Raw genomic sequence first — 134,325 nt, 5'->3', positions numbered from 1 at the left:
TTATTGAACATTTACTTCTAAAACGTAATCCTAAACTTCTAACCAGTGGCTGTAGAAGGCGAGAAAAGCCTCACAGCAACTACTCACAATTAATTTCAGTCTTGCAGGGAGGCTCATGACAAAGATACTGACTACAGTTACTGATGTTCAGTTAAGACATGGCTCAAGTATCGACCGACTCTGACAAAATATTTCTGAATCAAAAATCACATACAGTAAACCGAACAGCATCTTAGAAAAGTGTTGTTGAAACAAAAGGACATAGTACTTGACTAAAGAAATGTCTAAAGTTTCCACACTTTGCTCCAGGTCCTGCATTTCTTATATCCATTACTCTTCTTTTATAAGAGTAATGGATATATAATACCCCACTGTAATTACAGTGGGGTATTATATATATATATTGATGTATTGATCTGACAACATGTAAGCAATAACATAAAAAGTGTGTCAAACATTAAAATATAGCATTAAATATAGCTTTTGAAATTGTTAATATGATCTTCCTTCTCCTGCTATTTTTGTTTAGTTTAGTTTAGTTTTTTTTCCCCCCAAGATGCTATTTGCTCATTGTTACACTAGAGGCCACCATGTGCATGTGTTTTGATAACACAGGAGAGAGGACACACAAATATCCCTCTACTGAGCCTGCCTTCCTGTCATTTACCGTACACAGTCACTGTCTTGGTGTGCATTTTGACACAGCTACCTCGGGAGCTTATTTAAAACAGAAAAGGAACACATTGCAAGTCGACCATCAATAAGACCATGCTTCAGTCGAAAACACACACCAAAACCCATAGTAATGTTCTCCTTTGTCCAGTTTCCTTGAGGTGAGAAGAAAAACCCCAATACAGCAACCTCAAACACAAATGAGTTGAAGTAGTAGTCGTCTGTGTGTGTGTGTGTGTGTGTGTTTAGTACACAAACCACACCTGAGTAAAGCACATGGTCCAATGACATGGTCAGAACTGATTATCACCTGAATGTGGCCTGTTTGTAACAAGCAATCACGACGGAAGAATAGCTGCGCCCCTAAGCCTCAGTGTGCAAATTTTAGTGAAACATACAGGCTGAATGTTGTGTTGTTTAGCCCAGGAGGCAAAGTCTGCACGTGGCCAATACTACTGCTGACTGACCTTTCGTCCACCTAAGTCAGGCACTGATTAAAAAAAAAAAAAAAAAAGCCAACGTTGCAAATTTAGTTTTCATCTTGAAGACATAGTTAACATCTGATATATTAATTACTTATCAGTTGCAGGTTATTGTAATTACAGTAATTACAAAAACATTTTATAAGAGTGAGAAAAAGAATGATGATCTGTGTGTGTGTGTGTGTGTGTGTGTGTGTGTGTGTGTGTGTGTGTGTGTGTGTGTGTGTGTGTGTGTGTGTGTGTGGGTTCTGTGTGATATGTGTGATGGTGTGCATTTTCTGTTTTTGATGTTTAAAAATGTTTTAATTTTACAATCTGCCTTGGGTCTGAAATAAATAATAACAATAAGAAGAAGAAACTTGGTAAAAAGAGGTCAATGTCAGTTATGTGGAGCAGAGTGACATTACCTTAAGTACATTATATTACCGACACCTGCCAAAGAAATAAAGGTCGGCCGTGGCCAAATCATGATCCCGTGTTAATGTTTGTTTCTTGTCAGTTGAAACTATGGTTAGATCATAGATCTTTTGCACATCAGACATTTTGACTTGACTTGAAAAGCACGGTTGTTACTAATGACATCGGTAATCACATCATTCCATTTAGGTGAGCAGAGTCCTGGTGTTGTGTAACTTCGCTCACTAACAAGTCTCACTGAGACTCCTAAAAGGGATGGAGCCATGGCTGCTGTCATTGCTAACGCCTGCGTGTCTCCTGCTGAAGTCCAAATGTTGCTATTGTTGCTCCAGGTGCCTGTAGTTAGCACCTTGCACAGGGATTTAAAACTGTGTTTCAGCAGCCGACCGGCCTGTTTTCCCCTTGGAAACGACTTCCCGTCGCTTTTGTCTTCTTTAGTTGGGGCTTAGGGCCAATCAGAACGTAAATTCTGTATTTAGGGTATAAAACGTAATACCTCCATAATATAAGGTAACAGAGTGGTGTTTAGTGGTCATGGATTAAAAAAAAAAATCAAAAGTAAAATAATTGTAAATTACTGTTTCTAATCCGTTGTCTGTTCAAAATTAGAGAAACATACTTCCTTCCAATCAGTATTTTTTTTTTAAAATGGAGGAGTCGCACAGGAAGTGTCCACCACTTCAGATATTTTCTGCTGGCCACACAAACATTTGGCCACATGGAGTGATTTATGGTTGGCCTTAGGTCACAGTTGGCTGGGCCACACAGCTTGGCTTGTAGTACACCTAAAATGGCTGCTACCATACTTTCAACATAAATCTAAAAGGGGTTGATTTGAAATATGGCCCCACAGTATATAGAGCATGTGTCACCAGTGTAAACAAGATCATTCTAATTTAAGACTGATTTAAAGTGACACTCACTGAGTTTCGCTTTGCAAGGTTATATCAAAGTCAATTTAAAAAAAGTTTCTGCGGTATGTGTAATATAATTCAATAGCTAAAACAAGTCTCAATATCAATTCAGTCAAGGTGCAGATCAACAGTTAACAGCATCAACAGTCTGACAGAAGATAATCGACCAGTGACCACACTGTAGTTGAAAGCAGAGGTCACAATAGTTGCTAATCTGCCTTCGTCTCAGCAGCAGGGGGCACTGCAGCTGAAGACACCAGTCTGGTCGCTTCATCCTGGGGCTCCACCGGTCCTTCCCCACTTCCTTCCTCCTCATCCTCCTTCTCCAGGCCTACTGGAGGCTGTCTTTGTGCCACAGTGTGCCTGAAGCGAGCTCTGTGCCGTCTAGGGTGGAGGAAGAGTGCAGGGTCCGGCATGGCTGTGGGCTCTGCAGGGCCCATCACTCTCTCAATGGGCACACACTCCCGAGCTCTCTCCACTCTCAAAGATGCCCTAGCGCTCTTACGCTTGGGTTTGACCACAGGAGAGGAAGGGGAGGCTCCTGATGGCATCTGCGGAGAAACTGAGTTCTGCTCGGCACTGTACTGGGTCCCCTGACTGTTGGCCCTGGCGAGGAGTCCCTGCCTCTGCTGCAGCCGCTGGTGGTGCACTTTCTGCCTGGCCGCGTGCAGCTGGAAGGAAAGGTATGCTGCTGCCTCTGTTTGTTTCTGCAGCTCCGTGTTGAGGATGGTTGAACAGTGGCTGCGGCGTTTGAGCTCCTCCAGGAAATGCCGCTCCTTTTCTTTGAGATTGGCTCTGAGGGCTCCCACCAAAGCCCCTTTGTGACTCAGCTCCTTACGAAGCTCTCCTAAGGTACACTCTTGCTCTGCCAGGCGGTTCTCCACCTCCTGACAGTGGCCCTCCAGGAGCTCCTCTTCCTCCTGTAACTCTGACAGAGAAGAAATGCAAATGTTGAAACATAAGAGTGCACAAGAGTTTCATTAAATGTATTTTTCTGTAAAAGTTCAACCCAACAATTCACAAAATAAGTAAAATTATCTGAATGCTCTTTCCACAGTGCGCACAAAAAGAAAATCAGGACACACGTGTACGAACCATTCACAACATATACACACAGTTTAATAACTATGTTCATTACCATAGACCCAGAGCACTTATCTTCTCTCTATATGCAAAGCTGACTCTTTGTTGGGTCACAACAGCTCTAATCCTCAGCACATATGAACCATGGAGTCACAACTCCAAGATTATTCAGATCATATTTTGGCTTGGATCTGTTCATTTAAATAGATTTGAAAGTAATTAACGGGACTAAACCTTGATTATTTTTGGAAATCATTCGTTTCCTCTCAGAGTCTGATGAGAATAATCTGTGAGCTAGAAAAAATGGCATGGGGGCTTTAGAGTGGGTCCAAGTGGTATACATATACAAAGAGTAACGTTTATACCACGCCAAAACTGACTGGCTATGCTAGAGCTGGACAATATATCAATATGTAATCTTTATCATCTAGCATAATCATGTTCTGGGATGTGTTTATAAGATAACCTCATCTATGTCCCATGTAATTTTCCATTCCTCTACAAATATCACAATATGCAAGAGGTGTAGATAAAAACATGAACCCCCTTAAAGGAGGTATATGTAAGTTTTTATTATCACTACATAGCCAATGTATATACATATAGCACCTTTAAAGCTGAATGTATTCCAATACAGCAGTGCCGCAACACTACTTTTTTGGAGCTTATGATATTGACTTTCTGTTTGCAATGTGTCAGAGATTGATTCAACCATATGTTAATTTTTGAAGCTTCCACCTAAAGAACTGCAACTAACCATTATGTTTCACTGCCCAGAAGTAGCGAAAAATGATGTTATAATTTCCCAGAGCCAAATGTGATGTCTCGAAACAACTTGTCAAAATTAGAGACAGTCTTTTTATAAAGATATAAAACAGAGAAAAGAAACAAATCCTCACATTAGAGAAACCAGACCAAGAAATGTTTGCCATTTTTGCCAACTAAATAAATAATCAATGATCAAAATTGCTGTTGATTGTGTTTAAAAAACAAAAACCCTCATTTTTGCCCTACTGCAGTCTGCGGTACTAAGATGTACTGTAAGATTTCTGATGTTTAATCAGACCAATGTTCTGTCCACCTCCTGGATGTTCATATCACGGGAAAGTAATCTAGTCATCAGGATATCTATCAGGATACCATGATATCATCTGCAGTCAACTGTGCCAGTCATCCACTACGTACACTTTACTGATGATGGAGTGGAGTGAGAGAGAGGAAAGTAGACAGTAAAGATAACCTAAAAATGTTGTTTTGTATTAAACAATCCTTTACTTCTTAAAGGTAAGGCACAGTTAATGTTTGTATAGTGCACAGTACACACGGGCTAGTCCTTGCAATTCAGTTCTTTCACATCATTAACCTGTACTGATAATGCATCATTCTCAAGACAGCTACAAAGACAGGCTACTTCTTGAGGTCTGCTCACCACATGAACTTCAACCCCTGTGCCAAGGTCAGGTTTAACACAGTATGCTGCTTATTATTGTTTTTTGGGGTTTTTGTTGTTTTTTGTTTTTTTCGCTACTGCAGGCCTCCTTTGTGCTCTTTCATTTCCCAGAGTACAGGGAGGTATGGACGAAAAGCCCTGAGTCAGTACAGCAGCCTCCAGGCTGACTGAGCTGGAGCTCACCAGAGGAGAAGGTCATTATATCCAGAGGCCAGCACTGATGCCTCTGACCACGGAAATAAGCCAGGTTCATTGGGTAGGAGAATCCCAAAGGGCGGCGGGAGGTTTAACTTTTTTAAAGCCTGGATCCATATTCGGTCTAAATGTAATAGGGTCTTTTCATTTTTTTCGCATCATTTTTCTGTCTCTATGAGTTCCCTGTCATCCTTTTCAATCTGTGACTTTCCCTTTCTATTATGCCTTTCCTTCCATATTTTCCCAGTCCTCTCTATTTCTCCCTCTCTCTCAGGATGGATCTACTGAGAACCAATCAGTCTCAGATTTTCCGTAGCCCAACACCACACCCAGGTTGAGCTCATATGCTAACTATAGATTACCTAATGTGATCTTAATTTCCTTTTATACCCCTCCTCCTACTCCTCCTCCTCTGTGTCTGTAGCTGACCGCATCTTGCCGCCTTGTCTTTTCCCTTAATCGCTCTCCTCTCCACCTCTCATTACCTCTCTCCTTCCACCTCCTCTGCTCTCTCTCTCTTTTCCTGACTCTACGTCTCTCTCCTTTTGAGCAAAGTCTGTAAGTGGACACCCCCAGCGGGACCTCGAGGAAAAACTAGAGCAGGAAAAGAAAAAGAGGATGGATCAATTTGTCGGGGTGGGGGAAGAACAGAGGGCCATGCTGTATTGATGGATCGGGGGATAGCTGTCCTGGAAAAAGGAGATAGGGTCTAATGACTGAGTTGTGCAGCCAAGCACAACTCAGCCCCCCTTTACTCTCTATAAGCACACACACCCACACACACACACACACACACACACACACACACACACACACACACACACACATTCATACAGCTTTATGACTCCTCTTTCTCTGGTCTGCCTCTAATTCGCTTTGACAAAATGGTGCCTATCCCTGCATCCAGACACCACCAATGGTCCTGCAAACGTCAGCTACGAGCCAAATATGTCGAGGCATGCTGTCTTTGCAACTTATTTTATATCTTCACAGCGGACATGTTGCCCTCATCCAGCCGTGACCAATTCTTTCAAAATTGGGAAAATTTGTTTTGTGAAAACAGCTAATAAACACACACAGGGAAACGCAGATGCACTTTGCACCCATGATTTTGACTGCGTATGGTTTGTCAGAGTTTTCCTCTGGCTTGCAGGTGAAGTCAAGAGGAGTGAGAGATAGGGAGGCATGGGTGAGGAGAGGGAGGAGGGTGGCTGACAGGGATCTGTCCCCTGGGGGATGGGAGGGTGGGAAGGACAGAGGGAGGCAGAGATGGATGCAGGCGTAGAGAGACGGTCGATTGGGGGTGGAGGCTGAGTGCGGCCAAGTGCAACCTAGCCAAGAGAGATATAAACATGAGTCTGTCTTTATGTCTCCAAACGAGAGGAAGACAACAAAAATAGTAGAAATGTAGACAGAGAGAACACAGGCAGAGAATTAATTCATTATAACTATGAGTATTTAACGGACTTTTTAAAACATACCTATTTGGCTTCTGCCTGCAGGGTTTACCTTCAGCTCACTTGTCAACTCTGAAAAACACAAGAGAAAGACAAAAACACAGGAAAGAGTCAAGTCACGTCAATTTTACTTGTATAGCGCCAAATCATAACAGAAGTTATCTCAGGGCTCTTTTCATGTAGAGCAGGTCTAGACTGTACTCTACTCATAATATTATTCACAGAGACCCAACATTCCCGCATGAGCAAGGACATGGCAACAGCGGCAAGGAAAAACTCCCTTTTAACAGGTAGGAACTTTGAACAGAGCCCAGCTCATGGTGGGCGTCCGTTTGCCGACACCTACTGGGTTGAGAGAGAAAGAGATAATAATAATAATATTGATAATAATATTGATGATAATAATAATAAGGAAATAATAGGACTAATAGTAGGACTAATAATAAGACTAACAATAACAATAATAAAACCAATTATAAGACAAATAATCCTAATTAATGAGACAGGGGCAGTAGGTGGTTTTCAGTCACAGATCCAGACTCTACAGCTCTGGAAGCGGAAATACCTACAGAAAGCGACAGGAGGAGAGGAGAGAGCCCAGAAAGCACAAAAGTACGGGAGAGTACTTTAGTTACTTTAGTCAAGTTAGTTACATGCATTAATGGGATATGAAGGCATACAGTTGAAGAGGGAGAGAAGGAGGGAGGAGCTCATTGCATCATGGGAAGTCCCCCGGCAGTCTAGTAGAAGGACATATCCTTTCAAGTTTTCGCGTTGTTTGCGTCAATATGCAGGTTTGGGAGTTAAATCATGGAGCTAACCTCTTTTGTTTAATTATGAGCTAGTAAAGAGACAGAAATATAAAAACCACATGAAAACATATTGTTAGTGCATAAATACAGATGCTCAGTGGTTTTAAAATGTCTTATCTAAGCTGTATGCTGACATTTTATGTCTGCTGTTGCTGGTTAACACAACAGATGCTTGATGCAGATTGCAGCACATTTTCAGTGAGCTCATACATAATTTATGAAGCTAAATCTGAAACTTTACATCTAAGAATGTGTGCCAGAGACTTGGCCAATGACATCCTGTTACAGTACTTGTCACAGTCTGGAGACAAACTTTCTTTACCGTAACTTCAATAAGACATGTTAGCATGATTAGCGTTCTTCACTGAAATCATTATTCGCTATATTCACTACATTAAAAAAAAAACACTACTGGCTGCATGTATCACAACAACTGATGTAACTTTCAACCCAAAGCTACAGTTTCACACCGAAACATTCTGCACACTGACGAATTATAAAGGTGATATGTGATTATTTATTTATTTTTTTTCTGGAAAGAAGTTTACTTTCCTTCTGAATACTGGTATACTCTGTGTTACGTTGCAGATGGCTTTTATGTCTTGCATTAGAGGATGGCTTTTGCAACCATATGTCTTATGCCATAAAAAAAAAAAAAACAGACAGGGAGCAGGCAATGGAGTCTCAGCAGCTTCCCTGTCTGAATGTTGGTTTGGACAATAAACTCTTTTGATGAATGACATGATTGTACATTTGTTTAGCTGCGTAGGAAGTAGTAATTGAGTTGAATCATGTTACTGTGAGACGCCCCACCAACATGATTAGGATTATCCAAAATTTACGTGATATGATATCTGGCGCTCTGGCATTTTTAGATGCTGGATGGATTATATCTCATGTTCTGGCAATACAGCAACTAATGGTTTATGTTTTTGAGAAGATAACGTATCAGACTGGTATATGGTAGTCAGTTATTAGTGGTGCTGGATTGTCCCGGATAAAAAATTTTTCAGTTTAGTGTCTCTGAAGTGGTGGTGGGAATCAGACCGCTAGTCGTGTCTGTCCTGTCACTCATCTCAATGGTAATTCAGGGAGGCTCGACTGCAGCGAAATCTTGACATTAAGCTTCAGCACACACTCATGCACGCAAACGTATGTGTGTGTGTGTGTGTGTGTATGTAGCGCCAGTCATTTTTAAATTCATCTGGCATAGATTTGCCTTATTTCATTTTCCCAGGGCCAGAAATGTTCAAACAGCAGCCCTGACATGAGGGGTTCGACTGATGTTTACTTAAACTCTTTCTCTTAAATAATTAGTGTTCATTTAAGTTTATAAGCAAAGTGGCTAAAATCTTTGGTTACAAAACTGTGAATATTTTACATAGCATTGGATTTGTCTAATTTTATTAAGAAAGTATTTGCATTTTGCCATGAAACCCTTCAGTGAAAAAAAGATAATCTAGATCAATCTAGAACAGCACGTGTTAGTTATTTCTAGCCTTTCTTTTCTCCTCGTGCTCTCTCTGTCACACCCTTTCTCCTTCCCTCTGCAGTCAGCATAACACGCCCACCCATGCAGCTGGCATGAAGAGAGAAAGACAGAGGGGGTGAAGAGGGGAGGAAGAAAGATAATAGAGACGAGAGGAAGTAAGGAGGGAAGGGGGGATAGAGGAAACCCAGAGAGGCAGCTACAGAAAGACGGACTCGCTGATTGCTGCTTAAGTATTGAACTGTAACTGCCAAATGTTCGAGACTTTTATTTTCTAGTTATTATTCTCATTCACAACTGCAAGAAGGATTTATGGAGTTCATCTAACAGCAGGAAGCCGACTGTAAGAAATAACAGCCAAGCAATGAGAACGGGGCGCTCAGCACATCTCAGCCCCCAGTGTATGATCTGCTTTGTTGATCAGGCTTATCTCCTACAGCCTCACTGAGCATTCAGGGTTTATGTTTCATGGCTCAACCTTGAATGTTACTGATATCTTGAAGGGCAAACACACATACACACACACACACACAGACACACACACACACACACACACACACACACACACACACACACAGAGACACACCTAATTGATTTCTATGACACACAGTAAACTAATTTATATCAGAAAAAAAGACCCCATTTCGAAAACAGAAGACAAAAATTGATTTAGCTTGCTGTTCAAGGAGACAGAAGGATAAGCACCTTTATGCTGATGAGGAGCTCAGAACGACAGCAAACAAAAACAGAGATCAACAATACAAAGGCAGAGTTAATATGCACGGCACCACTGTCAGCTCAACCTTGCAGTACCCTTCCACACTACCCCTTAGCGAGCTGGCAGCAAACACCTATCACACCTGCACACTGCATTGGCCTATCAGCGTCGCGCCTCACACTCGTCCCCCACACTTTTCATCACTTCCTTCATATTTCTCCGCCAACATCAATCCAAATTGTTATGCGTGTTATAACTACTTTCAAAATATCACCTGCCAGACCCTAACTACAGGATTTCAAGAAGTGTTTTGTGGATATGCACCGGAGGGGATACGATCAACTTTGAATCTATTAATAAATGTATTTTTGTTGTGGCTGTTCCAGTTAGTTAGCTCCCAAAGATTTAACATCAACAAAAAACAACAACAAAAAGCAGGTTGTTTATACAGACAAAAAAAAAAAAAAGACAGTTCTACCCACAGTTAGGCTCAGATTTCATTTTTGAGAGCTTGCAATTTTCAGTTTCCCTTTTCCTTGTGTAGTGGAAATCTATGAGCTTGCATAGTCGAGATTTGACTTATTTTGCCTTAAAAAAAAACAGATTTTCAACTCTGGCATGAAAGAAGCTTTAAATATGCTCAGCAAAGAGAGAAGATGAGTGTTTTAGTGAATGATGCATTATAATATCCCTGCTTATGCAATCCCACAGAAACCTCTGAGGCATGTGGAAATGAAAGGCTGTGTTACAGGCAGATACAAACTTCTGAGCAGATTCATGTCTCCGGCTGCTGCGGGAAGATGATTTATTTGTGTTTATGAGAATATGTTTGTTGCCACCTAGAACGTGCAGTGAATCTCTCTGGAGGCCTAGTCATTGTTGAGAACATTTTAATGACGCAAACTATTGTGTTTCGGAAGGTTTAGCCACACAGACAGAGGTAGAGAAGCACAAGAGGAGTAAACAGTTAGAAATACACGCTCTCTCTTTACGGGTGTAAGGCTCTTTCTTACAGTTTGTCTCTCAACATTACACACACGTACACACACACACACACACACACACACACACACACACACACACACGCACACACACACGCACGCACACAACCCTCCCCCTCTCCTTTTCTGTATTTTGTTTAACCACAATCCCCTTCATATGGATTACTAAAGCTACGGATCTATGGATTAACCAAACCATGATGGATATGTTTGCATGCATCTTTTCTGAGATTGTATCGTGTGTGTGACAATAAATAAATGTGTGTGTGCATGCGTATTTTTTTGTGTTAGTCTGCTCCATGTGTATGTTTATATGTATATACTTGTATTCACTCTGTGAAGATCTGTTTATAATGGCGCATAAGGGGATTCTCTCCCCCTCAAAGACTATTTATTTCAGGACTTGGTTTCAGGGTTTTAGGTTACAATTATGACCAGGTTAATGCCACGTTCATGTCACATCATTTAAACCGTAATTAAGAACAGACGAGTAGGAAAAACTGTTCGTGTCAGCCTCTGACTCAAGGCCGTCGGGATTTTCTGACACAGACGACACAGATATCTCCCACTTCATAAGAAGAACTACAGACATGTCAACAAACTGAATGGCTGAAAATGCACCACCGCTGGCAGTTACATCCAGATAAAATTCAACACTAACACTAATGCAATCCATTCAGCTCATTTTATTTAAGCTACGCACTGTTTGTATCTGGATTCACTTGGTAACAAACTGCTACACATACTTGAGACAACTAAAGTTGCTGATCAAGGCTGTGTTTCTGGTGTGGCTACAAGGTTAGCGCTAGGGCTAATCACCTTGGAGCAATGTGTGAACACTCCCAAGTTGGAGTAATGGGTGGTTTTCCTGTTCTTCCTATCCTTCCTGTATTGCGTGCTTGCAGCGAAAGGTTAGGGTGTTGGCTTCAGGCGTGTGGCTGCAATAGTAAAGGATAAGGAAAGCCTCCGGGGAATTAATTACATCAAACAGTGGGGACTCACGACTATAGTAGTAGTCGTGTTTGTATGTGTGTGTTCACATAGACTTGATCGCTTGATTATTTTGGACAACATATCCATTAGGCCCCAAACGGCAAATGATGTAATCTACAGGAATTGTAGCATGACATCACCATGTAGTCATTGTCTGGCATTGACTGATGGAGCAGACGCGCATTAGATGAACAATGTTCCGTCTGGAAAAAAAAATCATGAGAATATCTGGGCGCAGGCTTGACGGATTATTATAAAGTGAAAAAACCCTCATTAAAAAAAGGTCATGGAGCTAATCCATCAAGCCCGTGATTAAAAATATTAACAAATCTTCCCTCTGAGGGGGTAGGGGGGGTCAATGAGGAGGGTCTCTCTGATAAATAGAGAACTAAAGCAGCTTAAAAGAACAGTAGAAGAGGATGGGCCAAAGGCATCACTCAAACGGGAACTCATTATAGCTGAAATGATTGGTCATTTTATCGCCAGAGAATTTATCGCCAAGTTCTCTGATACCTGATAAATCCTTTCAGTAATTTTTAAAGCAAAAATGCCACACGTATTTTAGTTCTGCCTTGTCAAATGTGAGGATTTGCTGTTTTTTGTTTTCATATATGATAGTAAATTGAATGTATTTGGGTTCTGGAGTCTTTCTTGGACAAAACAAGCAGTTTGGAGACGTTCCTTTGCACTCGGATAACGTGCGATGGCCAGTGTATACTTACCGCTTATCTACATTTCTATAAAGCATTAGTAGACGACATAACCACAAATCACGTCTTTGGCGTGAGTGACATCATGGTCACCTAAAAGTTTGTGGTCTCTCACTCTCACACACACACACACACACACACACACACAAACACACACACACACACACACACACACACACGCAGACGCACAGTAACAACAGCCGCAGTGTGTCCTTCACCTGAGCATCGTTTCTGCAGGGAGAGGATCTCCAGGTGGAGACCATGGAGCAAGGTGAGGTGCTCCTGCCTGAGGAACACCACGCTCCTCTCCACACTCTCGATCTGCCGCGACAGGCTGCTCTCATCACCCATGGCCGAGTCTGGAGAGACAGAGGGAGGGAATCGCAGGAATGGCGGTGACTGACTGTTTGGCTTACTCCACCAGCATTCATTCCAAGAGACCACCTTGTTTAACTTCGTAGGACGCCGTAAAGCTTGAACTCCAGCTAGGAAGTGTCACTTCCTCATGCTGCCAACACTGCTTATGTCAGCTACAGTGCAAGTTAGGTATTGAGGTCATGCGGGAGCTATAAATAAGGTACTGATGACCAGAGACATCAACAGAAACGGGAGAAACCATGCAGCTCCTACCAGGGTGCAGCCGGGATCGACAACTGAGCCTTTGCATTAGATAATAAGTTGACAAAAGTGTCTCTGCTTACCTTTAAGTTGACGTGAAGTGCCAAAATTTAAGAAATGTGATTTGCACGCGTTATAAAAGCGTCCCCTGATCCGGGCATGCTGGCCTCCGGTGCTGGTCCCAATCCCGTAGGCTGCGGCATTCACCCAAAGACACTGTATCTGGAGCGCTGAAGCGCTTCTCGGCTGTATGTGACGCCGTTGGATTACAGGAGGAAGAGGCTGGACATCTGCGTGAAAAGGCGAAACCACCGCGATGCGTGGCACCCGCTCTCCTCTGGCAAAAGAGCCGCTACCGCGCGGCTGAAACACCTGCGTCGGGCATCACTCGGACGAGGAGGATTTCAAATCGGTCGATACGAAAAGCCCGTGGCGGAAGTGCGCAGTCCATTTTGTCAGCGTGCACACCTTCTCCTCCTCCCTCGCCCGTCGACCGAGACACCGAGCCGCCGCGGACGGCTGCGCTGGGAAATGATGAAAACAAGCCATCGTGCCCAGAACACGCGAGAACATCGCACGACGGGAGCCGGCGTGACAGCTGATTGGAGGGACCGGCCCCTCATCCGGCTGTCGCGCAGACTCTGAGGAGGATCGATACGGGACTCGTGGGAGCACAAAGGGAAACACAACACTTTCATGGCCCACTGGAAAAATGAATAAAATAGATGAATACATTTAAAAACAACAACAACAACAAAAGAACAAAAACCAAACTAGGAAGCGAACATTTTAAAAATTCTGCTTGCTGCAAACCAATCGAGTTGTTTACATCGGGACCCCGCACGCCGTGATTGGACGGGTGTGAATTCAGCACCACGGACAGAGACAGGCCGAGGCTGCTGCAGGGGTTCTCGACCTGCGGGCCGCGGGCCTCATGGGGGCTTCTCGGTTTGATCTCGGGCTCTCCAGAAAAGAGGGTCGCCTCTTTGCTGAAAATAGGAAACACGTTTAAATATGTAGCAGTGGCTCAAGTGTTGTACTAAGGTGCAGTTTCGATTCACTTGTGCTTTACTTGGGTGCTTCACTTTTATGCCACTTTATTCTTCTAACTCACATTTCAGAGACACATATTGTACTTGTTTTTTTTTTTAACTTTAATATACAAAATCTACGATGAGCCTCTAAAATACAAGGCCATTTTGCACACTGAACTAGCCAACGGCATGTAAAATAGTTACATCTGAACCAGCCACAACATACAAATACTGTCATTTTTTTAACGCATCAGTAATATTAATGCAATATTGTGATACATAATACAATTTCGACGGGGGCCACTCAACCTTTATAGTGAATTATTTTACATTTCATTCTCGAAGTACATTTTTCTTCTATCACTGCTGTGTAGTATTCGTAAGTGTTATTGTAGACCTTGACCGAAAGGCACTACATATTCTACACTGCCTATATTAGCACCGCTCTACTCATCCCAAAAACCTCTAGTTACAACCACTGTCAGACACAGGTAACGGCGTAAAACTCGGTGTCAGTGAAAGAAAAACACATCAATTTCATTGATCTTTATTTTCACGTTAAACAAATATTGTTATTATATAAACATATAAATTGGAGTTTTAATTACAAAACAACATCTGCCAAAACATAAAAAATAAAACTGTTATATTTACACTTAAAGACAAAATTCTGTGAAACATGACAGCTTGATGCTCCAAGAGAGCAGAAGATTTCGCTTTCAGAACCTCAGCTGGTCTCGGTTGCTTCAGTATTCCAGGGTTTTCCCCTTAATGAAGAGTTTAACAGTCCTTGGCAAGCTGCACGGTGTCAACAGTCTTCACTGTTGTTATGGATTTCATTTTTTCAACTGTCAACAATGTTCAATACACCTGGGGGGGGGGGCCCTATAGATGAACAAACAAGGAAATAAGACTTGTCTTACTTCTTGGTTGTGATAAGGAAATGGTGCTCTTCTCATTCCTTAGTAACGGAGCTATTTAAAAAAAAAAAAAAAAATTAAGACCAATGCATTAAACCACCACCACATTTATCACCTATGATGAGGAATATGAGGCTGTGTGGCAACACAAATTCGTAACTGCTGCCATTTTCTCAGCAATTACATCCTGACACAATTTACCTTGTGTCCACTACCCACAAACATACGAAACGATAGCATCTTCCTGTGGCTTTGGGAGAATCCTGTTTTGAAATTTTAGCCATATTAGTAGCAACAAAGAGCAGGAATTGGAGTGAAGAGAGCAGAACAGTAGCTTGTTTTTGGCCAAAGGTCCTTCTGTGTCATTTCGACATTTATATGAGGAAGGATCTTGACTCGGCTGCTATGTTTTCTCACAATTCCTAAAAGCGCACAGCAACGTAATGAACAAATCTGGTAACATACATGTGTAATTCCAATAACATTACAGCCTTACACAACAAATTCACAAATATAAGCTTGTTTGTTAGAAAGAACTTCAATTTTCACCAGTTGTCTTCACTATAACCACAAAGCTGCCTTAAAATTTGACGAATCGAAGAAAAAAAAAAAAAAAAAAGGGGGAAATCTACATCAACAATAAAAATGAAGAAAGGGAGATACTCTTGACAACAATAATTCCTCTCAAATGATGCCGTTTGTTTAGTGCAGTGATGGCTTGATTTTGACGTGGACAAAGAGTTACATTTGTGGACTTTCACTTTATCAGCCTCGGTGCACGCAGGTATAACTCATGCCGTTACACACAGTAGTTCAGCAATAAATCCTCCTTCATGAAGGATATAATGTTCAGTTGTTATTGAAATAGTTTTAGAGAGGTGTTGATTCAAACTGTCCGTACGATGCAGTACAAACTACAGACTCCAAAATGATTATGAAGTTGAATTGGCACCTCTCTAGAACAATTACAATAATAAGTGAACATTATACCTGTTGAGAAGGTAGGATTTATCACAGGACTGCTTTATTAGACTGCATTAGTTTGAGCTAGGTGTACCTAATAAACTGCAAACTGCGTGTATCTGCAGATGATAAAGTGACAAATACAGAGTCCACAAATTTAACTCCCCATCCACGGTAAAAATCAAGACGTCACTAAACAAACGGCACATTTTGAGAGGAAGGCAGTAGAGTTTGAATTATTGCTGTTCTGGCTGATGCCAAGCTGATTCTACATTTACAATTTTGGTCCGATGTTTCCTTTGAACTGCAACCAAGTATCTGAGTGTGAGCGAGCATGCTGCTGCGTTTTGTAATACGGTTGGTTTAAGGGCTTCAACATCAATGGTTTCAAGCTCATAGACACTGGGTCAAAGAGACTATTGCTGGAGAAACAAAAAAAAAAAGAAAATCGTGCCCTGCAACAACATTACTCACACAATAGACTTCACTATAATCGACTGTATTTCACAACAGGGAATTTCACCGAACATTGTGTTAATTCCATCTTTAATCCACAACTTATTTTAAGTACATATAAATTACAAATATACACAATTTAACCCCTCAGACAATGAATGTGTACAAAAAAAAGCTATAACACAAAACATGAATGGCATCAAATATTTCCATGCTATGTACGGAAAGTGATGTTATGATGCGAGTTGGAAGAGGAGGCAGCTGTGTAGCAGCCGTGTGTATGACAGTTTGCTGTAATCACAGCTCTCTGACCTGATTGTTTCAACACTGACCTCAGGAATTTCTCTGCATCTATCCTTGCTAATTGACAACTTCAAATTAAAGGCAGAATGGCAAAGATCTAAAAAGGCATTACAAAATAAAGACATCTCAGGTGGTCTTGGCTGTGTTGAGGTCACTGAGGTGATGCGGAGGAGTTTGCTGTCCTCCATAGGCCAAATGAAGAATAGCTATTCCTGCCTGTCTGAAAGCTCCTACTGCAGACTGTACACCATCACAGGGCACTATAAAAATACATACAAATCATGAAAATATTCATGTTAGTTGGTAATACAGCACTATCAAGCGTACTCGCAAACGCAGCGGCCAGTGTGAGCGGTCAGACCACCTCTGACCCTGACCGCTGATGGACATGCTGGGAGGTCAGGTGGCACCTTTTTTTCCTCCCTTTTGCCATTGTGATCGATCCATGAGCCAATCAAAGTCAGAATCTACTAAGTATTGTGTTGTTCCTGCAAGATCTACTGACAAAACGGCCTGGTTGGTGGACAGCACAGTTCGGCAATCGGATCGGAGGGGCACAAGCTATTTTAAGGTTCAGGGTTATATCGTATGATTTATCGCTGATTTGTTCATGATTTGTGAATTCTTTTTCCTAAATGTTTTAATACAATTTGATAAAGCGAAAAAGGGCTGTGATTGTTTAGCTACTATATATCACGAAGATTTGAATCAGTTTAGTTTTATTTGAATGCCACTTCAAAGTATTTAGTATTTATTCATCCTCCAATACCCTCCTCTCTCCTTAAGTGAGGATTGGTATTAGGTGGATTTCCATATTTTATAGACAAAAATGTCTTTTTTCTCTACTAACAAACAACCTGCCAAACAGTGACAGTAAAGCTTGTTTTAGAAAGAGGCAAAGAACTGTTACAAGCTTTCTGAGGTAGCAGGCGGTTTTTAGTGTAGGACATTAGGTGAAAAAACAAACAAAAATTTTTTTTTACCTCTGCAGTGTTATTGATACACATCAAGAGGGTCTGGATTCCACTAATTCTTTGCTCAGTGGTAAATAAACTTTATGTGAGATTTTTAAATAACCCACAATAGCATATGTATGTATATTATATACAGTAGGCATATAATATAGACGAATACATGGGTATCGGAGGGTTGGTTTTACAAACAGTGCTTACCATGAGCTACATTTTATAACAGATTTAGCCGAAACACCCTGTGGGACAATAAGGCATTTGGTGTCGTTTTACAAGGCCTTGCATTGTTTGTGTGAAGAATCCTCCATCTACCATTAGTGAGCCACTAACGGCACTTAGGCAATGATTGGACTACACAACCACAGAAGCCAAAACTGTCAAAGCTATAACTGATGGGCAAATGTAGCTTTCAGCATAATGGCTGTGTGTGATCTGTGTTTGGAATGAGGCCCACTGATTACACCTTGTGTGGACGTACATGTACAGTGTGAGAGATAGAGGGATCCCTCCGTCTCCCAGCTATGAGTATACTACACACGGGCAAAACGGTACCAAATCTCAGCCACAGGGTGTTAATGTACAGCAATGAGTGTTTTTTATCAATCTAATCCTTCCTGTGTCTCTTCCTCGACGTCTCTCTACATCTCCTTCTCTTTCTCTTTCTTGGTGTCCCGGGTGCTGCTCTTCAAAAAGTCGCTCCTTAGCAGCCGATAAAAGAGGACAATATTCATGGCTGTCATGATGGCCATACCCACGCTGCCCAGCGTGTAGGCTAGGAGGGGCACCTTGTCCCTGTTGAGCACCAGCCAGCGGGTCATCCAGGCCAGCGTGTTGATGCGGAACACCACGTATGTGCCCAGGTTGATCATGCTGTTGACCCGATACAGCGTACCTGTGGCAATGTTGGCCATACGCAGGATCTGCCTGAGGTGGAGGAACACAGAGTTGATCTCCACCAACAGGGCCACCACAGAAAAGCCCACGTAGCGGCACGACAGCACAGAGAGGCCAAAACAGGTGATCACCTACGGGAAAAGACAATGAGAAAAGAAGACGGGGAGGAGGAACGTTACAATGGAAGCGGCAGAGTTTTTTCAATAGATAATGTGTTGAATAGTGGATTTATTATGATTAACAAAAAAACAGAGTGGCTAAAATAATTTAAATAATAAATTCATAACTAATGAGATATTTTTGATGACAAAAGATACCTAACTGGTTAAGACATTATCTATTTCTCTTTAAAAAAAAAAAAAAAAAGAAGAAAAAAAGAGCAGATTCACTAATCTAATGATTTGAAGGAGACAGTCTCTGATATCTTTTCACATCTTTATTCAGGAAAAACCAAAAAAAAAACAACAACAAATTTAAATTTAAGCAGGAAACTAAAGATTTTTGTTTTTGATGTTCATATTGCCCAACACAACAGTATGATAGCATATCAGTGTATCTCTCATAACTTCATGGCGGTGACTGAAGGCTATCTTAGGAGGAGGTGACTTCCATGTCTGAATGCATTCTTCCCCTTCCGACAGTTACTCAATGACCATGTGGAGGGACACCACCCCCACCACTCATTTCTGCTGAGCCAAGTCTGTGATGTAATGAACAAACTCCACAAGATGGCAGCAACATCACTCAAAACCTGTCTGAGAACAACAGACAGACAACTCACCAAATCCTGTCTGGTGACATTGCACTCAAGAGTCAGGGGAAAGGATTACGTACAGTATCCACTATGTTGCAACAGAAGTATAAGCTGCTGTCTAACACACCTATAGCAGCTGTGTTGCAGATTTACAATCTGTAAGACAGAAATGTTTTTATGCTGCAACAGGCTGTTCAGCCAACTCTCCACTGGAGCCAGCACCCCCCCCCCCAACACCACATTTCAACGGCTTCATTCAAACTCAGAGCACACTCGCAGTGTAGATGGAGGCCAACCTGTGTTCACACAGACTGTTCTTTAGTTTCAGACATGTTACCACCTAAACCGCCATGTTTATTAATTGAGAGTGGATGGTGGCAGTGAAGGGAAGATAGTGAAAGAAGAGCACTAAAAAGTAAGTCAAGTCTTTGGTTAGTTAGTACAGGTCATGGGATAGATTGTGGTGTGAGATAATGACCTTTACCATCAGTCATGGCTTAGTTGGAGAGGCGTCTTTTGTTTGTGCATGTGTGTTTTGTGTGAGGACACATGATGTCCTCTCTAAGGCAGCAAACAGTCATGTGATGCGTTCTACTAGGTGAGGTAACGGGGCATGTGAGGAAAGTCAGCAGTATCCCTTACTGGCATTTTAACTATGGATCCACTGTAATATATGTATCTTTGGCTTAAAAAGATTCAAAAGGTTTCTTCGTTAGACATGTTTCACTTGCAAAAACTTCAAACATCTAGTTGTAACCGGTTGTTAGTCTGGGCAACATTTCTTATTAAGTAGACTGTGAGGGCACTGATCGCGCCCTCCGAACACTATTTATGATTCAAAATGTCATCAGAATGGTGTATGGTGGCTTCAAGCCAAACACAAGTTCCTGTCTCAAAGCAAATTACATGAAAGTCTGGCCATTCATTTTCAACATGTCCTGTCATGGACTTAAGTTTTAGTCAAGGGAAAACGTTGACCTGTAAGTGGCGCTAAGGGTTACTAAAATCTCCACAAATAAATCCTCTTGGTCCGTTAATCGCCGTACTAAATTTAATGGCAATGTGGCCAGTATTTATTGAAATATCTTAATCTTATATATATATCTTATATATATATATATCTTAATAAATAAGTTGTTGATCAGACAGACGTAATGATCCTGACGCCCCACTGCTAACCATCACAGAAAAAAAATTGTAGAGGAACAATAAACAACAGTGATTTTAGGATTTACTCTCTCTCTCTCTCTCTCACACACACACACACACACACACACACACACACACGAGTAATACAAATACAAATCAAACTCTTCCCCTGTTGTGAGGTTAAAAAGACAGTGATGACGAACAATGTTGGTGAACAATTATAATGACGACAGTGAAAGTACTGTATTTAGCAGTACAAACAGCCCGCCTCATCAAAGTCCGTGTTGGGAGGGAAAACAGTTACGTCAACAGGACACAGGGCTTTTCAGCACAAAACAAAGCCACAGACACACAGGCACAAATATGTGAGATCCCACTGCAGTGTTGGTCAGTCACTCTCCTGTGAAATTTTTTTCTATGGTAGGACAGGTGCCAGGTGAGTCTGGAAACTCCTGGATAAACAAGGTGTGTAATAACACCCTGTTGTCAAAGTCACGGAGGCAGGCAACAACAAACAAATAACCCCACTGGTAATCAAAGTTTTAGTGATCGTTGCAATAAATATAATTCTAATGGACTGATAAGTAATTACCATTCAGATGTCTTCGTCTGACCTCCAATGGCTTTGGTCTCAGAAAATAGGAATTAATAATACATGTCAATTAATGTTTATTTTGCTAAAAACCAAAGTACAGATGTTGCATTATCACCAAATGCTTAACTTGATTATGAGTATGACTAGGAAAAATACATTTCTTTTTGTAGTGGCCTAAAAATTCCACCTTAAAATCCCCCGTGCAAATTTATAAAAGTATAAATATGGAGCATTTAAAAGCATAAATAATCTGCATCAGTACTGGACATATTTAAAGGCAATCATTCAACACCTGTCTTTCTTTTTGGGTTACAATCCTTGATTTGGGACGAAAACAAAACACTTTCATGCTGAAGAACAATATGCTCTGTTATGAGTTCCTAAAATCTCCACATCCTGACAGTTGTGATATGACACAGCCAAGACAACTCCAAATCAACAGTAGACAAGGATGGAGGGTATAGACTCTTGTCACTTGTCTATAAAAGATGCATTGTACACCAGGCAACATTTACTAGCTAACTGGTAAAAGTAAGTACCCACGAATGTAACATACACAGCGTCAACTAGACGCATGCAATTCCTAAAAAACACACACCATCTCACATTGAACATGAATCCAACATTCCTCCACCTTTACAAACAAACATGTGAATCATGTAATTTTTAAAGTAGGTTTCAACGGATATGAGAGCAGACAGATGATGACACAAGATATACTGTATATAGTGGTAAAAACTCACTGCTTTCAATTCACAACCACAATACCTACAGTAAGATAAAACATGTGAAGGGGTTGTGTGTGTGTATGTGTGTGTTATAAATACCAGTGTGTTATAAATACCGCACGCACACACCAGACTAAATACCACTTGTTGAGTTGTTCTTAAGCCTGGCTCATCTTAAAGTCTAATCTGATCTGGGAAGATAAAACACAATAGAACATTGGATTGGGAAGGTCAAAACAAACCATTGTACAACCCTAAGATAAAATGAGGAAGTCAAATTCAATAACAAAGTCTATGCAGTGAGAAAAGAATGTTGAAAACACACCCACTAAAGAGTGGATCAATCACATAGAAAAAAAACTGGGGAGGAAAAAACACAAAAAAAAAAAAAAAATTTTATTTTTTTTTTTTAAAAAAAAAAAAAAAAAAAATGTGTCAAAAATTATACAAAATTTGAATAAGACAAGATACATTTAACAGAGCCGGATGGGTCAATGAGGACTATAGCTGATTTGACTTATTTAAATTGTAAAGGACATGAAATCATATTAAACATACATACATTTTGGAACTTGCTTCTTGATTCCTGAGGTTAACTGGCTCATCTTAAAGTCTAATCTGATCTGGGAAGATAAAACACAATAGAACATTGGATTGGGAAGGTCAAAACAAACCATTGTACAACCCTAAGATAAAATGAGGAAGTCAAATTCAATAACAAAGTCTATGCAGTGAGAAAAAAAAAAAAAAAAAACACACCAGGACTAAGAAGAGATCACAATTATAAAAAAAAAACTGAATGAGAATGACAAATAAAAAAAAAAAAATTATTTAAATTTTTTCAATTTAAAAAAAAAAAAAAAAAAAATCAAAAAAAAGTATAATAAATTTACATAATAAGACAAGATACATTTAACAGAGCCGGAGGTGGATGGAGGATGATATTGATTTTGACTTATTTAAATTGTAAAGGACATGAAATCATATTAAACCTTATTACATTTGGACACTAAACGAGATGCTTCCTGAGGTTTCTTAATGTGAAAACATGATATTGTTATGTTCCTCCTGCGCGTGTATCTAGTTTTATGGTGGGGATCTCCCTTTTATTGGTGTCTTTCCATGTTCTATTAGCCAGTGACAGTCATCCATTGCCTAATCTTGGTACAAACATTGATAGCAGAGCAGCTCAGAGGGCCATAATGACACTACATACAAAACACAATAATGTTGGAGCCATATGTCACGAACAGCTACACCTCAGTAATACTTTACAAGTCTAGCAGCAGCAAATGTAAACTTAATGAAGCATAAAAAGTTAGGTTCACAAAATGGACAAAAGAGCCACAAAGTGTTCATCCTCCCAGTCTAGATACTGCGACCACTGATCTGACCATACCAGGTCATCATCTGGTGACATGAACCCATATGGCTCAGCAGCCAACCAGATACTAGCAGCTAGCAAAACCTCATCCTGGTTGCTCCCTCTGTGAGCATGGATGGGGCCTCTGCTAGTCATCAATAAAGGACAGGGGTCAGCTCCCTCACCCTGTACTGTTGTCAGCGTCCTGAGCTGAGGGGGAAATCACAGTAATCCCCCCTCAAGCCCCTGGATCTATCAAATGATTAGAATGATTCAGCATTAGCTGGATTTTTGCCCCGCTAGGCTCTGCTGGAGCTTGACTTTCACATGGAGCAGCCCAGCCAATGCTGCCCAACTAGAAACTCAAGTGGACAGACAGACAAACAACGTGTCACATCATTGACAACTTTATTTTTCCAAGAATGAACTTTAAGTGTCAATACTAACAATCATAGACAAGTAGTTCTTTAAATGCTCAGAAAGTAGACATTTAAACATCCTGATATCTGAACCTTTATCTGCGGAGGAAGATTATTTGATACAATCAAAAGCTCCAGAAGACCTAATAATGGACCTTGTGGTGCAATTGTTTTGCCTATTGCTGTTTCCATGTTTAAAAATTAACTTTCAATCCCAACTCCTTAATCATAATATAAAAACTGCATCATATAGCCTGGTATCAATAAGTTCAACAACCTACATTATTACAGATGGTGGGCATTTATGGTATGGGGATTGAGTTGGGTCCTTATTTTCAAATGGAACAGCAGAAGACAGAGCGAGTGTTATTTAACCTTTGGACCGCACTTATATACATTAACCTACTGTTATGGCCAATTGTATAAAATCCAAGTAAAGAGCTGAAAAACAAGGTGAAGTGGGTGTTTGTTTCCTGCATTTACTCCCAGTGGGCTCAATTAAACCTTCTCTACACCCTGATGAGGGACCTTGTTGTCCCACTTGGGGGGGGGGGGCACTGGGTGCAAACATGATAGGCAAGTACAGCAAACTGTGGTATTGACAAAGTGGAACCTGATTTTTTTTTTAAAAGTTCAACAAAAAAATGGGGTAAAGTTTACATGATAACAAAGTTTGTGTCAAGATGGCAGGTATTGATAAATATTTGTGCTTTTAAATTGAGCCACTATGGCAATCAGTATTCAGAGGATAACCTCACAGGAAACACAGGGAAAGACAAAGCTAATAAAAAAAAAGATCAAATTCACACCCAGAGAAAGATAACACCCGAGAGGCAAAATGACTGAATACTAAGTTAAAGTCAAAAACTGCAACTTTTTCATCTTTTTCAATTAGTTGAAAAAAATACTTGCTCTATGTGGCACTGCTTTCTTGTCTTTACTGTTTTACTTTTCAAGTAGGGTGTTTGCTGTATTTTTCGGTGTAAGTATTCTGTAAACGTAGTCTGCACTTAAAGCTAAAGGTCACTAGCCAGATGTTGTAGCGCCTGTTAAGCCTCTACCAGGCCACCCTGATCTCTGTCTCTCTCTCTCTGCCCTAGGCTCAACATCACCAGGTTTCAGTTTGTTTGACATTTTTACTGCCTCCAACACTCTTACACATCCATACATTTCTTACACTACTGATGCAGCATGTATTCACATCCCATGCTTATCCTTTTTTAAACAACCTTCCTTATTTAAAATAAAACTTGGCTCATCTTCCCTCTTTGTCAAACAGTTTGTGTTACAATAGTCGAAGCAGACACAAAGGTTATTAAGGATTTCCATGTCAAACCAGTTTCCCTGCCTCCGGCTGATAACTCGCTAGCTGGCTAAACCATAGGAGAAGCTCTAGTTCAGTACCAACGCAGAGCGTTTTTTACAATGGATAAAGTGAGTGTTGAATTATAATGAAACAAAGTGTAAAAAACAAAAACAAGAAAGACTGTGGTGCAGTTAAGATGAAGGAGATCATTAACCCAAGAGGCTCAGATGAGCGTGACATAGTCAAGCTGTTGCAGTGTTGGCAGACATGCTCTAAACAAATGGGTGGTGTGTTTAGTATCAACAGGCCTGGTTACTACAGTCCAGGTCAGCCCCAAAACAGGAGGGCTTCAACAGCTAGCAACCACTCTCGCCACAAACACACAGACATACGCACACCTGTTTAAGAAGACACTACTTTTAGTGACTCACACCAACAAGACGTAGATGCTTATGACAGCATATTCACACCCTTATCTGTCAAATGATGCTTAAATGTATTCCGAATATATTACTTACTTTACCTTGTGACTATGTTTCCGTATGTGCATGTGTGTATGTGTCTGTATTCTATTGTCTGTTGGACACTGAACCAATATAATTTTTTCATTTTGTTATAATGTTATTATGCCCCATAGTTTGTTTAGCTGTCTAAATACTACTTCAGAACTCTCGCCATCTAACAGCAATAAAGTTTTGTTGGGGAAATAATTAATCCTTGCATCTTGCCCTAAAATATGGCCTTCAAAGTTCACTGAGTCACAAAACGCTACAAATTTATGTCATAAAGATTACTGGGAATAGCTCAGCTTCAAATTCATCCATAAATGAGGGGACTTTTGCCTGGTCTATGCCCCCTCTGCCTGGCCTGTCTGCACATCAGTACTGTAGTGGGTTAGTAGACCATTCACCAACAGAAGATGCTGTAGGTGAAACCAAAACTCAAGTATTATCAAGCAGCTTTCTGGTTGATGTCAGTCACACGGCACATGGGCTTGTTTGGTCAGGAAAAGAGGCAATCTAGCCTAACTACAGCAACGGTACCTACTGGATTAATAATTAGAGAAGTGGCACTACACCTTGATATTTAATCTTTTTCTTTATCTGTGAGTACTGGTGAGCCTGCTTCAAGCACTGATATCACGAATTTTACCTGATGTATTTGGAGCTATGTTGATGAGTGTTTAAATCATCTCCTCCATATGCAGAAACTGCAAGTTAAACTAAAACTTTGCTTCACAGATGGATCTATGACCCAGACAAACTGTGGCTGAATCTTTACAGTTGCGTTTTCATGTAATTATCATAGTGTGTGTGAATTTATTTATCATATATGCGACAAAATTTCCACAGAGATACATATTCCCCTTCCTCCTGTGATCTAAGCAAATCCTAACACAGCAGCATTCCCTAAAAATACATTTTCTGGACGGGCAGTGCTTCCCTAACACAGGTCATAAAGGGATAGGAAGTTGCCTAGTGAAGCTGATAAGGAGGAAACTAATAGGAAGCTCAACAGAGAGATGTTAGCTATCTGGTCATAGGCAGACCAGCAGTGGATCAATGAGAAGGTGGGGAGGGCCTTACAATGGCTTAACGTCTATGAGAGAAAGTGGGGGCGAAGGATGTTCAGCTTGGAAACACGAGACAGTAATGATCTCTCACACACACACACACACACACACACACACACACACACACACACACACACACACACACACACACACACACACACACACACACACACACACACACACACACACACACACACACACACACAAGGATGGTGGTCATAACTATCATCATGCGACCTGCGTTAACTCCCGTCAGCTGACAGCAGCACAGCAGGTCATTTCAACATCTCCTCGTCACAGACGTCTGGTCAGAAATTCAACGGATATGCCCAAACACAATTATTCAGGGCAAATATGATCAATTAGTGTTGTGTGGGTATTTATTTGTAAGTGTGTGTGTGTGTGTGTGTTATTTCTAGTACAGGCTGAGAGAAAGAGTCTTCTTTCTCATCAGGGTGAGGCTCAGTTACTGTTAATAATCACCAAAACACTGGTGAATCATAGTCACCTAATGTAGTCAGGCACTGGGTGTGAAAGGAGGAGTGGTGGTTTGCATTGCCTTGAGTGTACTCTATGTCTCACCCATTACTTCATCACTAAGTGTGGCCAAGGGAGGATAAAAGCCAATGATGGCTTTTCCCATGCATCTTAACGCCCATTAGGACCAGGAAGCGGCAGAAAGCTCTTGAGATCTCATGATATTCCCGATTGTTTATGGGCTGCAGCATTTTAGCATTGTGATCAGATACTGATATGTTTTACTTGTTTATCTTTTACTGCAAAATGAAAAAAAAACACATTTCTTTTGGAATGGAACAATTGTACCAATCGTATTCCATCGACCCACCATCATTATGCTTCCAAAATGTAGAGTTAAATGCATTTTCTTAAAAAAAAAACAAAACAAAAAAAACAGGATTACATTTGGAGGAATACGCTTATCGGTGTATCAGGAAAACAGCTAGCCTGGCTCTGGAAGTGACTGCGCTCAGCCAAGAAGTAATTCTGTATAATAACACCACTGTAAAACCACAACATGTCATTTTAACATTTCAGTTTTGTGAAAATTAAACAAATGAGATACAACATGTTCTTTGTTAAACTTTAGAGGTGCTAGAGCGCAAATGTTGCCACCTTTGGGCTGGTCAATGCTAGCTGTTTACCTGTTTCCCGTTTTTGTGCTGAGCTAAGCCAACCAGCTGCAGGATGTAGCTACATACTGTATTAACCATATAGATATGAGAGTGGTACAAAACGTCTTAGTGATTATAGCATACCATAAATAAAATATTGGTAAAATACTTTTTTGCTAATTCATAGAACTGTCGTAGCACTTTTTATGAGAAAAACCCCAACAATTACTGTAGATATCACAGGTTTGCCGTGAAGCATAATAACAAAAAAAACAATACTGAAACAGTTAACTCCACTTACTACAAATGTTCAATGTGAGGCTGTCCCGACGCTGTACTCTCACATGCTTGCATACCCGCCCCACGCTGGTTTTGGAATCATACGCAAGTACTCTGGTATTCCAACGGCAGCTGGATCTCAGCCAAGTTTGTTCTCTATCTTTTTTATGTGTTGGTTCTAGGCCATTAGGTGCGGCAACCAGAGAGAACAAATGCACAGTCCCTACTTTGCCCTACCTTGCCTTTACGCAATGACAGGTAGCTTACTGAGTGTCAACTCCCTCTGTTTTCTAAAACCGCTGATGCCTCTACAAACAGCATGTCTAGTTGTTATACCAACTTTGAACAAATACCACCACCTCCTTCTTTTTTTTTTTTTTTTTTTTTTTTTTTTAAGAGCACTCCGTCTTTCCAGCCTACAGCCTCTTTGGAGAGCATGGCATTTTTCCTTAAATTATTTACTGTTCACAAGATGTGCCTCCTATTTCTTAACTTAGAATTTTCAAGCAATTCTAACAGCTTTCTTTTTCTGTCTTTACAGTCACACCAGGTGTTGATTATTCTAAAGAGATATTTCTCAGTAGGGTGCAGTCTTAAATCGACATGCATTATGCAAGCTTTCTCACCCTTAAATGCACATTGCAGTGGGCAAAGTCAAACATGTTACGCACGTTTAATGAGTCTTGATCTCCATTTATACTTTGCTGCTGTGTAATTACATTATGTCAACAAATATATACCTGACTTATGAAGACAGATCCTGCACACAAATCCTGAAAATTCACATCAATTTTCAGGCTTGTAATAGTCCACAGTGACTGCTTTGTGCCTCATAGCTGCACCTCTATGGTTGATAAAGAGACAACAAAATTCACACATTTATGGATGCAACTTCTTGTTTGTTGCCTTTGCATTATATGAGTTTGAACTGTTTGATACAAAAAAAACAATGGACAAGGAAATTCCTTAATATAAGACAATTATACGACAAGGGAAAAACCCCATACAAAAACAATATATAATATTACCAGAGTGCAGAGGCTCTCATTGGTTTGTATCCATGTGTGGGGGTGGTACAAGCTGCAGAGAGTAGGTGGATGAGGGGGGATGGGGGAGATATTTGGAGGTTATTCAAGGATGGGGGGGTTGATAACAAGGCAGCTTGTGTGATATATGGAGTTTAGCTACAACACAGAAATGTTTTGGGGGAGAGCACATTTGCAAAAGCCCTCTCAGGAAGCGAGAGGTTTGCTGTGTGCGTGTCTCTCTCTTGGGAGCCTGAGGTTCATGTGGAAACCAGATGTCTGTCCTCCTGTCTGGATATACACAGAATGGGGGGGACCTCCTTGGGGTTCCCCACCAAGAAGATGAGACTGTTGAGAAATACACACACATAAATCACGATCTTGGCCCGCCAAAAAACTCATGCACATTCCATTTTCTTTTTTGCAGTATGTGTCTGTCTCAATCCCATTGACCGTTATTATTCTCAGTATGTGGCGTGATTATGTTGAATTTGTATCGTTTCAGGGCTTCTCACTCAGCTAACTGTGTGCTCTACTAAAATTTCGGCAAAAAAAGAGGTTCCAGCAGCTCATGGTTTGCAAACATGATGTTGACACTGTAGATTATTAAACACTAACACTCGCTCCATGTGGTTTGTCACACCAAAGTATTGGTCAAAAAGGAGGAGTGGAAGAGCCCACAGATATTGGATGGCTGGAAATATATGTGGGCTGGTTAGCAAAAACGAACACATACCATACATACTTAATCAGCTGCTGTTATGAAAAATTAAGAGGACCTATGTGGCCTTGCAACATGCTTGTTAATGTTGTTGTCACTGCAAGATTGGTTACTAGAGGAATTACATCCATCAGGAAACAAACCAGTTGGGCTTCAGATTTGTTTGTATAAACAGGGCTGCCTCAGCAACAATATAAACTTCAATCCAAACGCACACTGTAAGGATTACCGGTCTTGCCCGTCTTTGTATTTGCGTGTACTGCTGTCACATTAGGCTGCCTGTGGTTCCTTAGACATTCAGCAGCAAGTGGAAGGAGCAGCTGAATCAAAGAAAAGGAAACTGATGGACAGAAAGACCGATACAGACATACAAAATAATCAGGTTCTAACAAGCTGAAGATGTAGATATCCATGGCAGACATGGCATTCCAGTGACATGTGGTGTCACACCAGTGACAATATGGCCAACAACCAAATACAGTATGTTCCTGCTTCCAAAAGTGACATTCTCTGTTGGCTATGTGATACAGCTTCACACTTTTTCCACAGCTATCTATTTTCATGCCTGGCAAACTTAGACAAGTTCCATACATATCTGAGGTTGTTGCAAGATGAACCTTGAAGAGGAAAATGTGACTGAGGCTGAATTTGACAACATGGCAAATATGAGCGTGCAATCACATAAGATGATTTCCAGGTTATAAGGACATCATCACACAAACATGTACTGTTGTTTCAGTGATAAACTGAAATCTGTCAATCAACTCGACTCCTTATATTAGTTCGTTGACAAAATCCTGTGTATATATACCAGAAGGAAGTGGGTGAAGATGAAAACCAACGAGTGTTTAACAGTGTTAATGGTGTCAGCTCTGTGCTGTGGCTAAGCTTTTTAAAAGCTGAGCAAGTAAACTTGTACAGATAGAAGGAACAATTATATGAACCACATATAGAGATGACCTTGCTGAGAATCTGTTTACAAAAGCTCCTTATACAGGTGGAGAAAGCCTGAGCAAATCTGTGAGAAAGATAAAGTGAAAATTCCCATATTCAAAATCCAGGTACCTAAATCTGATACAGACGAATCCAAGCAGGCTCAAGGTAATCACTGCTATGCTGGCTTCTATTGAGCTTTAATGCTTAAAACCTGGGTGCTCTGTAACCTAACGTAAGCTGCTGTTTAGGGCTATCTACCTTTTTTGTATTTGAGCACTTGTGATGGCCCAACGTTAAGTTCATTGAAACTGTTTTTCATGAAATATAGAAGAAAATGTAACTGATGATAAACTGTTCTCTATTTAACTGAATTTGTGACAGGCCACTTGGGCTGACTATTACAATTTTGTAAATAGAACAAGTCAACTGAGAAATTAATTACTTCCCCAGGGTGTTACAAAATCCTATCATTTATCATTCCTGTGTGTGTGAAAGAACAACTTTTGCATTTGGGTATAAGTATTCACACACGTTAAGTGTAGCATAAATGATGGTTAAACGTTAAACAATTAAGATCCATATAAGTAGCACAATGGGGAGAATATTTAAGAGACTACGTGTATAATGCCTTAAATTTGAAGAGGACAAACTAGACAGAGCAGAGCAGATGTGATCCTCACACAGGCGCTTAATCTGTGACGTCCTGATCTGCTTCAGAGGAGTGTTGGCCTTGGCCCCTACTCTGCTAGATAATTTAATTCTGTCTAATGAGAGAGGGGTGAAAGGCATTTATGGAAAGTAGTCGAAAACATGTTGCAGAACGTCAAACCCCTGTAAGAGGGCACAGAGAGAGCAGAAGGGCAAAACTGACCCACTTGGTGTTTCCACTATTTATTATCAATGGAAATCTCATAAAAGAAGATTGGACATACTGTTATTCAAATGCTTTCGTTCTTCATGGAATAAAATAATCTGTCTTTCTACCTCTGCTTGGCATCCTTCTCTTCTGGCTCATATTTAAAATTAAGAGCTCACTATTTCCAAGAGTCATGGGCAAACGAGCGTGAAAACAGACTCAACATGGGGATACGTTTTTTTTCCTCTCTTTTTTTTTTTTTTTTTTTTTAAATACAAGAATGGCAGACAAACCTTGGTTTTTAAGTTAACCATATGTACATCAGTTAGCCTAGATCAAACAATGGCCTAAAGAACAAATGTAATTTTCACTGTACTCATGTACATACATATTTAAACTCCTCAGAAGAAGACACCCTATTTCTGGCAGAAATATCAGGACTTCCTGTTTTCCAAAGGAAGCACAAGGTTATAGCTGACAGGATCTGATCAGGCATGTGTGACTGTGACAGGGCCCACATGCTTCCCAGACAGAAGTAAGAAGCTGTAATCTCCAGTCAATAAGAAGGGGGGAGAAAGAAAAAAAAAAAAAAAGAAAAAAAAAAAAAAAAAAAACTTTCCATGGAATGTTTGACACTATTATTTCTTCTGGACTGCGACAAGAGGGATCAACAAAACTCGTGTTACACCGCATGCTGTTTCTCTATATACTTTCACGGCAGATCACAGAAATGAAGACTCAAGAAAATATAAAGATGTGAGCATTTGAGCAGACCAGCAACAAGGAGGCGGTAGAGGTCAAAACAGAGCATAACAGCAGAGGAGAAAAATAAGATGTGACAAAAAACACATAGGTTTTACAGTACAAACAGGGCTGGGAAAGTTACATATAAAATAGATACAAACTTTTCGGACATTTCAGAAAATTTTGATTACAACTTCTTGATTACAACCTCTTCCCTCAGAGCCAATCCCATAGCTTGCAACTTGACATGCTGATGTCACATTAAGGTTGAACTATCTCAATTATAACCGTAGATACTAAAATGTTACTAACATTAAATTGCACAAATATTACTATGTACATTACACTACACTAGTACATTATTTTCAAACACTTACAAAAGTGTGTGACAGGTCTGACAACAACTTGTTTTCAGAGACAAACCACCTTCCGCTCTTGTAGTGAAAGTGACAGTAACAGCATTATGTCTAATGGTCCACAAAGTCATGATTTACCCGTGTTGCTTTATGGCTAACGTCTGTAGGCATATGTGAGTCATCATATAATCATAAAACACATAATTTGTATAATCAATTGTTGACACAGCTTTCAAAATTTTCCACTCAATACACACCCACTATGCGTTTTATCCAGATTTTATACTCGTATGAAGCCCCTTGTTTGTTAGTCAGACTTAAATGCTTTTCATGCAGCAAGGTATATGCAGTGCATTTAGAAAATATTCCGACCCCTTCACTTTTGGCTCTTGATGCTTGTCGCGTCATACCCAGGATGATTCAAGGCTCTATTTGCTGCCAAAGGTGCTTCAAATAAGTAGTGAGTAAAGGGTCCGAATACTTATGTCAATGTGATATTTCAGTTTTTCCTTTTTAATAAATTTGCAAAAATTTCTAAGATTTAGTTTTCCCTTTGTCATTATCGGGCATTTATTGAAATGAATTTAAATGATTTTAGCATAAGGCCTCAACATAACAAAATGTGAAAAAGGTGAAGGGGTCTGAATACCTTCTCCACCCCCCCCACCCCCCCAGCGGTATAGCTAATGGACGGATTGATGTACTGTACTTAGAGCTGTATGACCAGCTGGTCCTGCTTGGTTCAGTGCTCGCACACTAGGAAAACTCCTGAGCCGTCAGATGACCAGTGTGCTTATATTAGCAAATCAAGCCCTGACATGGTTGTCTTGCTTTACAACCCTTCACGTACAACACAATAACTTAATTTATTAATAATAGTTGCATGAAAAGATAAAGAAAAAAGATGAGGACCAAATGACGACAACATAGCAAAGGAGTTGGAGGATGGCCTTTCAGAAAGGTACACGGAAATCAAGGAGTGAACGTCATTGAAAAGAAAGAATGAAAGTCTTGATGATGGTACAATGGGCAAACGAAGGGAGTAAAGAGAAAGAGAGTTGGCTAGCAGAGACGCACAAAGAGCCATGTGAATGAGAAAGAAATCTCCGTCCCTCCCACACTCTAGTGACAATCTGAAGCCAGCTGGCCTGGCCAAAGCGCCCATTCACTAGGCTTCCAGGAAGTGAAGGAGAAAAAAAAACAAGACTTTCTGAAAGAAAGGGATACGTTTATCTTCTCTCAAACACTGTTAGGCCTTTGCCACCAACCAATGGGTGGCACTGAAGCTGATTCCCACAACTAACCCGGACTGAGCATTTCCACTACTAAAACACTGGGTCTCACCTGGGAAAAATGATTTAGATGTGCCTTTAAATTTGTTTAGAAACGAAAGACCCTTGATGTCACAGGGTGGTACTATCATCACCACACAAACCTATCTTAACTCCCAGACAACCAAAAGCATCAAGAGTAGTGAGGGCACTACAATTTGACACTGTACCAAAACCATAATTTGGCCAATGTTTTATTGGCAAAATGGCACTCAAAGTTGACAAACGGTACATCAGGTTTGCCAAATGCTGAGCTAAAACATATTCAACAATATAAGACATGAGGGAAAGCCAGGTGCCCCAGGACAATGGAGCACAATGGAGGAGATAACTTGTTGAAAAACCATCATAAAAAAAAAACTACGAATTACAAAACACAATAAGGTATACTTAAATGATTCAATACAAAGATGTACTAAATTTTACTTGCTACATTTAGTGAAATGATTCAGTTGGTGGAATGTACTGACTCTAGTGTAGCACTCAGCAACCCCTGACCTTGATGGAAATTGTGAATCTCCAACAACCGACAAATGATCACAATTCCCTAACTTTGTATTATTTGTGTACACGCAAATATTGTATGTGATCTGTCATGCTGGTTGTTATGTTGTGTGTTTGATGGAAATTCTGCAAAAAAATATTTGTATATAATTAAGAAAGAAAACGTTCCTGCATTAACACCCAAACACACACATAAACCATGGCTGTTGTAGAGTACAAATCCACTCCAATGTCAGTGACAATTCCAATAAAAAAATTTAACCAAACAGCCCTTGTGAGATGAGTAATACACTACAATAACAAGAACAGGAGCTTGGCAACAGAAAGCAATACACAACATCAGCACAGTCTTGGATGTAGGTCACGCAGCCTGAAGCAGAGGGAGAAAATATTCATCCGGGATGTAGTTTTATATTGCCACTTCAGGTCAATTCCCTATTTATTTTCCATGGTGTTTAAAAGTGGGAATGGGGGGAGGGTTAACTGATCTGACCTGTTCTTACCTCAGGGGAAAATATCTCCAATCAGGCCAGCCTGCTGAGGGTCACCATATCATGAAGATGAATGGCTCTGATTGGAAACTGCTAGAAACTGTTGTGTGGTTAAGTGAATAGCAAAAGACTGAGGGAGTCGGGTGGAGTTCATCGTTCTTAAGGCATGAAAGGAGGTTGAATACTTGGCAGGGGGGGCGCTGTCACACTGGAATGATTGTGTCTTTGCTCCTCCCTCACTTGTTCTTAGTTCTAGACAAGACAGACAGGTATTTTTTCTTTCCTACGTCTGTGATTCCGACAGGTGTGTTGGGCTATTTGTGCCTGATTTGTCTAAGCAGTAAATACTGTGTCACACAGATGTAAAGATTAGATAATCTCCTGTCAGTAACGATCAAGGCAAAACATCTTTGGCCAAAATACAAAATCTTGGACGATTTGCCTTTTTTTAACTGTGAAATTAATGCTTGACAGACCTACCACAATGTGATGAAAGAGAAGCTCCCAGGACTGACTTAGCTTCTGGTTCAGCACCATGTCAAAGAAATCATAGATGAAGTAACCTGTGGAGATAGGCAGCATTTGGCCAGGGTTATTATCATTTTTTAAAAGTTCAGCAATTCCTAATCAATAAAAACACAACAGATTCTTTTGACAAGCGCAGCCTAGAATTTATCAAGTGTGTCAGGGGGGACCCTGCTTCCATGACGACAGCGATGGCAACCAATATGTGTCTTGGAGAGGGGCTATTCATATCCACCACCCCCAACCCTTCCCTGCCACCAGCCGTGTCCATGGTAACAGCTTTTCAGAATGCTGGAAAAATAATGAAGTGTTGAGGATGGAGGGTAGAGGGGTGCACAGGAGCTCAGGGCTTTGGTGAGGCTGAAATTAACCCTATTATGTTTGAAATTTGACACCAGGACCCTACTGTCGATGCGATGACATGTTTGGGTTCGTCTCACCATAAACAAATGTGCCTACTACAAGTCAGAGACCAAATAATTATTATAAGATCGCTATTAAGCATTTGATGGTTTATTCGCATAATCTTGTCTCCATAATAGTCCCTATTGTTTCATAAGAGCATTGACAATGGACAAGGGAAACCCCTACCCAATGCAGTCTTTTCAACAATAGCTTTTTTCCACAAGAGGTTGAGCTTGGGCCAGGTTTTGCCATGAACAGCTAAACTGGAGCAAGTGACTTGTAAAATAACAGTGCAAATTCACTGACATCTCTTATCTTGTCCTTTTGTTTTTAATCAATTAATTATCATCATTCAATACTGACTGACACACCTGTATTCAAAACACATAGGGAGGAAAATGAAGAATGACTGAGTGACAAAGAGGAAAGAAAAAACTGATCTTGCTTTTTTAGCAGATTATTTTATCTTGTATTCTGCAACATGGGCATGATGCCACTGTGAAGCTCAGTCTCCTTATAGCTAATGCCAACACTGAGAACAAGTGAATCAAACACTGCTTGACTTTTCATTTGCTATCACCAAAAGCCTGAATAAGACAGTCAATGGAAGAAAAAATAGGTCTCTAGTGAAGTAAGTGATACATTTACTTTTGTCCACTCAAGATCCTCTGAAGTGAACGGGGAATTCCTTTCTTAAACCAGTTAGTCAAACAACCGGGTTTCAGGCAGATACATGCTAACATCATGACTCTGTTGCAATAACCCAGTTAAGCATGAGAAACTTGATTAAGACACCTGGCTTAGTCTGATACGGCCCAAGTTACTGCGCCATGTAAACATCTCACAACTGTGGCTTTTTGTTTTTGCGGTCTTTGTAAACTTGAATTGCATAGCATTATGGATTCTTCTTTATGCTGTATCAACAAACGTGCCCATGGAGCAATACTTACTATCACTATCAGTATTCCTTTTTTCTGTATAATAGGTAACTTACAATTCCATTTTATGGGTAAAACACCACAGGTAGAGCAAATTATGCTTTAACCTGGTTATTTAACATGGTATTTTAGCAACATGGGGAATGGCACATGAAAACAGCTCAAGACACATAAAACATTAACCCTGATAGGGTTCCTCTGCAAGATATTGTTCTAGGCACTGGACAAGGTTTTTATTCAACAAGTGGACGACCATTTATGGCATGTCACCGCGCCGTTTGCAGCATGGTATCCCAGCAAGCTGGGCTGAATGCACAAATCTGGTGTACAAAATTCTTTTCAAAACTTGCTGAGGCCTCAGAAGAATCACACCACATTTCTGGTGGGAGGGTTTGGGAGAAGCATTCCATTGGTTTTTTGCATACATAACTCCCCTTTCTGTTCTTTCTGCCATCTTATGTGGATGGCTTGCATAAATCAACTAGCTTTTCACGCAGTTGCTGTCTTCGTGATGTCACGTGACTCTACAGGGTTACGGCTGGTGCCTGGGACCTATCATAATGCCCTCCATTGATCTACACATACCGACACTGCTCCTCGCTTTGCCAGCTTCCAGGGCTGGGCTTCCTGAAAGAATGTCAAACATCCCGGGAATCCTTGGGGAGCCCTTCTTGCCCGGCACAGATTCACAAAAATCAGAAGCAAAAAAAAAGAAAAAAAGAAAAAGAAAATCTATAGGCGAAGTGAACTTAAGCCAAATTGAATAGAGTCAAATTAGAGGGAGAGTACAACAGTACTATAGCTAGTACTACTAGCTATAAACGTCCATCTCCAATTAATTCACACTGATACGACGGCAGTGAGAATGTTTAAATTGGTGACAGCTTGACTTATATTAACCATTATAGATACACTATGTTAAATTTTAATAATGTCAGTGAATTACATAAACAATGAACAATGAACAGCCATGGGACTTAAGATGATGGAGAACCTCAACATGTCAGCAGCTAATTCATTGAGCCTGTGCCACTCATTCATTGAGTGGCATTGATGTGTAAAAAGGTTGTTTGCCAAGTTCTTACGGACAATATGCTTTACACATTGGCTTCAGGTAAAGCAAACACTTTTAAGGCTCATTGTGCAATTCACTGACATTCAATTAATCAAAATGGTCTCTTATCCAACCGATTAAACTAATAAATTAGTTTATAATAAGTTAATACTCATATGGCTAAAATGAATGCTTACATGGACTCCATAAACCCTGTGACCTAAAACTGTCCTGACACCGTGTAGGAAAATGAGAGTAGCTGGGATGGATAATGTTACTTCCTCACTTTCCCTTAAGATGGCAGCACCCCTGGGTGAACCTCCACTCACCCAGCCCATTCAGATAAGTACACAATTTGTAATTCGGCAGTGAACACTGTAAAAGTGCTACTCACCGATTGAAAATGACACCAAAGCATGGGAAAACACAGAGTGAGTCTCTATCAAATCTTCGGCCATCTGTGGGTGTAGGAAAAAGCTGAAAAGATACACACAAGTTCAGACAACGCATTTCAAAGTAAAAAAAAGTTTGTGGAAGTTTATTTGAGACTGATATCTTTATAATTGATCTGGCCAATTTTATCTACATTAAAATTAATCAGGTCGCCAGTGCCAGTCACACAGTATGTTTCCCACTGCTTCACATCTTTATTTCCCTACGAGATTGTGCATCATTGTAGAGGACCGAATGGCAAAAGTCAGAGTCTGGTCAGCGACTATTAAAATAAAGTCAAACTGCCGTCAGACAAAAATGAGCTCAACATATATTTAAATCAAAAATTTGAATTCAACCAAGAGAAAATGCCAACATCTATTAATGAAAACACGCTCGGAAGCTAAACATATCTGAACCAGTTATATCCGATCAGATCCTGATTTTTTTTGTGATTTTTTTAAACGAGATAAAACAATTTACTTCGTTTCAACTTACCACAGCACGGCCCATATCGCGGTGATAAGACTGTGCACGAAGGATGTAGAGATATTTCTCCATTTCCACGCATTCCTGCAGGCAGATTCGGGCATGGGGAGTTCACTGACCCCTGCGTTGACAAGCCTGAAAAACCCGACTGAGCTCCCAGTTGTTAAAATCACTGAACTCAACTCCATGGCTGAAATGTTTGCCGAGTAGGTTGAGACTTCACAGGCGACACTCGTGCTGAATGCGAGCGGTGGCTAAACGCGGCGGAGCCGACGACTGTGGCCCGGACAGAGAGACGACTGTGGGCTACTTGTTTACGACGACCGAGACAATCACATTAACGTAGCGGTGTAGTCCCAATCACGAAGGGTCTCTCGGCACTCAGAGAGGCTCGTGAAACGCAGATTAAAAAAAACAAAAAAAAAAACGTGTTTCTTCCACGGTTCTTGCCCAGAGAGAGGAGGCGTGTGCGAGACTGTCAAATGATTTCCCACTGGCTCGAATTCAATGTTTATGATGTCCTTCTGTGGTAATCCCCCCCTAAAAAACAAAAAAACAAAAAAACAAAAAACAAAAAAAAGCTCTTTGGTCAGAATTGTAACCGGGAGAGGTGAAGCTCTATTTACAGTTGTGAAACCGTCCTGTTGTAAAACCTCATCCCTCGCTTGTGTAACTTTTTGAAATCAACATAAACCAAACAACGGCTTCTCCCCGCCCTACTATAAAGGGGCGCGGCCAAGAGCACGTTTCATCTGTTGTGTGACGTTCAAGTGCTGTCGCAAATGTCTAATTCAAACATCGAAGACACATAATCTAACGTACCAATGCCACACAGTACACTGTTAAATATACAGATATGTCCAGTATATAAATAATTTACGTACTTTACTAATACAGTTTTGTAATAGTAACGAATTTTACAAGACGTTTGCCGGAGACGTCTGCTAATCCCAAATTAAAATCTGACTTTGAAATGTTACTGTCAAATTTGGAAAATGTTTTTCAAATGCTCTTAGGGCTGCAACTAATGATCATTTTCATTATTAATTAATCTGTCAATTACTTTTTCAATTACTCAATCAATGTGTTGTCGATAAAGACTGGAAAATGTCCATCACCGTCTCCTAGAGTCCAAGGTGACATCTTCAAATGTTGTGTATTGTCTGGCTAACAGCTGCAAACCCAAAAACATTCAGTTTACAATACAGCTCTAAATCATTTAATACTTATTTTCTTAGATCTTCTCAGTGCTATTTCACCACTGTCCACAATTAATTTTTCTAAATTACATTGTGGGACAACAATATCCATCAATAGCAAACTGAAATCAGGCAAACTGGTGGTATGTACACAATGACATCTTTAAAGAATATATAATAAAGTGACCTTTCACTTCCACAGATGAAGAGAAGAATTATGATGAATTCTTGTTTTATTTTAGGTGCTCGTTAGTGTTGTGCTTTTCGATTTCTCAAATAAAACAAGTCTCCAACGTAGGTTTTGTTACAGTGTATTAGGTCTAGCAGAAGCACCAGAATGCACTGGAAAGTACTGTCTGATTAAGGAACTGACAATTTACGAGCAGCACTTGAAGACAACATTGCTTCTAACGCGCCTCCTTCGTTAAAAAAACAAAAACCAAAAAAAACCCACCTTGGATTTATGGGAATAGTAGTTTATTTCACATGTAAATTGATAATACGTAAGGGACTGAGCATGGTACGTTTGTTTGAAACAACATTTATTTTACACTAGTATTGATTTAAATTCTACCCGGAGATCAAAACTTGATGGATATTTTACTTTTCCCTGTGTTTTCATTCAGTGGAAGCAGCGATGTCCTCATTCAAGCCAGAGTCCGGCCATGGACATGAAAGACACAGCGCCACCATCCGACTAAGGGCCATGTGGCATTGTAAAATAAAAATGGTAATTTAAATAGCACCATGCTTCTCAGTTCACAGTGACATTGTCAGCAGGTAAAAGTGAAAGGGTGTTTTGACCTCCGAAATACCCAGCCAGACTGCGATATATACATGTAGGCGAATATACAAATAGAATCTTTTTAGGGCCATTATTATTGGGTGGGTGTGACTGGATGAGCAAATAAAGAAATGGACAACCACAGTCTAGACTAAAATGGTAAGTGGTGGAAAGTAACTATGTACATTTACCCAAGTATTGTAATTCAGAACAATTTTGGGGACTTTACTTGAGTATTTTAATTTTCCGCTACTTTATACTTCAACTTCACTACATTCAAAGGGGAAATATTGTATTTTTACTTCACTAAATTTATTTTATGACCTTCGTTATTTTGTAGATTCATATCAATGATGAAAATTTAATCAACAAATAAATTGTGATATATTATTTTTGGTTAAGATAAAGACTTTATTGATCCCGGGTGGAAATGGATAAGACACTCATGCAGTATATAAAGTAATTAAAATTAGCCTCATCTTTACCAGCTGCAACCTTAAAGTGATGTACACATGAATGTATCAGCTATCATCATCCGTTAATATAATATAATAAGCAGAAGGGCCCATATTCTGAAATGAGACATTCTGTGTAATATGTGTTGGTACTTAAATTTTGATACTAATACTACTGTACTTTTATTTAAGTACATTTTTGAATGCATGATCAGTACTTAACGTAACAGAATATTTTCATAGTGTGGTATTTTTCCATAGTAAAACATCTGAGTACTTCTTCCACCACTGCTTGTAACATGGCTTTCCTGTTAACGCTTTGAGTTTTCTCATTACGATGAAAAATGCAGTTTTCTAAGGCAGTTCTAAGCTGACATACGGCTATGAACATAAAGTAAAAGTGCCAGTTCACCATGGTAAAAATACTCTATTACAAGTAAAAGTCCTGCTTTCAAAATCCCACTTAAGTAAATTATAGAAGTATTCTCAGCAAAATGCAATTAATGTATAAGAAAAAGTACTAATTCTGCAAAAAAGTGTCCCTGTCAGGGATATATTATTTTATATGACATATTAGATTGTTAATACTTCTGCATCTAAATGTGAGTGGCACTTTACTGTTGTAGCTGTTCAAGGTGGAGCTAGTTTTTTTTAAAGTTTTTTATTTACAGTTAGTGGTTCCAAATCAAGGGGTCAGGCCCCTCTGAAGGGTCACAGGATAAATCTGAGGGGTTTTGAAATGATTAATGGGGTGTAAGGAGCCAAAATGGCTGGGAACGTCTGGTTTAATCAAGAATGTACTGTATTTTATAAGATTTATGTTAAGTCCTAACATGGAAAGCAACTAGTGACTCTATCTACCATATACAATAAATGTAGAGTAAGTAAAAAGTTCAATATTTCCCTCTGAAATGTAGTCTAGTGGAGTAGAAGAATAAAGTAGCATGTCTTGCGTTTTCACAAATAGAATAAAGGTTTTACAAATCCGGAGAAGCGTACGTCGTACAGTGATGTTAAGTAAAATTTCCTTTAACTTCCTCCTTAACTGCTGAATCGGAAGCGAATTTCAGCGTGGTGATAGAACAATGACACTCAAGTAAAGTAAAAGTACCTCAAAATTGTACTTAAGTACAGTAACTGAGTAGTTACTTTCCACCATGAAGCTAAACTCGGTCTGTATTTTTATTTTTTTTTTTAAATTGTTTTTGACACTGGCTTCAACAACATTCACTAAAGCGCTCAACCTACATGTAACAGACAGATTAAACAAAGGTCATCCGTTAGCGGTTAGCTGAACGCCACTGAAGACACGGCTGTCTGTTACCTAGCTACAGCCGTTACACGCCCAGCTACCGGACGCCGACATTTTACGTTTTCAATAATTTACGTTGGGTCCCGCTTCGAACTGGACTGTTACTCAACCTGGGAGAGTCCGTGGCTAATCTCCATCCGCCCGACCGGACGGTGTGTATCTAATCGCTCCCATCCCTCCAGGGAGACGGTTGGCGGTGGGAGGAGCTCGCGGAGGAGCACGAGACTCCGACCGGCTGTCACGCGGGCGGTTCTCGTCCAGCGCTCGTGCTCGAGTGGCCAGCGGTTGTGGTCCGTGTGCTGAAAAAAAAAAAAAAAAACCCCCACAGAGCATCACTTTACAGCGACGGATGCATCGACTCTCCTGACCGCCGATAGGTTGAAGAAAACAGGTTGGCACAGCGTTACCGAACTTTCGTATTTCGCTAAACGTATGACATTTACAGAGGTCATATGTAACATACGTAACATATGATAACGTAACGTGCTTTTCACATCTACTTGATAGCCTGTGTTCTCTCATCTCCACTGCAACGCTGTGGCTTCTGTTCTCTGAAAGACAATACCTGCTGCGGGGCTTGGGTTTCTGTTCTGTCAACTAAAACCAAAACCTGCATTTACAATTATACGAATATGCAGCACTGTGCAAAAGCTTTAGGCACTAAAAGTAAAGTGGGGATGCTTTAATAATGCCATAATTAGTTTTGATATATTAATTTGACTTCATACAAAGTTCAGTAAACCGACAGAATCTAAATCAAATCAGTATTTGGTGTAGAGATGCAACGATTAATTAGTCGATTAATTGATTGACAGAAAAACAATCGGCAGCCATCTTGATAATTGGTTAATCATTTAAGTCATTGAGCAAAAATGCCAACTGTGTGATAGTTTCAGGCTCTCAAATGTAACAATTTGCTGCTTTTCCTTGTTTTACCTTAAATATTTATGGGTTTATGGGTTTTTCAAGGTACTCTTCAGGTAGGTTGTTCCAAGTGTCTTGGAGAACTTGTAACACTTCTGTGGATTCAAGTTGTCTCAGTGTCTTCTGTCTCCTCATGTAATATCAGACTGACTCCATGAGGTCGAGATCAGGGCTCTGTTGGGGCCAGACCGTCTGCTGCAGGACTCCTTGTTCTTCTTATCGCTGAAGATAGTTCTTCATCAATCTGGCTGTGTGTTTCGGGTCGTTGTCCTGCTGCAGAGTGATTTTGGGACCGATCAGATGCTTGCCTGAATTTTACTCTGTGATGGATAGGCCTAAAACTTTTGCATAGTACTGTATACTTTATACGAGAGTGGACAGAGAACAGATTGTGAAATGTACATGCTCGTGTTTTTTATTTTGCATTTGAGGCGCATGTTTTACATTATATTTGTCCGTATTGTTAGTTTTGTCTTTTATCTTTAAAGGCTTTGTGAGAGGTAGCCGAGAGTTGCAAAACTGGTTTTGAATTAACAATGCCATTGTCTGCAAAGGGGCCATAGCATATGGCATTCAACAATTTAAATGCATTTATTTGCACAAAGAAAATTAACAGGAAACAGTCTCAACAACAGTCATTTCTGGCCCTATGGTTAATACAAAGAAAAAAAAAAACAAGGTCAATAACATGAAACATAATAGTTTCAATAAACTAAATGAACTAAATAATGCCTTTGTCCAATGTGTCCTTTGCTGAGTCTGATTTTGGTCCACCCAAAGCCAGTTGTAATTCAAGCCAGTTAGCCTAACAATAGACAGGTTTTCCCAACATATCCATCTCTTGCAGTTATAGTATGAATCAGAGCCAAAAACCAGACCAAAGTGAGGAGCAGGAGGAGGTGACTGGACTGGTATGTCAGGAGGATGACCTGAAAGATGGACAGTAAGTCACAACGCTTCTTCTCACCGGTAAAACAAGATGATCAATACTTTTATGATCTCTTTAGTTTGACTAATTTTTCTTTGGAAACTATATTTTCCTCACTGTTTTTTTTTTCTGCTTGTCTGTTTTGTGCTTATTTAGGATGAAGGAAGTAACTATAGGGGAGCAGAAGGTGTTGCTAGTCCGTACCCACGGTCAGTACAGTGCTGTTGGAAGCCAGTGCTCTCATTACAATGCTCCTCTCGTCAAAGGTAAACAGTCATCTCTAGAGATCAATATCTGAGTGAATAACTTGATTAAATCTTTTTGCATTGGATTTGAGTTATGTTAACTGCATGTTCTCTGATAATCCAGGAGTACTGGTGGGTGACAGAGTCCGATGTCCCTTCCACGGTGCTTGCTTTAATGTCAGAACTGGAGATCTTGAAGAGTATCCGGGTCTAGACTGTTTGCCCAGCTATAAGGTGAAACGTGAATGTAGTGATCAACATTTAAAAACATTTAACGCTCTTTTAACAGGAAAGAATCCCAGAGGAGAGATTCTCTCCTTCTTCTCAATTTAAAATCTAGTCAATTTGTGGGGGTTTCTTCTGAATATGAACTGGTAAAAAAAAAAAACAACACTAAAATTAGGTTTAAATTTGTAAAATAGATTAAGCTTGCAGGCCTTTGATTTATATATATATATATATATATATATATATAATACTTTTATATCTAGAAGTTAGATTAGACGTCTTAACGGAATACTTTATGTTTTGGCGAGGAAGGTCATCAAACAGGAATATTTTGTCAGCTGTTACATTCTATCATTATGTATAAAAATTCAGATTAAATGCCACATTGAATACAGGGTGTTCAATTTTGATTTTTTTTTTTTTTCAAGAAAGAGGCAGTAAAACTGCAGATTCAGAGATATCCGTAGTTCACTGCATTGGTCTTTCCGTACCAGTTGTTACTATTGTACAGGGTGCTTCCTCAGTCTTTCAAAATTTTCCCCTTTTCATTTTTTCTTTACTTAAGTTTTTCACAGTGGATTCATTTTACCTCTGGAAAATATGATTCTGAACTTACAGATGAGTGATCCTTAATTTTTTTTTTTAACTTTTGTTTTTGTTTTCATTTAACAGGTCAAGGTTGAGGATGGCAACGTGTACATTTCCATCAACAAAAAAGTAAGAGACGGCAAGTCAAGCACGCCTAAATGGACCACAGCGTTTCCCTCCGTTTTGTGTTATAATGCACTATTTTAAACAGTCCCTTGTTTGTGTGTTTCCCTCAGTCTCTTAAGCTGACCAAGCGAGTGAAGGAGATGTGCAGCTTGGTACCAGACATCAAACATACTATTCTGCTCATAGGAGGGGGTAAGGACTAGATGTAACAAATGCAGGAACCTTTACTTGAGAGTTTCAGGCCCCAATATATCAGGTCATTTTATCTGAAGTGTCTGGCAGGTTGGAGGCTCTACACTTTTTTGATACAGAGTTTGGGTTGCTGCCCAGGTATTCAGCCTGTGTGTTTTAAAAGGTTTATATCAGTAAATAGGAATTTTGCAACTTGAAGAAAGAGACTAAGGTGTAGAGATGATGTCCAAGTAAATTTGGTAGTCTAGTGCTGCTATGTTTCCTTGTGATCCCTATCTGAATGTACCCTCTAAAAAAAACAAAACAACACACCGAATTTGAATTTTGTGATTGCAGGCCCTGCCTCCCTGGTTTGTGCTGAGACGCTGAGACAGAACTGCTACCAAGGTCGAATCATCATGTTCACCAAAGACACCCTCCCTCCGTTCGACAAACCCAAACTGAGTAAGGTAAGAAACTTGGCCATAATGGAGAGGTAAGCTGTATTCCCATGTACTTGTATCCAAGTGTTGATCACCCTGTATTTAGATGTAAGTTGTTAGTAAATGGCATTGCCTCCTTTCAGGCTATGAATGTGGAAAGCAGCAGCATCCTCCTCCGGCCAAGTGACTTTTATCAACAATATGGAATAGAGGTGTGGACACAGAAGGAGGTGAGAAGCAAAGCGGACAATCTATTTGTGAAGAATTCACACTATCTTTTGGGGGGGAAAAAAAACAAACTCATTCTCACTTTGGTATTTGTTAAGAAAGGTGGTTTGTGTTGCAGGTGGTGTCGGTAAACCCAGCTGATAAGACGGTGAAGTTGAGTGACGGCATTTTGCAGCACTACGACCAGCTCCTGATCTCAACTGGCTGTAGGTGCGAGTCCTCATCCTGTCCCTCAAGTCTTTCAGAAATAAAAGCAACGGAAAACATCTATAATTGCTGAGTTGTAAGATTTTAATGTAACACCAGCAGTGTAACAGTGCTTATTTTGTTCACAGAGCGCAGCCGCTCAGGTGTCCTGGTTGTGACCTGCAGGGAGTAAAGTTACTCCAGAATTATGAAGATGCCAAAGATATTTACAACTCCTGTCTTGGCCAGAAAACTGTCGTCATCGGAGCTTCCTTCATAGGTTCTAAAATTTGATTTCTTTACATTGTAGAATGAAATTGGCAGATTTTCACCTTTTAAAAAAAAAAAAAAAAAGAAAACGAGCTCGTAGGTGTTTTCTTATGGTGTTGATTACCAGGTTGACATGATGCTCCGTTTGGAGGAGGTCATTACCTCATTCATAGCCTTCTCTCTTAATATTAAAAATGCAGTACAAATATTTGACAGTGCAAGATAAAGCTACTTTATGACACATGTAATCACCCCTTTCTCATAACAAAATTGCAGGCTAATTAAGTGTTTTTATGACTATTAAACACAATAGGCATGGAGGTGGCGTCCTTCTTATCAGACAAAGCTGCCAGTGTGGCCGTGGTTAGCACGACCCGATACCCGTATGAGCGGTCTCTGGGCCCGGAGATTGGCAAAATGACGATGCAAGTGAGTACTTGAGAGGCGACCAATCTGTCACTGTAAAGACACAATTTCATTTTTAGCTTTTATTAAATGCAATCAATTTTGAAACGCATTTTTCTCCCTGAAGATGCTGGAGGAACAAAATGTGAAGTTTTACATGAATGACAAAGTCCGTGAGATCAAAGGGGAGAACGGCAAGGTAACTCTATTCTATTAGCACAGTCCTTGTCATAGTAGGGTTTAACAATAACATTAATGATGACGCCATTCTAGAAAGTGTCCATGTAAACCATGACAGTGTGACAGTGAGCATTACCAGGACCCTGAAACCGCAGCAGCTAAATGGAATTCAGCCTTCTTTCATTCTCTTATTTCCACTGTGCTTTTTTTTTACTGTGGCATTTTGAAATGTGTTCAATGAGGGGAAAAAAAAAAAAAGCCTGCTGTGAACCGGAAACTGCAATTGTGCTGCTTCAGACCAGGTGTATAGTCTATCGTAGATCCCTATAATATTTCCTCTTTCAGGTGAAGGAGGTAGTGCTAAACAGTGGCACAGTCCTGGAGGCTGATGTGGTGATCGCTGGCATTGGTAATTTTATTCTTCTAATTCAACGTATTGCGATAAAGTGTTGTACGATTTTAACATGCCAACATTTTAATATTTGGACTGCTGCTGCTCCGTTAACGCTCCAAACATCTCATCAGTAATGGTTGCTAAAACGGAGTCCTTCACATTCAGACCTTTCCGGTGCAGCTCTGCCAAAACAAACAAACAAAGATCTGTTTTTCAGGTGTAATCCCCAATTCAGACTTCTTGGCAGGAAGCGAGGTGGAGGTGGATTCAAGGAAAGCTGTGATTGTTGACAAGGTAACAGATAGTCAATAGAGGACATAGCCTACAGCCAAAATGTGATCACTGTGATAGTGACATAGCTAATGAAGCATGAACGTTGCTTTACAGCCTTATATTTACAACTTATCCGATGGACGCAGTTGATTCGAATAGCTTAATTTTGAATATCTGTAGCCAAACACAAATATGGTATATTATCTGAATCCCTCAGCTAATTGTGTCCAAGTGACTGTAATGAATAACAGTGTATTTGCTGTGAGTATATGTCTTTGTAATGCTGAGGCTTTTGCTGTAAACTCTGTTATCTTTTCTAACAGTTCATGCGGACCAATATAACAGATATTTTTAGCGCTGGAGACGTTACCTCCTTCCCTCTGGCCATCCGTGGAGACCAAAGGGTCAGCATTGGTCACTGGCAAATGTCACAAGCTCATGGTAAGAGACTGAACTCAAAGAAAGGCTGACATTATGTGCCTTGGTTTGGGGTTGCTGATGCAGCTGAGCTCTGTTTAGGTATTTCCACATTTGACTTTTTTTTTTTTCTCCAGCCAAGACAAAAGGTCAAGATCAACATGTTATGGGTGAACATTATTTTCTGATGTTTGCGTATAACCTTATCTCGCTTGTCTCTTTTTTCCTTTATCTCAGGAAGAGTAGCTGCCCTGAACATGCTGAAGAAACCGACCCAAATTGAGTCTGTTCCTTTCTTCTGGACAGTGTTGCTTGGGAAGAGTATCAGATACACAGGTAGCGTATTTATTTCCTTTATTTGCAGAGTCACCCTTACATTAGAATATTAGGCTCTGGCTGTGTTGATTCTCATTTTCCCTTTTCATTTCCTCATTTCAGGCTATGGCGAAGGATACACAGAAATTATATTCAAAGGCAAAGTGGAAGAGAGGAAATTCCTGGCATTTTACATAAAGTGAGCGCCTGTTGAATAACTGCTGACACAGGTGAATGTGTATTCATACCATTTGTGTTAAATCTCTTTCATTTCTCCTTTCTCAACAGGGATGAGGTGGTGGTAGCTGCGGCGAGCCTGATGTTCGATCCTGCTGTGTCACGTCTCGCAGAGCTGATGGCCACTGGCCAGATTTTAAAAAAGGCCCAGGCTCAGTGAGTGTCATCCTGCATCCACACAAATGGGACTGTATTTATACAGTGTGTGCGTATTAAATAACCGAAATACTGATGAAGTCCTCCGTTGTGATATTGGCTGTGTTTTGTCATTAGGGAGTCAGTGTCATTTTTACAGTTTATTACTGGCACTGAGATAAATAAGCCAAATCCATAAGACTGGGTTATATTGTACCACTTAACTACACCAGGTTCAACTTTAACTATTGCACATGCATTAACTGATTTTTTTTTTTTTTTTTTTGGCCACTGAGGGGCAGCAGAAACAAGTTGTGAACACAACATTGATATGTCATTGATATGGTGTGTTTGCGTCCACCTGCTGAGTTCTGTTTTGGCATGCACCGACGCCAACCGAGAGGCAACAGAAATACCTGACTCTTCAGCCTCTAAATGCTCCACTGTGTTCATCAGCTAGCCGCTAGCTTTATCTGCGTGCCGTTTGTTGCTGCCGGGCAGGTGGCAGCTGTAAAACCGAAACGGTCACCTGCAAGACTCTGAAAAAGCGGTGGAGAACTGATGATGGCGGCAGAATTGGGTGATAATTCTCTGTGGGCAACCCTGTTAACTTTACACAGTCATTTGATCCACTGTTAACATCAAAAATATTATTTATATAAGCTGTAACTTTTAACTATTAGACTGTGATACAGTCGGTATTATCATGTAAGTGACTTGGGGGATGTACCCAATGCACCAAAAACAGACAGTAATTGGAAACCTGGACAACATTAAAGTCATGTAAACACTATACAGGGATATGAATTATTGGGTTACTTTATTTACTATGTAAACGTCATATCCCAAATCACATTGTATGACTCATAACCTGGACACTGCCCGTTATTAAATACTTTATCACTTCCTGATCTTTTCAGAGATGATGACTTGAGCTGGATGCAGATGTGACCAGAGGCCTGCTGTATCCAGGACTAACACCGCTCATTGACGACGGATGTCGCCTCTCTCGTCCGTGTTCCTCTCAATCAAATAGTGCCAAACTTGATTGCTCCATTTACTGCCTCAGGCCTGCTGGCCGCCAATCGGATCACCGCTCTTACACGGAGCACTGTTACCATAGCAGCAAGCACAGCTTTATTGAATTTGCACTTTGTGCACCCAGTGAAAAATCAGTTTAAGCGTAATGAGCATAGCCTGGACAAGACCAAACTGACTCGCAGCAGTTTCGCCTGCATTTATTCCAAGTTTTGACGACAGCTACAGTAAAAGTGTGATGTGTAAACCAACAAATTTTTTGATTGCTATTAGCTATACAACATAATATTCAAATGTTTTGGTGAACTTCAAATTTTACGATCCCAGCTATAATAGTACTTTGTTACTTTATTATTACTATCCTACAGTAGTTTTATCCACTTAAAATACACACTCCACTCGACCTGTCTGAAGAGTTAATATATTTAGGACTAACTTTTTGAAAATTGACGATTAACAGTTCATTCACTTTTTTACTTCTATGTTTCATGTGTACTGTAATGACTTAATCCATTATACTGCAAGTGCTTACAGCAGAGATGTAGTTTATTGTTCAGAACATAGAATCTGGATGCTTTGTGATACATTATTAAGGCTCAGGTATTAAATTATTTGTTGAGTTAGGAGCTTTAACAGCGCTGATTATTCATATCTCATTATATTTACTGTTGTCAGCCTGTGGGTGCAATATGAGGATGTGTTCTCTGGATTTTTTTTTTCCTGTAGTTGTTTGTGTTACACTCACTACAGTAAATCATTGATCATGTGTACATAACCTTTTCTGCTTTATTTGTTTTAGGTTTTGACAGTCAGACAGTTGCTTTTGCATCTCGAATGGTTATTGAAAAACACAATGTAATCGTCATCATGTGTGGTCAAACCCTTTTTATCAAACACACTAGGGAGGGATTATGTGTTACGATTTTTAATTCCACTTCTGTTATTATTTGCAGCTCTGAATCTGTTCAACTTGTCCCCTTTTCTGTCATACTGTGCTTTTTGTGCGCTTGTGAGAGTTTAACATCTCATAAACCATCCGCTGCCTGTGTGTGTCCTCGGTCTTCAGAACAATTTCTTCTGTATTCAGCGACCTCCTTTATTTGCTTGTTTTGGAGCATTTTTTGACAGAGGATCCCAGTTTGTCAGCCAGCAGGAATGGGTTGAGGCTGCAGTACTGAGGAAAAAAATAAAGAATATCAATGGTCACTTTGTTACCTGTTAATGTAGAACCTTACACAAGTCAAGCAAATCGTCTGTTACTATCAAAGCTCAAGCTGTCCAATTGCTATAAAAGCTTATTTTTAAATATTTGAAGCAGCACATTTCAAATTAAATAATTTCAAATGATTGAATGACCATTTAATTTGATTTGCTGCATGCAAAAAGCGGGTCAACAATACAATCCTTGTGGGATGCGGCCAGTAGTCAGTCATTCAGAATATCAGCTACCTGTGGTGTTGACTCTGAGCTGGAATCTGGTTTATTCGACGTCTGAATTTCGAAGTCAGGGAAGAAACGGGAACTCTGGAGGACAGCTGCCATCTCTCCATTTACCTCCTCGGCAACATCTTTCTGCATGGCACAAAAGTACACATTAACCTCGTCTATCCAATGACATAAAAGATGATTTTGGATCTTAAAATATACAGTACATGTTTTTTTTTTCTTGTTGGAACAATTTGCCTCAGGTTAGTAAATGCTCTTATGTAAACATTGATCAGTATTTCAGCACCTGCCTGATAGATCACTTTTATTGTACCTTGAAACAGTGTGATGAATCAAAGTCCAGCTTATCCGGGAAATCTGCCAAAGTTCCTTTATAGGTCACGGTTGCCTTGGACATGACTGGACTTTTGGGCAGCTTAAAGAGCCGGTAGGTGCCTGAGGCATAGCTGATGTCACCTGCGAAAACAAAGAGCTGGCTCGGTTGTAGAATTAACCTTGTTTACATGTTATTAAAAGTCAAAATTTTACCTGCTTTTGCTTTGAGTTCACTGTTGTGGACCACAATGTGGCTTGCTGAAACAAGATGCGGAGTGCTGAACCCTACGCTGTGGGCCAATGAAATGAGGTCTTGCCAAAACATAGAACCACCCATTCCTTCACCTAACACCGAAAAGAAAGAGACCACAGCCAATACATGCTGAATGTCAGTGATGCAGAGATTTTACGGTGTATTCTTGCCTTTTATTTTTAACTTTAAAATGATAAAGCAATGTTATTATACCCCAGAGGACTGTATCTTGCTTCATGTGGTCAGGAACAACTTTGCTGGCATACATGTCACTGAAGTACAGTTCACCTCCCTCCTGTATAACGGGAGGCAGTGATGAAAATCATAAACAGCATATTCTAGTATGTCCTTCGTGAATATTTTTCATATTGATGTAGTCAGCAGAAATTCTTCAGACTAACCTTAATGATGTTGTAGGCTTGCTGTAGCACTGCTCTTTTATCAGGACACAAACAGATTACACAGTTGGATCTGGATAGATTAGACGGGAAAAAATGTCTGGTTTATCAACCTAACAAAGCTCTTGTATAGTAGCAGACCATAAAGTACGCTGGCAGATTTTGTAAAGTCATAACAATACTTTAAACCTACAGCACAACATCCATTGAGTCACTCTGTATGCCAGCTTCACCGAGCTTCTCCATGTACCCCTGGACAAAGGTGACGTTGGGGTCCTTATAGCCAAACTTCTTTTGATGATACTCAACGTACTGACGAGAGGCTGTGATCTAAACAGAGACAGGTTAAATCAGCAGAGCGCACGGGAATCAAGTGTCAAAAGCGCGCGTACATGCATGGGTAATTACCAGCTCCTCTGTCATATCAATCCCTGTCACGTGTCCGCTAGGTCCAACAAGTTTACTGAAGGCATAGCAGTCTCGGCCAGAGCCGCTGCCGAGGTCCAGCACTCTGCAGCCCTCGAGCTTTGCTGGGAACGGAAGACCACAACCGAAGAATCTGGAGAAACATTACAGGGATAGTTCTGTGCTGTCAAGGATGACAACAAACTAAGAAAGACCAGAAATAAAGCTGTTTTATCTGCTTGATGGAATTGTTAATCATCAGATATAGATCACACTTGGCTCATAGGAGAGCCATGTCTGACTTTCCGTGTACTGTACAACACCTAATAATATTCACAGAGGATTTTTCAGCAATATGTTCATGCTTTCCCGTGCGCTTACACAGATGTTCAATAACTCATTTTGTCACTGAAACTGTTGACTGACCTGCCTCCTTCATGCAGGCAACAATGGCTGCAGTGTATCTGACTGATTGGTATGTGCCCTGTCTATGTTTCATGCTTCTGTTGTCCTACCACCCACTGGCACCTTCCAGCTATTGCTGAAGATGTACACGTATGATGCAGAGGTAATGTAGAGGTGGAACAAGACTGAAGGCTGTACCTTTTGGTTACATCCGGGTGAACCAGGCTCAGTGCCTCTGTGACACTTCTTGGCACTGGGCAGCAGGACAAACTGCAGGAGGCAGCACTGGTTTGCAAATCACCAGAGGACTCCAGTCGACTGCCATAGTACTTCTGCACACAGGGCATTTTTCGTCAGCCTATAAAGTGTACGCTCAAGAACTGTCTTTATACACGCTTTAACGTTTAACTACATTATTTTACAGGCTATCGCAAGTCTCCTTGAAACTTAGCATTACTAAAATCACATCTTCATTACTATTACTTACTTTTCACATTAAAATAACCAGATTTTTTCTGTTGTTAAAATTAATCAAAATTTATACATTCTTCCTATTGTGTATTTAAAATCATAGGTACAGAGATAACATAAGGACCATGAATCGTGAACAAATGAAAAGTGATTCTCTCTTCATTTAGTCTGAAACTTGTTTGCACTCGTTCCACAGGTTTAACTGTATATTGCTTTAACTTGCTTACCTCACTATTTACAAAGAACTAACACGGTAGGCTATGTATCTGCTACTGAAATTTGCTGCACTTTCCCCACTGAATAAGGATATGGTGGTCCCTGCTCCCACATTGCCACTGATGTGCACACATCATACGATTTCATAAAACTGGAAAACGTGTGAAGTTAGTTGAAAGACTTGTCCCATACTAATTCGGTTTGATTGGAGAAGTTTCAGTATTTTCGACATCAAGAAAAACTTCAGCGGGTTACAGATCAGACTTGACTGAGCAGCTGTTGCAATGTCAGAGCTGCTTTGGAGGAAATAACAGTTAACAATGTCTGATTCAAACTCGGTGATGAAATACCTTCACATTTTCCCGCACGTCATCACCAGTTGCCATTACGTCCGAAAGAATTACAAAAACATTAAGAAAAGTGGGTCGAATCTGTAAAATAAAAAACCCCAAACAAACACTATAGGGTATTGATTGGAAGCTGTATTCGGGTCAGATCAGAGTCGTTTTAAGGGACTTTCGTCAGTCCTGCCCACTTCTGTCACGACCGGCGGACTCTACTCTTCCGGTCCATTTCTTTCAGAATAAAGGCGTCATTACTCACAAATGTGCTGCAGAGACATTTGTACAATAAACAAACAAACAACAAACCCAGATATGTACAATAAAAGTCATTTTGAAAAAAACAACAACAAATACTTAAAATGGAATCCTTTGTTTGTCCGTGATATTTGTTACAGGCTCAAACAAAAAGAAACAAAAAAATCACCTTCATCTGAACAATTCTGTAGACCTGTACTAAAATAGCATATATATATATATATATATATATATATATATATATATATATATATATATATATATATATATATATGTGCATACAAGGAATTTGACTCAGATTTCTAGTGGCTCTCAACGTACTTACACACAGTACACAAAACCAAAAACAATGTCCAGGGAGATACACATGGAAATACAGCAAAAAATAAGGAAAAAGTTGAGTAAAGATAAATAAACATAAACATATGACTATTACAAGGAAGTAGGTGAACAATAAAATAAAATAAGATTAAAAAAATAGACACACACACACACACACATATATATATAGTTAGCCAAAAAAAATAAAAAATATAAACATATGACTGTTATGTGCATGTACGTTGTAAAAAAACGTGTATACAAGTCTATGTACAATATGTACAGCCTGCCAGTATTTATATTTGACAAGTGATGGATGATCTATACATGTTAATTCAAAACGCGAGTTTTTAAACAAATATAAATGCGATTTGTAGGTGCAGTGGGTGTTTAAGTATCACAGGGTTATTGCACAGGGATTACTCCTGATGTTATGACTTATTAAGAGATCATCAGATTGCTGGGATGTGGGAGGAAACTGTTGCTGTATCTGGCTGTTTTGGTGCACAGTGTTCTGTAGCGCCAATCGGAGGGTAGGAGGTGGAACAGGCTGCGTCCAGGGTGCAATGGGTCTGCATATTCACTACATGTCTGAAAAAAAACCCCAAAGTAATCAGACCTTTGTAACGCAATTGATTTATGATTGACTTGTGTAAAGGACGGGGCTGAGAAGTAGCTGCACTCCAAGACTGCAGGGGGCAGTAGTGCAACGGAAACATGATCATACGGGCATTTGCAAAATTGCGCTTATCCAACGTTTGCGTATCTTTTTGACGTAGTGCCCCGAGTGTTTAGTGGTGATAAATACTTACATCCGGCGTAACTGTCGTTTTGTGATTTCCAGTGAAGTGCGTTCATCGTGTGGCCGCCGTTGTTCGTCGTGCAGCTTCACGAAGCCACACCAACACAACGGGGAATCAGAAAAAAACCCATAAAACCTCGAAAGAGAAATGTTGTGGTAGCCGGCTGTGTGCGGAATAAGGTTGTCTTCAGCGTTAGGAAATTACTCTGGGAGCGGAGGTAGCAAGGTATGTTGTGTTTTCTGTCCTCTGTTCTTGTTACTTAACATTCAGATGTTAGCCGCCGTGCTAATTTTAGCAGTCGGCTAGCTTACCGCTTCCTCCACGCTTGGCCTAATCAACAACTAGACTGAAAACGTTTACTAATGTTTCGCGAACTCGGTGCATAACTTATTGTAAAGCAAACATTAGTTGTAGTTTGCACTGAAAACATTTATCGAATGGGTAATGAGATAATTCTAATGGTGTTAAAGTTTTGTTTAATGGTGCAGTATGCCCCATTCAGGAAGCCATGTTGCTAAGTTAGTTAACTATGTAACGAGTAATAATGTTAATATTACATATGTCAGTTCGTAATGTTTTCTACAGTGTCAACACACGAGTAAAAATTTGTGTCGAATCAACAAAATATTTTTTTTAAGTCAATTTTTTAGAGTTGTTTCTCAAATTTTGCTTAGTCTGTATAGTACTGTATGCGTGTATCAGGTAATAACGAGTACGACGCGTTAGAACCAGCCAGAGGTGTCATTCTGTTTAATGTTATGAAGAGTTTGACTTATATGTGTAATAATGCGAATGTAATTTTTTATTTTTTGACTTAACACATGTAGGGTCAGTGTTTATTGTAATTCCCTGTGTGGTGTTTGTTTTCAGTAGTGAGGCATCATGGCGGCTACCTTCCCCTATAGAGGGGTTCCTGCAGGGATGCCACCAGGTGTACCCCCTCCCGTGCCGGTACCAGACTACATGTCTGAGGAAAAGCTGCAAGAGAAAGGTATGTTGGCTTTCACTAAATTCCACACATTCATGGTGTAAAGCTCAATTATTGTATCATAAATGGATGTGTTTAATTTTGTCATTATGTGTTAAATGTCCTCCAACTCTACAGCAAGAAAATGGCAGCAGTTGCAGGCAAAGCGCTACTCAGAAAAGAGAAAGTTCGGCTTTGTGGATGCTCAGAAGGAAGACATGCCACCTGAGCATGTCCGCAAGATCATCAGGGACCATGGAGACATGACGAATAGGAAGTTTCGTCATGACAAGAGGGTCTACCTTGGGTAAAGATGAATCATACAGTAGTAAATGGGTTGATTTAAAAGTGGAAATAGAAGTCACTGAATGTTTTCTTAGCTGAGTAACATCTTCAGATGTACTCTAGGTAGAATATACTGCATATCTAAGCTTAAAACAGATTGCTTTCATCCACAGCTTTTGAGTTTTTATAAAACCATATTTACTTGTTTGCTCATTGGTTGATAGCATCTCTCACTACTTCCATAGCTTATCCCATATCTTTCTTTTCGTTGAACAGTGCCCTCAAATACATGCCCCATGCAGTGCTGAAGCTGCTGGAGAACATGCCTATGCCTTGGGAACAGATCCGAGACGTCCCTGTCCTCTATCACATCACTGGAGCTATTTCATTTGTGAATGAAATCCCCTGGGTCATAGAACCAGTCTACATCGCCCAATGGGGGTAAGAGATAGTGTCGTATTGAGTGATACTAGGCACTCCATGCTGTAATTTGTAATACATTTCCTTTACTCATCAGACAAAATGCACATCAAGTGCATTGGGCTCATCTGTATTTCTACAGTATTTATAATCCGTGATATCCCTTATCCTCCTCTCAGCACCATGTGGATCATGATGCGTCGTGAGAAGCGTGATCGTCGGCACTTCAAGCGGATGCGCTTTCCACCATTTGATGATGAGGAGCCGCCACTGGACTATGCTGACAACATCCTTGATGTAGAACCACTGGAGGCCATCCAGATGGAGCTGGACCCGGAGGAGGACGGTTCGGTTGTGGAGTGGTTCTATGAGCACCAGCCCCTCAAAGACACTTCAAAGTAAGTCATCACGTCACTCTTTAAGGACAAATGTGTTAATTTTTACACATTAATGTAATGATGTGTTGCTGGCAGAATCAAACAATAATTCAATTGTGCCCACCTCAGGTTTGTGAATGGCACCACCTACCGTCGCTGGCAGTTCACACTGCCTATGATGTCCACGTTGTACCGTCTGGCCAATCAGCTGCTGACAGACCTGGTGGATTTCAATTACTTTTATCTGTTCGACCTCAAGGCCTTTTTCACTTCCAAGGCCTTAAATATGGCCATCCCTGGTGGACCAAAGTTTGAGCCACTGGTCCGGGACATCAACCTCCAGTAAGGACCTCCTGCCTTTAATAAATTATAGATCTACAGTTTAAATATTAATCATGTTTTATCCCAAACAAAACAGAACGTAAGAATAGATCCTAGATGATTTGTGCCGTAGCTGATCCTTCTCTGTTTCTCCACAGGGACGAAGACTGGAATGAGTTCAACGACATCAACAAAATCATCATCCGACAGCCCATCAGGACAGAGTACAAAATCGCTTTCCCCTACCTGTACAACAACTTGCCACACCACGTCCACCTCACCTGGTAAGAAGCGAATTAACAAGTTATTCCTTAAAGTGGTAGGTCACTGAAAAGTAATTCAAATAATTAAAGAGAAAATTAGATGTAACTTATGTGGAATTCCCCTGAACTTGCTCGACAAATTACTAAATCTGCTGTAACATATATTTATTATTGGCTGTAAGAAATTAGTCATTACTCATGACTTTACCTCTGCAGGTACCACACACCAAATGTGGTGTTTATCAAGACAGAGGATCCAGATCTTCCAGCATTCTACTTTGACCCGCTGATCAACCCCATTTCACACAGGCATTCTGTCAAGGTAAGTGTGTCTGATTATCCACCTTCCAACTTTGGCAGCCGAGAAAAGATGAATATAATACAAAACCCAAGCAGAGTTTTTGAAAGACACCCTCTTACAAAGGCGCACTTGCATTGGTCTGCTTGCCTGTGCGTAAGAACTGGAGGAATATTAAAATGAATGGTGGCTCTTTTATCACTGGCTGCAGATGCAGTTGGTCCCTCACTACTCAGATATTGCTTTTACTAATTTATAATATTTGGGTTAATTTGAGTAAAAATCTCCAGCCAAAAAAAAAAAGCCATAGCTGTTGTTGTTTACAAGTCAATACTCATAAATGTCTTTGTGTTCTTCTTGCTACCTGCTCAGAGTCAGGAGCCTCTGCCTGATGACGATGAGGAGTTTGAGCTTCCTGAGTATGTGGAGCCCTTCCTCAAAGAGACCCCACTCTACACAGACAACACAGCCAATGGCATTGCTCTGCTGTGGGCGCCAAGACCCTTCAACCTACGATCTGGCCGCACACGGCGTGCCATTGATATCCCCCTGATCAAGAACTGGTGAGCCAACTAATAGCATCTTGGAACAAGACTAAATGTGTCGTAACTTACTGATTGGAAGCAGATGGGTTGGCTTTTTGGAAAATTTAATTGAATCTCATTCTGACGTAAAATGATGATTTTTAAGAGATACTTGATGGTAGGTGTTCAATTATTTCACAGGTACCGTGAGCACTGCCCTGCAGGACAGCCGGTGAAAGTGCGTGTCTCATACCAGAAACTGCTCAAGTACTATGTACTCAATGCTCTGAAACACAGACCCCCAAAGGCTCAGAAGAAGAGGTTAGCATCATTAGACACTTAATTTTGATTTTCTGTTAACCCGTGTTTCGATTTAAAGCTATTTTTTTGCTCATCATTTAGTAGCTTCCAGTAAAGATATTTCCTCTGTTGTCTTTCAGGTATCTGTTCCGCTCCTTCAAGGCCACCAAGTTCTTTCAGTCCACCAAGTTGGACTGGGTGGAGGTGGGCCTGCAGGTGTGCAGACAGGGCTACAACATGCTCAATCTGCTTATCCACCGTAAGAACCTCAACTACCTGCATCTCGACTACAACTTCAACCTGAAGCCTGTCAAGACACTGACCACAAAGGTACAAGCTCCATAGCAGATCCATCTTTTGGTTAACTTGTTTGACGTAGTATGAAGTGACGTGAATATTAAGCTTTAAGAGTTTGTCTTTCTCAGAATCTGTGATTACTCCCATTGTTCAAGGTATTATGCTTAAAAAGACTTGATGAGATGTTTCTGTTTTAGTTATGCCATCATTTCTGTAGAGCTAAAATGCAGTTTATACTCACTCTTTGTTGTTTAACAATGTTGCACTGTTTTCTCTGATGATGTAACCAGTGTTAACTGACCAATTTGTTCTCGTTTGTGTTCCACAGGAGCGAAAGAAGTCCCGATTCGGCAATGCCTTCCATCTGTGCAGAGAGGTGCTGCGTCTCAGCAAGCTGGTGGTGGACAGTCACGTACAGTACAGACTGGGAAACGTTGACGCTTTCCAGGTTAGTTCAGCTGCATACTTTGCACAGTGCATCCCATCTCATTTGAAGCCTAGCTAAACTTGCCTCCTTCTGGAATTGCAATTTCAGCAACTGGACAAATAGAGCCACAGAGAACATTGTTTAGAGCATGGTTTTACTTTCACAAGACAAGGGTACTAACAGTTTAATTACTTGCAATGTAAAATACAAGGATGTACTTTTTATGACATTAAATGGTTTTGAGAAGTGTTTTATTTTGTAAAGTTTGTCCTTTCTTGTTCTTGAGAAAGTGTTATCACTTTTTTGTATTGGTTTCAGTGGTGGTGTTGTTTTTAACATTAGTTGGACATAGTCATTTCACACGTGGCTAATCTCTGAACGGTATCTCTGTATTATAGCTGGCTGATGGACTGCAGTACATCTTCGCTCATGTGGGTCAACTGACAGGCATGTACCGCTACAAGTACAAGCTGATGAGGCAAATCAGGATGTGCAAAGACCTGAAGCATCTCATCTACTACCGGTTCAACACTGTAAGTACATACACTGTGTGGTTGATCTGCCAAGTGTTTGAGGATTAAAATTCAGCATCCATATCAAAGATTGAGAATCATACACACTCTGTACCTAAAGTTGACTTCATGTTTGGGCATGTCTGTGTGTGCTTGTTTGATCAGGGTCCTGTGGGCAAGGGTCCAGGTTGTGGCTTTTGGGCTCCCGGTTGGAGAGTGTGGCTGTTCTTCATGAGGGGCATCACTCCACTGTTGGAGAGATGGCTGGGGAATCTGCTGGCCAGGCAGTTTGAAGGTATGCATATGCACGAGTGGTATGATGCACACACTCAGAGGTATTTGTTTGCGTAAAACTATGCCAGTTTAAGCATCAGCGTTTAATTTTTTTTTTTATTACCTCCACAGGACGTCACTCCAAGGGCGTAGCCAAGACAGTGACCAAACAGCGTGTGGAGTCTCACTTTGACCTTGAGCTGCGTGCTGCAGTGATGCATGACATCTTGGACATGATGCCTGAGGGTATCAAACAGAACAAGGCCAGGACCATCCTGCAGCACCTTAGTGAGTCCTGGAGGTGCTGGAAGGCCAACATCCCTTGGAAGGTCAGTGCATCAAAGAGATAATTTAGTTGATAAAGACAACTTACCCTGAAGTTCTGGCATATGAACTAGTTGTGGTTAGAAATAATAATGTACAATATTTTCCTGAACAATAGTGGTTGAAACAGTGATGCGTAAGAATGAATAAAATACTAAATCTTAATTTTTTTTTTCCCCCCCCATCGTTTCAGGTGCCAGGCCTGCCGACTCCCATTGAGAACATGATCCTGCGCTACGTGAAGGCCAAAGCTGACTGGTGGACCAACACGGCCCACTACAACCGTGAGCGAATCCGTCGTGGAGCCACTGTAGACAAGACAGTGTGCAAGAAGAACCTGGGCAGACTGACCCGTCTGTACCTGAAAGCTGAGCAGGAGAGACAGCACAACTACCTTAAGGTAACACACACAGTCTCTCCTTTCCACTAAATGAAAAGCAGAATCTGGTGTGTGTGTGTGTGTGTGTGTGTGTGTGTGTGTGTGTGTGTGTGTGTGTGTGTGTGTGTGTGTGTGTGTGTGTCTTTCTCTTTCTATCTCTCTATCTCTCTATCTCTCTACCTACCTACCTACCTACCTACGCTTTTTGGGAACTTTAAAGAAATTGGCCAACTCTGCATTTACTAGTAATAACCTAGTAGGTGCAGCTAATTGACAAGCTCCTTCCTTTGACAGCTGGAGAAAAATAAATATAATTCCTTCACAACAAATTCCCAGTGACGTTTTGAATGAGCTCCTCTTACAAAGGCGCACTTGCATTGGTCTGCTTGCCTGTGCGTAAGAACTGGAGGAATATTAAAATGAATGGTGGCACTTTTATTTATCACTGGCTGCAGCTGCAGTTTTCCCTTCACCATTCAGATATTGGTTCTTTTCATTATTGACACTGTTATAACATTAACATTTTCCTTATCATTAACCTGTCGTAATTTCCCACTATATTTGCTAATAACAACTTAATACACAATATACTAAATTATATAAATTAGTGCCATTGCAGTTTTGTATCCAAGTTACTTAAGTCCTAGTTTTTATTGAAGTGTATATGCTCTGCATACAGGATGGCCCCTACATCACCGCTGAAGAGGCAGTAGCCATTTACACCACCACCGTTCACTGGCTGGAGAGTCGTCGGTTCTCGCCCATCCCCTTCCCTCCTCTGTCCTACAAACATGACACCAAGCTGCTCATCCTGGCCTTGGAGAGGCTCAAGGAAGCATACAGGTAAACATGCTTAGAACATTGCTAACTTTATCAGCAAAAATGTAATCATACCAGGCAACGCAGCTGCCAAAATGTGTATTTCCACATTATTCAGTTTGTTTTTGTGTCTCCTAGTGTGAAGTCTCGTCTGAACCAGAGTCAGAGGGAGGAGCTGGGGCTTATTGAGCAGGCTTACGACAATCCTCACGAGGCCTTGTCCAGGATCAAACGTCACCTGCTCACACAGAGAGCCTTCAAAGAGGTCAGGACCAAGATATGCAGATACTTCTTTGAAATTGACCTTCACAGAATGAAAAACAGTGAAGTTTGTCCTTTTAAACATGATATGGAATTGGAAGGACAGAGCACTGATTGAAAACTCATTTCTCTTTGTATTACAAAGGTCAGTTTTCAAACAATACAGAGGTAAAAACAAGTTTTAGAGGAAAAAAATTACAGTATTTATCGTTTATGGATTACTCCTGCTTACCTAACTTGTCATTGAATTGTTGGCAGGAGAAAAAAGTGACCTGAGACCTCAAAATAATGTGAGGCCTTATAGACAAATTGACTGAGTAGTAATGTCAACAGCATAATTTTTTGTACACCAATGCAGGCAAGAAATGTTTGCTATAAGTTGACTGTTGTAGCATAGAATTTCCTTGATTTTACTGTCGTAAACATGTCTCTTACCCATCATATTCGATTGCTCTGTCCGTCTCAGAATGTTTTCTTTTTTTGCAGGTGGGTATCGAGTTCATGGACTTGTACAGCCACCTGGTGCCTGTGTATGATGTGGAGCCCCTGGAAAAGATCACTGATGCCTACCTGGACCAGTACCTGTGGTATGAGGCAGACAAGCGACGCCTGTTCCCACCCTGGATCAAACCTGCTGACACCGAACCACCACCACTGCTGGTCTACAAGTGGTGCCAAGGTCAGGCTTGTTATATTGGAAAGAACCAATAATAGAGTTATTATTGTATGACTCCACATCTTATTGTCTAATACCTAATTTAGTTGGCATCAAACAGTCACTTCTGTTAATAACATGGTCTCCAAATCTGATGATCGCACTATGTTAGCATGAACAACTTTCAAGCTTTATCTAAGGGCTTTTTATTTATTCCCCTCAGGCATCAACAACTTGCAGGACGTTTGGGAGACGGCGGAGGGAGAGTGCAACGTGATGCTGGAGTCCCGCTATGAGAAGATGTATGAAAAGATTGATCTGACATTGCTCAACAGGCTGCTGCGTCTTATTGTCGACCACAACATCGCTGATTACATGACAGCCAAGAACAACGTGGTCATCAACTACAAGGTAAACGCGCTCATTCATTTTAGATCTGATTTTTTTTTTTTTTTCTTGTTTAATCTTTATACATGAATCCTTACAACTCTCAAAAAAGTCATATCTATGTCGGTGTCTAGACATACTTGATTTTATACATAATTGAATTACTGTTTAAGAACATATTTCCCATTTTGATGTATTTATGGTGTTTTTTTTTTTTTGTTTTTTTTGTTTTTTTTACAGCTATTTGATCTAATATGTTTTCCACTCTGTCTCCTGTCTTTTTGTCTGAATAGGACATGAACCACACCAACTCCTATGGCATCATCAGGGGGCTCCAGTTTGCCTCGTTCATTGTACAGTACTACGGCCTGGTGATGGACCTGCTGGTGCTGGGCTTGCACCGTGCCAGTGAGATGGCCGGTCCACCTCAGATGCCAAATGACTTCCTCAGTTTCCAAGACACGGCCACAGAAAGCGCCCACCCAATCCGGCTGTACTGCCGCTACATCGACCGCATCCACATCTTCTTCAGGTAGGATTGAATCACTAAAATTATAAGAAAACCCTTTATAATGGTGTGAAAGAGTGAGAATAAGTAAAAATAAAAAAAGGAATTTTTCTCCTCCAGGTTCTCTGCTGATGAGGCCAGGGATCTGATTCAGAGGTATCTGACGGAGCACCCAGACCCCAACAATGAGAACATCGTGGGTTACAACAACAAGAAGTGCTGGCCCCGTGATGCCCGCATGAGACTGATGAAGCACGATGTCAATCTGTGAGTTCCACCTCAAGACTGTGACTCGTAAACTAGTACTTTATTGGGCTATTAAATCTTATTCTGTGTTGAACATTATACTTATTCAACCAAACTGCCTTAGAGTTTGAGACAAATAGCCCCTAACTTTTCTAATCTCTTTTCCCCAGTGGACGTGCAGTGTTCTGGGACATCAAAAATCGTCTGCCCAGGTCTGTGACCACTGTCCAATGGGAGAACAGCTTTGTTTCGGTCTACAGCAAAGACAACCCCAACCTGCTCTTCAACATGTGTGGTTTTGAGTGCCGCATCCTCCCCAAGTGCCGCACCAGCTATGAGGAGTTTACTCACAAGGATGGTGTCTGGAACCTGCAGAATGAGGTGAGGAACTAAAGCCCAAAATTAGATCAATATTCCAGCACAGGACAGATACTTGCATCTTTTAAAAGAATTATTAATGCTTTATTTTTTCAAATGGTCATGATCACATTCCTGATACCAAGTTCTCACACTGTAATTGCATGTGTAGGTAACCAAAGAGAGGACAGCACAATGTTTCCTGCGCGTGGATGATGAATCAATGCAGCGCTTCCACAACAGAGTGCGTCAGATCCTGATGGCCTCTGGATCCACCACATTCACAAAGGTCAGCAGACAACTTTATCCCGAAAACACTAGATGGATAAATCAAATGAGTAATTACCTTGTCAGAATATTTCAGCATGTCCATTCTTTACCTCCAGATCGTGAACAAATGGAACACGGCTCTGATCGGCTTGATGACGTACTTCCGTGAAGCTGTGGTCAACACCCAGGAGCTCCTGGACCTGCTGGTGAAGTGTGAGAACAAGATCCAGACGCGTATCAAGATCGGCCTCAACTCCAAAATGCCTAGCCGCTTCCCTCCTGTAGTGTTCTACACTCCGAAAGAGCTGGGCGGCCTTGGCATGCTGTCCATGGGCCACGTGCTCATCCCACAGTCAGACCTGCGGTAAGTCAGCATGCCGATCTGTCTTCATTTTACCTCTTGTCAGTAGATTTCTCGTAAATTCATTTAGCCGTGGTGCCACATCAAATTGGTCATTTCTTCTCTCTTTACCAGGTGGTCCAAGCAGACAGATGTGGGCATCACCCACTTTAGGTCTGGAATGAGTCACGAAGAGGACCAGTTGATTCCTAACTTGTATCGTTACATTCAGCCATGGGAGAGTGAGTTCATCGACTCTCAGAGGGTCTGGGCCGAGTACGCACTCAAGAGACAGGAGGCCATCGCCCAGAACAGGCAAGGCTAAATGGATCCACTTGGCAGTGCTGACATATGTTAGAGACACACACAAAGCTATGCTGCTCTACACTGATCTAATATGCATTTATTTTTAACAAATGAGAGCTGAAACTAGACGAGGCAAATAGCAGTGTGTTTTCTGTGTTTTAGGCGCCTCACCCTGGAAGATTTGGAAGACTCATGGGACAGAGGAATCCCCCGTATCAACACACTTTTCCAGAAGGACAGACACACACTGGCTTATGACAAAGGCTGGAGAGTCAGGACAGATTTCAAACAGTACCAGGTAATATGGAGACCCTGATGTGTTGATGGGCAGTAATAATAATCATAATGATGATGATGATAATGATGATAATAATAATAGGATGTCTTTTAATAATTCGGATATGCTATATGCTTAACCCATGAAGATTAAAAGTCTAAAGCCTTCCTTGTGGCACTTTTGAGGATTTTCCCAAGGAAAACAATGTAAAGTTTGTCCTGAATTTTGAGCCAAAGGAAAGGCTAGCTATACTCTGTCAGCCCCAGATGTAGTAGGCATCAGTTGTTATAACTTTAATACTTACATTACCATACCAAAAAGATTACAGTTGGTAATGTTAACATATTGAAATGTAGTATGTTAATATTCTAATATGTAATATGTATTTAACATTTAGCTATAAAAACACACATGTATTGATGTCCCTCCCTGTCTTGATTGATTGCAGGTGCTGAAGCAGAATCCCTTCTGGTGGACCCACCAGAGGCACGATGGCAAACTGTGGAACCTGAACAACTATCGCACAGACATGATCCAGGCTCTGGGTGGTGTGGAGGGCATCCTGGAACACACACTCTTCAAAGGCACTTATTTTCCTACCTGGGAGGGTCTCTTCTGGTGAGAGCATTATGACATTAAGAATGCTTTTTGGGAAATAGGGGTTGCTTTTGATCAACAAAAAAAAATCTAAATAATCACCAAAACAATTTTTTATACTTGCATTACTTTGTTTCTATTTCCCTCTGAGTGTAAACTTGCCAAGGTTTCATTTTACATGTAATCCAGTTCATTAAAACAGAATCAACTGTGTTTCTGGGCTTTAGGGAGAAGGCCAGTGGCTTTGAGGAGTCCATGAAATGGAAGAAGCTGACCAATGCCCAGAGGTCTGGTCTCAACCAAATCCCCAACCGTCGCTTCACACTTTGGTGGTCACCCACCATCAACAGAGCCAATGTTAGTACGACCATCAGTTGAAAACTCTGACCAGATCATTTAATTTTGCTGTTGTGGTAGAAAAGGTAAAGAGTGCCTCAAGAGTTTAGCACTTCTGCACTGGCTTAACGTTTATATCCTGTTTTTGTTTTTAGGTGTACGTGGGTTTCCAGGTGCAACTTGACCTGACAGGAATCTTCATGCATGGAAAGATCCCTACACTGAAGATCTCCCTCATCCAGATCTTCAGGGCTCACTTGTGGCAGAAGATTCATGAGAGCATTGTCATGGATCTCTGTCAGGTAAGTTCTGTCCTTTAACCCTGTTATGGACCTGGTTTTCAATCTGCAGTACAAGGGGGTTATAACATCTTTAAAAACTCTATTTATATGTTAAAATAATACAGTAAATCAAAGTTAACCATTCCTATAGGCTTGTTCTTCCCACAATGTGAATAACTTTTATTTATTTTTGTTTGTTTTCAGGTGTTTGACCAGGAGCTGGATGCTCTGGAGATCGAGACGGTGCAGAAGGAGACTATCCACCCTAGGAAGTCGTACAAGATGAACTCATCCTGTGCGGACATCCTCCTCTTTGCATCATACAAGTGGAATGTCTCTCGACCGTCTCTGCTTGCTGACTCAAAGTATGACTTTTGGACCAATATGTGCATGACTCAGTATATGATTACCTGCAGGGGAAAAGTGTTTATATGTGCTATGTGACCTTTCATAATGAAAGTGTTCTAAAGGCAGTATGTTTAGCCTCCATATGAATAAAAATGTTCAACTCCTCTTACAGGGACGTGATGGACAGCACCACCACACAAAAGTACTGGATTGACATCCAGCTCCGCTGGGGTGACTACGACTCACATGACATCGAGCGCTACGCCAGGGCCAAGTTCCTGGACTACACCACCGACAACATGAGTATCTACCCCTCCCCCACCGGGGTGCTCATTGCTATCGACCTAGCTTACAACCTCCACAGGTTAGGATCCTTTCAAGCATGGATGTGTGACCAGTTATGATGGCCAATATTAAATGCTTCGTGATCGTCTTAGATTAGCATTTGCTTGATTGTTCATTCTTTGTTGTAGCAGATATATAAATAATATGATGTCACAATAAGTATAATGTGAATCATCAGATTTCATCTTTTTCATCAGTTTACTCTGATGATTAAAGTGAGCCCTAGTGCATTACCGGTGTCTAAAAATAAACTAGAAAATTGTCATGCAAAGGCTTGACAGCTGGAATTTTGGCATCCACTTGTTCATGTCCACAAATATGTTCTGGGGCAGACTATCAAGTTTTCACACTTGCTTCCTAAGCTGTTGTACATGAACACAACTGTCGACAAAACTTACATCAGCTCAGACAGTGTTGTTGGGTGGATGTGCACTGACTTTCCCAAGGAGCGTTTTCCTTTGGAAGTCATCAGAGACAAAACCAAAGAACAGTATCAATTTAGCTCTGAACCCTGTATTTTAATTGTTCTCTTTCTGTAGTGCTTATGGTAACTGGTTCCCTGGAAGCAAGCCTCTGATCCAGCAGGCCATGGCTAAGATCATGAAGGCCAACCCTGCCCTGTACGTGCTCAGGGAGCGCATCCGCAAAGGTCTGCAGCTGTACTCTTCAGAGCCCACTGAGCCCTACCTGTCCTCACAGAACTATGGTGAACTCTTCTCCAACCAGATCATTTGGTTTGTGGATGACACCAATGTCTACCGTGTCACCATCCACAAGGTGAGGGGTGAACGTTTTTGTTTTTTGGTTGTTTTTGTTTTGTTTTTTTTCCCCCCTCAATATAATTCAACGAAGATTTGTTGTGTCCAAACAATGCACCATTTGTTTTAGAATGTCTGTACCTTAATGTGGAAATAGTATCTGAATATGTTGCTTTCCCATAGTAATATAAAAAAATTGAAACTGAATTTAGTCACACGTTTTCCTCGTCTATCTCAACAGACCTTTGAGGGTAACTTGACCACAAAGCCCATCAATGGCGCTATTTTCATCTTCAACCCCAGGACTGGTCAGCTCTTCCTCAAGATCATTCACACATCTGTGTGGGCTGGACAGAAACGTCTGGGACAGGTACAGCAGTGCTCTACCGCTACTTACTTTCATAATCACCAGTTCTGATTTTTGAGGTGTTTATTCTGATTCGTATTGTGTTTTAGTGATTTTGAGTCCTCATTTTTTCTTAGTACAAACTCTTACTATGGTTAGTTTTGAATCATGTGTTGAGGGAAAAGGCCTCTTACTGTCATTGTTTTTTTTATATTTTGTCTGTGTTTTGTTCCACGTTTGTTTTGCTCCTTTTTGCATTACAGAAAAATTGCAGCTAAATCAGAAATTTCATAGCCAGAATGAATGATTTGTTGTCTTGTCATTGCTAGTTGACTATAACACACTGTTAGTTTTACTAAAGTTGTTAATTCCTGCTTCATTCTTGTTTTATCTCTGTAGCTGGCCAAATGGAAGACAGCTGAAGAAGTGGCTGCCCTGATTCGCTCCCTGCCCGTGGAAGAGCAGCCGAAACAGATCATTGTAACCAGGAAGGGCATGTTGGACCCTCTGGAGGTGAGACTCTGTCATGCTAAGAACTGCTGTCATAATGACAAGCCTTGATGTATCATCTCAGTGTCATTTCTGAAAGTTTGATACACACTCCAGTGCTTTCCTGTTCTAATACCATTGTTTTCTTCATGCAGGTCCACTTGCTTGACTTCCCCAACATTGTGATCAAGGGCTCTGAGTTGCAGCTGCCCTTCCAGGCCTGTCTGAAGGTGGAGAAGTTTGGAGACCTGATCCTAAAGGCTACAGAGCCTCAGATGGTGCTGTTCAACCTCTATGACGACTGGCTCAAGACCATCTCGTCTTACACAGTGAGTTTCACTCCCTCCCACAAGAGATTCACACCAGGATTAAATGGATCGTATTAAATTTGCATCACCGTATGCATCTCTATGGAAGTTCTTCTGTTTTTATGTTTGATTCCACAGGGAAACTGTAACACTATATCAAGCTGTTAGAAAGCATCTGTGCTTATTTACCAACATAAATAATGATTACAAGACGAACATGTCCATGTGGTTGTCATGGATACCTGAGCTGATCCAAGCGGATTTCCCAACAAAACTGATTAGAGGACATTTATCGTTGGTGACATGAACTTACTCCCCAGTGTAAACAGTTTGTGTGGTCTGCTCCATCTCTAGGCCTTCTCCCGACTCATCCTGATCCTCAGAGCGCTCCATGTCAACAACGACCGTGCCAAGGTGATCCTGAAGCCTGACAAGACAACTATCACTGAGCCCCATCACATTTGGCCTACGCTCACTGACGAGGAGTGGATCAAGGTGGAAGTGCAACTCAAGGATCTCATTCTGGCCGATTATGGCAAAAAGAACAAGTAAGTATTGTTTGGTATTCATTTTCTTGCATTTGAAAAAGGCCGTATGTAGCCATGATAATTATCGTCAGTATGTTGGGACTGCAGTTTTTTAGGATACAAATTTTTTTTTTTTGTATGGTTATTTAATTAAACAGAATAAAATCAGACTTGCATTTAGTAGTGCTTCTCCTCTCTCCCTCCAGTGTGAATGTGGCCTCACTGACCCAGTCTGAGATCCGTGACATCATCCTGGGTATGGAGATCTCCGCTCCGTCACAGCAGCGCCAGCAAATTGCAGAGATTGAGAAACAGACCAAAGAGCAGTCGCAGCTCACGGCCACACAGACCCGCACTGTCAACAAGCATGGCGACGAGATCATCACCTCTACCACCTCCAACTACGAGACCCAGACCTTCTCATCCAAGACTGAGTGGAGAGTGAGGTATGCAGGCAGAGTTTAGCTTCAGAATTTGTTTTTTGTTTTTTTATTGTGAATTGTAGTAAACAGTTTCCTAGACAGTCATAATTTTAGCTATTATGGTTTCGATCTCAGTTGGCTTTAATGAGCCTTGTTCGTCACCTGTCAGGGCCATTTCTGCTGCCAACCTCCATCTCCGAACCAACCACATCTACGTGTCATCTGATGACATCAAGGAAACGGGTTACACCTACATCCTGCCCAAGAACGTCCTCAAGAAGTTCATCTGCATCTCAGATCTACGAGCACAGGTACATGTATCCATATCACTGCACTTAATGTCTGTCAACTGTCTCTGAATGTATGTGTTAGTCAAAATTACTGCTGCTGCATAGTACTACATCCCTCCTCCATCACGTGTGCAAAGTAAAGAAACAAACTGGTTCTGTCGTTATTGAGCGTGTTATGACCGTGCACCGCGTTGTTCCAGATTGCAGGCTACCTGTATGGCACCAGCCCACCGGACAACCCCCAGGTGAAGGAGATCCGTTGTATCGTTATGGTGCCACAATGGGGGACGCATCAAACTGTCCACCTGCCCAACCAGCTGCCTGGTCATGAATACCTTAAAGTAAGATGCATGCAGTGTGAGAAAATGTTCCACCTCATCGTTTTACTATGGATGCTCATTAGTTGTACCAGCTCCTGTTGTAACTTAAAAACTGTTACAAGAGAGTTTCTTTGGTTCCAGCAATTTTTAACTTCTTTACTTAAATAGGAAATGGAGCCCCTCGGCTGGATCCACACCCAGCCTAATGAGTCGCCCCAGCTGTCCCCGCAGGACGTCACTACCCATGCCAAGATCATGGCTGACAACCCCTCCTGGGATGGAGAAAAGACCATCATCATCACTTGCAGGTAGGTTTCAGTAGAAGACACCTGCTGTCTGTCTATCGAAGCAGGATTTGTGTGACTCTAGTAAGTAAAATCTGGAACAACTTTCTGCATCCTAGCAGTTAATGTACAGTATGCTTTTAAATGTCAGGCTTTAAATGAAAGTAGAGCTTATGCAAGGATTTTTTTTTTTTTTTTTTTTTTGCATGTTAACTCTAGGCAGCTTGATATTCACTATAATTACAAACAAAAGCATAGCATAAAAAATGGCTCACACTGAAAAAGTCTATTACAATGTCACAAATACGTCATTGTCTTACTTTTCAGTGCTGTAATAGGAAATTGACTGGTATTTAAATACATTTTACCTCTGGTTTTCAGCTTCACTCCAGGCTCGTGCACGCTCACAGCCTACAAGCTGACGCCCAGTGGCTACGAGTGGGGTCGTCAGAACACAGACAAGGGCAACAACCCTAAAGGTTACCTGCCTTCCCACTATGAAAGAGTGCAGATGCTGCTCTCTGATCGCTTCCTGGGGTTCTTCATGGTGCCTGGCCAAGTCTCCTGGAACTACAACTTCATGGGTCAGTACCTAATAGTTTTTATTTTCATTAGATGAACTTTTCTTTATACTCTTTATTAGATGACCCTTAGTAATTCTGCTTTAAAGCAGAGTTTGAAGCTGTCGGGTCACATATGTAATATCCCTAATACTGCCATTTGTTTTCATTTGTGTCAGAAATCGGTAGCATGCATCTGTCCCCCTGTGTGTTTGATTGATTTTTTACTGTGCAGCTCTGCTTCACAGCTGAAAATCTATCACTGTCGTGTGGAAGTGCAAATAGCCTTTTCATTCCTCTGACTAATGCTCAGTATCTTGTTGTTTAAATGTTATAAACAGTGACTTAAGGCAAGACTGTCATACTTGAGTCGCGCATGTCAGAGTGTTCAAACCACTGGCACCAGGCTGTAGAATACGTACAGCATTGGTAGAATTAGGTGACTCTATATAACCATTTTAACTTGCCTTGCAACAGGGGTGCGGCATGATCCCAACATGAAGTACGACCTGCAGCTGGCCAACCCCAAAGAGTTCTACCATGAAGTCCATCGGCCCTCGCACTTCCTAAACTTTGCCTCACTGCAGGAGGGTGAGATCTACAACGCCGACCGTGAGGACATGTTTGGTTGAGCGTCGATGCCCTGCTCTTGATTTACATTTTGTAGATAGCTCTAACAGAATCATGCGGAGCCAGTCCAGAACAGTCCTTGTAATATTTTTCTTTTGAACACATTTAACTGTGATGTTTGGAAATTTCTATGTAAAGGCTTTAGGATGTTTTAGGAAGCTGTTAATTTTTTTGATATTTTCTACAAAAGTTTTTTTTTTTTTTTTTTGGTTCCCCACTCTGTCTCCCCCCATGTTTCAGTAAAGCGCCGTTAAGTATGTCTTTGATTTTGTGGCTTCTGGTACATTTAAGCATGTGTGCATTGCGTGTAGTTTTCAGTATGCAATACTTCACTGTAATATTTGAAAATTGACCTTGTTTCAAAAGGGTAGACTTACTTCCCCTTAGCTCTTTGAAAAATGAAAGTTGTATTTTCATGCCAGTGATTCCTCGTTACTATGTTGTACCATACACCCTGTGACATTGTAGCTTGGGTTTAAATAAAGTTCACCATTTTTATGAACATGTGCCATGTGATATTGTAATCTGCTCCTATTGTAATGTTTTTTGTTTTGTTTGTTTTTTCCTAAAAATGTACATGTGAGGCACTGGAGGACTTTTTCGGCTTGCTTCCCTCCTCAGAGAGGCCGGAGGTCCGTATGGCCTCCAGTAATGGACTCAGATTGGTTTGATTTCTGTGACTCGCTCAAGCACACTTCTTTTTAGATGCTACGGTCTTGAAAATGGGGCCCGCTATTAAATCACTGTCTCATTACTGCCTTTAATTCTGGCATAATGAAGTCACACTGTAGTTTGTCCTGTGCAGGTGTAGTTCTTCTGCCTCACATAGCTGATTTGAGTTTCGTATTTTGACACTTGTTGGGACAGCTACAGCTCAGCATTTCTGACTGCAGATCTAGAGAGGGAATTCAATGTTCACGCTCCGGTGAATGCATCAACATGCTCGACCTGGCAGGCGAGTTTTTGCATGTAGCTGTGTGCGGGTTCACATTGCACGGGTCAGAACAGTAGGAGGATCCTGCAGACTGCAGGAGTACTGCCCTGGACTGCCCAGCCTTGTAATACAGTGCACTGCAGAGTACTCGATGTCCTTGTATTTTATTTTATTTTTAGTCTGTTTTATTGTGACCACACCGGTTAAATAAATACATGACGTGTTGTTGACGGAAACGGAGCAGGTCGAGTTCAGACTCGTCCGGGGCTCGGCGACGTTCGCGTTTCGCACTTTACACCAGCGCTAGTTCGTCAGTGTTTTCACTTTCGCGATCGTCTCGTTTCAAGGCTGACTGACATGTCGCGCTGACGAGCCAGCGTCGCTTTCAGTAGCAGGGGAAGAGGCCCAGACATGGAGGGACCCGAGGAACACCCAGACGCCAAGAAAACGCCGAGCTGCTTTGACAGGACGTGCTCGGCTCTGACCGTGGACGACGTGTACGAAATAGCCAAACTGATCGGCGCCGAGGTGGAGAAACTCATCGACGGCCATGGCAGAGAGAGCGTCGCGGGGCTGGTGCCGAGAGTAGTGAAAGTGCTGGAGCTGCTGGAGAGCTTCGCCTCCAGGAACCATGCCCACAAACTGAGGGAAGAGGAGCTGCTGAGGACCTTCGAGACGATACAGCTGCAGCAGCAGAAGAAACGTGGTGGGAAAGAGAGCGCGGAGGGCGGCGATAAAGCTGCGGCACGGGTGAGCGACCCGCGAGCTCTAAGTGCGAACGGTGTCCCGGCGGCGTCCCAGGGTGTGCGTTATACCGCCGTCACGACGGCGCAACAGGGCAGTGCTTCGACCCGCGAGTGGTGACTAAACACGACAGGCGGGCCAGGGGGGAGAGCAGCTACAGGGCAAGGCCGACGCCATTCAAACGCAGCAAAAAGCATAAACAATGAAGATAGCGAAGGCTCCTGCCTTGAGACGAGTTCAAACGGACATTCTGGTTTTGTGCTTCGTATTTAAAACCGTTTGTTCTGAACCCTGACGTGATCTGTCAACTGTATGATGCGTCTGGCTGACATTTACCCAGCTACTTAATACCAACCCGCTAACCGGAAATACCCCACGTGTCGTCAAGGGAACAGCGGCTGGATGGAGCTAACGATTTTTTAAAATCGATTAGTCCGTCGATAATTTATCGGTTAGTCGTTCGGTCGGTAAACCGTCGGAGAATTGTGAAAAATGTCCATCCCAATGTCCCAAATCCCAAGGTGAAGTCTTCAAGTGTCTTGTTTTGTGCAATAAACCGTCCAAAACCCAAAGATACTGCTATTATAGAAGACTAAAGCGGAAAATATAATCACTTCTAAGAAGCTGAAACCTGATAATTGTGATTCACAAAATTAATCAAACTGATTGGTCAGCTCATCGATTAATCGACGTTAATTAACGCTGCGCCTCTATGTGACGTTATCATTGTTTGGCTAAGTCGGGATTGGAATTGAATGGTCAACAGCGGGGACATTTAACGGTGTATAGCATAGGTTACCAATGGTGTGTAAAAGGTGTATGCGGCACAGTGATTTTAGCTAGCTTTGATAGGATGAGGCACAGCACTTAACTAATAGTAGCTACCTTTGTGGAGGAAAGGGCTACCTAGCCAGTTAATTAGCAGCGCTGCCTAGGATTAGTTATACATGTTATATTACTAATGTTGTTATGTTGTGAGACAACCAATTATTCAAATGGTTTTGTGAAGGCAAATCAGTTATTTGTTTTCAATTATTCTGGTCATACTATTAAAGGCTTAAGTAATAATTCAGATGATACGAATTCTCAATTATATAAAATCTCTTTTGGTACTGCTTATCCAACTGCATGTCTAGCCCTTTATACTTTAATCCATAGCAGCAGTGCATTGTAGACAAGACAGTAATCATGTTAATCATGGCTGAGAAAGTAAATGAAGAGGTGTGGTTCGAAGAAGTCAGAATTTGCTGTTGAGATGTCTTGGAAGCATTTCAACAGAGCATGTGTAATGACCAAACAACAAAATGACGCACCCACTTGGACACAGCCTCTTTTGATGAAGCCAAAATCCTAGATACTCAAGAGATTTTTACAGCTCACATAAAATTCAGATCTTGTTTTTGTCTGAAAGTTTAGTATCCTGTCTCTGCAGGAGCTGCAGCAGAAGGAGCAGCAGTGGAGGAGGAGGTGTGAGGAGCTGCAGGTCCAGGCAGAGCAGCTCCAGGAGGACAAGGAGGAGCTGCAGAGCAGGCTAAAGGGCAGTCATGCACAGGGAGGTATGTCATATAGTAAAGTGAAATGTCAAGTACGGTACTGGCTTTTAAAATCTGGATTGTGTCTTCTAAGTAACTTCCCAAATCAGTTCAAAAAGACCTTTTTTCATGCAAAAAGCAGCCTGTTATTCATTCTACGGCCTATTGTTTATAGCACTCACATGACTTTGTAAATCCCACCCCAAAAGTGCAGATGTTAAGGCATGAACTTTTCTCAAAGGCTGAGGGAATCATGAGGATTTTTTTTTTTTTTCCCATCTGTGAGAGCTTACTGTTTTGGCTCTTTGTTTTCAATTATAGTAAGTTTAAAATAACGTAAAATTAAAAAATGTGGACATCACAAAAGCAATCTAACATGCTTTATACACCATTGCTTCCCGAAATGCTGTAAACAGCAGGGAATCACCCAGTAACTTTTCCAAACTGAATTGGATATTATTTTGGTGTTAGTGCCCCGGTGATCCCTAGACGGCCCGTAAAGCGTATCCAGAGGCCGTCATTAGGTGTACTCTAAATAAGCAAATCACCCACAAGGCCATTTGGTTGAGTAGTTTTCCTGCTCCAGTCCAGGAATGCAAATATATGTTAAAGTATCTACCGTGAAACATCTTCTCAACCAGTTACCGTACAGATTCAAAGCAGTGGGTTAACGGTCATATGCACTGCCACTGAAAGGAGTCAAACTGGTCATTGCAGTGTTTACAGAGCAGTTGGTTTGCGGAGTGAAGCAGCAGACATTCTCACAGGTGTGAGAGGACTCAGAGGAGGGCTGAGCTTACCCTGCAAACACAGAACATTGACATTTGTCAGCATGTAGAAAACTTATCACAGTAATGTGAGCCAGAGGGTGGAGTCACTTTGCTGACTCTTGTTTTCTTGTACGGACAGGAAAAACATGCCGTCTTAATACTTATGTGATTTATTTGACAAGAGGCCATGTGGCAGGGGAACGTGATCGTTAATTTTATGTGATGAATGGGACTACAATCAAGCTCCCGAGCTTCGTTCAGCTGAGTTGATATTTAGATGTGCTGTTGATTATTTCAATTTAAGTAGAAGAATTTAGTTATAAGGGACTACAGAATATGGTTTAAGAGACACGCCTTGTTTTTTGCTGCTGCGCCAGTGGTCCAAAGGGTCAGTTTATTCAGATCATAAAAACAAAAAACATTGTGCCATGAATGATATCTAGCAGCGCGATAGCTTTAGTTTTATTTGCCCAGGTTTGAGATATCCCCCTCAGAGATTTCTGCCTCCACTCCAATACAGTAGAGGTGAATGGAAGGTCATCTGTGGTATGTTTGCATGAAAAAAAAATACATCTGAAAAACACAACCGAAAAATTCCTTTCTGTCTCCTTTACTCTAGATAATCCAAAGTTGTGAAAAGCAAACAATGTAACAATACCTATTCAATACCTTAATTTTGTCATCAATTGATAATCCTTACTCTACATTTATCAGCGTCAGAAGCGTAATAAACATTGCAAAGAGTGACAGACAGTCACAGACAGTGTGTGTGCGTGTGCGTGTGTGTGTTAGACCGTGTCATGCGGCAGGAGCGAGAGGTGATGCTGAAGCTGAAGCAGGTGGTCGACAAGCAGAGGGATGAGCTGAGGGCCAAAGTTCAGGAGATAACCACCATCTCCAAAGAGGTGGAGGCGGTAAGGAGCCACAGACACACACATACGATGATTCTTCTGCCTATGCACGCATTCTCATTGGAAGGCAAATATTCATGCACAGCACCCCTCAACCCAAGAAATATTTGTGATTTGATTGATTTAAACACTTGGCAGCTGGTGGGCACTGGGGTTCTGGACTGCAGAGAGAGAAGTTGAGAGAGAGCTGCCGTCTTTGCTGGTGTGCATGACACCCGTAACACGTGGACACAGAAATAATATGATGTTTATGGCTGTGGCTACAAAGGTCTCTTTCCTTAAGGCACATTGGCTTTCCTCACAGAAACAATAGTGTGTTTTATATTCTATCAGTAAAATGATACGTTTTGTACAGCCTCCTAACGTACACACATAATTACACAGTCATGCATCACATGCAGCATCAAAGGAGAAATAACATCATGTAAACCACACCAGTAAACACACTGGATGACAGGAAGTCTATTAATTGTCAGGGAAAGAGTACAGAGATTATCCACATAGTTACTAGTTGAGGATTAAGCTGCACTTTAGACAAGTCTGGGCAGAGCCCCCCCCCCCGCAAAGTGTTTGCACGTGTCTTTATGTGTGTCAAGTCACGTTTACAACATGATTTAAATAGCAGCCGTAACCCAGTGTGTTTTAGTTAATGCTTAGCTCTGAGAGAGACAGAAAAAACCACTCATGGTCCACTAAACTAGTTTCCCTGTGTGCTCTAATGGATGCCTAGAATTTTTTCATCCTTAAAATGAATGCTGCGCTTGTCTTGACATTGTGTGGCTTCATTCCTATTCCTCTTCTTCCCCCAGACTTTTGGTCCAAATCTCAGGAATGGAGACATTTTTACCCCACTCTGCTGCGACTGTTATCATTGGCCAGGAAACTGTCTGTTTGACTTTAAACCTGTTTAATAGGTCTACTTGTTGATCGTGATTTTAATGTGGACCTCATAAAAATCTGTGTGTGTGTGCGCGTGTGTGTGTGTGTGCGCGTGTGTGCAGCTCCAGGAGCAGCTGGACCGCTTCATGAAGATGAATGCAGAGCTGCGACACAGGCAGAATGTGCTGCAGGCTCAGCTGAAGAGCACAGTGGAGAGGAAGGCCGACATGGAGGCTGATCTGAAGGAGAAAAACAAAGAGATAGAAAACCTCCTAGCACAGCTGGACAGACCCAACAGCAGCACCCCTGTACGCATGTTATGTTTTAGGTTTCCTTCTTTCATTTCATGTCCAGTGAAGTACGTAATACTGTAATCTAATTATCACATGTATATCAGTGTGCTTGTGTGGTTTACATCTCAAATTCAGAGATAAAGATATTTTTACAATATTTACAGTATTCAAAAACAGTGTTGGTTTAGCTGCATGTAAAAAATTGAGCACTTTGGATTCATTTTCCGTCTTTACAGAATGTGGTCACTTAAAAAGATGACCATCATATATGATAGTTGCTCAAGATTCATTATAAGACGCTATTGACGTCAGCTACATTTGTAAAACTTTGAAGCCTGTTAATCTGATCAAGTTACTCTGCTTTCAAACAAACAGAACACAGCATATTATATCTGCCTGTTTCTCTTCAATCAAAGTTCCTCCTCTAACGAGCTCAAGATAGGACATGTTTTCCTTAGTTTAAGGTAGTTTGGACGAAACCTGGTGACTCTGTTGTTCTCCCATCAGTCCAGTCCAAGTCAAACAGCTCGTGAGTCAACAAAAAGGTCGACGGCTGACCAGCGGGATCCTGATCAGCCGTGCTTCACCAAGAAGGAGGTGCGTGACATCCTGTTCGAGAGGAACGAGCTCAAAACCAACCTGTTCCTGGTGCAGGAGGAGCTCAGCTACTATCAGAGGTGGGTCCTCTCAGTGTTGTGTGTGTGTGTGTGTCTATGGACCTTTCTTGTTTTGCTATCCTTCAGAGAAAAAGTTTAGCTGAACATGTTCTGTAGTTGCACATTTTAGTGACTTGAGGCCAGTTGAAATGCAGACGCGTCGACTGCTGTATTAGTGGGTACTTTCTTGCCATTGATACGTGGAGTTTTCACTGTTCTATTAAACGGCCTCTTATGGTTTTACATGTAATGTCTGTTTCTGCAGAGAGATCCTGAACGAGGAACGGTGTCCAGGTTTCCTCTTAGAAGCTGTCCGCTCAGCCATCAGAAAAAGGAGAAAGCTCATTAAAGCCAAGATGCTTGGAATTTCTGTGAACGACTGCAGCAGCAGGTCTCTCTCTCACACACGCACAACACACATTCACTTATCCAGAAATAATGAGGTTGTGTAGGAGTGTGTGAATTATTCACGGTTTTTGGTTGTTGTGTTTTTTTTCTCCTCCAGTGACGAGGAGGAGAGGAGTTCTCTGATTGAGGAGACAGAAGTAGACGGCACACAAGTAAACGGCACTGACAAACCCGCTGAGTCACGCATTCGTAACCTGTGAGTACAACCTCTAGCTACGCTGCTACACTGCAGTGCTCAGACTTGCAACCATAATGCTAGTCGGCAAACAGGCCACTGATGACGTCCTCGTCTGTAAGCTGAGGGTTTTGCTAGTAGCAGTTTGGTAGTTGTGTTTCGGCATCTTGTGTTTCAACATAATCTTCTTATGTTTTTGCTTTGAGAAATAGAAGTGAATTTCCTTGCTTTCATGGCTTTACAGTGTTTATTAAACAAAGGGAAAATGACTTAAGTGACCTGAGGGTCTGCATAAGCTCATCATCTGTTCTTGCATTTATCTTGACTTTGATAGATTTTTCAAATTGTTCACCATCTGGCCAAAATATAATCCAATTTGCAAAATGACTGATGGTGCCAATGAAGGGGTACTTGAGCTCATCTGATAGAGCTGTGGGGGTACGTCAGACAACAGAGGTTGGGAACCATTGGTTTAGAGGATGAGTAAGAAGATCTGCAGCAGGACAGTCAGCTCTGTGTTTTTCTCATGGCTTCAGACGTTTCTGAGGTTATATTAAATGTATGTGTGAGCGACCAGGCAAAAACACACAAACACATGTTGTGCACACAGTGTGCTTCTCATCTGTGATTTGTCCAAAGAGGAGCTCGCCATTAAACGGTCCAGTAGATATGTTTTACTTTTTCTAGCTATTACGTGCTTGTGGAGCAGAGATTAGACTGATAGTACAGATGATTTTGTTTATACAGCCAATCTCAGGATCTTCTCAACGCCATTTGCTTGAAGCGCAGGGCGGAGATAGAGGTGAACCCCGATGTCATACAATTTTTGCTATTTACCAACTGAAACATAGTGCCTTCGAGTTCTTAAGGTGTTTTAGCAATATGTTTACAATAGAACACAATTTAGAATTCATTTTCCAGCTCGTATTTCAGCAAATTTAACTTACTAAACTAACTTACCCAGTATCTTTGGGAAAGTACTTTTGAGTCTGGCTGCCTGAAAGCCTCTCGACTGAGTATTTGATTAAGTGAAAATGAAAGACTCTTGCATGGTCAGGACTGAAAATGCAGCTGGGTTAAGATGTGTTATGGGTCTTCTCGGCTTAATTAGCAGGTCTAATATACTGTAACTGTCAAACAGGTAGAGAAATTGATAATAGCATTGTCATTTCTGCGACAGATTATCTGAAATATATACTTTTTTTTTTAGCCCATAATCTCAGAGACAAGAATAGAGAGCAGATATAATAAGAGAATGATCAATTAAACTCTAACAACTGTTACACTTTGCACTATAACTATCGTTAAAGGCAAAGCAAGAGCAATAAAAGCCCAAATGGCCCAAAACCACCACTGCTATAAAAACGAAATCAGAAAAACTGCGGACACCATCTGTAAATCAAAGCACTGGTTTCATCTCTGTCTGCTGACGCTGTCACCGTCCTGGGATCTTCGTCAGTCCTGGTCTATATTTAGCTGTAATCCGTGACTACCGATCTGACCACAGGTCTGCCTTTTCTACTCTGCAGCTTTGGCTTCCTGACATGGACGGCCAGCAGCCGGAGCCCGACCCACGTGAGCAACTCCGCCTCCAGCTGGGAGATCATCGGAGACTCAGAGGCCCCCGATGAGACGGAGCAGCGGCCGTCTTCCTGAGCCTGGTAGTGGACCCGAGATTGTCTTCATTCGACCTGAAACACACACCCTTCTCCCCTCGGTCACAGCATCCTCCTCAGCTTGTGGCAGAAAATCTGGTCGTAGCTCAGTAAAAAGGTGAGGAGGTCATTTGAATGCAGCCCCAGTGTGCATAACACATAAGCACTATGTGAGTGTGAGAAAAGAGAATGTGTGAATTATTTTTAGACAAACCCTTCTGCTTTAGTTTGATCATGATTACTTTCATTTCCCGCTTTGTTACTTCACCTTTGTCCCCTTATTTTCCATAGAAGTGATAAATAAGAAGAACACTGTTTAACTACAGTATAGGAAGCACAGTTTTCCACGGTATCTAGAGGGAAACCTTTTTTACTCACCACAACAGAGATTCTTCTTTTTGTGTAAATATAAATACAAAAAATATTTTTTTTCTTCATTTTAGCGAAAGTTTTATTGTTGGTAATTTTCCAAAAATTAAGTTACTATGCATAGATATTTATATAGATCCTTAACCATTTTTAACAAAAACCAAAGACATTACAAAGATATATATTCTGAAAGAACCCATTCACCCCAGTAATATGGAAAACAGTATATGAAGTTAATCTCTGTTTCACAAGAGGGCATTGGTTCATTTTATAACAAATAAAAACTATTTTACCACAAAAGATTATCATGTAACTTTTATCTTATTTTTAATCCATGTGTTTACTCATACATTTTTCATGATTTTAAGCATTTTTAAGCTCAAGGAAAAAGAAAAGTTGTAGTCATGGTACAAGACTCTTCCGGCAGGGAGTGCGTGTAAATAAGCCTTAACTTGCTAAAAGTATATTTTCTTAATTTTCAGTGAGTTGTTGCGTGGCACCAAAGCATTTGGCTGGAGTGTATTTGATATTGGTGCCATAAGTGGTGTGTACACAGACACGTGCTTTAGCTGGTGTACCAGCCTCTGACCAGTGGTTACTTTACTTTTAAAGGAAGTTTCGCGCTTCCCCGTGGAAATGAGAAGTGGTGTGGGAAATTTTTTTTTTTTCTTGAAAATTAGCTGGCCGTTGTTATGTGACGCCTGTGTTCCCTCTATAAGTCTGACGATAACACTACTCAGACAGACCAGGTGGTGTTGTATTTATTGAGAGACAATGTATGACCTTCAGATCAGACCATGTTTTCCCGAATTGCTATGTTTTGCAATCTATTTTTGTAAGCATGTTTTTACTGGAAGTTAATGCTGACAAAAATGCATTTAAGATGTCTTTTGCCATGCGAGTGAACTTTATTGAAAATGTGATAAAAACAATACATAATGTGGTTTTTCTGTGATATTGAAATTTAAAAATTCATGCAATAAAATCCACTCAACAGAGACTTATTGAAAAGAAAAAAGAGTTTTGATGCTTTTTTTCCCCCATGATTCAAGAAAAATAAAACAATACTAGATTCGGAAATGGTCTTTTGCAGCACATGCTGCTGCAGTTGAATGGCATTTTTTTCTACAGGAGCTCAAAGTGATCACGTGATCATCTTGTGTCTTTTCACGACTTATAAGGAGGATGAAGGCCTTCTCCATCATCTCCACGAAGATTTTCAACAATAGATTCTGGGTAAGAGGTGAACGTCGGGTGTGTGTTTGTGTGCCTTGTCAGTGTTTGCGGCGAGTTTTGTGTGTTAGTGTTCGACCATCTTTAAAAAGCTCTGTGTCTGGCTGAATAGAAGGAAGTGGCTCTGACTTCCCCAGGAAATGGGAAGAGGAAACCCGGGGGTTTCGACCTCTCTGGCTGCACCAGAGCCACAAGACGACTCACAGGAGAGAAAGAGAGGGAGAAAGGGGAAGGAGGGAAGGGCGGAGGGTGGACAGAGAGATACTGCCTCTCATTGTGCTCCCCTCTGACTGTAAGGAAAACAATTTGAGAGGAGAGAAAGAAGCCAGGGTTAGCCGGGGCATAAAGACGCGAGACAAAGATTTGGGCCCAGGTTTTGGTTTTGGACTTGTGTCGAGATGAAGTTTCTCCTCAGAGCTCTGAGCGCTCTGCTCTGCTGCTCTTTGTGCTCCTCACACACACTGGATCCTGCTGGGAAGAACGTCTGCCACAACACCAGGTACACTTAAACTTCACCTTCACTCACACCTGTCGGCTTTTTGCTTTTTGGTTGAGCGATGACAGCAGGAACCAGTCAGTCACAGAAGCTTGAGTCCAAAAGGATTGATATCCCTGGGCCAGTTGAAATCAGGATATTAATACTGTTCCTGTGACAAATTTTAGTGCCATATTTCTCAAGGAGGTCTACCTTCTTGAGGAGTATAGGACTGTGCTGGACAGCTCTTTTGTCTGATTACAAGCTGAATTTTTAAATCTTCTTTTCCTTTTAATTATTTTTCTCTGGCTTTTGCATACCACTTGTCTTGGTTAGACACCACACAGTGTATTATTTGCTAAGTTTCCGATTTGTCCGGTTGATTGGATTATTTTCTGTATATTCAGAGACCCCTCCACCCTCGTCTGTTGCACTGGATGGCGTCAAGAGGGAAAAGAGTGCACTATACGTGAGTTGAACTATTCTAATGGACAGCAGTCTGTAGAAGTTAAGCCTTTACTGCCTCCATATTGGCTTGGTTTTCCTTTAATGCTGTATGTATGTATGTATGGTGTGTGTGTGTGTGTGTGTGTGTGTGTGCGTGTAGCTGTGTGTGAGGGTGAGCAGGCCTGCCTAAAGGAGGAGATCTGTGTGTTTCCTGGAGTGTGTCGCTGCCCACCTGGCTACTACGGAGCTCACTGCAAAACACGTGAGTTACAATACAGAAGCTGTTCAGCATCTATTGATTGATGCATCTTAAGGCATTTTAACAGTTTGATTTACAAGGTGCAAATTGCGCTAAAAATTCAAACTTTATTACGTAAAAGGGACCGTGAAGGATCTAGTGAGATGAAAATAACATTGCATTTTTGCTCTGCTCCTGTCTAACACATACTTTGCTGTGTGGCTCACTCATCACTTTTTCTAAATGTGTAGAAATTTCATTTTAAACCACAATAACATGAATCACTGTTGCCAAATAGCTATACAGGTAATTTCCTTCATGAAACCAGTGGACAAAGCATTCAGGTCTTTGACTTAAGTAAAATGACCAAAAGAACATAACATAAAAACACTAATTTTACTCAGTTACAAGTAGAAGTGAATTCAAAATTCTACTTAATTAAAACTACAGCAGTATTATCAGCTGAATGTACTCAAAGTTTTGTCACGAAAAAGGGCCTTTTTTTTTATTATTGATATATTACTTTAATATTTTTGTTATTAATACAGCAATGAATGAGTACAATTTTAATTTTGTAGCAGGTCCAAGTGGAGCTGGTTTTAAATATTGTGTGTGCAGTCAGGAATTGTAGTCCAGTGGTTCCCAGCCTGGCGGTCGGCTCCTCCAAAGCGTCACAAGATGATAAATCTGAGAGTCTGTGACATGTGAGTAATGGGAGAGGAAAGAAGAAAAACAAAGTTCTGCCACACCAGTTTGTTTTTCAGTTTTTGGACTGAATCTTTGCTTCTTTTCTAAAAAATAAATAAATAAATAAAAGTAGGATAATTACACATCTTTTGGCATACATCTTTAAAACAGAAACTAATTGCTGAGGTTTAGAGGGGATGTGTATTTTTAACGATTCAGAAGACATCTGAATTACAATATGGGACCCCAATGAGACATTGCTTTTTTTGTGAGGGAGCATAAGCCAACAAGTCTGGGAGCCACTGCCGTAATCTTCAACAATACATTGTATTTGATGAACTAACCATATGTTGTTGTTGTTGTTGTTGTTGTTGTTTTTTTAATGAAAAATCTTCATCTCAATAGTAACCAGTAACCATGGCTGTCAAAGAAAGTGGAGTAAAAAGCTCACTATTTCCCTCTGAAATATAGTGAAGTAAAAAGTAGCAGAAAATGGAAATAACCAAGTAAAGTGCAAGTAACTCAAAATTGTACTGAAATACAGTGCTTGAGTAAATGTATTTATTTAACACTTAACACAGTGTTTACGCAGCGTTTTGTACAGTCTTGGTGTTACATGTATGCTCTGTTGTCAGGCTGTCCTCCCGAGTTCTGGGCTTCAGACTGCCGCCAGGTGTGTCGGTGCCACCCCCACGGCCAGTGTCACCCTGTCACCGGGGAATGCACCTGCAACCCCAACCGCTGGGGTCCGCAGTGCCAGCACACCTGCAAGTGCGCCCGCCACGGCCACTGCCACCGGGTCCACGGGAACTGCACCTGCGACGAGGGCTGGTGGACGCCAACCTGCTCCAAGCCGTGCCAGTGTATCAGGGGAGGCTCCGCGGGGCTAGGCTGCGACCAGCTGACAGGCCGGTGTCAGTGCAAAAGACGGCACTGGGGGCTGAAATGTCTCGTCACCTGCAACTGCTACCTGTCGCCGTGCAACGAGCGGACGGGCGTGTGTGAGTGCGAGGCGGGCTGGTGGGGACCCAGCTGCGACCGGGTGTGTGGCTGCGACCCCGCGCACAGCAGCTGCGACCCGGCGGACGGCCGGTGCCTGTGCCACCCGGGGTACCAGGGTGTCGTCTGCAACCATACCTGCGAGTCTGGGAAGTACGGCAGTAGGTGCAACACGAGGTGGGTGTGCGTGGAGGCAAGAGGCTGTGTGTTCCCGTGCTGAGCTCGCCGGGGGCATGTTACTAACTCCGTCTTTGTCTCCTGTCCTTAGCTGTGGTCAATGTAAAGACAAGCAGCCCTGCTCCGCCACCGACGGCGCCTGCGCCGCCTGTGAACCCGGCTGGAACGGCACGCTGTGCAAAAGCAAGTGCCCGTCCGGCTATTACGGCGACGGCTGCCGGGAGGAGTGTCCGCGTTGCAGGAACCACGAACCCTGTGACCGCGAAACTGGGGGGTGTGCGAGGTGTGACCCTGGATGGACCGGACCCAGGTGCGCATACGTGTTCGATCGCGGTTTTCACAGTTTTCTTGCACTGAAAAGTTTCCTAAAAAGTAAAAATGATCCCAAGCAACTTTCAATTCTGCATGATGATTTTTTTTTTTAAATACTGTATGAATAGAAAATGAGGAATGAAATGAAAGGCTTGAAGCTTACAGCTGGCTGTATTGTGAAGTGTATGAGCTTTATAGTTAATGCGCTTATGTACGTGGCAAAACCAGTGGCGTGATCGCTGTAGTCGTTGTTAACGGTTCAAAGTTAAGTCTGTGCGAAAATGCTCCTTGCGCGCGTCTCCAAAATCCCAAATGCAGCCCCAGCGTTATGGAGTGTGTTTACTTTGTAACGGACCGCGAAAATGACGGCGAGTGTGTGAGGCAAAAGGGTGCACGCCAAGGGTGTGTCCAAAATCCGCAGCAGATTCGGGATTAGAAACCGATGTTTCAACCGATTACTCGTGTCCTTGGCTTGTTGCGCCCTGTCGTCCAGGTGTGAGGAGGCCTGCTCTGACAGGACGTTCGGAGACGCCTGCAGCTTCCTGTGTGGCCCCTGTTTCCATGGTCACTGCCACCACGTGACAGGAAGATGCGTCTGCCAGCCAGGCTTTCAGGGAGAGAGGTGAGCCGGCTGGTCGAGTCACAAGTCAAAGCAACGTCTTCATCACTGTACTGTCCTGTTGAGCTAACACATGGAACACGCATTATCTGGTCGGAGCAGACAGTCTGTTTTACCGCATAGAAATGATTGTCCCACAGAAATAAAGGTAAAATGTAAATCAAAACAGCACGTAAAAACTTTAACTGCAAAACAGAGATAAAAACACCAAACCAGCTAAACTCAGCTAAAGCTAACTTACAAACTTTTTTGACCTGTGTCTTGTAGTTGAAAAAATCTGTTGCTTTGCTCCAGCAGCTTGGTAATTGAGTTTGCTATAACACATAAATAAGGTGGTAGCGAAATGGAACCATAAACTAGTCCTGCCAGAAGCGAAAAGCTAAAGCTAACTAGCCGAGCTTAGATGCCCCTTACATTTTCCAAACATAGATTGTCCATCAATCATCCTAAAAGACATAGTTAAGGTTTTTCCAACTTATATAGCTGTAACGCACAAGAAGCCCTCAAACTTTGACCTATTTATTTCTCACCTCCACTGTTTCTGTAGTTGCCTGCCTTTGTAAGGTAGTCTAGCTGAGGCTGTTTGGCCCTCCTTGATGCATACAGTAACCCCTTAGTCACTATAATTCAGTTCACACGACTGCTTTATTTTAGGTTACGTTGCTGTCTTGTAGTGATGCAGTTGCAAGCACGGACTGGTTCATAAAATGAAACCCAGAGGACTTGGGTCATTGCATCGTTATTGTTAAGTATATGAAATTAGAAGTTAGCAGGTTAAAAAATTTAGAGCCTCCGTTACGGTCCCTTTAATTTTCTTATCTTCGAGGCCGCAATGTTTTAGTCATTACACTGAATTTTCACTCAATTCTAAAATAGATCATGATTCAGTGTTCATACAAAAGGGTTTCTTTTTGTTTTTTTTGCAGTGATGGTGTAATTACATGATTCTCTATTTTTTCCAGCTGTAACAGCAGCTGCCCCACCCTGCAGTTTGGCCTCAACTGCTCCTCTGTCTGTGACTGTGGTGAGGGGGTCGGCTGCCACTCAGTCACTGGAGTCTGCCCCAACAGTACGTCCACCCACCCATCCATCCATCGGGCATGGATTACTGCATGAGCCTAGAGGGCATCACATGTTTTTTGATGTGTTTGTGTTTGTGTTTGTGTTTGTGTGTGTGTGTGTGTGTGTGTGTGTGTGTGTGTGTGTGTGTGTGTGTGTGTGTGTGTGTGTGTGTGTGTGTGTGTGTGTGTGTGCGCGTGCGTGCATTAGGTGGCAGAGGTGCTGTACTAGCAGGCGTGCTGGTCCCTTTGCTCCTGTTGCTGCTAGCTGTGCTCTGCTGCTGTTTGTGTTGTGGAGGAGGCCCTGCTGGTGGCAAAGACAGGTCTGTACCTCACTGACCTTTGGGTCCGTCCCAATACCCACACTTGTGGTACTGTGCGCGTAGCCAAGTGCCTACTTGTCTGACGTATTTCCTGTTAATTCCCACAATGATCAAGCACGCCCGGTTAGAGTGTGGAAATTTATCAGAGGTCACTGGGACACGCTTTGCTAACATGTACAAGTACATGGCACAATAGAGCTCTGATCAGCCATGCAGTATTACAGTTACAATCAGATGACAGTAAAAAAATCCACATTCAGGAGCTGAGAGGAGTAATGTAATTAATAAAGCAATTAAATCAAGTTACCTAGAAGCAGGTACTGTACATAACATAGCATTATGTTATTTTGAATGTTTCTGTCTGATATTTTTTTTAAGGCTAGATCATGTTTCTCAATCTTTGATATAAGGATATGATATTTAATATTTATCTTGACATTGTCAGATATGTGATATTATTCTTCTTAGTCCCATCAAGAAGAACAGATTGTTAATATTATGGGAAAACTATTTCTGAGGTTCTGCCATGACTTTGCAGTGTTTGTACATGAATAATAATATTCATGCTGAATGTCATAAACTTCGACTTCAGTGGACCATGGTGAATTGTGGGATACACTTAGGTCTGAATACCACTTTGAATCAGTATTTGGAGATGTGCTCATCAAGTGTGGGTATGGGGCAGACGCTACATCAATAGTATGTCCACTTAGCACAAACCAGGATCAAACCAGAACACTACAGAATACTACACTGAACTACTCTGAACTGGACCAGACTGAAAACAGTTGCTTGGCTTCATTTTGTCCCTGGCTGCATTGTTCTTCTTTATAGCTTAATGTGCCAAATGCATGTGAAAAAATTGCATTTTTATGTACTTTTAAAACAAATTCATTCCGTCATCTCTTCCTACTAAGTGTCAAATATTTGTACTTGATGTGTCATGCACTTGGCCATGTATAAAAATTCAATTATCAAGACATTTCAGGTGGTGGAAAGACCTTCAATCCAATCTCTATGGAATTTAATTATTGTGGTTCAAGTGCACAATCAACACAAATTAAACTATGGCACTGTGCTATAGTGGGAAACTCTTACTATATAAACCTTCTTTCTCCTAGTGAAACTGTGGCTGAGGGAGGCTTGTCCGTTCGGATGAAATATCACGTCTACAGCGTCCTGGCAAACATCGGTGCTGCCCTCCCCTGTATCTCTAATTGGTCCTCTGGTCTGCCTCGTGTCACTGGTCAGTCTGGCAGCACTGTCATTACAGTGTAATACAGTAATACACCGTAATTCAAGAATTGTACATATGCATAAGGCAGAGCACAGCACAGGATAGGCCGTGTTGTAAATCACCGTGACCTGCCGATTCTCATGAAGAGTGTCTTCATGCAGGGTAGGTGAACACAGGTTTCAGTGATGCTGTGCTTCATGTTGACTTGACGCCGTGAGACACATTTAAGTACTTAGAGTAGATTGATGCGAAATGTCAGTCACTTCGCTCCACCAGGCACTCAACTGTTTATCACTAACTAACCTCTTTTTAACCGGTTTTTAAGGGTTGCAGCCCTTAGTTGTTGGAAAAAAGTGTCTGACCTCCACAGTCTGCCCAATATTTTTTTATTATGAAATGTCCTTTCTTAAATCAAAAAGCCCTCACCTCTTTGTTTTTGATTGGTGAAATATTTGAAGGACAAATTGCTTCTGTTAATAATGCAAGACATTGGAGGTAAAAACCCAAGCGTCTTTTATCTCCCTACATGGACAGGCTTTTCAGCGTGGGACGTACTTTACCTGAAACCTAATATATAACAACTTCCTTATTGCAAAACAATAAAGTTAAATGAAAAGAATGAAATGTCAGAGGTAAAGCCCCTCTTAGACAAGCTTTGTATGGGCGTGATTAACGTCGTCTTTTAAAGTATTTATTTTTTATGCCACACACACAGTATCTCACCATGACCCAGAGCTGACCTTCAACCACAGCTTCATTGAGCCTCCGTCCTCTGGCTGGGTGACTGAGGGGTCTTCCTTCGACAGTGATGAGGAGGAGGGAGAAGCTCTCTACTGTGTGCCTCCAAGAGAAGGTAGGAGCAGCCAAACTTTACACTGCCCTCTTTTGGTGGTGAGCAGAACTGCCACTGCAAACTGGCCTTTTGATTCTTTCTTCAAACGTCCCATTTATGTCCTTCGCCCTCTAAGTCTATCTCTGTCTGTCTCTTTGACAGACATCCCAGCGGTGGCAGGCGGTGAGTTCCAGGAGATGAGCTCAAAGTGTAACATGTTCTTAGACCCATCAGGCTTCAGCAGCGAGGACATCACCTCACCCTTCAGCATACCTCGCACCTCCAGCATTGCCAAGTCCAAGCGGCCGTCTGTCTCTTTTGCAGAGGGCACGCGCTTCAGCCCCAAGGAGAGGCGTGGCTCTGCTCAGGACCCTGGCGCTCTCCCTCGCAACAAACCCAAATCCAGCTGGGGGGTTTTGATGCTCTCCGCGCTCCAAAGTCAGGGAAGTGCAGCTAGACCTGGGGAGGAAGATGCAGCTGAGGGTGAGGAGAGGGAAGATGAAGAGGATGTGCAGGCGACAGACAACCAGGAGTCAAGGTGTGAGGCAGGAGACCAGGAAGTAGACAGAACCCCATCCCGAGCCACCTTGCAGGTCCCTGGGGCATCAGGAAGAAGACGGACTTTGTCCAACACAGCTGTTCATAAAGGGACCCAGTTGCCAACATCTAGCTCTGATGCTCAGGTGGGGGTCTCAAATAAGGTCACTACAGTGTACGTGACAGTGGGTAAGGCAGGTCGGCCTGTACTGGAGACAAACTCTGAAGGCCCTGTTCAGGCCATGCTGCGAAGACTCGGCAGCATCCAGAGACAAAGGGAGCAGGACTCTGGAAAGTCAAAATCCAAGGGAGGCGAAGGGATTACCAAACCACCCAGGAGGAAGCTTGGAGCTCGTGCGAGTGTCTGGGAGCAGGGAGGGCCGTCTGGAGGGGAGGTTGGCGTATGTAAGCCCATGAGGAGGAAGCATGCTTCCCACAACTCCTCTGAGACAGCGGGCGCTAATGACACCCCACCATCAGACAGCGGCACTCCAAAACGGCCACTGTCATCCATTTTGAAGAGCGTGCCAGAGGTGGCTTCAGCTGACTCAGGGTCAGATCTGAGGGCTGAAGGAGACACAAGGCAGGACTGCAGCACAGGACAAACTGAGAGCGGCTACCTGACTGTGGGACCAGCCGGAGACGCTGCAAGTCTCACAGAGGTCATAGCCAACGAAGGAGCAGTGGTCAGCGCGAACGATGAACCCTGCTATGAAAATGTCATGATAAACCACTCGTGACCTCTGACTAACCACGTCATCAGCAGGTCTGATCTTATTACAGATGCATATTTATTTTTCTGAGGTTATCATTGTTACAGAAACAAACTTAGTGACTACTGTAAATTTTAGTTAACAGATCACAAATTCGTCAATTATGGTGTTATTTTTAACAGTTGTGTAAAAGTGCAGCTTATATATTGATATTTATGCAGCGTGATATCACAAAATGACATGATCCTTTAGCCTCATCTCTAAGGAATATAGATGAAACACCAGGTGTTGCATTCATTCATCTCCAGTTTCACATGAACATGAGTATTTGGCCAATTGAGTGGTAATTGTTTTTATTTGCTCCAGTGATGCACGTTGTGTTAGGTTTGTACATACAAGTACTGTAATACCTGGGCCTTTGTCTGCTTCTTGAGTCAGAAGGTATAAACAGGCATAAGGTTTGTTGTACAACGACAAGGACAGATGACACAAATATCATTACAGCTGTGAAGAATGTATCTCATCACAGTACGATGACCTGCGTTGTTAATTTTGATGAACACGGACATGTTTTAAGCATGAGAATAAGATTTGCTGCTGTACATCCTGTAGACATCTGTCAAATGCCACAAAAATTGAACTGGGTTGTTCTCTCTGTGCATTATGTTACATTTTGCCCTGTTCTACCGATCAGTACATGTCAGAAAACTGGAAATGTAAAAATGTTTTCACATCTACAACCTACGGTCAAAGTGTCCTCAAGCATGAACCCACCTGTCACTGCACTCTGACTTCTGATGTGACAGTTACATAATGCTGCTTTTGGGTAAAACACATTATTGCAATTTAGGAATTTTTCTTTTTCTTACTCAAAGAAAAATCTGTATGACCAAGGTTTTACGACTCCTATCATGTCATGAGTGTTTTATATTTCCAAATCACTGTATATATATGTGCACAATTAATAATGAGGAAATAAACGTGTTGAATTCTGTAGATACATGACTTAGAAAACATCAGTGATTTCCTGTCTGTGTGTCTCTTTGAATGGGGGCAATGTAACAAAATCCTCAATTATTATGACCTGGAATTTGTAATTGTTGTAAACTGTTGCAGATTATTTAAAAAAACAAACAAAAAAAAACAAACAAAAAAAACAAAACATAGCCTACAGTTGTGTTTAATGAAGTAGGTCAACGATGTTAAGGACAGATAACATATCTCCACAGAGTTAAGAAAACGAACCACCTGAACTTTGGCCATGGCGAGCAGTGCGTGGACTTTCACTGATCTCCAATATTTGCTAAAGCCGACGAGCAGCTAGTTATGTTACACCAAACATTTTTAAGACACTTTTCCAGGCCAACACTGCCTGTTCGAGTGAAAATGAATCATGTTATATGCAAGTTTAGTCCAAATGATTTATTAAAACACCTAAATTAAAACTACTACTTCTCTGCCCCAGTGGTGTCTGAGCAGCCGAGCCAGTATTTGGCGATGGATCTGGGATATGGAGGCGTGGCAGGGTCGACTCTCTTGGTACTCAGGTCCACTCTGTAGTATTTATCTAGAAAACACATAAAACAAGATAGTCATTCATTTAGTCTTTCGTCATAGCTGGTGTTCTAAGGTTAAAGTATTCATTTTGTTGTTTTTGTTGTGGAGCAGCTCATGGTTGTGCTGGGCATGTCCTCATTGTGAAAATCAAAAGTTAGTCTCAGCTCCTGAACAGAACAGACAGCAGTCTGGAACCGTCATTACCGTCAGCATCCATCAAAACGCCCATTTATTAATCAGTTTTGTGCTTGGGGAATCATAAACCAGACAACAGTACCGCATGTCAGATAAAGGTGATGCGCCTAAATACACAAAAAACTGAGTGTAAGAGCATCTGTTTCTTTGTCGTGTGGTGCGAGACATAATGTAGCACGTGAAACAAGTTATGAAAAGCCTTGTGTGGTGTGACAGCTGGGGAAAGGTTGAAAAATGACTGAGCTCCCGCCTCCTCTGCCAGCTGCCGTTTGCATCTGTGACTAAACTCAGAGATTTTCTTTCATCAGTCTGTCTGAAAAAGCTGAAACATACTCTTTGGATGAAATGGGTACCTTCTGCTGTTGTGACCACCTCGCCCTTTGAACATACACGTACATACCACTGTGATCATTTCGTGGGCATTCAACCGCTACGGTATGAACATTTATTTACTTTTTATCAATTAAAAAAAACATTTTTTTTTTTGGTAATATCTGCAGGTACTTTGCTTTGTGAGGTTTGTGTGTGTGTGTTGTGCTCTCTCTCGGGAGGGGGTTTTTTTTTTTTTAGGAGAGAGGAGAGAGCAAAGTATGAGAGGAGGGATGGCACTGGCAGCAGCACCACCACACTGAGAAGACGGTGGTGTTTTCTTTGCTATCGCTCCTTTCATGGATTGTTTCTGTTGTTTTATAAGATGTATTTTTGTACTGCTTCTCTGTATTCTCTGCACCCCAGACCAAATGAGTATCCTCTTCTGGCTAATAAAGTTAAATTGGATTTGATTTGTTTTCAGGTCTCACGAGGCTTTGATAGCGAGCCAATAGCAAATACCCATGGGCTATATTGTTGCCAGCTTATGATATCCTGCTTGTATAAAGTAAGGTGATTTACCAATCAAAAATACCAAAGGCTCAGAGGTTATGGGTTCTGAACTGTGAGGTTTGGCTGCTTCTCTCAGTTTTAATTCACTGTAAATTAAACATTTTCAGGTTTTATTTGTTATCTCATGCAAGGCCGTGGTGGTGACTCCAGTTGGACCATCCAGTGGTCTAAACGTTGAGTGAATAAATATTTTGTTAATTTGCTAATGAATCTGTTTCTGCTGTGTTACCTCCTTTAAAGAAGTAGACGCTCTGAACGGGCAGACTCCTCTGTGTCTCCCAGTACGACCTGTCATCTCTCGAGTCATAGTTGCCTCGGTTGTTCTGGCCATATCGATCTCTCCTTCTGTCCTGGTCCCAGTCTTGATCCCACCGTCTGTCCCAGTCTCGCCCAAGCCTTTCCTCCATTTCCATCCTCCTCTCTGCCAACCTCAGACCCATTTCCATCCCCCTTTGAGCAAATTCCTGACCCATGTTCATCCCCTGCTCAGCCATAGAGCCCCAGAAGGGTGAACGGCTTTGCCTCCTCCGACCCCACTGTTGTCCATACTGCTGGCTCCACTGTTGGCCTTGCTGTTGACCCCACTGCTGGTCACGATCGTAGTCGTTGCGGCGTGATGGCCACCTCCTCCAGGGGTTGACGTAGATTCTGCCCGACATGGCAGCATCCACCGGAGACTTGAGGCCTTTCCAGTCTTTGTCAATGAAGTGGTGTTTGCTATGATGCTCAGGCACTAAAGACGGTTAGAGAAACATTAAGATGTACAAGCGACAACACCCGCCTCCACTCCAAACAAACACAAGTGACTGATAACGGCACAACTCACAGTCAGAGAACAGCTCGCCGAAAAAACGTTCGTAGTTGTTGTAGTATACGTTAGTATAGCGCCTGAATAGCATGGACGGAAACCTCTCAGACATGGTGACACACTCCTCATGAGACGGCTGGTGCAAGAACTCATACATGTAATACTGATCCCCTGGAGAAACCAACGAGATGCCAAATCAAAATCCTTGAAGACTTTTGACATTTAAGTAACTTGATGTTAGGTATATGATGAGTATTTTCCATAGTGTCACATGATCAATGCACCAAATATTTGACAGAAATACATTGTGTAATATCTGGCCACACCTTTGAAAAAATAGACTCTCTCCCTTCCATGGTGACCTGGGGCAGGGAGGGCAAATGCTGCATCCACATTATCAGGGATTTTGTCAAAGCCCACGCTGATATCTCGAGGATAGTCTTCCTCCAGTACGCCGTTATCAAACCTCCAGTACTTGTTTCCCTGTTGAAAGTTTGACTTATTAAAACATTTTTGTTTTATTTATCACAGCAGTGGCCTGACATGCTATTAACTGCTGAAATTCATACGAGCTCATTTTCTGTGTCCCCACCTTGAAGATGTAGGTCTTTCCTTGACAGTTGACACGGGTGAAGGCAGCATCAATTGGCCCGTTGATGCCCCACACGTCCTTAATGAGCTTTGGATAACCGGGAAGGACCGACTTCTGTGCCAATTCAAAGAAGTACTCCCCTAGAAAAAAAACACACATGCGTTCGTTACCACATTCTCCTAAACAGAAAGGTCATATATTCCATTATAATTCCTCTACAGCAAAAGGCAGACTTTGCGTAGCCACATCCCGGAGAAACCCAAAGTTTCGCACAGATCACTAGATTTGAATATTATGGGGTTAGCTTGCCAGTCACTCACCTCTGAAGGCATATATAGAGCCATTTTTTAGCTGCATAAAAGAGTCAAAAGGCCTCCCACTGCAGACCTCGGCGTCTGGGTCGGGCGCTTCAGTGGTGGCTGTTGTGACGGGAACGGTGGTCGTCTCAGCTGGGGTGAAACTCTGAGGGGATTCAGGTGTGAAGGGGACCCTCTGTTCAGGGGAGTCTGAGTGTGAGATGTGTGTAATCTCTCCAACAGGGACTCTCTTAGATATGGTGTCCGACAGCTGCGGTGGTTTGGTCATTTCTAGTGTGGTTTCTAGACGTTGCTGCAGCCTGCGACTGAAGTCCGAGACGGGCTGCTGCATGGCCCTCAGCTGATGACCGACAGTGGTAGAAGACTGCGCTGAACGTCGAGGGGGCGGAGTGGTACCTTCGAACGGCTCTTCATCATCCTCCGCAAACACAAAAGTGTCTCCACGAGCTGGAGGGGGATAAAAGGGATATCGGTGACCATCCTTCGCTGCACCATTTTGACCGATGACTGCGTTTTAAGCAAGTGAGCGGAGAGGTTTCTTACTCATCATGCCACAGGTGGCCTCGAAGTCAGAACAGCAGCTCTTGTAGTACTTGCACATCGAATCGCACTGGCAGCTCCTCTGAGAGTCAAAGCCATTCTCACAGCGATCCATACAGGACTCTTAAGATATGACAACAGAGTTAAAGAAAATGGATTGTTTGTATTGTTTTATTTTCTGTGTTTTTATACTTATTCTGTGTATTTTTTTTTCTGACCTAATCAACTTCGTCCTTTGGAAAATAATTTGAATATTTTAATAACGGCTTGGCTGACAGCTGGACAGACAAAACAAGAATTTTGAGGACGTTACTTTGTGTTCTGGCCTTTTGTGATGGGTGTTTTTCACTAATCTCCGGCATATGCTAAAGAACTAATTGATTAAATGCAAAAAATAGTCATCAGTTTAACTCATTATGAATGTAATTACAGTTAGCAGTTCTAACTGTAATAAATGTGTCTATTTGTGTAGACAGGGCACCCAAAGTTGATACCTCTGATTGGATCACACTGTGGTCTAAAGGTTGAACAAATGAAGAATTGAATCATGTTAAATAAAAACATTTGTTGTCAAATGTTAATTATTTCATCTGACCAACATGTAATTGTGGTTGATGAGTGAAATATACATATTAATATAAGGCCAAAACTGGCAAATTTCCGGCCATGTATTATTATGTACACTTAAATCAGGACACAGTACATCTGAGACACATTACGATCAAGTCTGACTGCAACATTATAATGCTACACTGAAGGGTGAACAATCAAGAACCAGCAACACTCCTTCACTTTCTGACTACAACTACCTTTTGTGAACATTGAAACAGATTCTTAATGCTGGACTCACCATCTGCAGCAAAGGTCACGGCGAGCAGAGCGAGCAGCAGCACGGCCTGCAGCCTCATGTTGCCTCTACTGCGTTAGAGGACAGAATGAGAAAGCAACGATGGACCGCGTGCTCACAATCATTGGAAACATGTGTCAGTCACCCCACTCCCTTGTTTACTTTAACCTTATTTGCAAACTTCTTTCTGCTCGAGCAAATAAACAGAGACGCACAGAAAGAGCGAGATCGATGGGAAACAGAAGTTTAAGCCATGTGACCATCTGTTGCACTTTTACTGCAAAATGTCTTATTCCTTTTTTTGACTGTAGAATTCCCCCGAGGTTTCAAGGTTGTTCTTTCCATTTGTCTACACTTGGGCTTCTCATTTGCCTCAGATCTCTTGTAATCACTTTATTCTCATTATTCTACATGACTATTTCTCCTTTTTAGCCATTCTTCCTGTTGGCGTTACACCTAATCAGATGAATCAAATAAAATCTGGATCCTTTTCCCCATTTAACACTAATCCAATAGGATTTTTAACGTTTCACATGACCAACACATGACAGATTTTGGTCATGCGAAATGCTGTCATATCATCATATTATAAATCATAAATCATAAATCCTATTATAAATCATATAAAATCATATTCTGCATACTGAAATAATGCATCTTAATCTTAAAATCAAATTCCCTCCAAAAGAGTGAAGCAGTAATTCTATCACAAATAATCTTCCTTTTATTTATTTATTTTTTTTAATTTTTATTTTTTTTACTTGAACATGACTTTGTAGTAATGCTTCGCCAACCGCTTAATATTGAGCAGAATTCATCAAATTGTCTCTGTGGTATCAAACTCATGAGTCAGTTGCTAGTAACCATATAATTCCTCACATCGTTTATTTTATCTCCTCCGATACATCAATAATATGGGCTCACTATCTCCACTCATACGCACACGTTTTAAGAAACAAAGAAGGTGCGACCCGCAGGGTTTTTTTTCTCCAGTTCCTCCAGCAGGGGGCAGTAGTCATGAGGGGATGAGAGGGGAGGAGAGGGTGCTTCTTTTCTAGTACACCCCCTCCCCCTCCCCCGGAAGATCCTGAAAACCTGCAGATGCTGACCTAAAGATGCGATAGGCCAGGTACCGCTGCTGCTGGTGGAGCGGGGTCACACATTTTATTGATTTTTTTTTTTTAATTTTTGCCGCAAACAAGCCGCTACAGTGCGTCGGATGCGGTGGAAGCGGGGAAAAAAAGAGAAAGAAACCGTAGCAGATATGAACCGGCTTCCTTTGTCTGCAAAAGCTCTATGAATGCAAACGAAGATTCTTATTTCTCCTCAACAAAAAAAAAGCCGGATTTGCTTCCTCGCCGTTCAGTTTGAGAAGCTGTGCGCGGAGACTCTGCCTCCCTCCTCGAGGACCCCTCTCCAAACTGGTTACTGAGTCGGCTCTCGCGCGTCGGGAGGACCGAAACCGGCCGGCAGCTCTGACCTGCCCGGGACCCGCTCATGAGCCTTTATGGGCTTACGGCCAGGGATGACATGCAGGGAGGAGGTGATGCAATTCGGCGAAACCCGTCACTGTTGATCTACATCTGAGGCCCTGCTCGACGCCTCGGAAGGAGTGGGCCGTGCTCGCAGGTCGCGCGACACACTGAGCGGACTGCAGGCCTTTGTAAACAAACACATTGCCGCACTCGAGGGCCAGCACGCGTCCACAGGCACGGATCACGCCAGTTTCTGTCGGTAGATGCTCTTTTCTCTGACGCTCTTCCTGTGGAGGCTCTATCGACATTTCTCCATCATGTTCAGCTCCGACAGACTCACAGTCCCGGACTATGTCAGCCGGCTGCAGAGAGGGCGGGGCGGATCCGGCCCCGACCCCAGAGCAGTCTCCCCGGGCATCAGTGCCGAAGTCCAGTTGGTTTTGGACAACTCTCTCCCCGCCCTGCGCTGCGCCATCAGGAGGCTGAAGTCAGCCAAGGACACCTCTGATTCAGATGAGACCCGCGGGGCCATCGCGGAGATCTTTCAGCTGGTGGAGGAGGCCTGGGTTTTGCCCACCGTAGGCCGTCGGGTGGCCGAGGAGATCTGCAACAGGATCCGGCTGGATGGAGGCCTGGAGCTGCTGCTCCAGCTCCAGCAGACAGCGGCTGTGGAGATCACGTATGAGTCTGCAAAACTGCTGGAGCAGATTCTGATCTCAGAGAACAGGTACAGTGGGAACAAGGGTTGGACGGAATAGCCCCGAACACCACAGCGGCCCTGAAACCGTTTCGAATATTTTAATTGTTCAGTTTCTGCTGAGATGGAGTCAGACAGGTGTTTCGCTTGCACAGGAACACGCAAAACAACACAAACGCTTTATAATACAATGCAGGGCAATAAAACAGCCGGTGCTACTCTCTACCGAGAACAAGAATAACAGAAACAGCTTATAGTGCAATGCAGCCCAAAATAATAACCTCAAACTACAGCCACAAAACTGATCAAGTTATCTAGTTCAAGTGTCAATGAAAAGTTTAACTTTGCAAGCTTTACCAAGGTCACTGCCAGGCTGTTTTATTGAATTATAGATGTTAAAGGGAGTATTTATATATTTTATATTTCTGTTCACCCCCTATACATCTATGTTGATTTTAGAGCTTATCTTAATTAGCAGTCTGTTGATCTTTTTAAATGTTTAGTCTTTAAAATGTCAGAAAGAAAATCAAAAACTGATGTCTGGAAATTGCTTGTTTTGTCCGAGCAACAGCACAAAACTAAAATGTATTCACTAAGCAGTAACATTAAACAGAGGAAAGCGGCAAATCCTCACATTTGAGAAGCTTGTACCTATGAGTGTTTGGCATTTTTGTTTGATAAATTACTTAAATGACTGCCGATACGAACAAAATCTGTTAATTGACTAATTTTTTCTGCAGTAGCTGATTTAGAACTATGCATACCTGATTTTCACTGATTTCTTGTGTTTAATAGTCTGTATCTGCAATAATTGCTGTCACTCTACCCACATGGTTGTCTGAGTCCAGTTTTGTCATTGTCTTTACATTTCCACTGACAGAGATTATGTAGCACGTATGGGTCTGGGGGTCATCCTCAACCTGACTCGGCAGCAGGAGGACGCCCAGCTGGCTCGCAGTGTCTCAGGGATCCTGGAGCACATGTTCAAACACACCGAGGAGACGTCGGTCCACCTCATCTCGAACGGTGCCCTGGACGCCCTCCTCTTCTGGTGCCGGGGCACAGATCCCACTGTGCTGCGACACTGTGCCGTGGCCCTAGCTAACTGCGCCATGTATGGAGGCCACCGCTGCCAGCGATGGATGATCGAGAAGCAGGCAGCTGAGTGGCTTTTCCCATTGGCCTTTTCCAAAGAGGATGAACTTATTCGCTTCCATGCGTGCCTGGCTGTGACTGTGCTAGCTGCAAACAGAGAAATTGAGGAGGAGGTGGTGAAATCTGGGACCTTGGAGCTGGTGGAGCCCTTCATTGCATCTTTGGATCCGGACGACTTCGCTCGCAGTTTATTGGACAGTGCAGACTGCATGCAGGGGAAGACAGCATCTGATCTCCAACACCTCTTGCCATTACTGGACGGCACAAGACTGGAGGGAAAGTGCATTGCCGCCTTTTACCTTTGCGTTGAGACCAGCATCAAGTCTCGTCAGCGCAACACAAAGGTACAATTACTGTCCACTTTCCACAGAGCTCAGAATTTTAGGTAGCACTGTCCGGTAGCTTTGTTGTGACTGAGTTTGAATTTGTCCTGTGTTTCAAGATATTTCAAGAGATCGGAGCGGTGCAGAGCCTAAAAAGAATCGTCATGTACTCCAGTAATGGTACGGCCTGTTCCCTCGCCAAGCGGGCGCTGAGCATGATGGGAGAGGAAGTGCCAAAACGTATCCTGTCATGTGTTCCCAACTGGAAAACCTGTGAGGTGCAGACGTGGCTGCAGCAGGTTGGCTTCAGTACCTATTGTGACCGTTTCCAGGTGGGTAAAATATCAAAGAGAGTCATTACTACATACAGAAAGAGATCTACCCATCCCTTCCTCCAACAGCTCGGGGAAATGGTCGGTTTGTCAGCGCTGCGTCTGACATTTTTCTTACTATCTTCTTATAAAGGAGCTGCAGGTGGACGGAGACCTCCTGCTAAATATCACAGACCAGGATCTGAGCAGTGATCTGGGCATGACTGCCGGGCTTACCCGAAAAAGGCAAGTGGTAAAAAACCCTTTAAGACAAGGATCTGGGCAAAGGCTGAACTCATCACTCATTCAACATTTCGATTTTCCTGTCCAGGTTTCTGAGAGATCTGCGTGTGTTGAAAACATATGCCAACTATTCCACGTGTGACCCAAACAACATGGCTGACTGGTTAGTTGAGGTGGACCCTCGTTTCCGTCAGTACACCTACGGCCTGGTCCAGTCAGGGGTGGATAGCAACAACGTCCAGAACCTGACCGATCAGCAGCTCCAGCTGGACTGCCACATAGACAACGGCGTCCACAGAGCCAAGATACTGTCGGCTAGCCGCAGGCCTCTAAAACCCTGCCACATAGATGCCCAGCCTGCAGGGCCCGACGTGTTCATAAGCTACCGCCGGACCACTGGCTCCCAGCTGGCCAGGTAAGGACTCGGACAGAATGGGTGGAGGAGCGGGGGACTCAGGAAGATGAAATGGGTTAAGTTGAAGCCAGGAAAGAAACAGAAGCCATAAGTATAAGGTAAAAGTTTCTGTCTTTATTCCTCCTTCCCTCAAAGTTTTTCACTTTTCCTTCTCTTTCTGCCCTGGCCTAAGCCTTCTGAAGGTGCACCTGCAGGTTCGAGGATACAGCGTCTTCATAGATGTGGAGAAGCTGGAGGCCGGTAAATTTGAGGACAAACTGATTCAGAGCGTACAGCGAGCGCGTAACTTCATCCTGGTCCTGTCCGCCAACGCGCTCGACAAGTGCATGGGTGACACTGCCATGAAGGATTGGGTGCATAAGGTCAGACGTTTTCCATTCTCTAAATGTGAGGGGCTCCCGTCTCTCGTTTGATCTCATTTTTACTTAAAAGCCATTTTCAAGATATTACACATTTATATTGATACAATAGCTGCACAGTATGAGCTGGAATAAATCACATCAGGTTTGTGGAGGGTGTCTGTAACATTCACACTTTATGGATTGTTAAACTGATTTGTCTTTGGGTAGTATTTTGGGATTAAAAAATTCCAATGCCCTGATTCGGGGACTAGGGCTAATCACATGAATGCCCCTTAAATATCACTTTATGACAACGGAATTTAAGAAACTATGTGTCTTGACAGTTAATTAAAATCAAATTTGAATGTGCCAGGTGAGAAAATGGAAAGTCAAGTAGCATGATGAGCAATGCGGTAACATTTTTGATTATGGCAAATGACGTAGCCATATATTTGTGCATTACACTGCATGTCCTTAGTGGATCTCTGGTCTTTCTCTCTAGATTACATGCTCTGTTATGTGCTACTAGCTGCTTTTAGCCACGAAATCCGCGTTATCGTCCCTTGCAACGAGGTCTGAAAAATTTCACGAGCCTTTGTCTTCTGCAGAATGCCTGAGAATTAAAAGTGCTTGTAGAAATTGTATCGATTAGTTCGCATTCATATTCCCCCGATGAGCTTAGTTGAATTTACAGTAAAGCAGCAAAGCAAAAACAATGGATCAGATGATTTTTTTTTTTAACTTTACAAATGTTTCTAGTCTTTTGTGCTTTTACGTGTCATCACGTTTTAGTACCTCACAGACTCAAAGAAATGATCGTTCATCTTGCAGGAGATAGTCACAGCCCTGGCTGGTAAGAAGAACATAGTTCCTGTCACGGAGAATTTTATGTGGCCGGACCCCATGTCTCTGCCAGACGACATGAGAGCAATTCTCAACTTCAATGGCATCAAGTGAGTCACTGCTATACTCTGATAACTCAGTACATCTGTGTGTAACTGGGACAGTACATTTTATTGTTCACCAGACGCCCATGTGGGGGAAATCCCTTTCTCAGCAGGTTTAACGCAGCTGATTTAACAGTTTCATACAGTCCCTCTTCATGCAAACATTATTAATCTTTCAGAGCCTCGTATTTTTTCATGAATATTTTATCAATACCAGGGTTAATGTTTTGTACGGTTTGTGATGGGTGTTTAGCAGATTTGTAAAATATCCATTAGAGACGACCAATTTGCTTGTAATGCATATGCCTTTCGCCTTCTTTTGACCCAGATGGTCCCATGAATATCAGGAGGCCACCATCGAGAAGATCCTTCGCTTTCTCAAAGGACACCAAGACCTAACCGACGGCCCAGACGCCTCCAAAGGCCAGAAAAAGAAATAAACTGACATAAACACAGTTTGCTATAATAACTTTCAATGATGCCAAATTCCACATGGTCTATGGTAAACTGGCCGGCAGCTTCCCCTGCTCTGCCCAAATGCATGTGAGGTGAATTTGATTATGGATTAGATTATTAAATTACACATTCACATGAAGACCTAACATAAATAGACGTAATATACCGCAAACAATAACTGGAATTAAAAAAAAAAAAGGGAGTGAAGACTGTATATGGTAAACTCCAAGCCTTTGATGTTAGTATCCTCATACTGCTGTATATGTGTAATCAGGTACAGTATATGCCTTCCGTCTCTCAGGAAATAAACTGATAGCTCAGCCGTCATTGGCACCCAGCAAAATCATCAATAGCAAATTTCTGAGGCATCCACTAACTGTAATGTCTTCATCATAGTTAGAGGCAGTCATCTTTTGTTTAAACTCGTATATTAAACATTCATAGGACCAAAACAGGTCTCTGATTTTACTGACATTTGTGTTTTGTTTTTATGTTTGGGCTGTGGTAGCAAAGAACCCTTTCCTAGCATTGAACTGATTACATGCTGAGAGTATCCATGGTAGGCATAATCTAAGCTGGAGGCATTTTGTACAGAAATAAATGAGCTACAAATTGTATAACTGCAAGCCCTAATTTAACCAAATGCGGATTTAAGGAGCGTACAGGCAACGGAAAACATGCATATAGTATTAAAAGTTTTCTTCCTTCTGAAATGTGGGTAAAAATCTTCTTTAAATTGACATACATAGACTTACAGTACTCAAAAATGCATTGGTAACTCCTGGGAAATGATAATAACTGCATTTGTTTTACAGAGTGTCTTGTTGATTGCTGTTGTAACATAGTGCAATACGTTAAACTATAATTTAATACAGCTGACTTGCAGTTTTATTCACCGGTGTTAGTTCTGTCAAACAATTTGTCCACTCTGCCACTGAAATTTCATCCCTGTTACCTCAGTGTATTTAATAGAAGCTGTTTAATAAAAACAAAAAGAAATCCAGCAATATGATAGACTGAGGCTTGTGAAAATATAAAAGACCAGCAGCAAATAACTTCTATACCTGTACACAAGTGTACATCAAACAGCAAGAAGAAAAAAAAACAAAACAAAAAGAAAAAAACATCCTGATTTGATAATGCTGGAATTAATATACTATTGAAACATTTGTTAAATCTTGCAAATTAACCAAAGCAGTCATCAAGATGTGCTGGTCACATATTGTTCTAAAAAGTTACATTACTGTAGCCCTGAATTCAACTGCTGTTCTACAGGGATTTGATCTCATCTTGCCTTAATATGGTTTGCCTCCAATGTCCGCCTCAAAGCATTCATTAAAAATGATGTGTAATTGACTTTTTTTTTTTTCTCAACTTGTTAAGACAGGATATCCTTTTTTTTAAAAAATCATGTTTTTTAATGTTCTCAGTGTTACACAAACATAATTTTGTCCCTTTATTTGAAACATGATGTAAAAAAATGAACAGTGAAATCTTTTATTTGAGGTTATCCATGATCATTATCACAAACTATCCAAAATAATCCAGCTCAAGTCCAATAAAATAACTGCAACTTATTAATATTGCACAAGTGATTATGGCGAAGAATAGATGGTTTTACTGGTCAGTTTAGTCACACGGTACGTCTGAAGAATGGCTTTGACCACATGATCTAACCCAATTGCTGCCCAGTGTCAAAAATAATCTTCATGCAGATCAATTCACAGTAGCTCAGTTAATACTCCACTTAACCTCCTAACTTCCCTTTGTGCATTTTAAAGCTGATTTGGCAGCTCTTGTTTCCTCAATGTTCAACTAGGACGTGACGCATGTGTGCATGTTGGCTGTGGGCCTTGTGCTCTGGGACTATCCAGTGTTGTTTCTGGTGGTAGTGGTGGTGGGGACGGTAGGGGGACTCCGCAGGGAATTGGGACTTTGCTATCTGTTTTATGGGAAACGGAGGGAGGGAGGGGGTCGAGGTGTAACTCAGTAATCTTTGGTTGGTGCTGCAGTTTAGCTCTCTCTGCTGTGGATTACTCATAGTTGATACCATGAATCTTTGGTACTGACTGTTTGAGGGTTTTATGGACCACTTCTACCACTTCAGGTTTGGCTTTACCATGAACGTGGCTGAATCTCCAGTCTCCATTGTGCAGACAGACAGTGTACAAGTACTCAAATCTTTTACTTTCAAGTAAAAGTCCTGCAATCAAAATTTGATTTTTGTTCTTTTACTAAAGTGTTAGAACCAATACTTCAAAGTACCAAACGTAAAAGTAGTGCAATTCAGAATAATGGATGTTATATTATTGGAATATAATAATTCACGCATTAACACGCAAGTAGCCCCTGGGGCTAAAGTAAAGTCTTATCTTAATGATAATACATCATAATATATTTTTTTTGATTATATTTTGTATTACTACTAGTAAACCAAATTATCAAATAAACGCAATGGAGCAAAAAAGTACAATAGTTGTCTCTGAACTGTAGTGGAGTAGAAGTATAAAGTAGCAGAAAATGAAAATACTCAAGTAAAGTATGAGTCCTCAGAATCGTACTTATGTGCAGTTCTTGAGTTAATGTACTTAGTTACTTTCCACCAGCTGCGACCAGAGGTGAACAAATAGGACAACGGTGGGGTGACTGAAATGATGCTGAGCTCCTGTATCGTATTCTGGATTATCTGACACAGGTAAATTTCCCAATTTGCATTTGCAGCAGCATTGACTAAATAAATTACATGGTCAGAGTTACCTAAAACAAAACCTTTGAGCTTAAAAGGAAAAGTTTGATATTTTGGAAAATCTGCTTTTTAAAAAAAAAAAAAAAAAAAAAAAGGTGGGATTTAGAGAGTTATATGTACACTATGACAACTAACAAACACTTGCTACTTAGTTATCATTAACTAAGTAGCTAGTGTCAGCAGGCTAGCAGAACAGGTTCCACAGACTACTGAGCTGTGTATAAAGCCACTGTTGTAATAATGAAGCTCTTCAGGTATCCCTTTCCACAATATTTCCTCATACTTGTTGTCTTTGTAGTTTTTGCTCCTTTGAAACACACACCATGTCTCATAGCCACACTGTGTACTGATTTTAAGCAGGTTCTGAGTATGTAGTGTGTTCACACTGGAAAAGTGACAAAGTGTGCTCAAAGCAGATGGTATGCATACTAAATAGAGTCGATTTCTGAATTACAATAAATAATGCATGGTGCTGAAACTGCTACTTTAACAGTAGCTTTCCAAAGTTGCAGTTTGATCAACGTTTGATGTCACATGTATCCGCATGTGCATCATTTCCTGTTAGTACAAAGCGGTTAAGAATGTTGATATTTTCGTATACTTACAGCTTAAACAGTATACCATGAGGATTAATACGTGGTGCATACTGTATAGAATTAGTATGTAGTATCATTTTGGAAAAACAGCAGAAACAATTTGACCATCCGCAATTTTTGTGACGTTCCAGCATGATCGATCACGATTGGTAAGAGTGTGTTTCCCCACTCTTTCAGTAAGACGACCGCTGTGGTGAACGTCTCAGGAAAGAGCAGGAGAGTGTGTCAAGGATGACTCACTCACTGATTACTACTGTAATTTGGAGTCACACCTGCGTCAGGTGATTCAAAATCACACCTGCGTCAGGTGATTTGAAATCTTGCTATGAATAAATGAACCTCTGAAGACAAATTACGTTGCACTCGTGCTTTATATGTTCTGGAACAACTGAGGGCTTTGGGATTTTCCTCTGACGGTTACCACTTCACAATGTAGTGTGCCATCAGAGCGATTGAGCGGAATAAATTAAAAATAGAAATGTACGGCACATTCTTTGGCACTCATTACGCTGTACTGAAAATGTATCAAATCACAAAATGAAAGCATTTAGAATATATTTTCTATCGTATTGAATCTTGTTCATTAAACCATTGGTATGAACGCAATGGTGAAATAAGTGAACACTACAGTGATTTTTTAGGGCCAGTAGCGTTATGACAAAACCCCAGTGTCCAGTATCTATTTATGAAGACGAATGAGGTTTTTCTGTAATGTCAGCCAGGAGGTTGATTCTTCATCCTTTGGTATCGATCACTTCGAAGAATCCCATCGCTTAGCCCGCCAACAAAAGTCTCTCCCAGCGTCACAGATGGACACAACGGATGTCTCTGTGTCAGAGCTGCTCACCTCACACACTGACACCAAGATGAACTTAATCTCTGTGACTGGTTTCTGGCCCTTTGCATTGCTTCAGGTCAGGACGCTGTGGAGTCTCTGTGGTCTCTCCTCTGGTCTAAACATTGCAGGATCCTAGAAAGACAAACATGAAAAATTGTGAATATTTTATTATGCTCATTTTAAAAAGGACTGGATATAGATTTTCTGGTTTTCCACAGGCATTTGTTGAGAATTTCTTGCTTTTATATATAGAAATCATAATTAAAAAAAAGGGAAGGACAGTCAATTAAACAAAAGCAGTCTCACCCAATTATTCCAGCTGGGATGAGGAGGATGATGGCAGCAAAGAGGAAGGGAAAGCCCTTCATGAAGTGCAGGGTGGCTGGGTAGAGCGAGTTGAAGACACCACTTCCCACCAGAAAACATAGGCTCTCCACACAGGCAACAGAGGCAAACAGGGCACCTGGAAGAAACCACAAACACGCAATTATGTATACAATGTGCGGGGACACAAGCTGTCCCTCCTAACAAAAGGGGACATATGCTTCAAATTAAACTGCACTGTTGCTTTTCGGATTTAAATACAGTTCACTGACTTTTCAATTCAAACAAGACACAGCTGACACATCGAGGTAGCTCGTTGTATAACAACACTTTTAAAAACAATCGTTGCACAGTTTGCTGTGTTAAAAACTATCTGTTTTAAGACATGTGGAATATCTGTATGTGATCAGCGACTGACCTTGCTCTGATGGGTCCACCAACTTTGACAGCTTCGACCTGAGCACAGGCGTCGCAGCCATGAAGAGGAAACACAGACCATAACCTGGTGACAGACAAATGAACAGATTTTCACTTTGGCGCACAGATATATTGTTCATTATCACTTAAATAAACAGGAGTCAGTTGATAAAACGAATACCATCCCATTTTGTCATAGTTAATGTCACATAATCAAGTGTAAAACTTTTGGATATCATTTTCTCTGTTGCTTTGTATTAACTAACATTCCCTAAAGAAATTGTATTTACCAACAGTGAAACAATATTAACAGATAGTCAAATGAACAATTCTGTTGTGTCGGATTTGGATGATGTTAATTATTCCCTTGGGCTACGAGCAGATAATTTTCTTCACAAAGCCCAGCAGGGAGGGGAGGGGAAGGTACTTGGGATTTTTTTTTTATAGCCTGCTATTCAAGGTTGCCAACATACTCAGCTCGACAGCCCGTTCAGTCTGTCACATGCTGAGCTGCACTCTTGACAGCACGTGGCTGATGTCTCATCATTTTCACCTGTGGCCAAAAAGGGCGTGCATGTTTTCAAAATCTGCTTGCGGAGCCGGGAAAGCACCGCTAACAGAGGATAATAAAAGTAAAAAGGGCATAATAACTTTCAGTGCTATGGATATTTTTTGTAAACCGCAAATAGATAATCACAGGAAAGGATTTTACTTTGTCAAATATGTCATCTTGCCTTACTAAGGCCACATATGCTTAATAATGCTTATATAAATACCGATTTCTGTGCTTAATAGTGGGGTAATTAGACTCTGAAGTCATCTCACTTGTATTGTTCCTGACTTCCTTTTTTTTTTTTTATGAATACAAAGCCTTTTAGACAGAAAACCATATTTTCAACCACCCAAATACTGTTACGAAGAAAGCTTTGTTTACAAAACAACTGGAAGTCATTAACTCACTCCAGAGCCTCTCACCTGTGAACATGAGCTGGGTGGTGTCAGCCACAGAGAAGACCACCAGCCCGCTAATATTAGAGGCCAGACCCACAAGAGCCACCCAGGACTCCTCCAGGCAGCGCTGCATGATCTTCAGCCCCAGAAGACTACTCAGGTAGGCCAGGTGCTGAGCTGCTGATCCATAGCCAATGAGGACCGGCCCCCAGCACAGCGGCGAGCTTAGCTCATACAACACATACAGCTCCCTGCTGCCGGAGTGTACAGTCACCACCAGAAAGAAGCAAAGTGTGTAAAGCCACAGCTTGCATCGGTGAAATCTTCCACCGCCCTCACTGATGCTGCCTCCTGTTGAGTAGAGGCGCCAGACAGCCTTGTGGTTGCGAGTGCTGAAGAGCTTCGCACTTGGGTCTGGCTGGACAGACTCGCGGACAAACAGGTAAGCGTACAGGGCTGAAACCAGGCTGGTGGCCAGGACCAGCCAGAACGGGTTGATGTACCTAAACAAGGGCATAAACATATAATGGTAACGATCTCCACTTCGAGTAGGAAGGATTCTGAGTCTAAGCAAAGTGCACTGGTGTGAATGATACTGCGATTGTGCAACAATACACATTCCTTACCCTTGTGCTCGCCGCCACTGCCCTCCGATAATGCTGGCCAGCATCCCCGACAGACCCAGACAGGCCTCCAGCACTGCCACCCTGAAGGTGCGGGACCTTCTGTCACTGGTATCCGCCACGTATGCAAAGCAGCCTGCCAGGATGGCATTGAAATCACCCGAAAGGCCACTAAGCAGTCTGCCCACTAGAAAGTAGACCACGGGCAGCTTCAGGTACATCACCACTAGGTAAACCCCTGCCTGCAGTGCCAGGCCAAGGTTGGGGAGGATGAGTATTGGCCTGCGACCCGCAAGGTCACTCCATGAGCCCAGGAGAGGCACCACCAACAGGCTGACAGAAAAACCCCCCAGGTTGATGTACAGGTTCCAGTGGGCTGTTAAGGTTTCCACCTCCTGACAAAAAAAAAACAAAAAAACAAAAACGTAAAGGTGGATTTGTCATCTTTCTCAGGTTTACTGTGATGGGACGTAAGTCGGTTAAAGAGATTTGAGTTGTTACTTCTTGGTCCCTACCCTTCCAGTAATCAGTATAACAAACCGTCTGATGTATCTAACCACTACTACTGGTTCTAAATTTTAAAAGAATCAGTGTTCCTGTTCAGATTGTGCAGGTTCATCATATCCTTGTTGCTTTCTTTCAGCTTGTGGCCGCTGTTCCTTTGTCCAAACCTCACTCTTACATTCTTTTTTAGTGTGTCTATCTTAACATCGGTCCGGGGACTACACAGGACAAACAGCCTTTTGGCACTGTCCCTGTTAATAAACCAACAAAGAAAAACCAGCTGTTTGAACCACATCTGTAGTGTAGTCATCGGGATTTCTTTACGTCAGACTTTCATCCATTTCACGAGGCGTTAACATTATTTTGTCTACGGCCTCTGTAACTTCAGAGATGTTATCGTGATAAGGATTTTGTTTCTCCCTGGTAGTTAATGAGCCACATCAGGTCCATATGCAACAACCTGACACCTGCTATGGCTGATTAGAGGAGATTAAAAGATAATTTGCCTATGAGCTACCCCACTAACTGACAAAACCTTTTAAATAACACTACTGATCAAGTCGGTTTTCTTTGCACCCCTTATTGTTGTGTTAGAGTGTTAGACGCCCTAGTTAAAACCTTAACGCTGTTTAAAACCCGCTCTCAGCTTTGTAAAACCTTTATTTTTGTTTATGAAAGCAAAAAATGTCTGCATTTTTCTCCATCCACACAACAATAGACCAGGTCCTGCTTAAAAAAAAAAATTTAAAAAAGCATTTACACTTGTCAAACCTGGACTGGATTAACAAGTTGATTCTGGTTACTGTTGAAAACACACTTTCAGATATGTTAAGACTTTTACTTTCACGGTTTTTTTTTTCCTATCCAGACCATATCAGACCAGGTCTAGATCAAATACCAGTATGCTTTGATTTGTCAAAACTGGACCACATTGCCCTGGTACGTCTAAAGACTGTTTAAAACACAGTTTCAGATTTGTGAATCCTTTATTCTGTATATGAAAACAGAAAAGAAGGGCGATTTCACTACCTACCCACACACCCACACACACGCACAAACAGATCCAGATCACGTCAAGACAGGTTTAGATGAAAAACCACTATACCTAGACTTGTCAAACTTGAGCTACATTAACAGGACATGTTTAAAGACTGTTTAAAACACGGTGTTAGATTTGTTAAAATGTTATTCAGTATGTGGAAACAGAAAAAAAAGGGCGATTTTACTGCTTTTCCTCCCGTCCAGACCACAGATGTGGTCAACAGCTGCAGACTGGCTGCGCTGGGAGTCATGCTGGACTGTGTTGACGATAAACAAAAAACAAAAAACCCAAAAACGTTACCTTCTGAAGAGGGTCGTGGGGCACGGAGCCGTTGCTGCACTCCGAACTCCTGGAGCCGTTGTAGCCGAGGTCCTCGCTGATGCGGTCCCACAGGTACTGGGTGGACAGAGGCGCCTGCAGGGCCAGAGAAAACATGGAGAGGAACAACACTGGCTCCACCGCGACCGGCAGCGAGCATGTGAACGGCGGCCGCGCGGCGCTGCTGGGCGGCGCGACAGCCTCGTCTCCGCGGCCGAAGGAGTTGGACATCCGGTCGTCCGCTGGTGCGGCGCCGAGGACGTCGCCGGGAAGGATCGCCGCCGTGTCGGACTCGTCCATGTCGAACTGGGTTAACTGCAAACATTAACTGTCAACCCCCCCCCCCCTTGGTATTCGCAGAGGATCCGGGCACGAGCGAAACATTAACCCGCTCTCTGCTCGCTTCCGTCACGATGGGGTCGTGCGGCTAACTAGCTAATCCCGCTAACGTCCGTGGGGTCACGCCGCTTGTGTTTCTGTTTGGGTTGAAATACGAACGGCTTGAGGGCAACTTATCTACCGGCTCGGCTAAGTAAAGGAAGCGATACCGGAGCACAATCAAGCGGGGACTCAGCGACGCCACCTGGACGAAGAGGTGAACTACACTGCAGTTCATTTAATCCTTTGGCTGAGACTTGACCCTGTGTGCAGAGGTGGCTAAAGGTGCGCATCTCACTGAAACAAAGCTCAGTTCTTCCTGAAAAGTGTTGAGATTAAAAGCTCCTTTGTCAGGCACACCTGCATGCCCTTGGTCTACCACAGAATAAAACAAAGAAGCTCTGAAAAGAGCTGAAGGTCCGCTTGTTGTACCTCTAAAATGGCCTGGCCAAAATGCCTGCTACAGCTTAGAAGTGGCGATAAATATGTCGGTTGTAGTGATATTTCAAGCAGACTATTGTCTTCAATTAGTATCGCAGGTGCCCTCAATCTCATAATCAGTCATTCTGCCCATTTAAAATGAGAAAAGTCTGATTATGGACGAGAGAAAGAGAAGAGATCTGTATGAGGCCGTACCTTGAGATTTGTACCTTGTACCGTGATCAAGGTAAAGGCTACAAGACCATCTCCCAGCAGCTTCATGTTCCCGTGACCACGGCTGCTAATATTATGAAGAAGTTTAAGATCCATGGGAGCGTAGCTAACCTCCCTGGATGTGACCGCAAGGGGAAACTCGACCCCCGGATTGAACGGAAGGAGAGCTCGAATGGTCGAAAAAGAACCGAGGAAAACTTCAAAGCAGATACAAGCTGACCTCCAGGATCAAAGTGTCCAGTCAGACCATACCTCAGTTTCTGAATGAAAGTGGGCTCCAATGGAGAAGACCCACTTTTGAAAAAGAAAAAAAAAGAGAGGGGGAAAAAAAAAAAGGGGCTGACTGTAGTTTGCTGAAATGCATGTTGACAAGCCACAGTGTTTCTGTGAAAACGTCCTGTGGACAGATGAAAAATAGTGAGAGCTTTTTGGTAAGTCCCATCAGCTCTACGTTCATAGAAGAAAAAAATGAAGCTTTCAAAGAAAACACCATCCCCACCGTGAAACATGGAGGAAGCTCAGTTGTGTCATGGGGGTTGCTGTGCCGAGTCTGGCACCGGGTGCCTTGGATCTGTGCAGGGCACAATGAAATCGGAAGCTTATCGAGGCATTCTGCGACGTAACATACTGCCCGTAGTCAGAGAGCCGTGTCCCAGCTGCGCTGTCATGGCTCCTGCAACAGGTCAATGACCCAAAACACGGGCTACATCTAAAAAGCAGCCAGGAATGGATGAGAGGAAAACATTGGACCGCTCTAAAGTGGCCTGCTATGAGTCCTGATCTTCATCCAACTGAACATCTGTGGAAAAAGCTGGCACTCGCAGTTGGGAGAAGGGACCCGTCAAACCTAAGAGAACTGAAGCAGCTTGCTCAAGAAGAGTTTGGTCAAACTACCAGTTGAGAAGTGTAGAAGTCTCAATGAGAGCTACAACAAGTGTTTGATTGCAGTGACTGCCTCAAAAGATGTTCTTCAAAACAGTAGGTTAAGGCTTTTTAGTCCATACCATTTTCTTCTGTTGTATTATTAAAAACAATATGTTAACTGTACTTAGTTGCGGATTAACTTAAAAGTTGCATTTTACTTCAAAGCAGAGACCTATCAGAGATTTTGGAAATACCCAAGTCATGAGTCAAATGAGACTCCCCTCCTACCAGACACAAAAACGAGTCTAAAGCTTAAAAAAAATATTGTTTATATGATATATCTGACCAAATTACATTTATGTAGTTAAAGGTTCTCTTATATTTACAGCACTGTGAGAAAGATTTGGGCACAAAAAGTGAGGATGAAAAACTGAATTAAATAAACCAAAAAAAGACTAATCAAATCAATATTTGCTGTGACCACCTTTTGCCTTTAAAACAGCACAATTTATTCTTGGTACTCTGTTTTTCAAGGTACGTGGCAGGTATGTTGTTCCAAGCGTCTCGGGGAACTTGCCACAGTTCTCCTGTGGATTGATTTTTATTGCGTTATGGATAAGAATCTAAGCATCTAAACCTCTGCACAGTACTATGTATACTTTTGTAAATTTTTATTTCCCACCATGAAATTCCAAATGCTTTTTCAAAGCTTCTGTATTGTTCGTAAAGTAGTCCAATTTATAGTCCTAAAAACACTGGAATCCGCCTGTTTAATATCCACCAAGTGTCTTTAACTCTATATCAACCTCCAACGGTTTCTAAACGACCAACGCAGAAGACATGACATCTTTGACAATGTCCTCAACAGCCCTGCTACAAACTACTTCTCATTGCTAATAATCAATAAAAATGTCAGAGCTTAAAATAAAATCTGTTTTTCTAGACTGTACGACTTGGTGCTTGTAAGGCCTTAACTCTGTGCACATGAGGTAAAAGTTTTTTTATTTTTATTAGTTATTATGGTGGGGCAAATGCTTATTGATCAACACAAAAAACAAAAACAATATACTGTAAATAAGCCAAAGTTTGCCCAGAAGGCAATTTTTTACACCTGTAGTCCCTGATCAGATTTTAAAAAGGCACCCTAAAAACAGAATAAAACAGTATATCTTATAAAATTAATATAACTCGATAAATATAATTTACATCGTGCAGTGAAGGACGGGAATGGGAGAGGATGCAGACAACAAGATGGCAGGAGAGGAGACAACTGGTATCCTAATGTTAGTGTGCTAGTTAATTTTTTTTTCTTTAAGTTTATTTAAAGCTTATCAACAACTTTTTTGCTTTGACAGTAAAGGTCACAACTATCTTGAAACAATACTCTCAATAATTTTCTCAACCTTTTTAATAACTAATCCTAATAAAGTGTTCAGTAGAAATGAATGTAAAAACTTTTATTTGAAGTAAGTTTAGATCGAGGCATATTTGGCTGACTATGGCAAACTGGCTCTATAAAGTTTAAAATGTGATGATTTGTAAGTAATCTGTGAGATTTAATTAAGTCTAGTTTCTCTTCTCTCTGCTGAATCCAATGACAGTAACTTGAACTGCTAACCTGAACACACCCTACTACTGTTCAGGTCAGTTCAATAGAAATAATTACAGAGCAATGCTGAAAATGAAAATCGGCATCAGTAACTTGTGATGCTTGGCATAGAGTTTTGTTTTGCATGCTGGGGTTATTCACTGGGGCATTTAGACAGGGAATTTCCTGTTGTGTGCTCTAATCCTTCAGTTAGTGGTCAAGTTTGTTGTTTTGATTCTTTAGATCAAAATGGTGCCACTTTCAGGGGCAGGAGCAGAAAACAAAAAGGTACATTACCTCCCTCACTATAAGAGGTACAGACTTTTAGGTAAATCAGTCAAGTGCTCTGTTCACAATTTCTATAATTATCATCGAAGATCTTGTGTGTTTGAGATCTGACAAAAGATTTTTGAGGTCAGGAGATGTTGAGTGATCTTGCATGAGGTTTGCTGGTAATTCAGGATCGAGGCCAATGGCCTTTAGTAGACAGGGCAATAGGGGAAGGATAGCAGAAAGAGCATAAATCTGTCCTGTGTTATTTCTTTAATAATTATCTCATTCATGGGGCATTCGTTCCTTGACCAGGCGAAAAAAAAAAAACATTTCTGTAATCTGCCATTTTAAAAAGTCTTCCTAGGTCTGAATGTGAAAAATAAAGGAAGGGTATGTTGCACTGTTGAATCTGTTTAACTTAATTATATAAATTCCAGAAATATTCCATTTACAGACTTTAGAGTTTACCTTTATGATGTAAGGATTCTTGAACCATCACTTTAGCTGTTGAGAAAGTGGAAAAAATAATTCAAAGCTAAAAATAAAACCACTCTAAAGGACATGGGTCATTTATTCCAGTTTCCATTTATTTACAATATGACTGACTCTAAAGGGGTGCCAATCACTGATCCATCAGAGCAGTTTGAGCAGGGAAAAAATGTTTTGTTTTGTATAGCCTGATTCCCAGTTAACTTCTTGATCCTTATTTATATCAGACTCTCTGATTGTCTGACCCATACTCCAACCCTAAACACCCACTTTACCCCATCCCTGAGCGGGGTTCACTTCTTACCACCCGTAACCCCCCCACGTAAACACACACTTATTTGATTAGGTCACATTTGCAAGTTTTTTTTGTTTGTTTGTTTTTGTTTTTCTTACACAGTAAAAAAAAAAAAAAAGGATATTTGAAAGCATTTTGTAATATTGTTTAGATAAGTACTCTACAATCTTTATACTCTCAAATTTATTTTTTGAGTCTCTTAGAGGATTATATACAAATGTAATTACAAGTGTTTATATGCTTTTTTTTTTAACTCTGAAAGTACTTTCCCTGTTCTGTAACTGTCAGGGACTTTCACCTTAAGAGTAATTAAATACAAACTCAGGATCGTCTGAAGTGATAAAACACCAATCATCCATCTCTTTCCTGCGATACTCCTTCCATCTTTTCACGTTACGCTTATACACACAGTGGGAGGATGATCTGGTTTGTCTACATGTCAGCCACTGGTAGGCCAATCATTGGAATCACAGTGTTGTCTTTCTATTAGTTACACCCACATGAGTTATGTAAAAGGCCTTCAGCCCTGTTATCTAATGAAACTTTGGGGTTTTTTTTTACAGATGGCCCTTTCCTCCTCCTTCTGCAAGACATGGACAACAACACACTTGTCACTTTGTAGTTCCTATTAGTCAGATTCAGGGGTTATGTTTTTATTTGGTTTATTTTGGATTGAAACATCTTAAGACATCCTTGTTACCTGATGCTATGTATCTTGCTCACTTTGGCAATTATGGATAAAGCCTTATTTAATCTCCCCCAATCTCCCATTACTGCATCAAGTGCCTGTAGGTAGGAAATAATGTGAATGTCTTTGTTTTGATGTATTACACCTGTGATAGGCCTTTTAATAATCAATTTTTTTTTAATCTTTTACACCTGACGCAGACAAAACAGTTGCCACATTTTAGTCAAGATCAAAAAGATGAGTTTTTCTGTAGATTATTGCCCCTGATTGCTTAACTTATCCGCCCCCTTCTAATCACATGGAAACACACCCTCTACATGCAAACCCCTTACTCTAAAGTTAATTTTTAATCTATTTTCAGTATATACCGGTATATAAACTGTGACTATATATGTTCTTCTTGATGGAATGGTGGTGACACTAATTAAATTTTCTCTCTGACTCTCCAATACTTTGATTTCCATCACACCTTGTGGATCATGGCTGGATATCTTACATGGCTGTGGAGGTATAGGAATTACATTGTGATAGTCCTGACACCTCTTCTTCTTCTGCCTCTGCCACTGATCATCCTGACCCCGGTAAGAACATGAGCACGTGTATGTGTGTTTTTCTGCCGTACGACACATCTGCAGACATATTATAGACTTCAGACCTGCTGAATAAAGATGGTTTCCCTAATTGCATGATGTATTTTAGTCCAAAGCTATACAATATATTTATTAAGACATCTCTATGACAATATAAGCCGTCAAATGTTTCTGATCATGTATAAATTTAAGTATGTGGTTTTGTGTGTTGAGTTGTTTTGTTGTTTTTTGTGATGTCCTGTAAATAATCAATGCTTCCCCCAAAACTTTTGCTGCAAGGTCAGCTAAAAATCTATTTAAGTACAGCTTACATTCCTTCAAAACAAAGCACGTGTGGCTTCAAAATGCAAAATAATATACTTTATGTGCAATTAAAGACAGAGTGCAGCCTTTTCTCCCTGTCAACATGGCATCAACAAACCTGGTGCAACAGTATTATTGCTTTTTGAGTTCAGTTATCCTGATATGGGATGGCAGATATTTGTTTGGGTAGATTCATGAAAAGCTTCATCTCAGCTGCTAAAGAAGTGAGAATTTAAACATTTCTAGACGAGGCCTTTTTTTTTGCTACTCTTACTACTACTACTATTTTAGCAACTTATACTTTCTGTAACAATAAACTTAAAATTCAAGAGTAATGTGATTACTTGAAATTAGCAGTGTAAAGGTCGCAGTGCCCTGACTGTACATGTAGTAAAACTCAGTTGTAAAACGTACTATTCATGATACATAAGGTAAGTGGTAGTGGAGATTTTCTTAGTGGTAGAGGATGATATTGGAGAGAGGTGGTGTTCCAACAGGACATATGAAGATCTGTTTTTGTAGAGATATGTTTAGAAGTTAATGAGGCAAATAAGGGCTGATGCTGCTGTCACAACGGTAGTAATGAAAGTGATTTAAAATGTCATTCTGCCACTGAAGAGTCAGGAGGGGAATAAAACATGAGTCCATGGTGAGGACGACACTACAGCATATTATATATTGCTATATTATACAGGGTTTTCAATACGTAGTTACATGCAATTCGCTGGGGATGATGTATTAATACAGGCTCACGTCAAAACTGATTATACTTTGTTTTTTTTAATAAAATGAAAAATCTATTTCTGCCCTTTTCTTTTGTTTTCCAAATTAATTTCCTAATTCCACAAAGTATATTTGAAAAGAGAGAGAGAGCCAAATCTTGTGAGACCACTGCAAGAAAATGAAAGAGGTAAGCTTTGATAATCAGAAAGGATCAAAGTCGTCAGTCTGAAAGTATATTTATTGCTTTATACTGTCGTCTTACCTGTAACATGTCCAGGAAAGGCCTCTGTCAGTGACCCTTTGTACCGTGTAATCTTTGACCATGATAAATTGAAAAGTGGGATCATGTTCAGTGGCTCATTCAGTCCCATTAAAACAAAAAGCAAAGACCACAATCTCTGTCCTTTTCAACTTGTCACAATTACTATCAATTTCAATAGATGTGAACCTTTCACGGTTCTCTTGAGTGTTCATACACAGGAAAAAATGTCTTTTCCTTATTATTTAACATGAAGAAAGTCAATCAACCTACAGCTGTTTTGGTGTTCACCTTTAATAACGAGCCTTTAGTGGGCCATTATACAGGACATTAGTGCTAAATTAGACAGTAATTAGCCCGAAACTTCTCAATACTTGCAGCTACACAGAAAAAAGCAGCAGATTACTTTGTGTTACTAAAAAACATATTACACCTTTTTTTTAATGGCATTGTGTGCAAAAATTGTACTTAAATTTTCTTCAGAAAATGTAGCCTTTTCTAGTTATTAACTACAGTTATCAGAATAGTAAACCAGGCTGACCTAACTATTGTAGGTTAGCTAGGTTAGAGGTTCGGAAGTCTCTGGTCTGTTGTAGTTTCCTTCCAGGCTTTTAATGTGTTTTTCTCTGCCTCAAGTAGACACCAACACTCGTGTCAAGTCCATCAGACCATTAAGCATGTTAAGTAAAACAGTCGTTTGTTACAGGAAGCAAAATGTGGCTTTGTGATAATCCTCATGGCGCTGTACTGGTGTACAGAGTGTATCCCTCTGGCTGTGACCGCCCTGCTGCCTGTCGTTCTGTTCCCCATGATGGGCATCATGGAGTCAGGCGAGGTATTTATTTCCAACTGTATACTGTATTAACAAATGTTGAGTAGACATTTCTTGGAATTCATTTGCCAGGGATTTTTTGCCTCTTTCCAAGAATCAGTTTTACACTCCAACATAAGCTTGTCAGGATTTCTGGACTCCTTTTTATGCCTCTGCGCCAGGGACAGCTGTGGCCGAAGGCATTATGTTTTTGGATTGTCCATTTTTCTGTCCCATTCTCGTGAATATGATATCTCAGGAACGTCTTGAGGCGATTTCTTCAAGTTTGGCAAAAAACGTTCACTTGGGCTAAAGGATGAACTGATTAGATGTTGGTGGTCAAAGGTCAAGGTCTCTGTGACCTCACAAAACACGTTTTTGGCCATAACTCAAGAATTCAAACGCTAATTATGACAATGCAGTTAATACTTTTTACTAAATTCCTTCGAAGTCTTCACTACATATATTATACGAGTCTCGAAAGAAAGACATGGATATAACCTGCATCTTGACTGTCTGGCGAAGGCATATAACTTCGAGGCACTAATTCTAGTTCTTTCCTTACCCAGGTTTGTATCCAGTACCTGAAAGACTCCAACATGCTCTTTGTTGGGGGGCTGCTGGTGGCCATTGCTGTAGAGCACTGGAACCTACACAGGAGGATTGCCCTTCAAGTTTTGCTTATTGTAGGGGTGAAGCCATCTCTGTAAGAAGCTTTATTCCGTACATACATACACATACGCAAATATACACTGAAGCAACAATATATAAAGTATTGTGTATAAGTATGGGGACCTGTTCACATACCTTTGCCTACTTTTGATCTAGGGCACTTTTTTTATGGTTGGGCCTCGGAAATCTGAATGGCACAGCATACAATTCAACTTTGTCAAATGCCCTTTCCTGTTTTAATATGACAGTGCCCTTATGCATGAAATGAGGACCATAAAAAATGGTTTTCTGAATTTGTGTGTGGAAGAACTTGACTGCCCTACACAGAGTCATGACCTCAAACCTATCCAACACCTTTGAGATGAATTGGGGGGCTGACCACGAACCAGGCCATATCAGTCAGCAACTCTTATGGCTGAGTGAGAGCGATTCTCTGCATCCAGGGTCCAAAATTTTGTGAAAAGCCTTCCGAGAAGAGTGGAGGCTCTTACAGAAGCATATTAATGCCCATGGTTTTAGAATGAGAGTGTAACTATCAAGTCTGAGTGTAATGTTTGAGTGTCCACGTACTTTTGGTCATATACTGAATACACTCACATTGTTTGTCATTCAAATCTATTTTACATGTTTTCTTGAACCTTCACCTTATCATCTAGTCATTTGTTTTGTATCCTCTCCAGTCTGATGATTGGTTTCATGAGCACCACAGCCTTTCTGTCCATGTGGATCAGTAACACAGCCTCTACAGCCATGATGCTGCCCATTGCAAACGCTGTGCTGCAGCAGCTGTCTGACACAGAGGCCAACGCTGAAGAGAGGGATTATAGTCTGACTGCTGCAAAGGATGGTCAGGAAAACCAGGCATTTGAGATGGGTGACCCTAAAGAAAGTATTGATAAGGAGCTCAAACCAAAGGACAGCAGCATCAACATGGGTGTGTGTGTGTGTGTGTGTGTGTGTGTGTGTGTGTGACAGTCTTTTTTTTTTCTAATAGGGTTTTGCAGATAAAGATGATGACAACAAAGACACTAAGGAAATCAAAAAAATAAAGTTATTTCAAATAGGTTTTCTAACTTTGTCTTTGGAGTAACAGCCTGGTTAAGAAAAGAATAATAAAGGGTAAAAATTCTTTAACAGAACATAGAAGTAGAGGAATAAAAGTACAACAGTAAAAGCCAAATGTATCCTTTTAGTGGTTTTAAACAAATGTCAAATTATACTTTTATAGAACTCCAGTAGCAAATGTGTCTTCAGTGAGTTAAACAATTACAGACAATGGTAAAGCCTGGAAGAGCAAGCAGTAAATTCATGTTACATACAACACTAGACACCTCAACAATTACGTCTTTTCCCTGCTGAAGGCCTCAGCTCTGTCCCTCCAGAGGTTTGTGAGAGGAGTCATGAGGCGGAGCAGCGAAGACTGAAGAGGGAGGAGAAGTACACAAAGCTGTCAAAAGGCATGAGCCTGAGTGTTTGTTACGCTGCCAGCATTGGAGGGACAGCCACCCTCACTGGAACCACACCCAATGTCATCCTGAAGGGCCAGATCGATGAGTACGACCTGCACATCTGAAAATAAACACACAAGACACCCACAAAAATATATGGGCACATTTCTTGGATGCATATTTATCTTGTGGTCAAGGACTGAATCACAAAATTCTGTTGAATTCAAGATTAGACCTAATCTGTGGAAACAGAAACTCAGTTATATCATCCTCTTCTGGACTCCCTCGTCTTCTGACTTCTTTCCAGTAAAACTCTAATGAAAGATCTTATTGGTTTGATAAACTTGTACTCATTGTACAACATTTTATGTAGGGGTAAAAGTCCATCAGTCTAAGCAACAGGACTGGATAAGTTATTTAGATGTAAAAACCAATGTGAACACACTAAAAATGTCTGTTATCAACATGCATTTGCACGCAACTGCGGTATGTACAGTGGTCAAAACTCTGTAACATTTAATGGACATTTACAGTGGACACTCTGGGTCAAAGTAATGCAATTGTTTTTATTTCCACAGAGGTGGTTTAGATTACTAGATTATTAAAACCTTGTGTAATTTAAACTTTGTCTGATCACTCATGTAGTTGCCAAGTGCTCTCCATTTTAAAGCCATGCCAGGTAGATTTAGCAATGCAATTAGTGAAGAAGTCATACACTACTAACTGATGAGTTAAGGCCTAAAGAACAAAAGTAAAATATGGGTTGTAAAAACCAAATAATTTTTATTTAACTTGGTGGCAGATGTAGATTTGCTCATCTCTCAAGAGATTCCAGCCACGTGTTTTGGTTCTACTATTTCCTCATCTCAGTTCTTTTTTTTCTTTCTTTTTTTTTTTTAAATCTCAACAGACTCTTCCCAGATAATGGAGGCATAATCAATTTTGCAAGTTGGTTTGGCTTCTCATTCCCCAACATGGTGCTAATGCTCGCTCTGTCTTGGCTGTGGCTGCAGTTTATGTTTTTGGGCTTCAAGTAAGTTTCGTGGACTGCAGTCATTCTCTGTTCTGATATTTAGTTCTTACAACCAAATCATGCACATTATGAAAACAGTAATTTATTTTCGCATTGTTATTCCAGCTTGAGAAAGTCCTTTGGTTGTGGCACAAAGAATAATGGTGACAGGGAAGCTTACCAGGTAATCAAAGATGAGTACAAAACGTTGGGCAGGATGGGCTTCGCGGAGGGCTGTGTGCTGGTTATCTTCACGTTGCTGGTTCTTCTGTGGTTTACCAGGGAGCCTGGGTTCATACCAGGCTGGGCCACTGTGCTGTTCAACAAAGACAAGGAGTGAGTACAAGTGAAATGAAGAGGTGATCAGTTAACCAGAAAATGTGGTGTGATGTGAAATAAAGCGAGGTCAACTGTAAGGGTATATCAATCACTAAATATTGGTCTCCATGAAGCAGAGTATTAGCTGGTGTGTTGTACCATTGAGTGCAGATCCAGTGTCAGGTGTTTGAGTTGATAATTATGAATCAAAATTTGTATTTTTGTAATGTGTGAAACAGATGTTTCAAACGTTGTTTCTCAACAGGTATGTCACAGATGGCACTGTGGCCATATTAATGTCAGCACTCTTCTTCTGTATCCCGTCCAATTTGCCCAGATGCTGGGGGACATCCAGTGATGGTAAGTCATCTTACAAGTCCTTAATGATTTGACGTGCACAACAGATGCATTATCAAAAAGATGTGTAAACAGACTATGCATGCACCTTTTTAGGATCACATTTTAAGAGTGTGAAAATCAGAACATAAAATGCCTTTAGGCTGCTTGATATGAGATTGTGTTGCCTTTTTTGAGCAGAATATCTGTATTTTCATGTTTTATTCTGTCATTTGTTGAGCAACATTTCTGAAATTGTGATTAAAAAAATATAAATCAACGTGTCAAGAGAAATGAGATTATATATGTTCAAACAAGAAGGCAGGATCTTTCTCTTTTCAGCTTGACAGTACAAGTGCACTTCTGGACAACACGAGGGGAAGTGTTCATTCACTGTTGCATCACATTTTATGTTCGCGGCATGTTAAATCTGTCACATGAGGAAAGGCGTGCTGCTTTACAACAGTGTCTGTCCTCTCAAAGATACAGTCAATAACTTTTACTGCCTGTGACAACTCATCTCGCTGATTCAGTGCTTTCTGATAAATGTTATCCAAACTCCTTCCTGAGTTGTAGCCTGATAGCCCCAAGGTCAAGCCTGTACAACAGCACATGCTGTGCTGCTCCCTAGACAAACTACTTTTGTATCAACGATTATTTTTTTTCTCCCTTGGTAACTTAAGTTGAGCGTGGCCTGCTCCTGCCCATAAGCAACAAGGTCTTTGCTACTCCTCAAAAAGTGGAAAAGCAGAGTGTTTTGTACACAGAGAAGTGACACAATGATTAACACACACTTAGTTTAAAAGGTGTGATGCAGACTTTGAGGTGCCAAAGTCAATTTTTCACCTTGGAAAAGAGAAAAATTATTTTAAAAGCATGAATCCAGTTACAACACCACTTTTTAACACGATTTTGACTGGCTTACCACTTTATCATGTTTCGTTTTATCTTTGAGGAGTGCCTTTATAGTCACAGCATCTTATCTGTAGACAATGAAAGGTTAGATAGCATGTGGTTATTTATGACTGTCCTAATCAATCAATGTGAAAATAAACAGCTCTAAAGATTTAAACTTTTTTCTTCATCTCTTTGTTCTATTAGGGGCCCCAGCTGAAGCCGCTTCACCTCTGCTTAGTTGGGACATCGTCCATGAAAAGATGCCTTGGAACATCCTTTTACTTCTGGGAGGAGGTTTTGCATTGGCCCATGGAAGTGAGGTAATACAGTTGATCAAGTCCACATTTTTCTGAAGATAATCCTTCCTCTAAATGTTTGGTTGCTGACGGGCATTTCCCCACCCTGGATAAAGAAATCTGGACTTTCTGAGTGGCTGGGAGAAAGTCTCATCCCTCTGCAGAACATCCCTCCTTTTGCCATCTCCATCCTGCTGTGTCTGCTGGTGGCCATGTTCACCGAATGTTCCAGCAACACCGCCACCACCACTCTCTTTCTGCCAATACTGGCCTCCATGGTGAGACAGAATGAGATCCCAACTCAGTCTTTAAATCTTACTCTATCATACAAATAGGTTAAATCTTTAAGTGTGGAAAAGCTTTCAAGATCGTTAAATCACATCTATTTTGTGTTCTTTCAATCTGATCATATTTTAGCTATGAAAGCATTTACATGTTCATATAAAACTAAGTAAGAATTCTGAACTTTTTATTGTTTGTAGACATACAGAGCATTGCTTAAAAATTATCAGCAGTACTAAAAAGTCTTGGGGACCCTTATTATTTATACCTGCCAAATGATCATCTATGTGATTGTCCTTTTTTCCAGGCCACCTCCATTAAGATACACCCGCTGTACGTCATGTTTCCCTGCACCATCGCTGCCTCGCTGGCTTTCATGCTGCCTGTGGCCACTCCACCCAATGCCATCGCCTTCTCCTATGGCAACCTTAAAGTTATGGACATGGTAGGATATTTCATAAAAGATAGAGACCCTGACCCTGAGTGTTTTGGATAAAGGCTCAAATCCAATTTTTAGATAAGCAGCTTATATTAATCCTTATAGCTGATCATTATTATGTATTTGCATACACCCAATATTCTGAATATTACCAAGGAACGAAAGCTCAGGCAGACTGAGCAGCAAATAGTAGTATCTCAAGAAACTGGTATTAATATCATTAGATGAGTTTAAGATCTATTCTGATGGTGCTGACAAAACAATGGACAATGGTCCAAATATAATTTTGTTAATGTTGCATTATTTTTCTGTTTGTTCCAGGCCAAGGCTGGATTCATTCTGAACTTTCTTGGAGTCATAACCATCAACATTGCCGTAAACACGTGGGGTGTGGCGATGTTCCAGCTAAATACCTTTCCAAGTTGGGCTAATGTCACCAAAACACCTTGAATATGATCCCAGGAAAACTGTAAACAGAGGAGAAAGAGGGGAAGATGAACAGTATCTGCTTATCTATCAGGATTCTGCCACTGGAGGACTGGGCTGACAGCTCCCCTGTATATTCCAGCCAGTAGCCTGATGTGCACCAAGGCCTGTCCTTGAGTGCTGATATGGGTTTTTCTATGCAGCTTTCAGTCTCATATCCTGCCTCACATTGTGATGTTGCTCAGAAACCAGCTGGTCATGCTGACTGGAGACACTGCAGAACCATTAGCTGATACTTTGACTAAACTGAGTTCAGCTCATTTAGACAAATCATCTACAAAGCAGATCAGATCATTTTATCTCCAAGATTAATGTTTTGTTTTTCACCTACAAGACATAATATTTAAAAACAAGTGTTTATGCTAGCAGACTATGATAAGAAATATATATTGTGGCAAAACTTTGTTCTCATTGCACCTGTAATAAACAGAGTTACACAATCCTAATATAATAAACTAAAATTTAACCAAAAAAAACAAACGAACAAAAAAAAACAACCAAAAAAACATCAATGAAAACACTTTAATTATTCAGATTAATTTGTGTTGGTTGTCAATGACAGAATATTCAGTTTCCAAGAAAATAAATATTTGGAATAGGGATGCTGCAGGTTCAAGGGTATACTGTAGTTTTTAACTGTTAAATTTGATGATGGGCTCAAATCTCATTGCCATCGATAGGATTACGACCACTGGGTCCCCAATTGATTTAAGGAGATCCAAGAGGATAGAAGGCAAATCCCTTCAAGTTTCAATGTGGGAGGAATGCAAAATGATGGGAGGTAAGGGAAATCAATTCTAGGAAACTGCCTGAAAACATTTGATTGAACTCCTTGGCAGAGGTCCGAATATCAGCTGTATGTGAAGGCCTGGAGCAAAAGGGATTTTAAAATCATGAATCTACAGTACACAGAGGTCATAAGAGTAAGCAGTTATAAAATCAAAACCATTTTTGTTTAATCTAGCTACCATTCTTCTGGTAAAGACAGAAAAGACAACATCACGCAAAGGAAAAACTATCACTCTCTCTCCTGTTAAATTGGTTCTCACAGTAACGGAAGTTATTAAAGGTGTGATGGATGTCTAATATCAGAGGTAAGACAGTATTTTTATATCAGGATATCTTCTGCCTTACTCTTGTGTACTTCAGTTCTTTTTCTTCACATGATGTGAGTGGGTTTTATGTCTGTCAAGTTCCACTTGTAATGTTATGATGCTGCAGTACATTTTCAGCTTAAAAGCTCAGGTGGATTGTTAGTATTTGGTCTAAGTCTCAGGTTACTGAACCTGAGCAATTAATAGCAAGATCTGAATCTATATGTAGCTAACCATCTGCAATCCTCATACTCCCTGGAAAGCTTTACCACTTGATTGTACTAGCATTTCTCAATGTGTTTTTTAATAAGGGCCCTGAATCAGTGATGAAATAGTAATTGTGAATATGACATACTGAGAGCTTTCATTTTGGAGAGACAGCTGCACATGTTGTTATGAAATTTCCCTGGGACAGACAAAATAATTGCTGAATGTGTATATACCTCACCCTGATGCGTGAGGTATTCAGTGATAAATCTCACTGCCTCTCGCTGCCTCAGGGAGTTTCCTCAGTTTTCAAAAGACACTCATAAATCACTCTCTCTGATTACATAAAATATGGAATTAGATCTTACACTCATCCTCTGCTTTATGAATGCTTTTAATGAGAGAAAAATCATTGAAATTGTTATGAATCTAATGAAAACAATTAAAATGGACTGACGAACGCCGCTTCATAGATTTAAGAGAGGGGTCGTGAGACAACACAATAAGAAAGCAAAACAGGCATATTTCTGCTTCACCAAAATCAGGGTTTTTTTTTTAAATAGTTTCAGACTTTATTATGGTCAGGCTTATTAATTGGGATTTACTGAATAATTTTACATCTTCATGAGATAGACACCACTTGTTGACAAACATGCAACCTGTGACAATGGGTTGCTAGTAGACAAAGCTTCTTTTTCCAGGGTCACAAACCAAAATGGTAGCAAGATAATGATGTGTTTTTTTTTTGTTTTTTTTGGGGGGGGGGGGGGGGTTGGTCATCTTTCTTCGCTGCTTATCAGGACCTGGGTTGTGGCAGCAGCAAGCTAAGCAAGGAAATATGTTCTCTTCCCATGTCAATACAGTTCAATTTAATTCATTGTAATGACCACACAGTTAATTCGTCGAATTTCTTATTGGAACAGCGCGTAACAGTGCGGTTTCACCAACATCATCATTGCACAGACAACAAACACCAGGCCACAGTTCACATTAAAATATCCGTCAACGTATCACAAACAACACAACATTAAAGCAGTTTCACATAGTGCAGTTCATCCTGATCGTCGTGGTTAAATAATAACAGGACTACCAGTCTGCAGCCAAGCTAACGGCTCCGTGAGGCTGCACTGACATTTTCAGATATACTGTAGTGTTTACACTGTCTACCATCTTAGTTTAGCTCTTTAGCATGCGAACATATTGTGCTGTAACTACTATTTTTTTGCAGGTATTTGGTTACTAATAAAAGCTTTTGGACAAAGTGTTGGACTGACAGGTAGACCAACATTGCCATTATTAGAGTCCAGCACGGCTACCACGGCTAAAAACACACACCAACTATTAGTATGACACGTACACACAACTCCACCTTGACCTCACCTAGCTCTCACTGCAACAGATCAAAATGACACAACTTTTTGTGTTGATATCGCAATTGTTCAAGCACAGTAATGGCATGTAAATGCCATTTGTCTTGGACACTTCCAAGCACAATGGCCATATCTCAGTCAGGGATGCAACAGCAGGTGTTTTCTATCAGCTGTGACATGGTCAGAGAAACAGCATTCCTCAAAGTTTGATCCCATGGAGAGCAGTGTAGGATTTTTTTACCGATTACTTCTAAATCAAGCCGATCATCCTAAATTTAATTTATTATTATTAGTAATATTATTACTATTAGATCCAGATAAATGAGTCAAAACAACTGAGTGGATGAGTCAGAATGTCTTAATTATTGTTGAATGACAAGATGCTGATAGGCATATTGCAGGATATAAAGATAAGTGTGAGCCATTAGCATAATTACATCGTACACTGACAGTTATTATAGTCATTATGTCATAATTCATTTCTTTGGTTTTGAATGGAGTTTGCAGTGATTTATCAGTCTTATCAGTCTTAACTAAAAATGGGTGTACCTCTGGTGGGAGGCCAGCATCTCAAATTAAGATTCTGACATCTAAAATTGTCTCCGGTTTGAGGTCAGGACTGTTAAAACTTTGACTAATGCTTAACGCTACTGATTGGGGATGATCAGAGCAGTATAGAGAAACACAGCTTCAGTCCTTTTAAAATATAAAAGGGTCAATAACATGTTCAACCTCTGAACAAAAACATGATATTGGAACTGAGAGCACCCGAGCACTGGAACAATTATTTCCAAGAAGACAATGAGACTTTCACCGAAGTGCCCCCTGGAATCTCTTCCCACACTACACCCTCCTCAACAACTCCATCTTTTGCAGAAAGAGCCTTCGGCAGTAGGTTTGCTCTGTAGAGGCCTTGTACTGTAACACAAGAGTTTATTCAATCTGTAATTAATCCTCGTCTCTCTGACATTCTGCCTCGCCCTCTCGCTGAGGATAGGGTTTGTTCAAGGTATAGCTACGAGCTAAGCATGCTGATGTTTTTCTGGTTCATCGGGAGGATAGGATAGGAATCTACCTGCATTGACATACCTCTAGTCCCTCTCCCTCTCTCCTTTATTTCCCCACCTCCCTTACTCTTTGAGCCTCACACTCTCACCGTAAACGTTTCAAAGAAGAATGCGAGTCTAAATTTCTCAAGAAAATAGAAAATTCTTGGGAGAGACGTCACCATGGAGCATCTTTAGACGTGTGTAGGAACTGCCTGAGGGTTCTGAGATTAGTTTGAACTTCACAGCCTGCACACCACAACAACCTCGTTGGTGGGTACGTCCATCAGTTTTGATATTAACTCCTATTGATATACTAATATTTCCAGACTGACTGCTTCTGTGTACCAGAGAATTGCTTTGGTACACAGTACACAGTGCTTTGTTGTTTAGTTTGCTTCAGCTGTAATGGTGCATGAATTCTTGCATGCTTCAAATTCTCCAATGATCCCGTCTTTGTTTACTTGTGCACATGCTTGTTTGAATGTGCAATGGTGAAGTTGAACTTTATCACATTTAAGATGGCTTTTGCCGTGGGCAAGCTCAGAAACCAGTGCATGGCGCCTGCTCTCTGCCACTGGCTTTGATCAGTAGTGTATCTTATGTCCCATTCAGACAAATAACCATTCAGTCAGGCAAAGAATGACTGATGGAAGGAGGAAGAGAGCGCTGCCAGCTGCCAGTGACTGCACCAGTAGATCTCTTGGAACCTGTTGCAGCAGGTTTTTCCTTTCGATATATCTTATTGCTGGGCTAGCCTGGACGAGTGACACACACACACACACACACCACACACACACACACACACACACACACACACACACACACACAATGAGGATGATACCGAGTTGCCAAAATCTGAAACCAGCCCATCAACTGCTTCTGTACATATTTAGACAGTCAATCTTATCGAAGTGCCTCACTGTCAGGGTGGAGGGGACTCAAGGTGCACAGATCCATGAGGGGAAACTGGCTCAAGATGTGGACAGAGGTTACAGGTTTGAGTGAGAGAATCTGACTGAAACTACAAATCCACAAAGAAGAGTGAGGGCAGTTCTGAGTCAAAGGTTAGTAGAGTTCATTTGAAACAATTTAGCTCTTTTTTTTAACCTCATGTTTATATAGTAACTAAGGGACACATTGCAATACTGTCCTGTTCCGTACTGAAACTGTTGGCACTGCAGTCGGTGTTGACTGCTGGTTGACTTATATGAGTGCTAAGAGGCAGCCTTCTCACGTCACTGTCAGTAAACTGTAAAATCCAGACAGTTATGCTGTAGGTGAACAGACATACCTTTTGTTGTCTTCTGATAATTAGCAACTTCATAAACGTGTGTAAAGCTGACCTTGGGTTGTGAAACGCGGAGATAATGTGCTGATAGCTGCACTGTGATCTTAAGAGTTGTTGCTGATGAGATGTGCTCTGATCTGCTCCACATTTTCGGGAATAGTTGGAAAATCATTTTAGAAGTTAAAAGAACAAGACAGTTATTTTTTCATGTAGCATTTATTGGCAGAGTGTTTTAAATGTTCAAAAGCTGCCCTCTTTCGTTTTGTGCACTCTAATGAAATTATGCCAAACCAAGTAAGAACATGACTTAAGGTGAATGAGCTTTTCCTCTACATTCAAAAGTACTATTGATTATCATATTTTCAATATTACAATCAATATTTTAAATTGATTACACATAAAAAATTAAGTTATTACTAATATTTTTTTCTTTGATATTTAGAATTAAGTCATGTGTGCTTAGTTGCTATAACTTCACTGTAAATCATTTGATGCTGGTTAAATTTAAAAACGTAAGTTCCCTTGCTTCCTTAAAAATCTGAGGTATCTGAACTTGCATCATTAGTTCAAAGTCGCTTAACAAGTTTTGAAAATGTAAAACTAACTGAGTTAAGTTAACTGAACTTGGTAAAACCAGTTTAGAAAAACTTAAACTGATTCAAGAACTGGTTACTCGTGCTGACAAGTGTCACAGACAAATTTGTACATTCTCTCAGTTTACAGTTGTGTAAGGGGGCAGGGACTGAATTTTACACGAGCCTTCATCACGGTTCTCATTGTATTTATTGTTATGAGAAGGAAAAAAACAATTTTAACAGGTTAATAAAACAGAATGGCGTCTGGAGAGTTTGCATGCTGGGAAGTCTGCGAATATGCTACTGATGCTTCTTTAGAGGCTTAATTTAATGAGTTGGGTGAACTCTCAGCAGTTCATTCTTTCAACTCATCATTTCAAATCAAGAGACTTCAAGTCAGAGGAACTTATATTTACACAGTAATTTCTGAATTGGTCTGAATTAAAAAAAAATTTGAAATTGTAAGTTGAATTAACTTGAAATAAATAAAACATTACATTTACCTATATATTAACAAGAAAAGATATGTCCATTCTAATAACTTCCCACATGATATTTTACAGTGTATTAACAGAATGTTTTTAAGTTGACAACCTGTAAAAAGTCAAGTTGATGCATTGGATTTTTCTCAGTTGTTTTATTTGCTTTCCATTGTTACAATCTTTTCGTACCATCCCTCAGCCACTACTCAGTAACTTGACCCTTGTAAATGAAGTTCAGGAAACAAAATGTTATTCAGTTAACCTCATATACAAGCAGAATATACAACTCCAGCAGCCCCCGATCTTCAAAACAACCTGCAACTTTTTCTGTATGGTTTTATTTCTTTATTTAATATTTTACACTTGGGATCTCCATACTGTATCAACTCTGATGGTGCTAAATCTTCACAAAATACTGTTACCAAGACAAAATATTTTCACACTTGCTTCCATCACGTTACAAGAATGGCCTTTAAATTATTGCATAAGTACATCAAGTACATTTCAGTTCATCGGGATAGCTTGAATTCAGAGCAAATATTATGCCGTAAGACAAACAGAGCACCTCGGGACATCGATTCCCTACATGGCTTTGGTTCCCTCAGCCTCAGTGGTTGCACTCAGATGGGCCAGTCACCAATGATGGTTCCCTCAAACTCTTTTATTAGCTTTGCGGAACAAATTCAAAGACAGGTTACAGCGTTAATAAATAAACAAGTTACATAAAAGCACATGAGACAAAATAATTAACTTATAATTTCACAAAAATTCAATTCAAGCTAATAATAGTACCTTAAGAAGTATGTCTATGAAGTGGCAAATTGCCATACAGAGACATACTGTAGGAGATGCACCCTGAAACAATTCCTTTGAACAAAAGCGTTTGTTATTTGTCTTTACAGCTTCAGAGCACAGATTCAACTGCCTAAAGTGAGTAAAATGAAGTCAAATTGATTAATTATTAGCCCTTTAAAGTACACAATGGCTGAGATCGCTAGATTAAATTAAGAGGAGTGTTAGCTACAGGAGGTTTCATCGATTTTGGAAGAGGTAGTTCAACGTCTCTACAAAAGTCACGAGGAGACCATGCACAAAGATATGTCTCTGGATGTAAAAAAAAAAATACAGTTTGAAAATGAAATGAAAATAACCTTTAGTGTGCTTATATAAAACGTTTGCTGTACCTGTGCACTGTTCCCGTGCATGTTAATTGCAAGGGAACTCTGCATCAAATAAAGACTGAGAAAAATTAAGTCATCAATCAAATTTCCTGATCTTACCTCAGCTTGAACTTGATTTTTTTTTTTTTTTTTTTTTGTCAATGAAAAAAGAAACTGGAGTTGAAATTTGTTGCAACTGCAAACTGTGGTAATTACCCATATTATTGTGTCGCCACAATTCAAACGGTTGAAATGACCTATACGTAAGTGTTTGCTGGCGCTACTTGGCCAACGTTAGCACTAACAGCTGTTTACTTTGCC

The 134,325-nt window shown here is 41.2% G+C and overlaps 11 protein-coding genes across 24 annotated transcripts; 6 read left to right on the top strand and 5 right to left on the bottom strand.

The window, feature by feature from the left end:
* Positions 1-2,239: 2,239 nt before the first annotated feature.
* Positions 2,240-13,499, bottom strand: si:dkey-54n8.4 (coiled-coil domain-containing protein 92). The gene is made up of 4 exons (XM_040131501.1): positions 13,095-13,499; positions 12,612-12,752; positions 6,695-6,742; positions 2,240-3,413 (listed from the first exon to the last, which is right to left on the bottom strand). The coding sequence occupies exons 2-4, from the start codon at positions 12,742-12,744 to the stop codon at positions 2,695-2,697; spliced, it is 900 nt and encodes a 299-aa protein (XP_039987435.1). The 5' UTR covers positions 12,745-12,752; positions 13,095-13,499; the 3' UTR covers positions 2,240-2,694.
* A 2,958-nt stretch (positions 13,500-16,457) lies between these two features.
* tlcd2 (TLC domain containing 2) lies at positions 16,458-42,685 on the bottom strand. Of its 2 annotated transcripts, XM_040130092.1 has the most exons (5): positions 42,519-42,685; positions 38,668-39,198; positions 38,132-38,214; positions 35,296-35,378; positions 16,458-18,683 (listed from the first exon to the last, which is right to left on the bottom strand). In XM_040130092.1, the coding sequence occupies exons 2-5, from the start codon at positions 38,844-38,846 to the stop codon at positions 18,297-18,299; spliced, it is 732 nt and encodes a 243-aa protein (XP_039986026.1). In that variant the 5' UTR covers positions 38,847-39,198; positions 42,519-42,685; the 3' UTR covers positions 16,458-18,296. The 2 variants fall into 2 exon arrangements, with proteins under 2 accessions (XP_039986026.1, XP_039986025.1); XM_040130091.1 differs by lacking the exon at positions 42,519-42,685 and having other exon boundaries at positions 38,668-39,402.
* On the top strand, positions 42,531-51,345 carry aifm4 (apoptosis inducing factor mitochondria associated 4). 3 transcript variants are annotated; one of them, XM_040130087.1, is made up of 19 exons: positions 42,531-42,799; positions 44,180-44,275; positions 44,417-44,526; positions 44,630-44,739; positions 45,406-45,450; positions 45,558-45,639; positions 45,976-46,088; positions 46,205-46,291; positions 46,408-46,499; positions 46,625-46,755; positions 47,059-47,174; positions 47,278-47,349; positions 47,676-47,739; positions 47,942-48,018; positions 48,321-48,438; positions 48,652-48,750; positions 48,853-48,928; positions 49,018-49,122; positions 50,022-51,345. In XM_040130087.1, the coding sequence occupies exons 2-19, from the start codon at positions 44,187-44,189 to the stop codon at positions 50,050-50,052; spliced, it is 1,617 nt and encodes a 538-aa protein (XP_039986021.1). In that variant the 5' UTR covers positions 42,531-42,799; positions 44,180-44,186; the 3' UTR covers positions 50,053-51,345. The 3 variants fall into 3 exon arrangements, with proteins under 3 accessions (XP_039986021.1, XP_039986022.1, XP_039986023.1); XM_040130088.1 differs by lacking the exon at positions 42,531-42,799 and adding an exon at positions 43,259-43,388; XM_040130089.1 differs by lacking the exon at positions 42,531-42,799 and adding an exon at positions 43,570-43,730.
* On the bottom strand, positions 50,901-54,618 carry zgc:153372 (uncharacterized protein LOC767695 homolog). Its single transcript, XM_040130090.1, has 10 exons — positions 54,399-54,618; positions 53,560-53,693; positions 52,960-53,110; positions 52,745-52,881; positions 52,555-52,624; positions 52,367-52,448; positions 52,114-52,245; positions 51,899-52,041; positions 51,589-51,711; positions 50,901-51,313 (listed from the first exon to the last, which is right to left on the bottom strand). Exons 1-10 carry the CDS (start codon positions 54,432-54,434, stop codon positions 51,236-51,238), a joined length of 1,086 nt encoding a protein of 361 aa, XP_039986024.1. The 5' UTR covers positions 54,435-54,618; the 3' UTR covers positions 50,901-51,235.
* A 1,120-nt stretch (positions 54,619-55,738) lies between these two features.
* prpf8 (pre-mRNA processing factor 8) lies at positions 55,739-73,503 on the top strand. Of its 2 annotated transcripts, none has more exons than XM_040130173.1 (43): positions 55,739-55,996; positions 56,645-56,762; positions 56,877-57,045; positions 57,300-57,464; positions 57,623-57,841; positions 57,950-58,162; positions 58,300-58,425; positions 58,621-58,726; positions 59,075-59,265; positions 59,428-59,547; positions 59,667-59,856; positions 60,152-60,271; positions 60,649-60,783; positions 60,928-61,057; positions 61,168-61,364; positions 61,553-61,759; positions 62,418-62,581; positions 62,696-62,822; positions 63,305-63,497; positions 63,697-63,884; positions 64,154-64,392; positions 64,489-64,635; positions 64,785-64,995; positions 65,144-65,260; positions 65,358-65,605; positions 65,717-65,896; positions 66,050-66,185; positions 66,613-66,782; positions 66,989-67,118; positions 67,253-67,399; positions 67,583-67,743; positions 67,899-68,090; positions 68,611-68,848; positions 69,071-69,199; positions 69,575-69,688; positions 69,820-69,993; positions 70,327-70,520; positions 70,706-70,945; positions 71,091-71,232; positions 71,412-71,552; positions 71,700-71,839; positions 72,197-72,399; positions 72,853-73,007. In XM_040130173.1, exons 2-43 carry the CDS (start codon positions 56,654-56,656, stop codon positions 73,005-73,007), a joined length of 7,017 nt encoding a protein of 2,338 aa, XP_039986107.1. In that variant the 5' UTR covers positions 55,739-55,996; positions 56,645-56,653. The 2 variants fall into 2 exon arrangements, with proteins under 2 accessions (XP_039986107.1, XP_039986109.1); XM_040130175.1 differs by having other exon boundaries at positions 55,740-55,996; positions 56,642-56,762; positions 72,853-73,503.
* Positions 73,504-73,782: 279 nt separating this feature from the next.
* On the top strand, positions 73,783-83,325 carry LOC120791651 (Rab interacting lysosomal protein). Its single transcript, XM_040130176.1, has 8 exons — positions 73,783-74,689; positions 76,116-76,239; positions 77,778-77,899; positions 78,898-79,083; positions 79,576-79,745; positions 79,990-80,115; positions 80,230-80,328; positions 81,837-83,325. The coding sequence occupies exons 1-8, from the start codon at positions 74,351-74,353 to the stop codon at positions 81,961-81,963; spliced, it is 1,293 nt and encodes a 430-aa protein (XP_039986110.1). The 5' UTR covers positions 73,783-74,350; the 3' UTR covers positions 81,964-83,325.
* A 473-nt stretch (positions 83,326-83,798) lies between these two features.
* Positions 83,799-93,350, top strand: scarf1 (scavenger receptor class F, member 1). Of its 2 annotated transcripts, XM_040130454.1 has the most exons (12): positions 83,799-84,063; positions 84,447-84,508; positions 84,647-84,748; positions 86,047-86,587; positions 86,679-86,897; positions 87,393-87,521; positions 88,481-88,587; positions 88,788-88,899; positions 90,021-90,145; positions 90,852-90,989; positions 91,131-91,151; positions 91,293-93,350. In XM_040130454.1, the coding sequence occupies exons 1-12, from the start codon at positions 83,963-83,965 to the stop codon at positions 92,243-92,245; spliced, it is 2,610 nt and encodes an 869-aa protein (XP_039986388.1). In that variant the 5' UTR covers positions 83,799-83,962; the 3' UTR covers positions 92,246-93,350. The 2 variants fall into 2 exon arrangements, with proteins under 2 accessions (XP_039986388.1, XP_039986387.1); XM_040130453.1 differs by having other exon boundaries at positions 83,801-84,063; positions 91,131-93,350.
* Positions 93,351-93,359: 9 nt separating this feature from the next.
* Positions 93,360-98,026, bottom strand: vtna (vitronectin a). Its single transcript, XM_040130456.1, has 8 exons — positions 97,960-98,026; positions 97,113-97,232; positions 96,573-97,016; positions 96,253-96,392; positions 95,987-96,143; positions 95,679-95,831; positions 95,082-95,585; positions 93,360-93,785 (listed from the first exon to the last, which is right to left on the bottom strand). Exons 1-8 carry the CDS (start codon positions 98,015-98,017, stop codon positions 93,667-93,669), a joined length of 1,695 nt encoding a protein of 564 aa, XP_039986390.1. The 5' UTR covers positions 98,018-98,026; the 3' UTR covers positions 93,360-93,666.
* A 1,109-nt stretch (positions 98,027-99,135) lies between these two features.
* Positions 99,136-104,522, top strand: sarm1 (sterile alpha and TIR motif containing 1). The gene is made up of 8 exons (XM_040130455.1): positions 99,136-100,158; positions 101,009-101,627; positions 101,726-101,938; positions 102,072-102,163; positions 102,249-102,575; positions 102,748-102,937; positions 103,748-103,869; positions 104,192-104,522. The coding sequence occupies exons 1-8, from the start codon at positions 99,695-99,697 to the stop codon at positions 104,301-104,303; spliced, it is 2,139 nt and encodes a 712-aa protein (XP_039986389.1). The 5' UTR covers positions 99,136-99,694; the 3' UTR covers positions 104,304-104,522.
* A 3,437-nt stretch (positions 104,523-107,959) lies between these two features.
* Positions 107,960-113,821, bottom strand: slc46a1 (solute carrier family 46 member 1). Of its 2 annotated transcripts, XM_040130451.1 has the most exons (7): positions 113,693-113,821; positions 112,661-112,774; positions 110,818-111,209; positions 110,216-110,694; positions 109,242-109,325; positions 108,806-108,962; positions 107,960-108,631 (listed from the first exon to the last, which is right to left on the bottom strand). In XM_040130451.1, the coding sequence occupies exons 1-7, from the start codon at positions 113,804-113,806 to the stop codon at positions 108,577-108,579; spliced, it is 1,395 nt and encodes a 464-aa protein (XP_039986385.1). In that variant the 5' UTR covers positions 113,807-113,821; the 3' UTR covers positions 107,960-108,576. The 2 variants fall into 2 exon arrangements, with proteins under 2 accessions (XP_039986385.1, XP_039986384.1); XM_040130450.1 differs by lacking the exon at positions 113,693-113,821 and having other exon boundaries at positions 112,661-113,116.
* A 134-nt stretch (positions 113,822-113,955) lies between these two features.
* LOC120791776 (solute carrier family 13 member 2-like) lies at positions 113,956-128,671 on the top strand. 8 transcript variants are annotated; one of them, XM_040130440.1, is made up of 14 exons: positions 113,956-114,688; positions 117,783-118,011; positions 118,416-118,488; positions 120,489-120,617; positions 121,163-121,299; positions 121,946-122,199; positions 122,627-122,819; positions 123,624-123,746; positions 123,852-124,061; positions 124,309-124,403; positions 125,481-125,596; positions 125,689-125,850; positions 126,162-126,299; positions 126,615-128,671. In XM_040130440.1, the coding sequence occupies exons 2-14, from the start codon at positions 117,923-117,925 to the stop codon at positions 126,741-126,743; spliced, it is 1,848 nt and encodes a 615-aa protein (XP_039986374.1). In that variant the 5' UTR covers positions 113,956-114,688; positions 117,783-117,922; the 3' UTR covers positions 126,744-128,671. The 8 variants fall into 8 exon arrangements, with proteins under 8 accessions (XP_039986374.1, XP_039986377.1, XP_039986379.1 ...); XM_040130445.1 differs by lacking the exon at positions 117,783-118,011 and adding an exon at positions 116,406-116,450 and having other exon boundaries at positions 114,573-114,692; positions 118,422-118,488; XM_040130444.1 differs by lacking the exon at positions 117,783-118,011 and adding an exon at positions 116,406-116,450 and having other exon boundaries at positions 114,573-114,692.
* Positions 128,672-134,325: the final 5,654 nt, after the last annotated feature.

Source organism: Xiphias gladius, chromosome 7 (assembly GCF_016859285.1).
Source record: "Xiphias gladius isolate SHS-SW01 ecotype Sanya breed wild chromosome 7, ASM1685928v1, whole genome shotgun sequence".
NCBI lineage: Eukaryota > Metazoa > Chordata > Actinopteri > Istiophoriformes > Xiphiidae > Xiphias > Xiphias gladius.
Note: the sequence above shows the minus strand (reverse complement) of the source record. Positions and strands in the feature narration are given on the sequence as shown.

Bases quoted from the DNA above. Each gene is read 5' to 3' on its own strand.
- si:dkey-54n8.4 (XM_040131501.1), bottom strand. From the start codon at position 12,744: ATGGGTGATGAGAGCAGCCTGTCGCGGCAGATCGAGAGTGTGGAGAGG. The intron at 6,743-12,611 runs GTGAAGGACACA...TGTGTTTTTCAG, and splicing joins CCTGCAGAAACGATGCTCAG to AGTTGACAAGTGAGCTGAAG. The intron at 3,414-6,694 runs GTATGTTTTAAA...CTTCTCTGTCAG, and splicing joins TGCAGGCAGAAGCCAAATAG to AGTTACAGGAGGAAGAGGAG.
- vtna (XM_040130456.1), bottom strand. From the start codon at position 98,017: ATGAGGCTGCAGGCCGTGCTGCTGCTCGCTCTGCTCGCCGTGACCTTT. The intron at 97,017-97,112 runs GTAAGAAACCTC...ATCCCCCTCCAG, and splicing joins GGCCACCTGTGGCATGATGA to CTCGTGGAGACACTTTTGTG. The intron at 95,832-95,986 runs GTGTGGCCAGAT...TGGTTTCTCCAG, and splicing joins GAGAGTCTATTTTTTCAAAG to GGGATCAGTATTACATGTAT.
- slc46a1 (XM_040130450.1), bottom strand. From the start codon at position 112,978: ATGGACGAGTCCGACACGGCGGCGATCCTTCCCGGCGACGTCCTCGGC. The intron at 110,695-110,817 runs GTAAGGAATGTG...GCCCTTGTTTAG, and splicing joins CAGTGGCGGCGAGCACAAGG to GTACATCAACCCGTTCTGGC. The intron at 108,963-109,241 runs GTCAGTCGCTGA...GGTTTCTTCCAG, and splicing joins GGTGGACCCATCAGAGCAAG to GTGCCCTGTTTGCCTCTGTT.
- sarm1 (XM_040130455.1), top strand. From the start codon at position 99,695: ATGCTCTTTTCTCTGACGCTCTTCCTGTGGAGGCTCTATCGACATTTC. The intron at 101,628-101,725 runs GTACAATTACTG...CTGTGTTTCAAG, and splicing joins CTCGTCAGCGCAACACAAAG to ATATTTCAAGAGATCGGAGC. The intron at 103,870-104,191 runs GTGAGTCACTGC...CTTTTGACCCAG, and splicing joins CTCAACTTCAATGGCATCAA to ATGGTCCCATGAATATCAGG.
- aifm4 (XM_040130087.1), top strand. From the start codon at position 44,187: ATGAATCAGAGCCAAAAACCAGACCAAAGTGAGGAGCAGGAGGAGGTG. The intron at 47,175-47,277 runs GTGAGTACTTGA...TTCTCCCTGAAG, and splicing joins TTGGCAAAATGACGATGCAA to ATGCTGGAGGAACAAAATGT. The intron at 47,740-47,941 runs GTAATTTTATTC...TCTGTTTTTCAG, and splicing joins TGTGGTGATCGCTGGCATTG to GTGTAATCCCCAATTCAGAC.
- scarf1 (XM_040130453.1), top strand. From the start codon at position 83,963: ATGAAGTTTCTCCTCAGAGCTCTGAGCGCTCTGCTCTGCTGCTCTTTG. The intron at 84,064-84,446 runs GTACACTTAAAC...CTGTATATTCAG, and splicing joins AACGTCTGCCACAACACCAG to AGACCCCTCCACCCTCGTCT. The intron at 84,509-84,646 runs GTGAGTTGAACT...GTGTGCGTGTAG, and splicing joins GGGAAAAGAGTGCACTATAC to CTGTGTGTGAGGGTGAGCAG.
- LOC120791651 (XM_040130176.1), top strand. From the start codon at position 74,351: ATGGAGGGACCCGAGGAACACCCAGACGCCAAGAAAACGCCGAGCTGC. The intron at 74,690-76,115 runs GTGAGCGACCCG...CTGTCTCTGCAG, and splicing joins GCGATAAAGCTGCGGCACGG to GAGCTGCAGCAGAAGGAGCA. The intron at 80,116-80,229 runs GTCTCTCTCTCA...TTTCTCCTCCAG, and splicing joins GTGAACGACTGCAGCAGCAG to TGACGAGGAGGAGAGGAGTT.
- zgc:153372 (XM_040130090.1), bottom strand. From the start codon at position 54,434: ATGGCAACTGGTGATGACGTGCGGGAAAATGTGAAG. The intron at 52,246-52,366 runs GTATAATAACAT...TTTCGGTGTTAG, and splicing joins GCAAGATACAGTCCTCTGGG to GTGAAGGAATGGGTGGTTCT. The intron at 51,712-51,898 runs GTACAATAAAAG...TGTGCCATGCAG, and splicing joins ATTCATCACACTGTTTCAAG to AAAGATGTTGCCGAGGAGGT.
- prpf8 (XM_040130175.1), top strand. From the start codon at position 56,654: ATGGCGGCTACCTTCCCCTATAGAGGGGTTCCTGCAGGGATGCCACCA. The intron at 67,744-67,898 runs GTATGACTTTTG...CTCCTCTTACAG, and splicing joins TCTCTGCTTGCTGACTCAAA to GGACGTGATGGACAGCACCA. The intron at 69,994-70,326 runs GTGAGTTTCACT...CTCCATCTCTAG, and splicing joins AGACCATCTCGTCTTACACA to GCCTTCTCCCGACTCATCCT.
- LOC120791776 (XM_040130440.1), top strand. From the start codon at position 117,923: ATGCTATGTATCTTGCTCACTTTGGCAATTATGGATAAAGCCTTATTT. The intron at 124,404-125,480 runs GTAAGTCATCTT...TTGTTCTATTAG, and splicing joins CTGGGGGACATCCAGTGATG to GGGCCCCAGCTGAAGCCGCT. The intron at 125,597-125,688 runs GTAATACAGTTG...CCCTGGATAAAG, and splicing joins CATTGGCCCATGGAAGTGAG to AAATCTGGACTTTCTGAGTG.
- tlcd2 (XM_040130092.1), bottom strand. From the start codon at position 38,846: ATGGAGTTGAGTTCAGTGATTTTAACAACTGGGAGCTCAGTCGGGTTT. The intron at 35,379-38,131 runs GTGAGTAGCACT...CTATCTCCACAG, and splicing joins TTTGGTGTCATTTTCAATCG to GTTACTTCATCTATGATTTC. The intron at 18,684-35,295 runs GTAGGTCTGTCA...CTTTTCCCGTAG, and splicing joins TTCTCTTTCATCACATTGTG to GTGATCACCTGTTTTGGCCT.